General features: G+C 34.9%; 12 protein-coding genes across 30 annotated transcripts in view; 9 read left to right on the top strand and 3 right to left on the bottom strand.

Moving 5' to 3' along the window:
* Positions 1 to 2754: 2754 nt before the first annotated feature.
* On the bottom strand, positions 2755 to 6426 carry LOC127249263 (beta-amylase 1, chloroplastic-like). The gene is made up of 4 exons (XM_051271990.1): positions 5770 to 6426; positions 4613 to 4823; positions 3821 to 3931; positions 2755 to 3736 (listed from the first exon to the last, which is right to left on the bottom strand). Exons 1-4 carry the CDS (start codon positions 6369 to 6371, stop codon positions 2963 to 2965), a joined length of 1698 nt encoding a protein of 565 aa, XP_051127947.1. The 5' UTR covers positions 6372 to 6426; the 3' UTR covers positions 2755 to 2962.
* A 31649-nt stretch (positions 6427 to 38075) lies between these two features.
* Positions 38076 to 40637, top strand: LOC127249059 (uncharacterized). The gene has a single exon (XM_051271650.1). The coding sequence runs from the start codon at positions 38076 to 38078 to the stop codon at positions 40635 to 40637; it is 2562 nt and encodes an 853-aa protein (XP_051127607.1).
* Positions 40638 to 42122: 1485 nt separating this feature from the next.
* LOC127249058 (uncharacterized mitochondrial protein AtMg00810-like) lies at positions 42123 to 43085 on the top strand. The gene has a single exon (XM_051271649.1). It carries the CDS (start codon positions 42123 to 42125, stop codon positions 43083 to 43085), a length of 963 nt encoding a protein of 320 aa, XP_051127606.1.
* Positions 43086 to 43441: 356 nt separating this feature from the next.
* On the top strand, positions 43442 to 45262 carry LOC127249057 (uncharacterized). Its single transcript, XM_051271648.1, has one exon. It carries the CDS (start codon positions 43442 to 43444, stop codon positions 45260 to 45262), a length of 1821 nt encoding a protein of 606 aa, XP_051127605.1.
* A 1283-nt stretch (positions 45263 to 46545) lies between these two features.
* On the top strand, positions 46546 to 49748 carry LOC127249319 (uncharacterized). Of its 3 annotated transcripts, none has more exons than XR_007838291.1 (9): positions 46546 to 46747; positions 46940 to 47019; positions 47177 to 47317; positions 47402 to 47475; positions 47795 to 47861; positions 47951 to 48120; positions 48402 to 48561; positions 49340 to 49408; positions 49499 to 49748. XR_007838291.1 is itself a non-coding variant. In XM_051272063.1 (8 exons), exons 5-8 carry the CDS (start codon positions 48019 to 48021, stop codon positions 49558 to 49560), a joined length of 393 nt encoding a protein of 130 aa, XP_051128020.1. In that variant the 5' UTR covers positions 46546 to 46747; positions 46940 to 47019; positions 47177 to 47317; positions 47402 to 47475; positions 47784 to 48018; the 3' UTR covers positions 49561 to 49748. The 3 variants fall into 3 exon arrangements, 1 of the variants encoding a protein (XP_051128020.1); XR_007838290.1 differs by having other exon boundaries at positions 47784 to 47861; XM_051272063.1 differs by having other exon boundaries at positions 47784 to 48120.
* An 18581-nt stretch (positions 49749 to 68329) lies between these two features.
* Positions 68330 to 73848, top strand: LOC127249141 (uncharacterized). 8 transcript variants are annotated; one of them, XM_051271810.1, is made up of 16 exons: positions 68330 to 68538; positions 68966 to 69118; positions 69213 to 69329; positions 69424 to 69508; positions 69713 to 69821; positions 69911 to 69978; positions 70063 to 70182; positions 70268 to 70679; positions 70764 to 71244; positions 71486 to 71665; positions 71752 to 71812; positions 72133 to 72246; positions 72693 to 72806; positions 72918 to 73001; positions 73243 to 73312; positions 73494 to 73848. In XM_051271810.1, the coding sequence occupies exons 1-15, from the start codon at positions 68450 to 68452 to the stop codon at positions 73246 to 73248; spliced, it is 2193 nt and encodes a 730-aa protein (XP_051127767.1). In that variant the 5' UTR covers positions 68330 to 68449; the 3' UTR covers positions 73249 to 73312; positions 73494 to 73848. The 8 variants fall into 8 exon arrangements, with proteins under 8 accessions (XP_051127767.1, XP_051127766.1, XP_051127765.1 ...); XM_051271809.1 differs by having other exon boundaries at positions 70268 to 71244; positions 71519 to 71665; positions 73494 to 73847; XM_051271808.1 differs by having other exon boundaries at positions 70268 to 71244; positions 73494 to 73847.
* Positions 73849 to 94430: 20582 nt separating this feature from the next.
* On the top strand, positions 94431 to 96579 carry LOC127249056 (uncharacterized). Its single transcript, XM_051271647.1, has 2 exons — positions 94431 to 94499; positions 96316 to 96579. The coding sequence occupies exons 1-2, from the start codon at positions 94431 to 94433 to the stop codon at positions 96577 to 96579; spliced, it is 333 nt and encodes a 110-aa protein (XP_051127604.1).
* A 10018-nt stretch (positions 96580 to 106597) lies between these two features.
* LOC127249142 (uncharacterized) lies at positions 106598 to 112037 on the top strand. Of its 8 annotated transcripts, none has more exons than XM_051271818.1 (15): positions 106598 to 106870; positions 107273 to 107425; positions 107520 to 107636; positions 107731 to 107815; positions 107978 to 108086; positions 108177 to 108244; positions 108329 to 108445; positions 108531 to 109372; positions 109627 to 109803; positions 109890 to 109950; positions 110271 to 110384; positions 110832 to 110945; positions 111054 to 111137; positions 111382 to 111457; positions 111675 to 112037. In XM_051271818.1, the coding sequence occupies exons 1-14, from the start codon at positions 106782 to 106784 to the stop codon at positions 111385 to 111387; spliced, it is 2136 nt and encodes a 711-aa protein (XP_051127775.1). In that variant the 5' UTR covers positions 106598 to 106781; the 3' UTR covers positions 111388 to 111457; positions 111675 to 112037. The 8 variants fall into 8 exon arrangements, with proteins under 8 accessions (XP_051127775.1, XP_051127776.1, XP_051127778.1 ...); XM_051271819.1 differs by having other exon boundaries at positions 109911 to 109950; positions 111675 to 112036; XM_051271821.1 differs by lacking the exon at positions 110271 to 110384 and having other exon boundaries at positions 109911 to 109950.
* Positions 112038 to 115827: 3790 nt separating this feature from the next.
* On the bottom strand, positions 115828 to 116139 carry LOC127249055 (uncharacterized). Its single transcript, XM_051271646.1, has one exon. The coding sequence runs from the start codon at positions 116137 to 116139 to the stop codon at positions 115828 to 115830; it is 312 nt and encodes a 103-aa protein (XP_051127603.1).
* A 395-nt stretch (positions 116140 to 116534) lies between these two features.
* LOC127249054 (uncharacterized) lies at positions 116535 to 117582 on the bottom strand. The gene is made up of 3 exons (XM_051271644.1): positions 117488 to 117582; positions 117081 to 117394; positions 116535 to 116881 (listed from the first exon to the last, which is right to left on the bottom strand). Exons 1-3 carry the CDS (start codon positions 117580 to 117582, stop codon positions 116535 to 116537), a joined length of 756 nt encoding a protein of 251 aa, XP_051127601.1.
* Positions 117583 to 138113: 20531 nt separating this feature from the next.
* Positions 138114 to 143838, top strand: LOC127249143 (uncharacterized). 3 transcript variants are annotated; one of them, XM_051271829.1, is made up of 16 exons: positions 138114 to 138305; positions 138708 to 138860; positions 138954 to 139070; positions 139165 to 139249; positions 139451 to 139559; positions 139656 to 139723; positions 139808 to 139930; positions 140016 to 140427; positions 140572 to 140866; positions 141132 to 141293; positions 141379 to 141439; positions 141761 to 141874; positions 142332 to 142445; positions 142554 to 142637; positions 142883 to 142954; positions 143143 to 143838. In XM_051271829.1, exons 1-15 carry the CDS (start codon positions 138217 to 138219, stop codon positions 142886 to 142888), a joined length of 1992 nt encoding a protein of 663 aa, XP_051127786.1. In that variant the 5' UTR covers positions 138114 to 138216; the 3' UTR covers positions 142889 to 142954; positions 143143 to 143838. The 3 variants fall into 3 exon arrangements, with proteins under 3 accessions (XP_051127786.1, XP_051127783.1, XP_051127785.1); XM_051271826.1 differs by having other exon boundaries at positions 140016 to 140866; positions 143143 to 143837; XM_051271828.1 differs by lacking the exon at positions 141761 to 141874 and having other exon boundaries at positions 140016 to 140866.
* A 107-nt stretch (positions 143839 to 143945) lies between these two features.
* LOC127249144 (uncharacterized) overlaps positions 143946 to 144179 on the top strand; it is a 2454-nt gene continuing 2220 nt past the window's right edge. Inside the window, exon 1 of the mRNA XM_051271830.1 lies at positions 143946 to 144076. Within this exon, the coding sequence (XP_051127787.1) occupies positions 144017 to 144076 (60 nt within the window). The 5' untranslated portion in view covers positions 143946 to 144016. The remainder of the gene's footprint in view (positions 144077 to 144179) is intronic.

The raw sequence follows: 144179 nt of genomic DNA, 5'->3' as shown, positions 1-144179 counted from the left end.
TGTTGTAGGTGATGATGTTTCCGTTATACCTAAATGATGCATTCACGTCATATGATTCATCGTGGGAACTAGAACTACTTTATCTTCTAGAATGCTTTTGAAATTCATTATTAATGTTTAAGAATAATGCATTTTGAACTATTTCTAACTTGTGTTTTGACTCGAACTTTACTTATTTAAATGATAAGTCGTGCACTTTAATTTTAAATTCCTATTTAGTTGTTTGTATTCATTATTTTAGCTTTAGTGTCACAATGTAGGACTTGTTGGCTGAGGAATGAGTCTTCCGGTGCAGCGTGGCGGTGACACTCCGGTTGGAGCTGACTGGAGTGTTACAATATAAATTGATAACTGTGAAATAACTATTGAAACTTCAATTGTTTGCATGTCATGGATTCATATTGACTCACAATTATATGTTTATATGTTATTCATTCTGGTTCAATTGACTATTTAGTCTATCTGTCTCTTGTGTGGTGTTGTTTTTCTGATTGCAAAAAGAGTTGAAAGTTCATACTTGCACAATTTTTCTATATTTTTTTTTTTGGCAATATTATTGATGCATCAACTCACATATTTTGTCCATTTTTTCATTGTTTACCTCTTTGAAGATGAAATTGCCATAATTCAAATGATGCAATGCGTTTATTTGAAAAAAAAGGTTCTATATATATGAAGAAGTGAAAGCAATCCTAATGGATTGTATTATAAGTGTGACTCATCAAATGTTCATATATGTGCTCTAGCAGGAAATGTGTAAAGGACGAGAAGAATTACATTTTGCACTCTTTAATCATCTTGAATATTTTGTTAACCCAAAAACAAGAAAATTGAGATCAAGCGAAATCTAAATAACACAATATTCAGTCTTGTGTTCCACGCGAATTCCTTGAAGCAAATTCGGCCTGTCACCGATTACTTTCTAGGATAATTTTTTTAAGAGATTCTGACATATGTTTTTTCACGTTAAATTTTGTTGGTGACTTTAATATTTAATTTAAGAAAGAAGATTAAATAAAGTGCCACAAAAGTGGCAACCACCCTCCACTTTCTAACACATGTTGCAATATGTTGCAACAACTTTTTTCTATCTAATTAATTTGAATTTCAACGGTCAAAATAAATTAATCGAATAAAATATAAATATGAATTAATTAATTTTTTTATCACAATTGGGCTCGCCCATGAGCACCGTGGCCCAAGGCCCATCTTGACCTATATATATATATATATACATGTCTGTGTGTGTGTCCAATTGTCCATGCCAAGCTAGGCTCACTCACAATTGAGTCCAATCCAACTAATTAATTATTTAATTATAGATAGGAGCACATTGTATTTATGGAGGGTAAAATCTCTTTGTTGTTTTAAATGTGGGATAAATCTTTCATATTTTTCTTCTTCCAGTTTCACCTTCACACACCAACAATCTCCCACATGAAAGAGAAAGGACAATGACTTGATGAAAGAAATAAATTCTATATAGGATAAGTAGATATCTCTTTGAATTTTCCTTTGTACAACATGTAGTCTTTTACCAACTGTCCAATAGATTCCTTATTCTTGAACTGTTCAATTTCCTAGTATCTGAGCTACATATTGACACAAAATCCATATTATTGGTTCGGTTCTCATATTTTGATCCGTTTTAGCCATGGTACCCGTTCTGATTTTGCAATAGTTTCTAAAGAATTGAGCCTGACCATTTTGCCTTTGAAACGGCCCCACTTTTCTCACATGAATGATCTTTCTAAGTTTATGAGTGATATGATACTCACTTAGTGATAATTAAAATAATTATTTGTTATCCTCCTTACTTTGTAATCATTCGTTAACAGGAATGGGTTGAGGCTATTAGACCCCCACAGTGACCCAACACAATTCTTATAAGCAGGTTGTCCCATTGAATTTAGTTCTTTGAGATCTTCGATCTTTCTAGGTTGGGTTTTCCTTTATAAGATTTATATTTCAGCAGGTTAAGTCTCATTCCTCTAATCAGTTTGTAAACTCCATCACGGTTTAACGCTTTGGTTAGCAGATCCGTTAGATTATCCTTTGACGTAACATGGTCTATCACAATAATCTTAGTTGTAATCAGTTGTCTTATAAAATTGTGTCAACCACGAATGTGTCGACTATTTCCATTGTACACAGGGCCGTCCCTGGGGCTGGGCCATGAGGGCGATCACCTGGAGCCCAGCCCAGGAAGAGCCCAAAATTCAGCTGGGCCCAAAATTCTAGGGCTTTTGGCGTGTGTATATATATAATATACTATATTAAAGGAATGTGTATATAGAAATAAAAAAATAAATTGTGAGAGCTAGATATAAAAATAAAAATAAAAGTATAATACAATCTGACAAAGAACAATTTAAAATTAATTATTTTCTAGTTAGTGTATGCATATGTCTATTGCATCCTTACACGAGAGATTTCAAACAATTATATGCTAAAAGAAATTTCTCTAAGTTAACATTATTGAAAATTTATTTGAGGTTAACCATGTCTCAAAAAAGATTGAATGATTTACATATCTTATCTATTGAAAAAGCTATAAACTATTGTAGTTGACAATATTATTAATAATTTTGCATATAAAAATATTAAGAGGGGTAATTTTATTTAATATATTATGTATTTTTATTTATCTTTTGTATGTATTCCATGAAAATAGCTCTTGTAATAAACTTTAGTAATAAAAGTGGTGATTAAGCTAAATATAAAAGAAGTATATAAGTTCAATGAATTTGATGATATAATTTCAAATGTTTGAGTTGATGAATTTTTTAGAATTGGACTTTTTGTTTTTAAATTTTCTTTTCAATTAAATTTGTTCTCAAACTGGTAGAGAACTTTTAAACAAATAAATATTTGTTAGGGTCCTTGTTTTAAATTCCGCCCCATGCCCCCGATATGTCAGGAACGGGCCTGCATGCCACTGGCCGGCCAAGTTTAGATCAGATCAGCGCATGAGCGCTATCGCAGCTTGTTGGACGAGATGCTGAGTTAAAACCACAGACCGGTCGACTTGTTCCCTCCACCTATGGCTCTCCCTCTCCGCATCCTTCATCTTTTTCACCAGCCCCACAAACCGCCACCAGTTATCCACCCCGAACAGCTCCCGGCTCATCCGCAGGTACGTAAACGCGCACAGACCCAGGCTCCTCGACGCCCCGACGATCTGCGAGTGCGCCTGCTCATCGTACCGCGGCAGAGCGTTCTCCCCCGCAAGAGGGACCCCGGCGCGCCGCGCCGCCATGGCCACCTGCCTCACGAGCTTCTCCGGCGCGCACTGCGCCTCCCGCGGCTGCTCCTGGTCGCGCATCTCGATGCAAGTGAAGTTCAGGACCGAGTTGTGGCGGGCCAGCATTTGCGCGACGGGGAGGTACCCGTCGCGGTAGCGGGTGTTGTAGTACCCGGCAGTTAGCTCGGGGGGGTGGGCGCGGCTGCCGTAGTGCCAGTGGATGCCCGCAACCTTGGCAGAGATTCGGACTCCCTTCTCGTCGAAAATGGTCGCAGCGGATTCGAGGATTCTGTCGCCGTGGTCGAGGAGCATCTGGGAGTACCATGTGAGGAAAAAGTCGCCGTATGGGGTAGTCCATCCGCCGTTTTCTCTGCGGAAGAAGGTTGTGTCTTCCGGCCAGTTGTTGTAGCTGCCGGCGTCGGTTGGACCGTTGCGACCCCACTGCGGTTTCCCGATCGCCTCAGCTGCAGCTTTCAAGCTCTTGGCCATGTACTGCACAGCACAAGGGTAGTAAATTAGATTTGTATATATATGTGTATCAGAACAAACTCAATGAAAAGAGGGTAATTGGCATGCCTTGTCGAAGCATTGGAAAGCTCCGATTCCGGGGAATTTCCAGATCCCGTCTTGCTCGGGGTAAGATGGGTAACGTAGCTCGCCTGCGGGACCCATTCCAACTTGAACTTCCTAAATGAAAAAATGGTGAACAATTAGGGTGCATTTAGTACCAAGGATAGAATTGCAGAAAAAAAAGAATTTAGTAAAGAATGAGAATGGATTCTTTTGCTTATTAAACAGAGAATTCAGTTGAAAAATATATATCTATAAAAAAAAAGCAATACACGCATAAATAGAATATGTTATATTGCCGGCAGAAAAAAAAATATCGATCATTAAAAAATGATAAATTAGATAAAAAAAATATTACTGTATTTTTTAGTTATATTTTAGTTTGATAATTTATTTTAATAATAATTTAGATATGATATTTTATAAGATTTGAATAATATAAAAATTAAATAATAGTAAGAAAAATAAAAGAATAAAAAATAAGCAGAAATTAAATTGTAAAAGTTTAAGTATAAAAAAATACATAAATAAATAAATATATATATATAAACAGACTGCACTCACTTAATTTCATTTCTCTCAGCATAAAGAAGAGAAATGAAACTAAAGAATAGAAAATGGTTTGTTTTTCGATTCTGAATTCTCTGTGTCAACTAAATAAGATAAATGTAGGCATTTCCATTTCCCGTCTCCATTTCTCTGTATCAACCACCCCCTTACTTCCAAGTTATATGATACGGACAAACAACTATCAAATGAATTTTCTTGGACAAGAAAGAGATTTAGATTACTACGTACCACAATTGTGTCGCCTAAAAGATGCTCGAAAGTGTCATTGAAAGATTGCATGAAATCGGAATAGCACTTGACAGGGGTCCTTCCATTGAGCACCGGGAGGGTGTCGCAGCCGAGCGATACGTATTCGTAGTTTCTCCTTCCCCACTGATCTGTGTATGCAAGATCCGGATCCTCATTCATCTCCTCAACCACCCATTTTGGCAAAGTAATCCTGCACCATCATATATATATATATATTTATATATATCATTCTTTCATTTTACTCTTGTTCCTTAGAATGAAACTCATGTTGAATATATCCCACACTGGAAAAATGTGGAATCTCTCGTTGGCTTATAAGGGTGAAGGTAACTCCACCTATTACTAATTGATTTTAGATTGGAAGACCGGATCCTTTTTTAACAACTGAGCTTACTTTTGGAACAGAAATTGAACCAAAGTGTATCTTATCTACTATCTTCCAATGTTTATGCGATTGTTGGTTCTTTTGGGATTTTGAATTTTCAATCTAACATAAAGTTCTCATATCAATATCTATCTAATGTCTTCCCATAGATTATATTCCTTGTATTTTTTCAAGCCAACACCTATTTATATCATATCATACGACTATTCAAATTCAAAATTTTTACCATTTAAATTTCAATTCAAAATCCAAACCCCCAAACAAACTTTGTTTGACAATGTTTGTTTGCGGATTTTAGGTTTTGGGTTTGGATTTTTTAATAGTAAAAATTTGAATTTGAATGATTGTTTGATGTCATATAAATAAAGATTGACCTGATGTGTTAAATATAAAATAAATTTGTAGTAGAATATAAAAAAATTAAAAAAAAAAAAAGTAATTGTTTGATGTAATATTTTTTGAAAAAAAAAATCTCAATAGTAAAAATCTGTAGTAAAATCCACAAAACAACGCTACTTAAAGTTTGTTGTCTCATATAAATTCACCAGCAAAAGAAAATAGGAGCATATAATAGCAAGCATATGCACAATCCAACACAATCCATGGAAGCATCCCATCAATGTTAACACAGGATTTCCAACCAACAACAACAATCAAATGCTAATTACTTATCAAACAATCCACGAAATAACCAACTATGGCGGAATTGAAGAAGTTTGAACGATAAATTAATTAAGCGGAGCGAGCTTACGTGCAGGTATCTCCAACGTTTCCGCCGCACTGATGAAAGGACATGACGGCCTGCACTTTTAGGTCATGCTTCTTCGCCATATCCAGAAGCTCCAAATACCCTCCCCAATTATACTCCCCTGCTTTCTCCCCCTCCACCAATCCCCACCACACGTCCAACATTATCCCCTCCACGCCCGCGCTCTTCAGCGCTTGCAGGCTCGCCTCCATCGCCTTATTCCTATTCATCCTATGATTCGACATCACGCTATCCAGCGGCATCATAACGAAAATCGGTACCCCCTTTTTACCCTTGCCCTTACCCTCCGTACCTTCGCAAATCGCGCAATCCTTTTCCTCGGTTCTGATCGGATCGGACGACAGCGCCTGGGTCGCCATCGACAGGTCTGGCCGCAGTGCTTGAGCCGGAGGCAGACATACCCTATTTCTCTCCGCTCCATTTTTAGTCGCGGAAAACCTTAAATTTGCCGTCGATGGAGGAGTTCTCCAAACCGCGCTTACAGCTGCGGGCGAAGGCGCCTCGCTTGAAAATCCTCCTCCAGAATCCGCCGTCGATGGAGATCCGAATGTCGCTCCGATCTGGTGGGACAAATTCATCGCCATTTTTGAAAACGTAGAAATATGGTAGTTTCTTTCGGTTAGGCAGAAAATTTAGGTAACTAAGAGAGGAAGGAGAAGCCGAGAAGGAGAGCCCATTATATATATAGACACAATAAGAATAATAATAAATATTAATATTAATATTAATAAATAAATACCACTATAAATATTTTGATATGAATAAATAAATCAACAAAAATTCCACATACATTGCATGCACTTGCCTAAAACGTACTGTAATCTAATAATAAATTCTACACGCCTCACCTGTGTTACTGTACTCACTCTATTATTGATAAAAAAGAAAAAATAATATTTAATATAATTAATTATTTCTTTTTTATAAATTATTTAATATTTTATGTTTAATAAAAATACACAAAATATTAAATATTGTAGACAAAATAAGCATAAAATCCTCTTATAATTTGTTAAATTTGCTGAAAACTCGATATGATACAAAAATTTAAAAAAATTTACTCATAATTTTAAAAATATTGCAAAAAATAGCTCATCCGTTAATACTTAACGAATAAGTGTATCAGAAGCGTCGTGACTGCAATTATTACTGAAAATTCACTAAGTAAGGAGAATGAAAGTACAAAATTGTCCTTCCCTTTTCACCTAATCTTCCCCTACTTATTTCGTACACGGAGAAAGCCCAGAAATTCGCCAAGGAGAATGGTTTCCCCGATTCCGCTAAGGTCTACGGATCCTACGAAGCCGTCATCGACGATCCGAAAGTAGACACAGTTTACATGCCTCTCCCCATCAGCTTGCACCTCAAGTGGGCGGTTATGGCGGCCGTGAAGAAAAATAACTTGCTGCTGGAGAAGCCGGTCACCCTGAACATCGAGGAGCTGGTAGAGATTTTCAGAACTTCTGTCCAATTGTTCATATACACAGAGATATACTCGCTCTACATGGAAATCACAAACACACGACACCCCGAGCTAAGAGTCGAATGATTACATAAATTGCGGACGAAATGTCGGATTTTAAAGATCGAGGAAGACCACAGCTTTGGTGATTATTCGAAACGAGGCGGCGGAGAAAACCAGATCCATTATTGTGTCTCCAACCAAAAGCCGCCGGATATGTCGTCAGAATCGAACAATGTTAGGGCACAAATTCTGGAGCTTAAAAATAATTTAGAAATTGAGCGCAAGGCAAGCTGTGTTTTTTCATTTCAATACAATCAATTTCCTTTGCAAACAATTTTTAGTTGTTTCTTGTCGTGTATGCGTTAACGGAAAATTTATTGTTGTTGATACCTAAAAAATTTTGTGTTTCATTCTTTGTTTGTGGGAATGAATTTTCTGTAAATCAATTTTCTGTAAGTACTATTAAAAGAAACAAATGAGTCGAGGATTTGTGGAGCTTCTGAAGGTTGTAAAGGCGATTGGCTTTCGGCGGAGGATTTTTAGGGTGAAGGATTCCGACGACGGTGTCGAGGAGGGGTAGAAAGGGAAGAAATGGTGGAAATGAAGGAGTATTTGGGATGGGGGTTGTAGGGTGGGGCTTAGACATGGTGGTGGCGAGGGAAAGGACGACTCCGGCGGGAAGAGAGGTGGGTGGAGGAATGTCCGGTCGGCGGCAGCGGTGGCGAGGAAGACGAAGAAGAAGAATTTTTTTTTAAAATAAATAGAAAAGGAAGAAGAAAATGCTGAAAGGATGGGAAGAGAGAATGAGAAGAGAAAAGATAGGGGCATAACCGTCTCTTTCATAAATAGATTTTCAGCAAATTAAAAAAATTATAAAAAGAATTTTATGCTATTTTACTAATATTTTATTAATTATTAAAATTTTTTTATGTAAGTAAAATATGCACAAAATATATTTGTCTAAAACGAAAAGTTTCATGTTTGGTTGTATCGGCAATACAAATTATATACTACAAGTCTAAGAGATAAGTATTTTTTAATAAAATAAATAATTATAATTCATTTAATAATTTTTAAAAATTAAAAAAAAAATTATAAAAAAAAACGATTGAGTTATTATTTATTTATTTTATTAAAATAAGATAGTTTAAAATATTTTTATCTTTTATTTATATAACACTTATACTCTTTTGTTTCGGCAAAGGTGGAGTTTTTTGTGTGGCCACAAAAATTTAGCTAATATAGATTAATTATTTATATAATGGAGATTAATTATTTAATAATCAAAGAAAAATTAAAGTATGTATTTAAATTTTATTAATATTATATTTTAATAAAATATAATATAAATATTATTTTATAAAAGATAAAATTTTATATAATAATACAAATAAAATATATATATATATTTATTTATAATTATCAAAAATTGGTTTTATAAAAAAAAATGAGGAGTTTTAAAGATAAATAAAAATACTTCCTCAGTTTCAAAACAATGGTCTCATTTTATCATTTTCGTCAATCCCAAAACAATAATTTTATTTTACCATTTTCTTATGTTCTAAACCAATAGTCTGATTTCAATTTTTAGTAACTAGCTCCTTATTTTTTTACAAAATTATCCCTATTTTTCCACAATAATTAAATAAAGTTGGGGCATTTTATTTTTTTAAAAATACTTTTACACCAAACCTCAATATATGACTATTATTTCTTAATTTTCGTGCTCATTGCAAATATCCCTATTGTTTTGGGACTGAGAGAGTATTTATTAATTGAACAATTTTCGTGCTCATCACAAATGTCCTATTATTTTGGGACGGAGAGAGTATTTATTAATTGATCAGAGATACAAATATATAGATTTTGATGGTCCTACATGTAAGAGGTCAGAAATTTAATTAAACTGATTTATATATGTTAAATATATTTAAAATTGATAAATGTACTAAATATAGAAAAATGTTATATTTTGTGGAACAAATAAAAAAAATGGGTCAAAAGTACTTTAATTAAATACTCCCTTCGTCCGCCTCTTAGGGCTACATTTAACTTTTTGCGTTATTATACTTAACATTAAAAATATCCTTATATTTGTATAATTTGTTTACAAATATCCTTCTATCAGTATTATAAGACACTAATTGAAGTATTTTTGCAATTTTTTTTAATTTATACTATATTTTGATATAATAATTAATATTCAAATATCAACATGCAAAAAGTAAATGAAATTTAAGAGTCGTAAGGAGGTAGTACGATTTTTTTGTTTTTTCAAAGTTCCAAACTCCAAATCACCGGCCTACACATTTCCGACCTTTACATTGACACGTGACGGGTATATGAAGTGTTGTCGTTTCAACGGCCATCCGTTTTCCCTCTCTCTTCCCCACCACATCATATTATCTTTCTGCCACATCATCAGAGAAATTCATATCATTTTATACCCACATCAAAGAAATTCATTTATACAAATTTTAATTTCTTTTTTCTCTATATTTAATTGAAATTTTGTTAAATAAAAATATGTCAATATTTATTTTTCATAATAAGTAAATTATATTTAATTTAAATATATATATATTTAATATTAGTATTATTTTATAAAAATAAATTTTATATAATATAAAAATATTAACATATATATAATTTAAATAAAATATATAAAAAGAAATTTAAAATTTTTTCCATGTGTCCCAATGTACACCAATATTCAATACACCAACTCAATATTAGACCATCCACAACGGAGATACCGTTTTTGGGTGGGATGTCAAATAGGGCGGGTTAGCTCCGGATCCGCTCTTAATGGGGCGGGTTCGGGTCTAAATAATATATTTCGAGGCGGGTTGTGGATTTAAAATTTTAAACCCGGCCGGGTTCGGGGCGGGTTACGGGTTTTACTAAAAAATCCGCCCTAACCTGGACCCAGACTCGAACCCGGATATTTTTTAAAATTATTATGACTAATATATATGTACATTTATATAATAAAAACATATTATTTATTTACTTAAATAATTTTAAATATAAAATTCAATTAGTCGTCTGCTCAAAATAATTTTGTAAAACTATTATACCTAACATATGTATATTTATATAATAAAAATATATTATTTATTTATTTATTTTATTTTTATGGATCAATATTTGATTGTTTTTAGATTTTTTTTTGTGCTTTTAATGTTTTTTGTTTTAGTATTCGATTGTTAAAAACATATTTATTATTATATATTTTTAAAAAAAACAGGTTTGCCGAGTTAGCCCCGAACCCTCCGGGTTCGGGGCGGGGCGGGTCCTGGGGCCGGGTGGAAGCGGGGCGGGGCGGGTCTCGGGGCCTGCAGAACCCGTCCCAAACCTGCCCTGTTGATATCCCTAATTTTGGGTATCTCCATTACTTTTTGTTATCCACGTCACTTTCTCTTTCTACCACGTTAGCGGAAATACTCTCTTCTATTTTATATTCGCAACAAAGACACTCATCCTAATTTTTTAATAAATTTTTATTTTCATATTATATATATTTTTTTTAATTATAGTTTTAATTTTTAGTATTAATTATTTATTTAATTATTATATTATTATTTGTCAATATTTTGATTTATTAAAAAATTATGAGAAAAAGTTATATTATTTAATTAAATTTAGTTTTAATTTATTTTTAAATTTTAATTTTAATATCAAATTTGTATTTTTATTGTTATAATTATTATTGTTAATTAAAAAAATAAAATATAAAAATAATAATTAAATTTTTTGAAGAAAACATTACATTATATTACGTTACATTGCAATTACAATATAAATATTTAAAATTAAAATAAGAACAAATAACTTAATTATTTATCTAGCCAAATTTTTGTCATATGTTTTCAATCAAATCTGCTTTGAGTTGTTGATGTGTTCCTCTATCTCAAAGTCGCATTCTATTTCCTCAATCATTCCAGCATGTCTATCTGCAGAATATACATGACTTGAACCGCTTAAATTCTCGGTACCCACTTGTTCGAATTGGGATATATCATAATAATGTAGATATGTATCTCTTTCATCTTCAACTATCATATTATGCAAAATGATACATGTCTTCATTATCTTACCAATCAAATCCCAAATGAGTGACAGACGTTGAATAATAGCGAATCGAGCTTGCAAAACACCGAAAGCACATTCTACATCCTTTCGAGCAGATTCTTGACGTTGTGCAAATAATTGCATCTTAGGTCATTGAGGCAGACCAATAGATTGGATAAATGTCGCCCATGGAGGATATATTTCATCCGTAAGATAATACCACATATTATATTGGTGATTATTGACAATAAAATTTACTTCTGGACTTCTGCCATTCCATAAGTCATTAAAAATCGGAGATTGATCAAGTACATTAATATCATTGCATTTACTTGGTGCTCTGAAAAATGAATTTTAAATCCATAGATCATACAATGCCACGGCTTTTAATACGATAGTTGGTTTGCCATGATCTTTACATGAAAATTGGTCTGTCCAAGAAACTGGACAATTTTTCCATTCCCAGTAAATACAATCAATACTTCACATCATTCCTGGAAAATCACGTTCTTCTACAACATACAACAATCGTTGTAGCTCTGTTGTATTTGGCCTTCTTAAATATTCCTCACCAAATATTGAAGTGACTTCTTCAACAAACTTTTTTGCACACGTTCTTGTTGTACTCTCTCCAATACGAATATAGTCATCTACAACATCAGGAACTACACCAAAAGCCAACACACGGAAAACAACCGTGCATTTTTGTAATGGCGATAAACCAAGTCTTCCCGTTGCATCTCGACGTTTTTGGAAGAACTTATTTTCTGTTGTTAGACGATCTACAATGCACATAAAGACATGCCTCCTCATTCGAAATCTACGAAGAAATTGAAAACCTGTATGGACATGATTTTCAGAAAAATAATCGTTGAACAAACGATTGTGACCTTCTTCACGATTTCTCTCAATGTATGTTCTTCGGCGTAATTGATTTTCCTTTTTGTGGTTAGTGATAACATCTTGAATACTTTGAAATTTCATCCACAAATTGAAATAAATCACATCATCCTCATCGGAGTCTGAAATCGAAATTGCTTGAGATGAATTTGACATTTTTTTGTAACAAAGTTGTTTGTTACAAATATTTTTTGAAGTGAAGTGTAGTGTAGAGGTTTTGCCAACATAGGGTATTTATAGTTTACATTATATGAAATAAATAATACTAATCATAATAATAATAATATTTAAAAGTATGTAAATAAATAGTACAATAATAAAGTAATTCAAATTAAATTTGATGACATATAACAATAGTGATGTGATATAACAATACTAGTGTGTTTAAAGTTACATAGTACAAATAATGATGTGAAATGATAATAATAATAATAATAATTATAATAATAATAATAATATATTTAAAAATATGTAAATAAATAGTACAATAATAAAATAATTGAAAATAAATTTGATGACACATAATAATAGTGATGTGATATAACAATGCAAGTGTGTTTAAATCTATATAGTAGAATAATAACTATTGATGTGATATAACAATGTAAGAGTATTTAAAGCTATCTAGTACAATAATAAATTATGATGTGATCTAACAATACAATTAATAAAGCTCAAGCAGACAAAACTTGAAATGATTGATCACTGCTATAATGATAAAAATAAATATTGTGATGTGATATAACAATGCATTTTAAAAAATTAAACAAGCCAAAAATAAATTGATTTGATTTAACAAGACATAATATATATAAATAATATATAAATTATAGAGTGTCTAAGTTTTTCTATAAATATGCTTGCATTTTACAAAAGAAAAGATACAAACTTTTATCAAAGATCTTTATATTTTCTCTCACTACTCTACATCCAAGTTTTAACAATGGAGCAAAATTCTCAAAAATCTTTCAATTCTCAAAAGCCTTTTTCATTTCAAAGTTTTACGAACATGCTTGGAAATCAAGATTGTTCGCAAAACTCTTTCAATCCTAATGTTACTCCAAATTTTCAAACATTTGTCCCAAATTTCTACGCTTTATTATATTTTTCAATTCCTCCACACTAATATTATCCTCAAAATTTTCAACCTTTTATAGGTTCATCATATCCTCAAAATTTTCAATCATCTGGAAGTACTTTTAATCCTCAAAGTAAAGAAGTTGCATTACAATTTGTTCGCATGACATGTACAACTGAAGGAAGAAAAAATCAAAAACAATGAACGTATTGCCAAAATAAACTTTATTGAACACTAGTGGAGAAAGATAATTTGACGAAGCAGGATCTACTTGTTAAGGCTAAATTGTTCGAAGAGTTGTTTTAAATATTGTTTAAATTATATGTATTTTGTTCTATGTTATTCAAATTATCTTGTCTTTTATTTTATATTAATATCTTATTATTAATTATGTATGTATAATTAATCATAAACTAAATATATTTATTGTTTAATATAATTTTATATTATTTAATTGCTTTAAAATTTATAATTATATTTTATTTAATAAATTTATTAAATTTATTAATATTGATTTGTTCAATAGAATTATATAATATTTGTATTTATATATTTTAAATTTTAAATTGATAAAATATATTCAATATTGTTATCATTTTGTAGAATACAAAATATTTATGAATTATAAAAATATTACAAAATTTAAATATAACAATAAATTCAATATAAATTACAAAAACAAAACATATATAATATATATAAATTTATATACATAAGTATCATGTATCCCAATTGGCAATTGGATAATATTTTTCCAACATATCTGCAAAGATGCTGAGAAGCAAAATATCTATCAATTTTTATTTTTTATATTTAAAAAATAGTGATCTGCAAGAGGAGATACGCGGATGCGGATAGTCTTACAGTTGCTAGGCAGAGCTTCGACGCTCTCGTGCCTTTATTTCCATATCATTTGTTTCAAAAATTTTTTTATTAAAATGATAGACGTGGGGATTTCTCTATGCAGATGCCTAAGACTTTCTTAGAGTTGGTGTGGGGTTTGCTTTTGCGTGAAGGTGGTCACTATAATTTAATCTTTATTTTTTTCAATAAAATTTTTTTGATGTGATTTACAATAACAATTAATAATTTTTTTTACTTAATTTCAAATTAAATTATATTAATCAATGTGTAATATTAAAATATATGTTCAATATTTGTATGTATTTTTTATTTGTAAGTTGAATTTGAAATTGGTCATAAATTTAAATAATTATTTAATATTTTATAAATACTTAATACTCTTTTTAGCTCCATTCAATATATCATTTTTCATTGCAGATCGGTGCTGAAATAAAAATTTCAACAATCGTACCGAATGCTTAATTTATAATTATATTAATTAAATTAATAATATAATTTAATAATACAAATTATAAATAATAATATTGAAGGCATTCAGCATAGGTGCTCCAGAACAATTATTAATACTATTTTCGTCTCTAATATTCATAAATAATTTTTTTATAATTTTTTATTACTCCCTCGGTCTCATAACAAAGTATCCATTTTTTTATTTTAGTCAGTCTCATTACAAAGTATCCATTTCCTTTTTTTAGTAACTGTACTATCTACCTAATATTACAAATATCCTTACAACTTATAATATATTACACAAATGTCATTACCTTTATATCACACATGCTAATAAGGTTATTTTAGTCATTTTTACTTTATTCCTACTACATCCAAATATAATACTAATATTTCTAAAACTACGTGAAAAAAACAAATGAATATATTTAGTTATGAGACGGAGGGAGTATAAAAAATAATTTATATATGAATACCAAAATAATTCAAATTTTTACAAAATTTTTTTTTACTTACATGTCAAAAATATCAAAAATATAGTAGATACTCTCACTAATTAATAAAATAATATTATTTTTTAATTTACTATAATTTTCCCATGGATCACCTGTCCAAAAAATAAGCCCTATCTTCCTATCCCCACATACATAGTGTGTATATACACAATGTGTGTATGGGATAGTGAGACAAGATTCTGTCTGGGACAGACGATCCCGTCCGTATAACTTTTCACTTGAAGGAAGAAGTATCATATTTTAAATATAAAATTAATTTATATATATAATTTAATAAAATATCAAATTAAAATATATTTTAAAGTTTAAACAAACTCAAATTAATATTTTATTTCAAATAAATTTTTTTTTTAAAAAAAATAAAAAAATATATATATCTATATATATAAATTAATAAACAACTACACATACGATATATTCATATATTTTTTTTGGATGGTGTTTTCCCGTTTGTAACCTACCTTTAAAATTAGTTCTCAAGAAGAAAAGAGAATTATTTATGAACCATCCAAACACACGAATAAGTATAAATCTTAGTTTAGTGTTTCTTTTATTTAATTTTAATTCTGATAATTTCTTTTATGCATACTCATATACTCTCCCGTTCCAAACGGTTTCTTTTTCTTTTTTATTAGTCTCATACAAATAATTTATTTTTATTTTAATAAATTTATTCATTTTAAATACTCTTAACAAATATAAATCAATTTAATTACTCCCTCCATCCCACATAATTTGTTCATATACTTTATTTTCGTCCGTCCCACATAACTTGTAATTTCTATTTTTGGAAATATAATTATGCACTTTAATCACATTTTAAATTTTAAATTTTATAATTTTCTTAACTTTAATTAAACTATTTATTTATCTTAATCTTTATCTATAAATTATTTTTACTAATACACTTCTTAATTACTTACTAATTATACTTTACTTAAATTCCCGTGTCTACAGTAATACACCCATATTACATGGGACGGAGGGAGTAAATTTTTAACTTCTTACCCCTATGGTCTACTCAAAATTATTTTATTTCTATCATTTTTCAATAAACATATATTTTTATATATATTTAAAACTTCTCAATACAATAGTCTTATTTACCATTTTTGTCTGTCCCAAAACAATAGTCTCATTTCCATAAATAACCATATCACTATAAAACTACGATTACTTTTTCATTATTATTACACAATTATCACTACTTTTTACACTAATACACTCACAACGGAAAAAAAATCTTTTACTCGTACTTTTTATCCACTACCAATATAATGTCAATATTCCTTAAACCTCGTGTCAAACACAACACAGATTATAGTTTTGGGACGAAAAAAGTATTATTTATTGAGATATTGAGATATAACCTTAAAAAATATTTAATATACTAATAACATTACTCATTCAAAAATAATAGAATAATATAATAATTTATTATTAATAATTTACTAATATACACTATCAAAAATACCATGTCCTTAGTAAAAAGGATCATTCAGTTGGGACGGAGGGAAGATTATATATGGATTTGTTTTATATATTGATTATGGATGATATGCTAATTTTTTTTATTATATATATGTATATATTTAAAAAAGAACTAATATAACTGTCACTACAAAAAAATAATATATTTGTAACGGAATTTCGTCTTTAAAGTTCACGTAGCTAACGTAAGTCCATTCCTAATTCTGTCTCTAATGTCATTAGTAACGGAAAAAAATAGATTTAGAGACAAAAACGTTTTGTTACAAAAATGATTTTTTCTTGTAGTGTGTTGAACTATATTTTGTTGTTAAATGTAAGAATTTTTATCATGGAATGGACATGCTTTTTACATACAAAATATAAGAATTTAGTAAGAATTTTTATCATGGAATGGACATGCTTTTTACATACAAAATATAAGAATTTTTATCATGGAATGGACATGCTTTTTACATAAATTAACTTTAAATTGAATATATTAGAGATCCTAAAATTTGAACATATCCATCTTACTAAAATCATAACCGTATGTATATCCTATAATATATATGTCTTAATTTCTATGGCTACATGTAATTACTTCCATGCCATTGCTCTAATAATTTATTTGGTAAACTGTTTTATTAGTCCCGTAACTGGATCCCCTTATCATTTTAGTCCCGTAAGTGTCGCAAACTAGTCCCATAAGTGAAAAATTTTCGTTGTTTTAGTCCTCCGGCGTCAGAGACGCCCGCGTGGCTCGCCGGAGGTGACGTGTCCGCTGACCTGGCGGACACGTCGAGTTTTTAATTTTTTTTTTCATTTTTTAAAATTTTTTTTAAAACTTATTTTAATTTTATTTGTATTTTTTTATTTGGTCAAATTTAAAAAAAAATTAAAAAAAATAAAATAAATGAAAAAAAAAATTAAATCCACGTGTCCGCCTGGTGTCGCTGAACTGACGGGACACCTAGCAGACACGTTACCTCCGGCGAGCCACGCGGGTGTCTCCGGCGCCGAATGACTAAAACAACAAAAATTTTTTATTTATGGGACTAGTTTGCGACATGCTCCACTTACGGGACTAAAATGATAAAGGGGTTCGATTACGGGACTAAAAAACAATTTACCCTAATTTATTTTATTCTTCACTATTTTCCTATAAACTATAATATATATATATATTTTAAATTTCTATAGCTACATGAAATTACATCCGTACTCTTGCTCTAATAATTTATTTTATTCTTCACCATTTCCTTATAAACTATATGAATATAATTACTTATTTTGTTATAATTATTTCATTCACTAATATTAACTTTATTAATTGCATTATATAATAATATTAAATTTATTTTTTGTTATAATTATTTCATTCAATAATGCTAACTTTATTAATTGTATTATATAAAAATATCAAATTTATTTTTAGTGGACTTTAATTTATTATTACAGCAAAATTAATTATTATTATTATTATTATTATTATTATTATTATTATTTTCATCTTCAAAAAATAGTTTTTTATATTTTTTAGCAAAAGATTAATCTTTGTGTTATTCGTCAGGTTCTTTTTTGTCATTAATTTTTTTTTTCGCTTATTATTGAAGTAATACAAAATAAAGTAATTAATATATCGGATAGTTCACTCTTATTTATTTATTTATTTTACTTTTTATGAATGTAGGATTAACAAATAGACAATTAAATAGTAAAAAAATATTTAGATTCAATTGTTAGTGCAAAAAATACTAATATATTTCGAAATGGAATTGTACTAATAATTTATGATATAAGAATTTTTCTTAATTATTTTCATCTTTGAAGAATTTTTTTTCTTTTTCTGTGAAAGACCAATATTTTGTTTTATTTGTTAGGTTCCTTATCGTTAATTTTTTCGCCTATTATTGAAGTAATATACAATAAAAATAATTAATACATCCGACTTTTCACTCTTATTTATTTATTTATTTTACCTTTTATAATTGTATGATTAAAATAATAGACAATTAATATAGTAAAAAAATAAAATATTTAGATTCATTTATTAGTGCAAATAATACTAATATATCTCGAAATACAACTTTACTAATAATTTATAATATAACATCTATACTTTTTGGAATTAATCTATTAAATTTAATCATATTTATTGGTACATATAAGATAAAAAAAAATAACATTATATTTACTTTGGGCAAAATATATCTCAATTAATATTTGCATAAATCTATTTATTAGTATCTGATTGTACATGATGTAAAATAATTAATAATTAATTATATAAGATATTACTGTGCCATTAATTTTAAAATTTTTATATTTTAAGTCTTGATTCATTATTAGTGAACTTAGCATTTTTAAATGAATTGATTTTAGTTTGTGTTATGAAAAATTATGTGAAAAATATAAAATATATAATATTATTTTAAGTTGAATATTTTGATTTTTTGACTTTTTATAATGAATATTTGATTTTTTTTTTTTTTACTTTTTAACTCTTATAAAAAAAAGTATTTTGTATTGTTTATTATTATTTTTAGGAAATCATTGAGAAATAAGGTTTGGGTGAACAAAACCTTTACATTTAGCTTTACAACGTATTTATTTGAAGCCTATATATATATATATATATATATCATGTTTTCAATTTTATTTTTTTAAAAAATATATATAAATTATGATTTAAGTAAAAGAAGATAACAAAAAATATTGAGAATAAAATATAGCATATATAAATATATAATCACTCTATCAAAAAAAATGTTTTGTTTTATAATTTAAATGTAACATTTTATGTTAATATGATGTTAATTTGTTATTCATTTATAAAATTGAGATCATATATTCTTAAAAAGTTTAAATATATTTTTTTATATAAAAAAATATTCCTATTGTTATATACAAATTTTAATCGGTGCGGCGTAGCGCGACTAGTAAATAATAAATATGTTAGATAAGTTTAAACCATTGTTTTATTCTAATTTCTTTAAAAAAGCAAATTGAATAAATATTTATTTATACTTATTTAAATTTTTTTTTCTATTAATTATATTCAATTATGAATTCCTCATATTTTCTATCTATAATAATAAAATATATTTTCAAATGTTTAAAAATTATTTTATCATATTTATTTATCAGGATTTTTTTATTATTATTTCTTTTTCTAATGGCATATAGTGGTACAATTTTAACTTTTTTTTTTTTATAAAAAAATAACTTAACTACTAATAAATTAAATTATTTTTCTTCTCAAATTCTAGTTGTGTACAATATTTATTCTTTCCTCGTTTATTGTTACCTTATGCTTAAAAAATCGAGCATCCACTCAAATACCATTGCCAAATGGAATGTGGGTTGAAGATGAAGAATGCTATAGCCCAATAAGTCGAACTCAAAAAGCAAGTAATAAGAATGCTCATTTATTTCTTTTGCAATCCCATGTCATTTACATATTTTTAAATTTCATAATTTATTGCATTATATTCCTGTACTTTTCTTATTTAATCAAAATCTCTACATTATATTCGATTTTTTTTTAATACTTATTTTTCAGTTTCACCTTCGAAGTTGATTTTGTCTGTTGGCCGTTGTCGGAACTGTTCTTTTTTGGTATCGGTTTCTTTGTCTGACAAAGTGAACCGAAAAGTAAATTTGAGACACATTAGTGCATGAAGTTTTCATTGTGTTTCAATTGTGTTACATTTTTATTTTTGATTCTTTAATAAAAATTCTATTTGATTCATTTAAACAATTTTTCAGTTACGTTTTTCGATCATGTAAAATTTACGGTAGTATCATAGCTGTGTTGTCTTATGTTCAACACTGTTGAATCTCCTTAATTTAATATCTAATGATCAATGATAAATAATGTTAATTTCATAATTTTACTATACACTTATAATGAAGTAATTAATTTTGTATATGTAAAAAGTATTAACTGTAGAGCGGAGGAAGATCTTATACTGATCTGGCCAAGTCAGCATGGTGTTGATTTGATCAGATGTCATACACATAACCAACATATATTTACATATAGTGCAATATATGCTGAGTTAAAATATAACATATGTTGAATTATAATACTCTCCCGTCCCATAAGAAGGATACTGTTTTTCATTTTTATCCGTTCCAAAATAATGATATTTTTTTGTAATTTAATAATTGTACTACTTACCTAATATTCCCTCCGTCCCAGCTAATTAGTCCTCTTTAGTTTAAGCACAGAGTTTTAGATATGGTATAATTAATCAGTAATTAAAAAATATATTAGTAAAAATAATTATGATTTAATAAAAATAATTATTGATTAAGATGACTAAATAGTTTAATTTAAATAAAAAAAATTATAAATTATGAATTTTAAAATGTAATTAAAGTGTATAATTATATTTCTAAAAAAGAAAAGGACAAATGATATGTGACGGACGGAAATAGAAAGAGTAGACAAATTATATGGGACGAAAATAGTATAATTAATACTCTTACAACTTCCAATATGTTATACAAAGTCAAATGTCATTACTTTTATATCACACAATCTAATATGAATATTTTTGTCATTTTCATTATAAACCAATATAATACTAATATTAAAAAATCTAAGTGCAAAAAATAAACAATACTCTTTTTTTGGACAAAAGTAGTATAATATTTATTGTATTATAAATATATTAATATATATATATATATATTAATATAGGATGATTACCTTTATAGCCCCTAAAGAGCACACATCAATCTATAAACACAATAAATCAAAAGAATTGATTAATTTTTATTAACGACATTGATGCTCTCATGGTTCAATAACAGTGTTTTTAACTAAGTTATCTTTGACTTCTTACAATAAATCAAAAGAATTGATTATTTTTTTTAAAAACCACATTCGTAAATACAATATATATATATATATAAATTCGAACTTTTAATAAGTTATAATAAATTAATTAAACCACATTTTTAGACACAAAATATATATTAGTAATAAAAATCCTAAGAAGTATAATAATTATATCGTGAGAAACAATATTTATTCAAGAATAGTACAACAATAATATTATCTAAACATCACAACAATTGTATCGCTAATTTCACAGCTTTATCTAGAAATTAAGCCGTTGCTTCCACTGCAGTTTCCAATCCCTGCTTATTGCTGATCTTGCAAGAATTAATTGACCAACCACAAATATATGTTGTCCTGAAGTGAGAGACCAACGCCAGATTTGCATCGGTGCAAGAAAAGATGGGACATGTTCTCTAGCAAATGTTGGATGAGGAAGTCCAGGCATATTGCAGCTTATGCTAACATACGCTGGTTTGTTCGTCGAAATCGTTAATAATTTATGTTAGATATTTTGGCTCAAACCCATAAACCAAGCCTAATTTGCAACCCAAAACCCTTTAACTCCACCCGGTTCTATGGATCCGTCCTGCCCCACCCATTATATCTCTCATTCCCTTCTCTCTTTTCGGCTGAGGTGTTTGAAAAACCAGAAATCGATTTCTCTTCCGTTCATCTTCTTTACCGTTCTTCTCGGTAAGTTTTGGGGGTTTCCTTCTTTGTCAAAATAGCAATCGTTCTAGCTCGATTCCTTTCGGTAAGTTGTTCATTTGGGTGCTCTTGGTGAGTTTTTGGGGATATCGGTTAGGGTTCATAAATCAAGTCTATAAGTTTGGGGTCTTGTTTGGACGCGGTTGGGTTAGTCCCTAAATGAGTTTTTAGGTTGTAGATTGAGCCGCTAAAATAGTTTCTACGATCGTCTATTTTGAGTTGCTTGGGAATCGCCGGAGGAAGTCGCCGGAGTTCGCTGGAAGTCACCACCGGAGAAGGGAGACACTGTTGTCCGCTGCCTTGCTACTGCTGCGCCGCCGCTTGGGTTTGCCTGCCAGAGGAAGTACGAACATAGAGTGTTCAATTTAATTATAATCACCCTGTTTTCTTATGTTTGATGTTGTATTTAGATTTTGTTAAGTTTTCTTTGTTTTTGGGCACTTAATTGTTGATTTCTTTGTTTGACATACTAATAAAAACACAACAATTTCAAAAAAGAGTAAAATAATATTAAAAAATATTAAAATAAAATCATCTAATTTCAAAAAAGAGTAAAATAATATTAAAAAATATTAAAATAAAATCATCTGTAATCTTCATACGTTAATGATCAGTGAAGCAGTACTAAGTGATTATTATACTTATAAAAAAACAACACATAATTATAGTAATAGTCTGAAAATAGTAAAAAAATGATAATAATTTTAGGAGAGCAAAAAATAATTATAATTTTTTTAAAAAAAACATAAAAATAATTCCAGAATAGCACAATAATTATGTTTTAAGAGCACAAAAATAATTTTAAAAGAATACAATAATATTTTTGAAAGAGGACAATAATAATTTCAAAAGAGTCAAAATATTCTCAGTAATCTTTCCAAATTGACATGAACATCATGGTCCAACTTCCCGATTGATCTTTTTACTTTAATTTACAAACCCGACCCACCAATTCAATGCTAAAGTTGAAATAAAATGAATATGAAATCCAATAAGCATAAATAATACTTTCTTTTTATTTAAAAAAATGTATGAACTCCTGTGACAATTTCTAATTATAGAACCCCTCTTACAGGGTTGGAGCTCTAAATATCTGCAGAAAACTTGAAAGTATGTATGCGTGTGTATAATTGTGTATTACAAAAGAATTCTGACCCTATTTATAGATCTACGGAGACGGTGATTGTAGAGTAGTTGAGCGGCAGTTGAAATTGTCTGGGCAGTTAGGCAGTTGACGGCAGTTAATCTGTTGAAGTAGTTGCACCGGCCGGGGTGCCGCTTTGCTCGCTTCAGAATGTAAGGGGGCAGACCTTTCTCGCTTGTCTAGATGGATGGAGGGCATCAACGCAGCTCAACCGATGTTGTCGTTGCTGGCTGGTATCGGAATGACTAGACCGCTGACAGATGAACACTTAGTTAAGCGAAGAATATGCTATTATTTGGAGTTATCAAACCTCTTCACACTAAACCTTTGTTCGTCCTCGAACAATCTCAATTGCGCGAATAAGGAGTTAACCCATTCAAGGTAGTCAAGTATTGCATAAGATCAGTGTCATGGTTGTGAGTAGAATGAATCTCAAATATAAGCAATTGATCCTTAAGCATTCAAAACTTGTCAAGTTGATTTAATATGAGTGGAGTCGTCCAGGCATAGTTAAATTTGCTTGCTCAGCAGGGACTATTGTTTTGATTAGGGAACCTTCAGCCGAAGGGTGCGGAAAACCATATTTTTTTTATTTCTCATTATATTTCGCGATGGGTCACAAAGTTTCAAACAAACATTGTATTTGCTTGTGACCTTATCTGATTTTTCAATACACCTAGGCCTTTTCAACCCCTTTAATAATATGTCCTCCCTGCTTCGCTTACATCGCTTCTCACACTATATTTAAGAACTTCCCTGTTCAGTGTCATTTTATTTGAGTAAAGTCGATAGACAAACGTTTGCTTGCCTTACTGAGTATGGATGATTTGAAATGAAGGGGGCACTAACCTTTTCAAGTCATATCAACGGGTACTTGGTTTAACTCAACATTCGCATTATTGAATAAGGTAAAAGGAAAAATTACTAAGTTCGGCGCTCGCAAGTTGTCTAATCCTACTCTAAAAAATATCATAGGTCTAACGCAGTGATGTATTAAAAGAATATCAAGTAAAAAAACATGCTTGTAGTTAAAATAGGCATACAGTATTGAAGGATTCGACTTGTTACAAAAAATTCGTTGTGTCATTGATCATAAAAAATTTATGTACATGCCTTTGCATTCATTTCCAAAAATATGTACAAGATATGGAAAAGATCCTAAATCATTTCTCGTTTGGTTTTCGAGGATCCATTTCCTATCTGAGGAAGGTGCTTGACGAGTTGCCGCGCTAGTTCCTTTAGTCGTTGCTGGCTTTTGGCTGAATCAAGCTGTTGTTCCATCAAAATCGCGTTCTGCTGGGTGGCTTCTGCGAGAGCCTTTAAAATATCTCTTTGTCCTTTTTTGAGGCTCTCCAGCACCCTTCCCAGATTTTTAGCTTGTACTTCCAGCCTTCCAACATGCGACTTTAGTGCGGTGACTACGGAGCTCTCGGAAGCCAAGTGGTGGCCAGGTTCTCGGGATGGTTATTGATAAGTGATTGTGTTAGGACATACTGGCTCAGCAGCGCTGCGTCGAGGTCATACAGTCGTTTTTCAATTGATTCAAACGCCACGCGAGGAGCAGATGTGCTGGCCTCCGCGGGTGTTGGTGACTCTCTATCGGATGCGAAACTGATATCAACTGGCTCTGGCTCTTTCTTTGCTTTGATAGCTAAGGTACGACCATTAGCTATATCCCTAATCGAGTGAGAATTCTAGGTACGATTGTAGTAGTACTGACTCGACAACATTGAGAACTAGAAAAGGCCAATTCAATTTAAACAAATTCCTACAAGGATTTGTTCAAAATTGATTTTAATTTCGCCCTAGAGTATTCTTCCTCTAGGTTGCTATTCCAATTGAAAGATTACACAATTACGGGTGCCAATCCTCAATATAACTAGGAACCTGCTCCCATTTCGAGTCAAGAGATAGGTAAATAGACACATCCCATTGCACTTATAATCTCAAACTAACATGTGGCTACAAATATTAATTTTAAATTTCTAATCTCGCAAAACAGAGAAATTTAAAATACTCAATACCAATAAACATCAAATGAAAATCAAAATCAAGTCTCCCAAATTTATATCTCTAACTTCAATTCATACCTAAGCAAGAAAATATGTTACTGAAAATCCATGGAAATCGAAAACACAAATCGAATATAAGAAATTCATCAAGCCTTCAATTTAGAAATCGACAAAGAAGAACAATACAAGAATGAAAGAGGAATGCCCAGAAGTCTTCTGCACTGCTTCTCAAAGTTTTCCTCTCTGTCTTCTTGCTTGCCTCATTTTCTCTATTCCAGAAGTGATGTCGTGGTGAAGAACGTGATTGTGCGTTTCTCTCATCCTCTTCAATTGCACATCGTGTCTTCTTAATCTCATCCTTAGATCCCCTTTGCAATTTTATACACAAGAGTCTTTAAATTGCTAATTTAACCCGGAAAACTTATTTGTAAATTTCATTTTTTTCTTTCTCCAACACTGTGTTGTCCTTAAGCATGATCACACTTAAAACTTTTCTGCATTCTTTTCATTTCTTGCACAATATGCCCAAAACTTTATCAATTCCATGAAGTCTAGTAAAACATTCGAAAACACACTGTCATAAGCATACATACAAAATTTCTCATCTAATAACCACCCAAAACATAATAAAATATCATTATATATAGCACATATCACACTGTTGATGGGTGTGCCCTATTTAAGGATCACATATATATGTTAGAATTTATCAGAAATTTAACCCTAAGCCCAGGATCTACCGGGTTGTCATAATTGAGATAAAAAATAAAGCAAAATAAATCTAACCTTATTCCATTAGCATAGTCGAATTCGAATTTGCAAACAATGAAGGGTTTTGTGTTCTTCAAGCCTATGGCGCAACCTGTCATGGATCGAATTGATCAACTGCACAAGACACGGAATAAACTAACTAAAACGGAACTATTTAATAAACAACGAGATAGAACGAACAGCTTAACGGAACTAACTAAGCAAGAAAAGAACAAATTAACTATGCGGAAATGAATAAAGCAAGAAAAAGGATAATTGAAAGAGAAGCAAACCTAAGTAAATACTAACGTAAGAACGACCCGATACCCTTCTAGCATCGAACCATCCTCCACGAAGGCATCACCTCGGTCGCCACTTTGGAGAGCTCTTCCACCTTCTCCAAATGCCACGAACTTGAGGCTTCATACTCAAACCCGAATTTTTGAACTAAACCCCATGGAGCATGCAATGGAATTGCATTCCATGAAATATTAGACTAAAAGAGAAAGTATTGCTATCAAGCATAACTTTCCATAAAAGGAAGTGATCATAAATGATCAAATATTCACAAAAATATATTTTGCTTGGTGTGTCTTACAATGCACCTTAAGGGTCCTATTTATAGGAGTGGGGGAAGGGGCAAGTCGAGTGATTTTCCAATATGGGATGGGTTGTGTATAAGTAAGTAACCTCCCAATGAGTGACACCTAGCTAATGGTCCCCCTTGCATGTGAGAGGCATGTGAGAGTTTATTATATATATATATATATAAGTGGTCCCAATAGATGGTCCCCCCACTTGAGCATGTGTAACTTAGGTTTATGTAATTACATATTAAACCCTCTATTTTAGCAAACTCCTAGGTTTGCAAAACTTTTCCGTTAGTTGTCCGATTGAGGCGTTGCAAGCTCCAATGTAACCTTCACAACCACGGCACTCGCCCTAGGCTTTCCATCAAGTCCTCGCATGTTGTAACATAGTCCGTCGGTTGGGCTCCAATTCTCTAATTTCTTTATCATGCCTTGCAATTTTTCAATGCACGCTTTCGCTCGAGCTCTCGAGACTGGTCCGATTGGAATATATGGAATTGCAAGTCCCGATCTTTTCGTATCCATGTCATCACCCCTCTTGAGAAAACCGCTAGGGTTTCTGCCGTTACTCCCACGATGAGATATGGAACGTAATGGATATTGCGTCTAGACCTGGGATCACAACCCTATTTATATCCCTTTTTATTAATTGGCCTCATCACCCAATTAATAAGTTACCGGGTTTCTGTACATTGGAGGCCCGCACTTACTAAACACATTTAAGCCTAATAAATTAATAGATCACTTAATATAGGCTTAATCTGACTGATAGCCCAAATAGTTATATTTAACCCACAATTGGATTTTTAATCCAACAATCTCCCACTTGGGTAAATGTACACTGAATAACCTTATGAGCTCATGAATATTTTGCTATCAGATCCTTAATGTATATTACCAATCTTATCTATAAGTCACGTCAATGCGGATCAAAGCGACCGTCACTGCATTTATCGCAATGGGACCGATCAGTGGTCACAACACTAATATAACCTAAGATTCGATCAAGTGCGGATGTACAACATGGAAATTTCATATAATGTGATTTTAAGATGCCTATTTCCAACTGATCCACCTTAACTTTAATTCAGAACAACTGAATACTGAATTAAAACTGAATACTGCACACTGAAGATTGAACATTGAATATTGAACTGTGCAGTGTAAACCAAAGTAACTTTAATAGTATTTGAACACTACTAATTAGCTCCCACTAAACCGAAGTATCTTATATGGTTCCATTCTCATACGAGCAATATGCTCACTATAGAACTTATGTGGAAACCTTTTAGTAATTAAGCGGATCCGTAATCATGGAAGCTGTACGAATATGTTCAATAACTAATTCATAATATGAAGTCAGACTGTTAAGCAAATGATGATTATTATCATCAAATGATGTACTAGTTCCAACCAATTTTGAATTCTGGAAGAGACAAAACTCTATATCCGAATGAATAATAATAACTGAATTTGTTCAAAATAGAGATTGAAATTAAATTTTGACTAAAGATGGTACCATAAAAAATGTCTCATCCAAAAATAAATAGTAACGAGTATTCAATAATAATCTAAAATTGTCAATGACTTCAACTTTAACCTTCTTGCCATCACCCATATAGATGTATTTTTCAACATCAATTGATTTCGACAATAAACTAATCTTGTATAGACACATTGATGTGTGTTGTTACACCAAAATCCACCCCCATGTGTGTCTATGAACTGAAATTAAATTAATTTCAAGAGCAAGACTAATAGGACAAACATGTCCTCCAAAATGTCTAACTTAAGTGCCCTCAATTTAGTAGCAATAGTAGACATGTTCATGATCTACTCCCTTATGTTATGTTTGTCGTTATACTTTATGGTAATGAAACTCTTAAGAAGCAAACGCATTTTTTCCTTATTGCTTTTGGTAAAGCGTTTCTTAATTTCGACAAGGAGTCAATATCATCATATATTGTACTCCTAAAATTTATGGAGTGTTTTTCTTAATGATAATTAAACTTAGGCGTTGGACCTATCCCACTTCTCAAATTACTTTTTTTCATATGTAGTGTTTCTCGCCGTATGAGTGGGTTGGTCTATTATTAATGCCAAGTCATGATTCATGCAACCAAATGAATCATAATGAAGCTCAATAATAATGCATTCTCATCCCAAGACACTAAGTGCAACATCAATGATCAATCTTTGGATCAATAACATTGATTGCTAGCAGTCATCTTGTTGCAATAATCATATACGGACAATAAGTAATGTCAAACAGCAACCAATCTTTGGACTAATGTACTATTCACATAAGTTAAATCCATATAATCGTCCCATGCATACTATCGCAGATGTATATTTCATTCTGTCAATTACCGACTGCCTTTGGGCCGAAGAATAATCACATGAATTAAAATACACATAAACACTTACGTTATCAAGAAATAGTCTTATATAAGAGAGGTTACTTTGGCAACGTCAAATACTTGATCTTCACCGTCAAAACGCAGCATGCATTATTAATGAATTTATAATTTTCTTAAACTAAATTATAATTAGAATCATGTTCAATATATATAGGTTTGATTCCATAGAAAATAAAGAATGCTTATTAGCAACTGAATGCACATGTCTAGAAGCTACTGAATGTTTCGTATGCGAATTTATAAAATAAAGTAGCAATTATATCTCAAGTTATCAAGCAACATCAACAAGTATCGTTGGACAAATTACTGATTCGCCAGTGATAAACCTATTTTGACAATTAAATGTAGACAATAAAGTAGGTGTCAAACAACACTCCATCTTTGGACAAATCTATTATCCACACACGAACAATCAAAATTATCATCGCCACATTCAATGTCACCAAACATGTATGCAACTACTTAAGGACTGAGTTGTCTTTGGGTCAATCAGGAGCCTTATCAGTCACACACAACTTTCTAACATATAAAATAAATTGATTTACACAGCAGAGGCTGTTTTGGCAACATAATTGTTTCAACCAATTTATAAAATATTATATTATTTATTGCTAATTAAATTCACCTTAAAATAAATTATGTATATCCAATACATATGAAAGCTATAACAACAACAAATAATTTATGGACTTATTAAAATAATCAAATAGTCCAAGAAAGTGCCAAATGCAACGGAATTACACAGACAAAAATATGCCACCCAAAGAGACTATAAATTAATACACCAAATAATTATAGTTGAATTTGAACAAATGCATACTATAAAAAAAATTTCATGCCGCTGAACTCCAAATTTAATTAAACTATCAAACGAATCATAATGAATATTCGATCATTCACAAATCAACCATAAGAAAATAAATATGACTTGCACGAATGTAAATAATTTCTGAATTCCATAAAATTTGGTTTCAGTAAATAAATAAATAAATAAAATAAATAAATGGCACCATAAAAATTGTATACTTTCAATAACATGTCCAATAAAATAGATAAATTGGTGAATAAACCTAATGGCACTACAAAAAAATATCAATTTTGTAACGAGATCTTTTTGTTCTTAAATCCACTTTTTCCGTTACTAATGATATTAGAGACGGAATTAGAGATGGAATTACGTTAGCTACGTGAACTTTAGGAACGGAATTCCGTTACAAATATACTATTTTTTGTAGTGTGGCCAGACGATGGATATGTATGTTCATGTAATTTATTTAAACCAAATAAATGAATAAATAAATTTGGTTTGGCTCCATGAAGTATTTTGCACAAACAAACCAGTGTAGACATAAATGAGAACCTAACATTCTGATTATTATTCATCCAATCTAGATTTCGAAATAGATTTTAATTTCGAGTAATTTATAAATGCAATGGTCGGAAAATTTGACAATAAAATTCGTGCAAATTTTAAATCGATGAAATCAATTCATCCAGCGCGACACGACTGATATGAAATTCGCACATTTGTAAATGCAATTGGTATGCACACTAACCGAAGTTAACATAAATCAATAAATGGGCATATGAATACACACATCCGATTAGCTGCTTTCCATTATCAGTCTAATTTCACGTCACATATATATATACAAATAAATAAACAAACAAATATAATATTTATGTTTGAAGATCAAGTATTTGACGTTGCGAAAGTAACCTCTCTTATATAAGATTTTTTCTTGATAACGTAAGTGTTTATGTGTATTTTAATTCATGTGATTATTCTTCGGCCCAAAGGCAGTCGGTAATTGACAGAATGAAATATACATCTCCGATAGTATGTATGGGACGATTATATGGATTTAACTTATGTGAATAGTACATCAGTTCAAAGATTGGTTGCTGTTTGACATTACTTATTGTCCGTATATGATTATTGCAACAAGATGACTGCTAGCAATCAATGTTATTGATCCAAAGATTGATCATTGATGTTACACTTAGTGTCTTGGGATGAGAATGCATTATTATTGAGCTTCATTATGATTTATTTGGTTGCATGAATCATGACTTGGCATTAATAATAGACCAACCCACTCATACGGCGAGAAGCACTGCATATGAAAAACAGTAATTTGAGAAGTGGGATAGGTCCAACGCCTAAGTCTAATTATCATTAAGAAAAGCACTCCATAAATTTTAGGAGTACAATATATGATGATATGGATTCCTTGTCGAAATTAAGAAACGCTTTACCAAAAACGATAAGGCATAAATGCGTACGCTTCTTAAGAGTTTCATTACCACAAAGTATAACGACAAACATAACATAAGGGAGTACATCATGAACATTTCTACTATTGCTACTAAATTGAGGGCACTTATGTTAGACATTTCGGAGGACATGTTTGTCTTATTAGTCTTGCTCTTGAAATTAATTTGATTAAAAAAAATGATTGATCTGACCAAATATCTCAATAATTTAACACGAACCGCTCTGATACCAATTGTTAGAATTTAACAGGAATTTAACCCTAAGCCCAGGATCTATCGTGTTGTAATAATTGAGATAAGAATAAAGCAAATTAGATCTAACCTTATTCCTCAGCATAGTCGGATTCAGATCTGCAAATTGATAGAGGGTTTTGTGTTCTTCAAGCCTATGGCGCAACCCCTCATGAGAAAACCGCCAGGGTTTCTGCCGTTACTCCCACGATGAGATATGGAACGTAATGGTTGTTGCGTCTAGACCTGGGATCACAACCCTATTTATATCCCTTATTATTAATTGGCCTCATCACCCAATTAATAATTTACCGGGTTTCTGCACATTGGAGGCCCGCACTTACTAAACACATTTAAGCCCAATAAATTAAGAGATCACTTAATATAGACTTAATCTGACTAATAGCCCAAATAGTTACATTTAACCCACAATTGGATTTTTAATCCAACACATATCTCATAAGTTATCCACTAATTCATCGATATGTTTTTATCATGGTCCACAACATCATATGTTATGTTAAACATATCTTATGTGACATTCTCATACATCCTTAAATACATGAAAAAATGATCACAATGATTGTTTCAATAGTATTGGTTGATAGAAACCAATATTCGATGAAATTGCAATGATATATTCAACCTATAACTGTTTAAGCTAGCAACAATCATGGTTGGGTGTCGAGAGACCCCTAAGTGGAAGCGACATACCCCCAATGATGAGATTTATTCCTTTATTTCACTAAGTTACGTACTTTTGAATTGAATGATATACTCGCATTGAGAGAGATTCCTTATAAATAATTTTATACATATTCGACATATTTTGAGAAAATATGTATTCACCAAAAATTTTGAAAGCACTGATGGATACATTTTATGTACACATCAATGATTAATATATTTCTCATAGGATGGGAGGGTTCAATATGTTTTATGTGTAACACTATGGACCATGTTATACTGTAATGAGTACTTAAGGGACAAAAATGACCTAAATGTTACGTAGAATTTAATAAGGACATTTTTGTGTAAGTTATTGTTGTTAAAAACTATTACTCCTAATCATATTTTAATAATTACAATAACTTGTAATGTACTTTCGTTATGAATTCACGTACCCTTCTTTTCTACTTTGAAAGAATTAGTTTGGAAAGATATATACCTCGAAATAATAGTTGTGTACGCCCTGTCATATATGAGATATAATCGAATTTACAAATCACTCAATAATGGTCTCATACTTAAAGTTACGTTCAATTTACAATTTTCCATAAACAAAAGAAAATTCCAGCCATAGGAAACACACAAGAAATACATACGATAAAATCTCCTTGCAATTTCTTCGGTTGTGTCTTAGACGACCACGATGATCATATTTTTTAGTTTGTTTCACCTGTTGTGATTCAAACCGCATTTTATTTGGCCGGTCTGTTTGGACAGATGATGTGTGAGAAATTATCTTTGTTTACAGGTTGTTACGCGCCATATCCATATCGTGGGTCGGCACGAAGTTAATGGGTTCATCATAGACATCACATATTGATGGATGGAATCAAGCCTCCCGATAAAAGTTAATGACCTTGCTAAGTGCACCAAATTGTTCAAAGATGCAGCTATATTGTTATTTATTATTCCCCAACGAGTCTCTTGAAATAGATAATTTGTTCATCACTAGTGTTGCAATTGTGCAATGAAGTTTCGGGCAAGTGGCATGGCCTCCACAACATATGTTATATGCTGCCCAAAATTCTTCTGTAGAGGGGCATAATCAGTTTTGTTGAAAATGAATGTCCATCGTTTCTTGTTGTGCATTGGATATCTCTGCATTACATATATGAAATTTAATTATTGTGTTGTACATATAATAATAAATGACATATATACTTTACACATACCTAAGTGTGAAAGTTGTCCACTAGGTGCCGAAGATAGTATACGTTGTGGGCTTCGGAAAATATGATAGAAATTTACTTTAGAAGTTTCGAGTGTCTATCTAAAAAAATATATTTTTTTCAATTATCGACCATCAACATGAACAACACACCTTAAACTATAGCAAAAATCATTCATATTTTTTATCATTTTTGAAAAACACCGCTGCATAGCTACATGATTTTAACATTACTTAATACAAGCACATAAAATAAATAACAAGGTTCATAGATGATTAGTCATAGTATATATCAATAAAAGCAGAGTATTTTCAAACAAATTTATCATGCGATATAAGACAATATGAGTATAAAATTAATAAATATAGGTATATTATACTTGGAAAAGGTATCTATGAAATGTCCACGGATACTAGCAAGAAATCACAACAAGCTCCACAAAACCTTTTCCTATGTATACTGTCCGAACGAAAGACTATAATGAAACTCAATTAGCAACTACACCAACCATAATCTCAAACAAGGTAACAATCACTGAAGCAATAGTGAAATACTTACCGAAATAATTCGTGAGCCCTAACAACACCATCTTAATTATCACACCAAATGAACATTGTACGCTGAGGAATCAATCTTCTCCTTACACATTTCTCTTTTGCGTGAAAGAAACCTAAAATTTGGGATTTGGATTTGAAGCCCACCACACAAATTCACCATCGATCATAGACTCTTTCCCGTGAACGAAACTGAACGATGTAGACAATTTCTTCGTGCAAAGGAAACCAAAGGCTGGACAAAATTTCACACATTCACGTGAAAAAAAATACCTAACAAATAGAGATAGAAAAATAAAATTATAAAATAAAATTTTGGTTGAAATAAAGGAAAAATTGGAAATGAAAAAATGGTGGAGAGTTAATGATAAGGATTTTAATAAATGAGGGAGTGCATAGTTCATCAAAATTATTTGGGGACTGAATTTAAAGATGAAAATAGAGGTAGAGACTGAATTCCAATTGGCCGTTTAAGTATATGATCTTTTTCCAAAAAACAAAAATGACGGAAATAGAAAAAATAGACATGGTAAGTGGGACGAGGGAGTATGACATAAAACAACAAGTCAAGTGTTTGAAACATGAAACAAAATGCAAATAAAAGTAAAAAGATGTACAACCAGCACCGAAATCTCAAGTTAAACCTTCAATAACATTTCTCATTAATAATAGAGCAAAAATTAATTATAGTCCAATTCAAAACAAATTTTGTCATTTTTGGTCTCACTTAAATTTTTTTTATCAAAACTAATCCCACACAAAACAAAATTCATCATTTTTAGTTCAACCGTTCAAATTTTAACGAACTGTGTTGCCGTGGCAGTTGAAAGCTGATCTGACAGCTAAGTCGGATCGAACACAGCCGTGTTACATAGAACACGGACGTATTCAAACATACAGCTCAAGTGCTAAACCACCGCCCTGACCGACTTCAACACGACCGTCTTCAAACAAAACACGCCCGTGTTTCGTCTCAACCTCATAACACACCCGTTTCAGTAGGTGTGTTCAAACTCAGAACACCACTTGATCTTAACTTATGTACACACAGCCGTGTATAGAAATATACACGACCGTGTTTGACCTCGTTTACATCAAAAGCTCTAACCCCATATGTCCCCACTTCACAACACAACAAACACTGCCAACACAACCGAAAACCAACACATATTCTTCCAAATCCCCCACATTTCAACCCTACCTTCTCAACATTCTAACACCACATTCCATCTCCACGTTTTCAACTTTCAAGCCCTACATTCCACCTATTATATTTTATCTTCTTTGGAGTAAAGAGGTAAGTTTTAAATTAATTTTTTTCTTTACTTTTTTGTATTTTATGATATAAAAAATGATAATGTGTGTAGCATGCATTTTTTTTGTGATTAATGAATTATATTGTATGAAAAAAATGAATATTATAAAGATAAGTTTTATATAATGTATTTTTGTATTAATTAATGCATACATTTTTGTATTTTATACTTTTGTATTGAATATGTGTTATATTATAACTTGTATTGTAGGAAAAAATTCATTATCATAGAAATAAATTACGATAAGGGAAAAAGTGTTAAAAAATGTGTGATGAATATATAGATTTAGATTGCAATAAAATTAGGGAAGAATATGAGTGGAATGAAATGCTTAATGAATCTGATTGTGAGGATTCTGATTATATAATATAAGAACAAAATTCGGAAGATGATATGATTGATCGGTCATTGTTTGAGAGCAATGCTGATATGAATGAGTTTAATGAAAATCAAAGGGTCGTAGTACACCAAAATTCTGAAGATGAGGTGTCACTTGGTGATTCTCAAGAAAAAGATTTAACCAGCTTTGTCGAGTCCAATTTTGATGAGATAGAGTCGTATGTCATTTACGATCCAGCGTCAAAGTATGATCCCACTTTTCACTACCTTAAAAAGAGATAGATGGTGCGGATAAAGAGGCACAATGTGGCTTGGAGTGTCATAATAACCGAAATACGCATCAAAATAATAAACAAAAGAATTTGACGCAAAATGCCGTGCCTTATTATTTTTTTATATAAAAAATAATTACTATTTCATGCAAAGACGACTTTTTATTGGACTGTTTTTCAAATTTTTTTTAAAAAAAATTTAAGGCACCGAAGTTGGCGCCTGTCATTAACAATTATTTTTAGTAAAAAAGCAGGCTCGGTTGGTCGCGCCTCTACTATATATTTACTTATTTTTCTTAAAAAAAATATAAAGGCGCGGCCTATAAAATAAATTTTTAAAATAAAGGAGGAGATTTTTCGTCTTATTATATAATTATTTAACGTCTCAACTATAAAATTGATTTTTAAAATAGAAAAGGAGATGCGAAAAATCACATCTCAATTATATAAATTATTTTGCGTCCCAACTATATAATTATTTTTAAAAAAAATAAAATTAAAAATAAGGTGCAAAAAAGTGCGCCTCAATTATATAATTATTTTTAAAATAAAATAAAAGAAAAAGTTCGAAAAATTGCGCCTAAATTATATAATTATTTTTTAAAATAAAATATAGATACAAAATCACACCTCAACTATATAATTATTAATAAAATAAAATAAAAAAGGAGACGCAAAAAACAAAGTCTCAATTATATAATTAATTTTAAAATAAAATAAAAAAAGAAGGCGCCAAAATCGGCGCCTCTATTATATTACTTCCTTCGTCTCAAATGCCGTATCTGCTACACTGTAGACACAGTATTTTAGGAAGATGTAATTAGTAGATAATTAAGAATGTATTAGTGAAAATAATTATCCTATAATATAAATAATTATAAATTAAGATTAAGATAACTAATTAGTTTAATTAAAATTAAAAAAAATAAAATTAAAAAATTTAAAATGAGATTAAAGGGTGTAATCATTTTTCAAAAAAAGAAAAGTAACATGGTACGTGTGGGACGAACAGATACAGCAACGTGGACATAGTATCCGGGACGAAAGAAGTATTATTTTTAAAATAAGAGGAGAGGCGCAAATACTTGCGCCGGTATAATATTTTTTAAAATATAAAAAAAGGCGCAGATTTTTGCAACTATACTATAAATTATTATATAAATAATTGTTGGCATATTCAAAATTGCCAAACCCTTTTGTTTCTACTTTTGGTATATGAGCAAGTTGCATGATGTTGTTGCAGGTTCTGTTTGACACCATTTCGGGAAACCTGCCAACTGCAGAGTTGACCGAGTTACAGCTTTTGGATGCATCTTGTGTGTTCTACACTCAATGGAATAGGACAAATGAATATGCATTGGACAGAGGACGTGCAGGAGAAGCTGCATGTATTGTCCTCTCATACTGGATGGCATTAAATGACCTTGAACACACTGCCCAAAAAGTTGTCACAGTCAACTTTTGTCTTTTGTGTAATGTGTATATATTTGATATGGATGTTTGTTTGTATTCGTGGGTGAGCAACCAGAACTTAGAGAAGTATTCTCTCCACCTGTTAGAGTGTTGAGAGAGCTCATCCATGGAGGATTGAAGACGAGAAGAAGGATTCTTGGAGTCGAAGCCGAAGAAGATATTCATCCGGTAAACAACCTTATTCTTAGCTTGGTCGCTGGCCTGCTGGAGTTGTTGCGGTAGAGTAACAGCCAGTCCATGAGAGTTTGTAAAACTAAATGGAGCTTGGGTAGAAGATAGGTTGGGTAGTTCGGTTTGGTGTCTTATATGGTGTAAACCAAGTGTTTGGTTTAGTTAAGACTCCTGGATTGGAATCCCCCAGACGTAGGTTGGAAAACCGAACTGGGTAAACAAACTTGGTGTGTTGTTTTTCTTTTTGCACATATTCAGCCATCGATTCGTGCATGAACACACACCTCTGTTATAACCGCGAGACAACTACGTTGTAAAGCTGTGTTTACGTCGAACGTTTCACAGTTCCGCTGTGCAAGGTACTCGGAGGCGTTGGACCTCTTTCGCGCCCCTCTTCGTGACTTCCAACATCTGGTATCAGAGCAGCGTGCTCAATACCCCGAGTAGATCTGTCCGTGGTTCAAGATGAGTCGTGAAGTAATCTCGTCTATTCGTCCACCTGTGTTCGATGGGAACAACTACACCTACTGGAAAAATAGGATGGAGGCATATCTGTTAACTCTTGGTGATGAAACTTGGGAAGCTGTAGAGCTTGGATGGACTCCTCCAACCAAAGTTGTGCCTGGAGAAACTCAGAACGACCCCCCAACTATCATTCTAAAGTCAAAAAATGAGTGGACACCTGAAGAAAAAATTGCTGCTGGTGGAAATGCCAAAGCCGTAAATGCCATATTTGCTTCTGTCGATGAAGTTCAGTTTCGTGTCATCTCAAACTGCAAGAAAGCAAAAGATGCATGGAGAGCCTTGGAAAATGCATTCGAAGGGACTGCTGAAGTTAAAGAAACAAAACTCCAAAGGGTAGAAAGTATGTTCGAAGCCCTGAAAATGACTGATGATGAAACGATGTCTGAGTTCTACACTCGATTCAAAGATGTGGTAAATCAAGCATATGCTCTTGGCTTAGTATATGATGAACAAAGGCTGGTTCGAAAGATGCTGAGAAGTGTGAACAAAAAGTTCAAAATCGAAGTCTCTACTCTTGAGGATAAGAAGAAAACCAAGAACATGAATCTTGAAACATTGAATGGTATTTTCATGAATTGGGAGATGAATCATATTGAAGAAGAAAGTTCAAAAGGGATTGCTCTTACTGCCGAACATCTGGAGCTTGTCGGATCTGATGAAGAAATGGCTCTTCTGTCCAAGAAGTTGTCTCGAATGATAAGTGAAAAACGTGCTCGAAAATACCACAATTCTGGAAACAGAGGTCACTATGGTGGTAAAACAACTGGAGAACAACGAAAGTATCCAGAACACAAAAGTGTTGGTTACAACAAAGAAAAGGGAGCTTATGATAAAAGCTACAAGAAGAAGTTCAACACTGCTTCTAGGCCAGAAAACTCAAGTGATCCGAAATGCTTTGCATGTGACGGAGTTGGTCATGTGAAAGTGGAATGTGCTACATTCAAGAAGAAAGGTAAGCATGCATTTCAAGCTACCTGGAGTGATGAAGAAGGCAGTCAAGAATCTGAAGATGAAAGTGATAATGAAAGCGTTGTTGCTTTTGTTGCCAAAGAAGGAGAATCTAGCAAAGGAAAAGAAAGTGTTCCTGAAGAAGAATGTAACAGCAACGACACAATCGAGATGGATATCTATGAGCTAATGGAAGCTTATGAGGAAGTTGTAGCTGAACAGAAAATTTGTGTTAAGAGAAACAAGGATTTGATCAACACAGTTTACCGTTTGGAAGCTCGAGTTGAAAAAGCTGAGGAAGTGAATCAAGAAATGTTCGAAATCAATGAAGGACTTCAGAAGGACGTCAAGCAGTTGAAAATGAAGTGTGATGATCTGAGAGAAGAAAATGATAGACTCAGAAAAGGAAAAGACAAACTCGATGAAGTTTTATTGATTGGAAAGCCATTTGGAGATCATCGTGTGATTGGTTATCAAGAATCCATGAAGGTGAATCCAACTACCTTTGTGAAAGGAGGTTTACTTACTGATGTGAAGATTCCAGAGAAACCTGCAAAAGGGAAGAACACTGAAGGTCCCAAAGAAAACAAAAAGGAGAGACAAAATCAAAATCGCAGAAGGAACAGACGTGTCAACGCGTCGTTACAACAGAAGAGTAACTGCAAGTACTGTTTCCGATTTGGTCATGCTGAATCTCACTGTTTCAAGCTGGCTAGGGATTTGATGTCTGGAAAAAAGGTTAATTGGCCCTCAGATGAGCTGAAACAAAGGGTGAATTTCAGAATGGAATGGAGACCTAAGAAGAATCAATCTAAGATGATGTGCAATGTCATCCTATCTAGTCAAGAAGCAACAAATTCATCCCGATGGTATTTCGACAGTGGATGTTCACGCCATATGACGAATCAGAAGCATCTATTGAAGAACTATGTAGCTGACACTTGTGGAGAAGTGATATTTGGAGATGGAGCCAAAGGAAAAATTGTGGGCTATGGTTCTCTCGAAGCCAAAGGTATACCAAAGTTGACGAAGGTATATTTTGTTGAAGGCTTGAGTACTAATCTCATTAGTATCAGTCAGTTATGTGATGATGAGCTGTTAGTAAAGTTCACTAAGGATGCTTGTGAGGTTTTCAACAACAAGAAAGAGTGCGTGATGACTGGAAAAAGGTCAAGGAACAACTGCTACTTACTTGACAAACCAGTGGATGTTGCATTGATCTCAAAAGATGATGAAGCCCTTCTATGGCATACAAGACTTGGCCATGTCAACCAACAGAGCTTGATGAAGTTGAGCAAGCAAGGAATTATCAGAGGACTTCCAAAGTTTTCGAAGTTACCTAACTTCGTTTGTGGTGATTGTGCTCGAGGAAAGCAGAAACGTGTCTCTCATCCGCAGTCGGAACATCAAAGCAGCAAAACTTGTCTTGATTTGCTGCACATGGATTTGATGGGTCCAGTGGATACACCCAGTCTTGGAGGTAAAAAATACATACTTGTTTGCATTGATGATTTCTCGAGATATACATGGGTTGATTTTATGAAAGAGAAATGAGATACTTTTGATATCTTTGAAAAATTGTGCAAAAGACTGATGAATGAAAAGAGATCAAAGGTTAATCGAATTCGTACCCATCATGGTAAGGAGTTTGAGAATCAAAAGTTTGATGGTTTTTGTTCTGATCTTGGAGTACTGCATGAGTATTCAGCCCCGAAGACCCCACAACAAAATGGAGTAGTCGAAAGGAAGAATCGAACACTTCAAGAAATGGCTCAATCAATGATGCAAGCCAAAGGTGTTGCAAAGTACTTATGGGCTGAGGCGATCAACACTGCATGTTATGTGATCAACAGAGTATATTTGAGACCCCACACTGAGATCACACCGTACGAGCTATGGAAAGGAAGAAAGCCGAATGTGTCATACTTTCACACATTTGGATGTCGATGCTATATTTTGAAGGATAGGAGTCATCTTCAAAAATTTGATGCAAGATCAGATGAAGGAATATTCATTGGTTATTCTCATAACAGCAAAGCTTATCGCGTTTATAACAAGAGGATGAAGAAAGTTATGGAATCGATGAATGTAACTTTCGATGATTCTCGTGTGGAAAGGAGATCAATCAATCAACATGATGATGAAGACTTGATACCTCTTCCTACTATTCAGAATCAGAATGTCTTACCTGAGGTTCAGAATCCTCTACCCCAGATTCCAGAAACAACTCGTGATGAGAGTTCAATGTTGTTCGATTGGAGTGAAGCAGATGAATCTACTGAAGTTACCACTGCTGCAGAACAACCTGGAGAATGTCAATCTGAAGCTGAAGTAAGGAGATATGGTTCAAGAATTTCTAAGAACCACCCTATTGATGCTGTCATTGGAGATCCACAAGAAGGTCGTCGAACCAGAGGAAAACAAATTGATTTTAGAGAATTTGCTGGCATGAATTGCTTTGTGTCTAACATTGAGCCAAAGAACATTGAAGAAGCGCTGAAAGATGAATACTGGATCAGTGCCATGCAAGATGAGTTGAATCAGTTTGAAAGGAACAAAGTTTGGACGTTGGTAGAACGACCAGATGACATCAATGTGATTGGAACAAAGTGGATATTCAAGAACAAATCTGATGAGAAAGGGAATATCACAAGGAACAAAGCTCGGCTAGTTGCACAGGGATACACTCAGATTGAAGGAGTTGATTATGATGAAACGTTTGCCCCCGTTGCAAGAATTGAAGCCGTAAGATTATTACTCTCAATCTCATGCTCACTTGAATTTTCTCTATTTCAAATGGATGTCAAAACTGCATTTTTGAATGGCTGGATCAAAGAAGAAATATATGTGGAGCAGCCTAAAGGATTTGAAGATCCATTCTATCCGAATCATGTCTACTGATTGAGGAAAGCTTTGTATGGATTGAAGCAAGCACCCCGTGCTTGGTATGATCGATTGTCTACCTTTTTGATTGGAAAGGAATATACCAGAGGATCCACAGATAAAACGTTATTCATCAAACATAAAGGTACTGATGTTATGATTGCTCAAGTTTATGTCGATGATATTGTCTTTGGATCAACGGCAAAGAAGTTGAAGGATGAATTTGTAGAGTTCATGCATTCAGAATTCGAGATGAGTATGATTGGAGAGCTGACATATTTCCTTGGATTACAAATTAAGCAATGTCCTGATGGGATATTTCTGAACCAAACAAAGTATGCAAAGAATATGGTTGAGAAGTTTGGTATGAAGAGTTCTAAGACTGTTAGAACACCGTTGGGACAACAGGACAAGCTGTCTAAAGATGCTGAAGGAAAGGATGTCGATCAGAAGTTGTATAGGAGCATTATCGGAAGTCTGTTGTATCTTACAGCTAGTAGACCCGATATCACATTTTGTGTTGGTGTTTGTGCTCGATTCCAATCAGCCCCGAAAGAATCTCACTTGAAAGCCGCAAAGAGAATTTTGAGGTATATTAATGGAACATCCGAACTTGGATTATGGTATTCAAAGAGATCATCACTTGATCTAATTGGATTTACTGATTCCGATTGGGCCGGATGCTGTGATGACCGGAAGAGTACGACGGGAGGATGTTTTTACATTGGTGAAAATTTGATCAGTTGGAGTTCCAAGAAGCAAAGTTCGATTGCTTTGTCTACTGCTGAGGCGGAGTATGTAGCCGCTGGAAGTTGCTGTGCGCAATTGTTATGGATCAAGCAAATGTTGAAGGATTATGGAATTGAGAAGGAGTCGTTTGTACTGTGGTGTGACAATACTAGTGCAATCAGCATATCAAAGAATCCAGTTCAACATGGTCGAACGAAGCACATAGAAATCCGATATCATTTTATCCGAACGCTTATGGAAGCTGAAGTGTGCAAATTGCAACACATTGGAACTAATTTTCAAAAGGCAGACATCTTCACCAAAGCATTGGATTCAGAGAGGTTTGAGAAATTAAGAAGAGAATTAGGTATGTGTTCATACCTTAACTAGTACGGATTATTGAAGGAATTAAGTCCAATATTCATGGGATTTTATCTGGATATATTTTGGAATATTGGGTAAATATAAGGAAAGGAGAAATACGTGGCGGAATATTATTGGAAGGGAAATTCATAGCCTTTTTAGGGTTGCAGAGTCTGCAGCCTTGGACAGTGTTCCGACGTCAAAACGTCGCTCTGACATCCCACGCGCCTGGATTGATGGGAATTAATGGAGGTTGCGTGTGAAGGTTTTTTGATTCCCCTGTATCTATATCTTCGGATCAGAGTGCACATACATCACTAATTCTTTCTCTCCAAACCCCAATTTCAACTTGTGAAGGAGTTTTTCTCTCAAAATCTCCAACCATGGTGAAAACACGTTCCGGTGGAGTTGCCAAGGATGTTAAGCATAAATCTATTTCAAAGAGGAAAGTTGGAACTACAAAGAAAGGGAAAAAGTTGCCTGAATGTTTTTCCCCTGTTCTTGAAACCGTTCATGAACATGTGATGGAAAAACCTGATCGTGAAGTTGAGATTCCAGCAACTGATGTAGCCCATAATGAGGGAACCGCTGTCTCAACTGCTGAAGATCATTCTCTTTCTGAAGGACATGAAGGTCATGTAGCGAAACATGCTGTTGTGCATGAAATTGATCTAAATGAAGTCGCACCCATGGAAACTGCAAATGAAGATGAAGTCGTTGTTGAAATGGCTGGCACACAAGAAGAAAATACTGAGGAGAACCCTGTTGATGTTCAAGAAGTTGAAACTGTTACTGGTGGTGATGCAGAGGATGCTACAATCACAAAAGAGGTTCCTGCTGTCGATGAACCTGGAAGTGAGGCTGTGCTTGAAGAGGTACCTGATGAAGACATTGAAGGAGTTGGAACAGAAGTACCCCAACCCGTGGATATGAATTTTGAAGCTACAGAGGTAGAACAAGTCATTCCTGAAAATGTGATTGAGGAAGGAGAAGCTCTTCCTATGGAACACCCCGATATCGATGAAGAAGAAGAAGATGAGTTGGACTCTCTTCGTCTGTCCTCTGCTTTGGACAGACTCCGGAAAAGAAAACATGGCAGTTCATCTTGCAATGCCCCTGCCCCTGCTAAAAAGACTTTCAAAAGGACTAAGGCAAAGAGTCGAAAGTCTAAAGGAGTTTCTGATCCTCCTACTGTTCGTGAAGATAAAGCGTTGAATGAGGCATATTATTATGCTTCTGGGCGTCGCTATGCTCAGGATATTCTTGTTGGAAGGACTGTGATTTCAGAAGCTCAGTTTATTCGGAGAGCGTATACCGACGTAGGATTCCGTGCGTTCCTTGAGGAAAAACATTTGTTGTTTTGGGCGACCGGATTGGAGTGTTACTGTCCTCGCCTTGTCAAGGAGTTTTATGCCAACTTGAGTGGGAAGGTACTCGATCCGAACTCTCTATGGTATCATAAGATATATACTCGTGGCAAAATTTTGGAACTTAGCCCTGCAGTGATCAATGAGTTGTTACAACTGCCGGCGAATGATGAAAATAAGCTGCCATCTAAGCTGATTGATGAATCAACAAAGGAGGTTGCCAGAGCCATATCTGCTGGAAATGCTTCGTCATTTGGACGTTCTGGAGTGACTGGAACAATGCTGACAATGAAATATCAGTGTCTCTTTAGACTTTGTGGATGCAATATCTTACCAACCGCCAACAATACAAGTATCAGCACTGATATGGGTACTCTCATCTTCTCTATTGATAAACATTTTGAGCTAATTAATTTTGGCTATTTGGTAATCAAGAAGATGATTGACTTTTGTTCGGATTCAAAAGTGGAATGGACACGATTGCCCTATCCCGGTTTAATTTGTTTGTTCTTGAGTTCCAAGGGAATTCATCCAGAACCGGATGAGGAGGTGTTTCCCATTCGATCATTTATTGCCCAGTCCAACCTCAAAAAGCTTCACAATGACTTTCTTCTCGGTGCCCCATTGGATGCCGATGCTCGCATAGAGAAGTGTAGGGCGCTACTGACTGAAGTCATGAGGGAACAATCTGCTCTGTCTGCTGCTCTCATTGCTCAGAATAGAAAAGTGGCACAGGCCATGAGGCTGATGCCTCGCAAACCTGGAAGCGTCGATGATGAGGACGTTGATGCAGATAATGATGGAGATGGTAATGGTACGGAGGAAGCCGACCCTTGACCACCTCTTTTTGGCCTCTGCTGCAATGCAAGGGGGAGAATGCAGCAAGCCAGGGGGAGTGTGTGCTGTTGAGGAGGAATTTGGTATTACTATCTATTGTTTTCTGCCTGTTTTTTGTTGTTAACACATTTGGATGTTAAAGCCGCTTGTGGCTTGTTGGAATTGATGGTCTGTAATAACTCTTAACCGGATTGTGATTGTGACTGTGGATGTGTGAATGGTGTGTGTGTTTGCTGCTTGTTATGCCTTGCTGCATATGCCAAAAAGGGGGAGATTGTTGGCATATTCAAAATTGCCAAACCCTTTTGTTTCTACTTTTGGCATATGAGCAAGTTGCAGGATGTTGTTGCAGGTTCTGTTTGACACCATTTCGGGAAACCTGCCAACTGCAGAGTTGACCGAGTTACAGCTTTTGGATGCATCTTGTGTGTTCTACACTCAATGGAATAGGACAAATGAATATGCATTGGACAGAGGACGTGCAGGAGAAGCTGCATGTATTGTCCTCTCATACTGGATGACATTAAATGACCTTGAACACACTGCCCAAAAAGTTGTCACAGTCAACTTTTGTCTTTTGTGTAATGTGTATATATTTCATATGGATGTTTGTTTGTATTCGTGGGTGAGCAACCAGAACTTAGAGAAGTATTCTCTCCACCTGTTAGAGTGTTAGAGAGCTCATCCATGGAGGATTGAAGACGAGAAGAAGGATTCTTGGAGTCGAAGCCGAAGAAGATATTCATCCGGTAAACAACCTTATTCTTAGCTTGGTCGCTGGCCTGCTGGAGTTGTTGCGGTAGAGTAACAGCCAGTCCATGAGAGTTTGTAAAACTAAATGGAGCTTGGGTAGAAGATAGGTTGGGTAGTTCGGTTTGGTGTCTTATATGGTGTAAACCAAGTGTTTGGTTTAGTTAAGACTCCTGGATTGGAATCCCCCAGACGTAGGTTGGAAAACCGAACTGGGTAAACAAACTTGGTGTGTTGTTTTTCTTTTTGCACATATTCAGCCATCGATTCGTGCATGAACACACACCTCTGTTATAACCGCGAGACAACTACGTTGTAAAGCTGTGTTTACGTCGAACGTTTCACAGTTCCGCTGTGCAAGGTACTCGGAGGCGTTGGACCTCTTTCGCGCCCCTCTCCGCGACTTCCAACAATAATAAAAAGAAAAAAAAGGCGCTGTTGACCGTGCCTTGTTATACATTATTTCTTAAGAGAAAAATTTATTCAGATGCGATGGTAGTGTTTTAATTCATTAAAAAATATTACTAATTGTAGACCCTTGTTTGCATCATCATCTCGAATCCCATGCTCTATTCACTCTCTGATGCTCAACTGCAGCGTCGTCACCGGATTTTGATCTGGCAAAGAGTGCGTTATGTGGGAAATCCGTTGGGCTGGTGGTCTGAAATCTAAAAGGGATTGTTGATGTGCGAAGTTCAGAGATTTCCGTCCAGGCAGTTGACGATAGGCAATAGGGTTGAGTTCGTCTTCTATTAATTAATGATTCATTTCTGTTTGGTGTGACTTTCAATTTTAGATTTTCAATTCTCAATTTTCCTGTGATCTGTTTGTGATCCTCTGTGTTATGATAGCATGAAGCAACAATTCTGAGGGTCTAGTATGTATATTGTGTATTGAAAACCTAATTCAGCTATCTTTGTATTCCAGAGACAAATTTATTAGCTACATTGCAATTTGGCCAAGATGACGAATGGTGTTCTTCATTCTATTCGTGTTTAATAACGAAGGTGAATGCAGATTTAAGCAGCGATGTAATTTTATGTCCGCTGCACTAATTACTTAATCTTAGTTTGTTTATCGATATATATATTTTGGAATATTGTAATAATTTTTCATACGATTGCATGCCAGTATGATAAAGAGAATGTTGAACTCAAATTTCAGGAACTAGAGCAAGAAATTTCTGATACAGACATCAGACAAATCATTATGTTCAGTTATGAACAACATTGATCTCTTAGCTTGCAAAGCAGAGTACTACCATCAGTTTGGTGAATACCAAAAATGTTTCGAATTGACTTCAATGTAAGTTTGTAGCTATCTTGAAGGAAATTTAGTGTTTTAGTTTCACCATTACTAATGAACTTTTTTATTTCATTTTTAATCCAGATTGCTTGAGAAGGATCCATTTCATCTAAAGGCTACCTTGGTGCATCTAATTTAGTTAAAGACTATCCTCAAAGGTGAGAATGCATGTACATTTTTATACAATCAATTTACCTTAGTTATTGACATGAATACGAACATCGAAAATCCAATCATACACATCAGAATTATCTAGATTGTTGAAAAGAACATGGCAGATGAAAAAATATATGTAAATTTGTTCATCTAATAGCATAAATGTGACAATTTATCACAACAATATATATGCATTCCTTTTAGATTTCCTGACTCGTCTTAATATATTTTGAATTTTGAGTAGTAGACAGCTATGTTAAGTGATCTTTGAAAACTTTGATGAATTTCACTTTCCAATTGCAAAATCAAGTAAATTTTCAGGTAAAAAGATCAAAGAGGAATGCTACATAGAATTTAACTCTGCTCCACCATGTATGTTTTGGAACAGGTAAAAGTAATGCTTTTGTTGATATATATCCATAACATTAATGTTTAATCAACTGATCAATTCTTTATGGGTACTACTACCCGAAAAAGGGACATTTTTCGTGGATAAAAGAGGCACGGCATGGTGCAGGAACACACAGTAACGAAAATACGCACCAATGAATTGCCATGAATCAGTAATATACATCTTGGCACCATTGAAATATGCCACTATCTATGGATGTTCTAATGCTACTATTGTGCTTGGGGCTGTTAGCAAGGTAGACAGGAAATTAGAGTTACCAATGTGATTCCATATGTGATTTATGATTCTTTCAGTTTGTCTTGATAGCATTGCTACTGTTGAGGTGTTATGAGCGGTCTTGGCTCACTCGGTTTTATGCTTTATGGGAATATTATTATGGGATTGCTTTGTACTTGGAGTATATTATTAAAAGCATTCTGTTAATTCATTTATTGATCTCTTCAATATCTTATTAATTTTTATTAGTGTTTTTTTGTTGCAAAGGGACCCTTGTGCATTAATAAATGTGTTATGCAGGCTGTTACAGTTGAACATTGTCAACGTGTTCACCTGATCATTGCAACGGTTCATCAGGTTGAGCCTTGTTCCATGTTCTGGATACCAAGGATCAACCTCCAACATACTTTCATACCAACAAATTCACTTCTGCTTTTCAAGAAATTGTTGATGCATATGGGTGAGCAGAAGTAACAATTTATCTTTAATAGAGACTGCAAATAATTTGATCTATAAAATATTGTGTTTCTGTTTAAGAAGCTTATACTAGATCTATTTGGTCATCCATAACTCATGTTGGTCAAATTTTATAGAAAAAAATTAAATCCCAAGTGGGGATGAAATAATGCAATGAATATGGATGAGGATGCCTCGAATGTTTTAAAGGACAAATATAGTTTATCCTTGGAAACCTTACAAGAAGGATACAAATAGGACTGCTACATGTCTCAAAGTGATTGCTTGGGTAATAGTGAACTTTTGTAGAGGAACTATGTATTGAACACAGAAATCATGTTTGGTAGGTATTATGCTATGATTCAGTAAACAGGCATGTGTGAATATTGTAAAGTATTTGTTACATTCCCGATATCCGCGTACACTGAGTTGTCTAGGCTATAATTAGTTTCACTTGTGGTTTCCTCAAAATTTTTTAATACATGCTTATTTGATTTGTATATTTACATGAGGTTGAATAAACATCTTGAAAATTCACACCAGAGTACTGAAATTATATTAATCCAATCAAAGTATTGCTTCCTTTGCCTTCTGAATTCACCATGACTTCACTTCACCTATATTTTGATTGATTTTCGAGATGATAATATAGATTCCCGGTTTTATAAGTGTTTTTGAATGAATTTAGTAATGCAGGAACAAAATTGGTTATACTTTTCAATATTTTCTTCTGAAAAATATGATTCCTTAAGAACTTGTTCATGATGGGCTTCATGATGTAGATGGCTGGAAGCACTTCATAGTTTTGGCTCTGTTTCAACCGATTAATGCACTTCGAGGAGTCGGAAAAGGTAAGTTTTAAATTTTTAATCTACAATTTATACTTGACTACAGCTGTTTCATCTAAAATATTAGCGCCTATCATTACATTGTTTTTGCAGTTTTCGAGCCATGCAAGGACAATAAAGTGGATCTTCTTGCACCGAAGCTGGTGTTTCATTGAATATGTTTGGCATTGAAAATATGGAAGGTTTGCTCTCTATTCGCTACAGAAGCCTCGAGTATTGAAAATAAATTGATGAATTTTGTAAATCTTTGTAGCAAAGGCTTGTGCTTTTGTTAAATTAATATAAAATTTTAACCGTTGTTTGCAATTTGTTTGTTGGCGTATACTAAAATTGGTGTATGTTGTTGTGGTTAATATGCAACTTTGAGCTGTATAATAAGATCTAAATTTTGTCAAAACAAAATATTATACTATATATATTATGGTGTGGCACTAATTTTTATTTTTTATTTATTTATTTTGGTGCCGATGTTGGCGCCAATGTTAATATTTATTTATTTTCTTGGTGCTGATTTCGGTGCCAATTTTTATATTATATTTATTTTTTTGGCGTTGATTTCGGTGCCAATATTCTCTTTATTACATTTTTTCTTGGCACTAATGTCTGTGCCTTCAATTAAAAAATAAAAAATAAAATTGTGTTTTACGATGCCAATTTCAGCGCCTAAATTTTCTTTCGCCGAAAGTAGTGCCAACATGTTTTTATTTTGGACCGGACAACCGCTTCTAAGAAAATAGGCACCATGATTATGCAACGGAAGGAACCCGTAACTCATTCCGCGCCATTTAACTATAATTGGTACGGTTTTGGCACGGTTTCTTCGGCGCCAATCCAATCATTTCCTAGTAGTGTTTAGTCTTGGAATGATTTTTTTGTTCAAAAAAAAGAATTTAAAAATGCAGTTCAGAATCACGCTATCAAGACAATGAGAAGTTTGAATTTTTTCAAAAATGATAAAAGAAGAGTTTTTGTCTGATACGCTGGTAGCCTCGGTGCTTCCAATAAAAATACTCAACACCACAATTGTTGCGTAGGAAGTGGTGTCGAGGTCGATCCACAAGGACTGTGAAGTTTAATTCCTATTTCGTCACCATTTCAAATATTGGAGGATAGATTAGCAATTCACTAAAATAATTAAAATAAGCGATACAATTTAGGTTTCAAAAAGATTAAACTTCTAGCTCAAGGAATGAACAAGAAACCAGATTAAAGATTCAATCATCCATTTTAAATAATCTTGTTATTCAATTGATAAATTGGTTATAGGCATTAGATATGATCATAACGCCCAATTTTTCCTTACTTTATTGGCGACAATGGTACGACCGATTAACCGCATTCCTAATCAAAGAAATAATCTAAGTACGACCATAAATTAATTTCCTCAATTGAAAATAGCCCGAGAAAAACTCAATTCAAATATTCAATCAATTACGAAAAGATTAAATTATTTGATCATGCAATTCCTAGGCTAAGCTTGTCAACCTATTTACCACTTTATCAAACAAGTGCACAATTACGGATGCTAATGTTCAATTGGCACACAATTGCTAAACCAATCTAAAGTCCGACTGCAATAAAAGATTAAATAAAACAATTGTAGTTATGAATAACATAAATTGCACAAATACCAATTTCATAAACAAGATGCAATTTAAATCAAAACCTAATCTCACAAATCCAAATCCGAAATCTAAATTCAAGCTTGAACTAGAATAAGAATTTAGCTACTCATACTTATAAAAATGAGTATGAATCTATCCAAAAAACATTGATTAAATCTTATAATTTATCTCTAGAAAATATATAACAATATATATTTATCAATTTCCCCACACCCAAACCATGCTTGCCCTCAAGCATAAACCAAATAAGCACACGAAAGAACTTGATGCAATCATAATCTCCACAAACAAATTCATATTATCATTACCTCAATGAAAGTCAAAACATACAAGTGCAACATAACCTCACTAGGAATAAAGTGTATACACTCAACACTCAAATATATATGGATTAACAAGTCACTCGTGTCGTGTCATGTCGTGGAGTGGAGTATAATTTAGAAGTTGAAGTTGATTTTTGTAAGATTATCTATTTGGAGTACAATAACAGCAGAAATGTTATGGAGTGGGTATTATTATTAGCGTATTTCAAAACATTAATTAGGATGGAAAATTTCTCTTATTTATTAAGTTGTTGTCTCGGTTACATCCGTTGGCTGATCTACTGATTAGGAGTTTCCCCTAAACTAAACTAGAAAGATGTTTAATTGGATGAGGTGGAGATGTGAGACTACTTAATATTAAATAGAGACTGCTTCTCATAACGAAGAAGTATTGGTAGGAGGGAGAGCAAGAGAACTTCCAAAAGTCCTACTAATCTTTGAACGAGTTACATATATATATATATATATACTAGAATTTGTTTGGTTTCCATTTGAAGTTATTTATTTATTTATTTTAACTTAAATAATATTTTAATATGATTATTTGGGACACAAAAATATTATATTAAAATACATTATAATCAAAATTCAAATTTAATCTTATTTTCAAATCAATTTCAAGTAAAAGTCAAAACAAAATAATATAAAAAAAATAAAACGAAACAAAAAAGTTAAAAAGGCAGCTGCATAACTGTTCATGTGTTATATAATAATAATATAATATATAAATATATATATATCTGGATGAGTGTATGATATTATATATATATATATATCTATATATATATGTACAGATGCAATGATGATAAATGAAATGAGATTGATGCATAGACTCAATAAAATTGAGAATCTTATGAGGAAAGTAATTATCTTACAAAATGATTCTACAAGCCTCTATTTATAGGAAAGTAAAAAATTAAAATAAGGCTACAAAGCATCCGCGTATGTTTTTGGTGTACACTATGTGTATGTAACATTTCCCCTTATACTTTTATACAAAAAATATGTCTCGTTAAAATCTTATTAGGAAAAAACTATGTGGAAAAAATCTTAATGAAGAAAAAAGAGCACAATATTTTTGTATTTATACGCTCCCTGTTTTGGACTTTATTTGATGTTTTTCATCCGACGCATTACAATTCATTGTACAAATTTGTTGAATGTTGCATTCGGTAGCGGCTTCGTAAATAGATCTGCAAAATTTTCAGACGATCGAATTTGTTGCACATCAATTTCACTATTATTCTGAAGATCGTGAGTGAAAAAGAACTTTTGGGATATGTGCTTTGGCTGATCGCCTTTAATATATCCTCCATTTAATTGAGTTATAGAAGCTGCATTATCTTCAAATAATATTGTAGGAGGTAATACATCATCAAAAATCAAGCCACAATGTCTCTGTCATAGAACTCAACCAAACGCATTCACGACTGGCTTTGGAGAAATTGGATACAAATGAGAAGTCTGCCGTGAATACAATTTTCGATCATATGACAATATCCTAATTATGCTGAAAAAATTCAAAATCTTGGCATGCTTTTATTTTTTTTCTTTTTTTGCATAATTATTCAATATATAGTATATGCTTTTGTATTATGAATACATTGCTAGAATGCGATGGCATCCGGTGTCCGTTGTAGCTATTTGTAATTTCTTATCTTGTTTACTTCATCAATTTAAATGTTTCGGGAGGACTTTACGTGCTTCATCAATTTTTATTATCTCTTATCTTCTTGTACATGTTACTGTGGATTGGAGTTTACATTGTTATAATTTCTCATGATTGAAACACTAGAGAAATAGTTAATGCTTCTTTTTCGCCTAAACATTTTCAATTTGGCTATCGATCTCTTTTGTTTCCTTAGAAGAATTTTAACTTCTCAGTTTCTCTTGTCCCTAGATGTACAATTCAAATTATAAATTTATATGATATCAATTCAGAACATCATCTTCTCCTAAGTAAGATTCATTGGTTGTGTTAAACCCTTTGAACTTTTTTTTTCAGTTAGTTTTGGATCTGCTCAGCTACTCAACTGTCATGCCTTATAGTAATCTTTTTTAGTTGGTGACCTACGTATGTGGGTCACAATTAGTTTTGTTTGATATAAATGTGCTATTGCTTCTAAGGGGAAAAGAATGTATTGTAATTTCTATATCAGTAGCATTGTCCTCTTAGGTTTGTAATTTGTATAATCTTTGTTTAAACAGACTTTAGCACCCTTTGTTTCTTAAGAAGGTATGCCAAACACCGTCTGTTGTTTCTTTGATCACATTTTCGATGGATCAAGTGTTATATTCTCTTTACTCATTGATTTTTAAACTTCATCACAAAATTAAGTAGACTTGTGCTTGTTCATAGTACTAGGACCTCTTTGTTTTACATTATTGGTGTTCTTCTGTTCACTATATTTCTGTTTTTATTTCCCCAGTTGATATTTCCTGTAGGAATGAAACCTCAAATTCACCAAGAAGATTTTTTTAGAAAAATAAAAATAAAAATGCAAGAAGAAGTTGTTTCTAATGAGTGCTAGCACGCATGTCTATAAGAAGACCTTTCTTTCTTGTGCATTTTTTTCATTGTTCACCTTTATGAAAAGGTGTAGTGTTCATCTTAATGTATATATCTCATAAACATGTCAGGTAATTGATGCCCATTGTGTCAAACAATTTTGTTTATTATGCAAACCTAAAACAACTTTCGTTAAATGAAATTGTAGTACTTCCTACCGTTAATAGTTTTTATTTGTTTGAAATTCTGCATCCTCATTTCCATGATGAACTTAAAAAAATTTCTGCGGGTATGCTTTGTACCACCATGCACTAGGGGGAAAAGGAATAGAAAGACGGTTGTTGATAGTGCTACCAACTCTACCTACCCCCGAGTCATTTGACTAGAGTACTGATTGTCCGGATTGAAGGGACGGATGCTCGTTAAAGTACGAATAATCCCCTTGTGTGAATCTAGTAGGAAACAATAACAATAGAATAATCACACCGAAAACGTAATGCAACCAATCAACAAGGACACGAGCAATTTTACGTGGAAAACCTTCTCGATGTGAGGAGTAAAAGCCACGGGACCGAAGTCCACAAAATCTCTACTATAATCAAAAGGGGGTACAAATCGTTCAACACAAAAATAAACCCAAGTTCCAACTCACAAGATATAACACCAATCTTGTCAACGAATATATGAGTGAAATAGAAAACTCATAAACAGTACCTTTCTGTTCAGACTCAAATACTCGATGATCCAAACGTCTGATCATGATCTCCACCGTTCATAATTTACTCCATGATGTCCCCAATAACATACTCAAATTCCAGTCTGATCCAATGGTTAGATCTTCCGATTCAATATCAACACCGAAACTGGTCCGAAAGAATCCGGGAGGGAACAGAGCTCTCTGTTCGTGTCTATATCAGAAATTGTCATGTTCAGATTCCGATCTCCACCGTTCCGAATGTAGAAATATGAGTGAAAAACCTTCTGCACAAATTTGGGGATGATCCGACGGTTGGATATTCGTAGATCGTCGTTTTACCAAGACTGCGCACACAGTGAGCAAAGTGGCGGCTGGACCTTTCTTAATCACTCTCTAATCCTAATCCACTCAATATCAAATTTAAACCTAGGTTGATTATCCATATGTGAAGTTACCGAAATGCCCTTCCACAAGGAAAAATAAGTGAACACGGATGTACGACAGCTTGCTGCGGACTATCAAAATGGTCTTGTTGATGGAATTCATGTTTAAAATTAGAACCATCCACGTTGAGATGTCTGCTTTGTTGAACTCTTCTACGAGAGCATCGCTATGATGCATTGTAAGTATGCATACCTCACTCATTATTTAGTTTTGCATTGTACTCCTCAATGCTAGTCATGTTGTATCAATATTGGTTTGGGTGTTATCAAGATAGGGTTCATCTACTAGCATGTCTACTGGAATTTGTACTTTTGTTGTTATGCTTTGTTTTTGGATTGTATATGTTTGGCCGTTTTGAGAAATAGTTATGTTCCTAGACAATGCGTATTTGATGCAACTGATGGTTGTTGTAATATTTCTATATTTTGTAATATCATGTAGCAATATTTTATCGCGTTGTACAAGTTTTTCGGTTCCGGTATTGATTTTTTTTTATTACTAAAAAAATAAAAATACATTTTTTATTGCAAAATTGTGGCCGTTACAAATGTCGGTAAAAAATAAAAATATGGTATAAAATAGTTTTATGACTATCAACTTATTGTAACAAATTTTTTACCATAACAAAAGTCGTTACAAATGCAAGAACAATTATTGTAATGATTTTTTTCTTATGGAAAATGTCCGCTACAAATAAATCGAAAATATATTGCTAGCGTTACAGAAACTGTTACAACAAGATATCTCACGTGCTTTATAAGCGCGTTGACCGCCCACTTTTTGTTACAAAAAATTTCAGTTCAGAGACTTTTTGTAGCTCGAGTATATGCACCGGTCAAAATCCAGTACAAAATTATTACAAATAGCTTTTTATAACGAAAAATGTCCATTTAAACCGCTACAAATGAGCATTTGTTTGGTAGTGATTTTATTAACTGTTGGTGTTGTAAATCAGTTCGTGGAGGAGCTGGTTTATTCACATTGGAAGTCATTGAAGCAAATCCTACGGTACATTTAAGGAACAAGATCACTTGGGATGCTCTATACGAAAGCGGATAATTATTACAAGTTGATTCGGTACTCCAAAAGTGATTGGTGTGGTGACATAGACGATCGGAAAAGCACGGTGGAATATGTGTTCTTCATGGAAAATACCAGATTTAATTTGGCTTTCAAAGAAACAACCGATTGCGACACTTTTGACGTATGAAGCTGAATATGTGGCAGCATCTTGGTGTGTATATCATGCGATATGGCTAAGAAATTTGTTGAGCAAGATGGAATTGAAGAAACCATGTGCAACTATGATTCAAGTTGACAACAAATCAACGGTTTAGTTAGCAAACAATCCGGTGAACCATGAAGAAGTAAGCATATCGATGTTCGCTTTCATTTCATCCGATATCAAGTGAAGGAAGAAAGTTTCGAATTGGTGCATGTGTCAAGTCAAGATCAAGCTGCGGATATATTTACAAAACCACTACCGAAGGAACTTCTCAACAATTGCAAGAAAACGATTGGCATGATGGATGGTCGAAAGCATTTAAGTTTACGGGGGAGTTTTGTTTAATAAACTTAAATGTAATTTTAATTGGGTGTTAAATTGGGTGATTAGTGGATATATAATACATGAGAGTGTAGTTAGTGTATATTAAAAATATATAATGAGCGTTGTAAAGGTTACACTAGAATAATGTCACTTATATTAGGATTGATTGTGGTTTTAATTTATGAAGTATCTAATAATGCCTTTGTGTGCTTTAAAATGTAGTCCGTTGGTGTATTTTTTAGTGTGTCATGTAAGGATTAATTTGAGAGGAAAATACAAGTGTTTTTGTCTTCATGCTTTAGTATGTTTATGTGTTTGTCTTCATAATTTTTTGTTTGCATTGTGTGTGTGCTTGTCGACATATTCGATATTTTTACATTATGTATGTGTTCATTAAAATGATAATACTGCATACATTGTACAAGTTGTCAACTTTTGCACACATTTTCATAAATTATTGTTTAGAGGCACATGCTCGATGCCTTATGTTGCAAAATTCGTGTTTGATGGTGTTAGAACATCAATAATGCAAGTACCTCAAACTTTGGAGATACTTGCCACCTCATAAATTATATTTAAAACAAAAAAACAAATAGGAGATTTTGTCTCCAAAGCATCTGTGGAGATATTTGTTTTATGTCATGTGTCCCATTTTGATCGGGACACATAACATATTTTTATTGTATACATATAGTTTATATTATATATATGTATTTAATTTGTTTATGTAATTTTTATTAAATATATTATTTTATTTTTATTTTTATAATATTTTTATAATTTATAAAATTTTATATTCTAAAAAATATATTAATATTGAATATATTACTTAAATTTTAAAAAAGTAATATCAATATGAATTTCTTTTGTATTTATGATGTATTATTGATTTTGAAAATTTTAATTATTATCTTTATATTTTATTTTATCAATTAGAAAGAAATAGATATAATTATATAATAATAATATTAAAAAATATTTTTATAATACAAATTTTAAAAATAAGAATAATTAATTGAAATTAAAAAAAATATTAATTAGGATTTTAATAAATTGAAGATTTAAAAATTATAATAATTTATTATTGATTAATTATAATTCAAAAAATATATAGGAAAAATAAAAATAAACAAAAAAATTTAAATGAGTTTTTTTTGTTGCGGATATAAAATAAAATAGAGTATCTCCAATGATGTGGCGGAAAGAGAAAATGATGTGAAAAAATAAAAGTAAGTAGATATACTCAAAATTTGAGTATCTTCATTGCACATGCCCTTACAAAAGAGTGACAATTTGGAATATTAATAATGATTTGATTCTATAAAATACTATTTGAAATATAATATTTTGTATGGAATTTATTAAATGAAAAATAAATGTATGGAGAGAGCTCCACCTTGGTATGACTCTCTAATAGCAAATAGCACAGAGAGAGAGAGAGTGATCAATGCTCGATTTTGGGGACTTTGGCAAAGAGGGTACTTTCTTGAGTAGGGAGTCAAATTGTTATTTCAATTGCTAAATTTGAATTTAACTAACTATTGATTATCCATGGTTTCATATTGTTGTGATTTAATTTGTCTTTGTTTCTTTCAATTTCCTCTTTTTGTATAATAATGTTATGTATCATAATATCATGGACCTCGTATCTTCATTTCACATTTTAACTACATCTAGGCATAGGCAAAAAAATTGAACCAAACCGTTGAACCGCTGAATCGAACCGAATCTTTGATTAACCGAGCAAATTTTGTTCGAATACAAATAATGCATATTTGAGTATTTGTTCGGTTCGGTTCGGTTTGATTTAGATTTTTTACTCGGTTAACCGAATTGAATATATTTATATGATTATATATTAATATTTATATTAATAATTATATTTGGTTTGATTTTGATTCGGATATTTGAAATATTTGTAAATATTTTTATTTAATTAGAATTTTAATAAATTAATATCGATCCGCTTCGAGTTATTTGCAAATATTTTCGGTTAACCAAAATTTTCGGTTCGGATATATTTTACGGTTTCGGATATTTGTTCGGTTCGGATATCAAATATCTGTATATTTGTAAATAACCGAACCGTGTCCACCCCTAACTACATCATCAACTTCATGTATAGGACAAGACGTATATCTGTATCTCGACTCTCCACGTGAATCTTTTGGAAATACTAGTTCATATAAACACAAATTTTTTTGATAATACTGTTATCCTAAAATAAATTCAGGAAGAGTCCAAAAATTATCCAACCCGTAGGCTCGCCAAAAGGATCCATCCACTCAAGCCGGACCGATCTAGAGGAGAAGCAGCCCACTTGGATTGGCAGGCAATTGATCCAGCATCTCGAGGGGAATGAGTTATGTGGATAAGGAATAATGGAGGAGTGATTAAGGTAGTTCCTAAATTTGTGGGGGAAAGGTGATTTAAAATGAGGAAATTGAAGAGCAAATAGGACAACATCCATCTGATCAACACAACAAGAAATTCAATTCCCTTCTTTTCACTCTTTATTCCTGTATTATTATTTTCCTATTTTCTTGTTAGTCTTAATTGTCCAATTTAATTTAATTTAATTTAAGTTCTTCCTTAATTATTTTTTTTACATTTCTTTTTATTCGTTTCCTTCGTAATTCTGCAAAGCAACAACGTGATTACCAAAAAATTCTCCATTAGTTCATTTTTATCGCGAGACTTAGCTAAGATACTTTCTTGAGTAGGTCGGGGAATCCGATTATTGTCGATTTCGACTGGCCTAGATTTATTAGAACGTCATCAACAAATTTCAGCGACAACAGATTGGCACGCCTCGTGGGACTCCGACGAGTCTCGCACATTTTATGCAACTAAGAAGTCGAAAATTACCATCGCTGGAGAAATTTGCAATTTCGAAAGATAAGGAAACAACCGGTGAAATTTCAGCATCGCGCGCACCCGGAGAACTCACGTAGGATAAGTCCTCTACTGCTCCGGGGAGTGGAGAAAGGATGTTAACTATTCCTGCAAGCGTTCTTCAAAATCAGATCCGTGGGGAGATCCAAACGGCCTTCCACGAGTCGACGTTAACACTCTCCTAATATCTCACAGACGTCCTGAAGACAACTATCCGAAACGAGATCGCATGAGCAAAAGAGGAGGTGCTGTGCAAAGGTAAAGCACCGGGGGCCGGTCCTAGAGTTGATGAAAATGCACCTCCGACGAAGGTAACATAAGGAGCCACGTCTGGACACCCCCCAACGATGCTCCAGCATGGTAACGTCACCATACTAAGCAAGGAAGACAAAAACAATAATCCCCCGGATGAGACAATGGCTGAAGGACTTTGGCGGTCCTTGGGGCAGGCCATCTTAAGGCCGCCACCACATTAAGGACATCCGGGAAACAACGGGTACACGCCAACAGCCACCAAATGGCAAAACAATCATTTGTTCAGTGGCGTGAGCGTGCCTACATTACCCGCGAGGGCGAACGGTCAAGAAAATGTCCTTGTCGGAGAAGGAACTAGTGACCCTTAGGGGGCACGGCCGACCACGGGCTCAAAACCTCCGGCCACTCCTCCGGCCCTAGGATGACTCTGGGGGCATCCACCCCAGATCCGAACCTACCTTGGGGGGCAGCCTCTACTCCTCCGAGTCCATAGGGTTCAACTCCGTCGACTGTAGCAGTGGCTTGGGGCTCGGGTGCACCAGCTCCGGGTATGCCGCTTCCACCTGGGGAGCAAGCAGCCTCGCAGCAGGGAGCAAGTTCCTCCGATCCATTTCAGAAATTTTGTCCCTCCACCGGCAGCACCTCCGCGAGTACCAGCCGAGGAGAATCGAGGATGTCCACCTCCAGCTCATCCTCCATAGGGCCATCAACAATACTTTCCTCGCATCCAACTAGGCCCGGGACAGCCTGGAGGATACGCCGAAATTGCTCATCCGCCATGACCGATTATTAATCCACAGGTCATCGAGGAAGCAATCTGGAGCTTGTATGGCAATCCTATCTAGCTTCCCGCTCGGCCACATTAACAACGGACGTTCCCAGATCAAATTGCCATTGACCACCCGCTCCCCCGGAATGCACAAGTACCAGAATTCACATTGTTCTCAAATGAGGATTCACGGTCCACCATTGAACATATTGGCCGATTCACAACACAGTGTGGAGGAGAGTTCGGGACCAACAATTGGTTCAAACTCCAACTATTCTCATTGTCCCTAACAGGGCCAGCATTTACGTGGTATGCGTCTCTGCCACCAAATTCGTGTAATATATGGGCAGATCTCGAAAGGGCGTTCTACGAACGCTTTTATAGCCCGCTGTTGGAGGTGACGATCTCAGACCTAACCAACCTACAACAAAAGCACGATAAACCGGTGGAACAATTTTTGAAGAGGTTCCGCAAGGCCAAGGGGCGGTGCTAGGTCTGGATACCTAAAAATCAAGTGGTTAATATAACTATCGATAATATGACACACGAGCTTTAGGGGAATACAATGACCTCCGACAACTTGCTAGAAAAGCAGTTAAGGTAGAAGAGCTCATCCGGGATTCCCAAGTAGCTAGACAACAGAAATTTAGGAGCGGATCACATCTTGTTCAAGTCTATGAGGACGAAACAAATGCCCGGAGGAGCCGGATGAGATATTTTTGGCAGAAATATCGCAAGGAAAACATGTACTTGCCCCGCGCTCAAAGTCCTCCGATGAAGGAGACCAATCCCAAGATACAATATGCTTTTGATATATCTAACACTGAGCAAATATTCAACTTTTTGTTGAAGGACATTGAGCTCCGGTTTAAAGAAGGCCATAAAAAGCCATCCGATGAGGAATTAGTTGGAAAAGGCTATTGCAAATGGCATGGCTTGTACGGACACCAGGTTGGGAGTTGTATCATTTTCAGAAATACGGTACAAATGGCTATTAAAGAGGGCCGCCTACGGATGACCGATAAGCAGGAGATGAAAATTGATACGGAGTCATTCCCGGCTAAATTAACACCGTCAGTGTCCGCCCTGGTAAGAAGAACCGATTAGCCTCGGGTAACAGGCTAAATTTTGGGCATGCCGCACCAAGGAGGAATGTATTTGAACGATTGAAGAGGCCCATAAAACCCCCACGCAGGAGTTCAGTGTGGGATCACCTCTCACCATATAATATAGTGGCCAAAGTTATCTTAAAAAAGAATGGCAAGGTGTGGCATGTGACTTCAATCAAACAAATGGTGATAACTCCTCATAGTATGCGTCGACCGTAAAGGCCGCCAAATGATGAGAGATTAATGGATAATCGAAAAAAGGTCCCACCATTAACTAGGACCCAATGGCGTAGACGGCAACGTAATATTTTTGGCTGCATGCCTTGCAAAACAGGAACAACAGTGCGGGCAGCCCTCCGGAGGACAGGGAAAAATTGCAGTAAGTGAAGAAACATCTCAGGTGGAGAAATTACCCCATGGAGGAGAAGGCTATGAGAACAGAGACCGAAACAAACTGTCCCCGAGGACAACGCCCCATCAGGACAACAACCTCATCCGGAGGAGCCGACGACATCGGTCCCGGAGGATGAACCGATTATCAGGGCCTTGGAGGATGACAATACATCGATTGTGAGTTTGGACATCATTGTGAACGACCAAGATCTGGAACGGGCGTTACATTATGAAAAGGACTTTCGGGTGAACACTATCGGTTTCTTGCCCAGAGAGTTCATGGCACCGTAGGTCCAACCCTCTTAAATCCAGGGGGATGTGCTAGTTGAAGAAACTGGCCTTCTATCATGGGCTGATCCAGAACATGAGGTGCCGAAAAAGGAATCGGAGCTGGTATTCTTTTAGAAGTTAGCCGATGAACAAACACGACATCTTAAACCGTTGTTCCTAACCATCTATCTCGATGGTTGCACGATCAACAAGGTTTTGGTCAACAGAGGGGCATCCATCAGCGTGATGGCCTTGTCCACACTCCAAAAAATTGGGAAGAACCGGCGAAATCTAATCGCTACCACCATGCGGACCATGGATTTTATGGAAAATGCGCATTTGGCCGTCGGCGTATTAGTTGCCGGTGTGACAGTCAAGAGTTGTTCCGACCGGATGACCTTTTTTGTGATCGAAGGTAAACTGACTTGCTCGCCCATCTTAGGAAGAGACTGGATTCACACTACCCAGTGTGTACCGTCAAACCTACACCAAAAAGTGATATTTTGGAATGGTAATCGCGTAGAAACAGTTGAAGCCGAGACCGATCAAGCCATGGAGGTTCACGCAGCTGAGGTGGTCTATTACTCATCTAGCGTGTATTCGCTTTCAATGATGTTGAGGAATATGGATACGTGGACAGAATACAACCTCACAATGAAGGGGTTCAAAATTCACACAGAAGCCGACACACGGCCCGTTCGTCAAGTTGTTTGTAATGAATAACGACTAGAAAGTATTATAGGACCTGGAAGGACGGATTCTCGAGACATATGATGTTACATTGAGTACTGAATTCGTCCCGGTTCAAATTCTTGAAAGGCAGGCAGATCCTCCAGATCCATCGCCTCCTCTGGAGGACCAAAACAAAGATGACCTTCCCTCGCCTATCCAGAGGGCTACCCCATCGTTCGAAGCGCAGGAACTTATCGAGGAAATCAATCTCGGCAATGATACAATGCCTCACATGACCATGATCAGCTCTCTGCTCCCCTTGGATAAAAAACAACTTGCGGAGGTGATCCGAGAGTACGGAGATTGCTTTGTGGGATTAGCACGAAATGACGTGTCTATCCAGAAATTTGGTTGAACATCGGCTGCCCACAGAGCTGTCATTCAAACTTCAAAAATAACCCAAACTTGATGCCAAAGGTCAAAGAAGGGGTGGAAAAGTTGCTTAAGGCGAATTTCATTTGTATTTGTCGATACCCAGATTGGATTCCAATATCATACCCATAATAAAGAAAAATGGGAAGATTCAAGTGTGTATCAACTTTCGTAACCTTAATTTGGCGACGTCCAAAGATAAGTACGTCATGTCGATCGCCGATACGCTTGTCGACTCAATGGCAGGGTACAAGATCTTGTCTTTTATGGATGGGTACTCGGGGTATAATCAGATATACTTAGCCGAGGAGGATGCCTAAAAAATAGCATTTCGATGTCCAAGGGCAATCGGCATATTCGAGTGGATCGTAATGCCCTTCAGATTAAAGAACGCCGGAGCAACCTATCAAAGAGCCGTGAATACGATTTTCCACGACCTAATCATCGAGTGCATGGAATCGTCGATGTTGTCAAATTCAAAGCATTCGACCACCATCTCACTGACCACTGGAGGGCCTTCACTTAGATGAGGCAACACGACCTTAAAATGAACCCAGCGAAGTGCGTGTTTGGCGTCCAAGCGGGAAAGTCCTAGGCTTTCTCGTCCATTAGAGGGGGATTGAAGTCGATCAGAATAAGGCGAAGGTGATATAGGAATTAGGACCACCACGCAACCTCAAGGAATTGCAAAGATTGATGGGCAAGATCAATTTCTTACGGCGATTCATTGCCAACGCCGCTGAAAATATGAAGACATTCTCCATGTTACTACGCGGAAGTCGGAAGGTTTTCAAATAGGGCACAGCGTAACAGGCCGCTTTGGAACAGAACAAGCAGAGCCCTTACATCACCACCGGTGTTGATGCCGCCGATCCCGGAGAATGAGCTGAAACTTTACATTTCAGTGATGAAGGACACTATCGGCTGCCTTCTCGTACAGAATGATAAATTTGGTCGAGAAAAGACGATTTATTATCTCAATAAGACTTTGAATAATGCTAAAATTCGTTATGCATGTATTGAGAAACTATGTGTATCTTTATATTATGCATGCATGAAGTTGTAGTACTATTTGATGCCTGTCATAACTATTGTATTATACAAAGTCGACTTGCTGAGATATTTATTGAGTAGGCCGGTCCTCTGAGGCCGCCTAGTCAAGTGGGCTATGAAACTAGCATTGTTCTTATTAAAGAATCAGCCCCTAAAAATGGTGAAAGGGCAGGCCGTCGCCGATTTTTTGGCTGAATACTCCGGAATGATCGAAGCCGCTCTCATGGGATACAACGGATTGGAACCATAGCAAGTTACATTCGATGGTTCAAGCACCAAAGGAGCAACAGGGGCTGGAGTTGTAATAACTTGTCCCCAAGGAGAAGTTTGGCGTTTCGCACATTAACTCCCGCATGGAATAACCAACAACCAGACGGAGTATGAAACTCTTTTGCTGGCTGCGTTTTCTCGCTACAAGACAAGCTAAAAATATTCTGATCCGAGGCGACTCTTAGCTGGTCATCCGACAAGATTTAAGGAAATTAAATGCAAAGACCCGAGACTCCAGGAACTCCTCCGGGAGATGCACAGCCTGCTCCAGCAACTTACATAGGTGATACTAGACAACATCCATCCGATCAACACAACAAAAAATTCAATTCCCTTCTTTTTACTCTTTATTCCTGCATTATTATTTTTCTATTTTCTTGTTAGCCTTAACTGTCCAATTTAATTCAATTTTAAGTTCTTCCTTAATTATTATTTTTTTTTTTACAGTTCTTCTTCTTCGTCTTCTTCGTAATTCAGCAAAGCAACAACGTAATCACCAAAGTTTTTTCCATTAATTTATTTTTTATCGCGAGACTTATCCCGGATATTTTCTTGAGTAGGCTAGAGAACCCGATTATTGTCGATTTCGACTGGCCTAGATTTATTAGGCCGCCGTCGATAAATTTCAGCAACGACAAATACATAGGTAAATAGTGTGTATGTTTTGTTATCGAGATTGAGCACTAGCCGTAGTACAAAATCATTTTGATATATATATGTATATAAATATAGACGAAATTACTGCATTGTTTGGTTTATTTAATTTGAGGATGAACCGAGGGATGTAGTGACAAACAAGATCGCCGTCATGCAATGTATATTAAAAGTCTTTTATTGGAACCCAACATGTATAAATGAGTAGAATACTATTTGTTGAAATATCTTTGTTGCCTTTGTACGTGGAAAGCCATGATAAAAATAAATAAAATTAGGTGTTATCCAATTGATGAACTAACTAATTGAGGGGATTGATTGGTTGATACTTAATTGATTCATTGTGCCTAAAACTGTAAATAATTTGAAAAGTTAAATCTAATGATTTTTAAAAAATATTACAAAAAATTATATTTTTAGGAGATTTTATTATACTCCCTCTATCCCTGAACAATTTATCAATTTTTCTATTTTGGTCTGTCACATAACAAAATATCTATTTCATTTTTTAGTAATTGTAATATCTACCCAACATTACAAATACTCTTCCAATTTATAATATATATTACACAAATGTCATTATCTTTATATCATATAATAGGCTAGTTTAATCCTTTTACCTTTATTTCTACTGCATTCCAATATAATACTAAAATTTATAAAACTCCGTGCAAAAAGAAAATTGATAGATAGATATGGGACAGAGAGAGTAATATTTTCGACTAACAATAAGAGTTAACGGAGGATAATGTTAAATCTTTTCTTTATAATTTAAGAACTTCATGAAAGTTTTTTGTTTGTGTTTTAAGATTTCTTACAAAATTTTTAATTGGATAAATTATATAATACCCCATTGTGTTTTTAGTAAAAATGCACAAAACACCAAGTGTTAATGTAAAATTTGCACGAAACGCTCTCATTGTCCAAAACTGATATTTGATTCTAAATAAAGACCTAAATTACGCAAGTTTAATACAAATTTTTGAATAATATAAATAATTTATTAATCCTTCATTTTATAGTTTTTGGAAACAAATTGTTATCTGATTTTTATAAAATCTATAAAAATAAATGATTAATCAATTATTTATTTATTTATTTTATTAAAAAAAATTATTTAAAATATTTTATATTTTATATTTGTATAAAACTTACGTAATTTAAGTCTTTATTTTTAAATAAAACACAGGTTATTTTGCGCTTTTTTACTCAAACACAATGAGATATTATATAATTTATACTTTTTAATATTTAAAATCTTTTTTCTAAAATATTAAATCAAGCAATTATTTTTTATTTTTTATATTATATTTAAAAATCAATATTTATTTATATCACATTCAATAATTATTAAAAAAACTTAAACCCAAAAACCAAATACACAAACAAACTATATATATGTTTTTTAAAAAGAGTAGTAGGGATTTTGTAAATATTTATATAAAATTTAGAAATTGTATAAAAGTTTCTTACATTTTTTAAGAACACAGCACAAAATTTCATTTTCAAGAGATTCGATGCAATCTTTTCCTGAGCTACTCTATGTTTTAGAAAAAATTTTCCAAAATTAAGTTGTAATATCACTAAGATGAGATGATCCATTAGAGTACCATATTATAAAAGAACAATCAGACTTGAGCATGCCAATTAGTAAATTTTTTTCCTACTGTGCTACTTCATGATAAGACATCTTATACCATATTACTAATGGTACACCCATTGCACAGTTTGTATAAATTATTAAATAATATTAGATAAATAGTTTATTATATTGATAAATATATTGTAGAAAGATTACTAATCAACAATTAATAAAATTTATTATGTGACAATATTTTAGCCATGCCCATAAAAGTGAAGCTAGTACTATTTATATATATATATATACTAGGAACCCGGTGTAAGAAAGTTTTATAAGTATAACTCATTGAAAATGTATAGATATTTTAATTGGACATGTCCAACATAACATTCTTTTAATCAAATATAGTACCACTATTACTTAATCTCATATTTGTCTCACTCAAAAAGAATAAAGAGGAAATGATTTGTTTTGTACTGTTTATTTTCCCAATTTGTATTTGTATTTAGGGCAATTCCTTTTATAAGATTAAAAAATAATAAAAAAAATATTTATGTAAATAAATCCAAACTCAAGAGAATGATTAGGCTGCAGATTTGAAAAAATCAGTACGGTACTGATTTTTCAACTCAAGTACAAACAACACACAATATTATATAATATACAGTACATGTTGTGTATAATAAAAATGTGCTATTTTTTTTATAGTAACAAATACGTTGTATAAGAGTATGTCATATATTAAAATTAATTATTATATGTTGTATGAGACTACAGTATGTATTGTTAGTATTTGTATTATATTAACATAACTGTTAGTATTCTTTGTTCATGTGATAATATTTGTATTATATTAATATATACAATATATACTAATACTATGAACTATCAAATAGCATACATTTACTTTTCAATGTTCAACGCATAGCTAAATTTTGAATTCGGGACCGTAGCCGCCGCTCAAACCCAAACATTAGGAAGTATGGTTGTGCATAAGAGCATCTCCAACCATGCTCTATTTATGGTGTTTTAACACCATTTTTGCCGCGACGGTGCTCCAATCCAATTCCATTTCATGCACCAAATTTAGAGTTTAGTACAGTGCAACATTATTTTTGGTGTTGCACCGTAGCAAAACATTATTTATTTATTATTTTTTTTTATTTTTTTAATTTTTTAAAATTATAAATTTAATTTTTATTTTTTAAAAATTTTTTAAATTTTATTTTAAATTATAAAAATAAAAAATTATTTAAAATAATAGAAAAAATTGAATACTAAGTGAGGATGGGTTGGAGAGGGGTAAGTGTCTAAAATCCACACCCCGCCTCGCCCCGCCCCGCCCCGCCCCGCCCCGCCTTTAGCTTTTGACGTTGAGATCAGTTGAGATGTTCTTATATTCATAATGATAATAATAAGTTGCTCCTTAACCCCCAACTGACTACCAATTCTCATCATCCCCAAACCGCTATTTCCTCTTCATTTCCCACATTTGCATTTCTAAATTGAATCAATCCTCTTGAGCTGCGTCGTCCTAACTATCATGACCTCCGCGCCCTCATCGTCGTCAGATTACCGCCGGCGGGTGCCTCACGGGGACATCGATCATGATGACTACAATTGGAGCCTCAGGTTTAACTTTGTGGTCTCTGTTTCGCTTTGCGGATCCAAATTTTTATTTTGATGGCGTTCAAGTGATTTTATTTATGCGTTTGTTATTATTGTTCCTGTTCTTTTTTAAATTTGAAGCTTGGAGTTCTCTCGCATGCTTGAATTAGGGATTGAAATGTTCAATTTATGTTTCGGTTTTACTATTAACCTCTTTTACTATCTTGGACGTGTTAAGTTGGATTTTCTTGGAGATATATAGTAGAAATTAGATCTTTACTGATAAACGTACAAGTTTTGGGAGGTTGTGAGCAAGAACTTGTTTGCCCACGATTAATACAGCATGCTAACTTGTTTTCATGGATTAGCTTTTGTATAGATGTAAATGTCATCTAGAGAGTAGTAAAAAAAGGGCTTTGACATGATCTGATATGATATGTTCTGTTTGCAGTAATGTTTCAAAATTGTTATCTCTGAGAGAGATGACGCCTCAAACAACGAGAGCACCCAAAAGTCTTTGGGGAAAGGAATTCTATTTCTGTCCATATTCCTATGGACTGAAACGTGATCAGCCAAAAGATGCAAGACAAGAGATTCGCATGTGGTATATGCAACTTGAATACATTTTTAATCTTTTATTGATTGTTATAGATGTCGGCGGTGTAAAGTTTGTATGTGTATATCTATATGATTCACAGGGTAGAAGCAGAGTCATTACTACATTTATCAGGCATGTATTGCCAGATCGAACCTCAACCAAAAGCAACATTGGCAATAGACTTCAGTCCTGATGGAAAGATGCTTGCTTCTACTCAGTTAGCTTATGCTCCATCTGTCTGTATAATTCAATGTATGCTTGACAAACTGTTATGTGTTTTTAAAAATCTACAATTCTATTAATGCTTACAGTTCAGACTTTAGTGTGAGGATATTTGATTGTCAAACTGGAAGATGCTTAAAGGTACTCACAGGGCATAAAAGTGTATCTTGGACGGTAAGCTCTCTGTTGACTAGGTTCATTCAACTGTTATAAGCTACGCTGTTTTAGGATTCATTATCTAAATTGTTAATCTAACTATTGGCACAAAGGGCAAAGATAGCTAGCTTCTTACAAGTTCTTACAAATGTAATTGTTTTGCTAAGCAAGAGTTTATTTGTGTTGTTAGAACCTCATGCTTGCACACTGGGGCTTTTGTAGGTTAAATTCCATCCAATTGATCCTAAAGTTCTTGCAAGTGGAAGTTTAGACAGTGTAGTACACCTGTGGCATGCAAATACTACAACCCCTGTCAGATCGTATATTTTTGGTAATCTCAATATTGTTCACGATACTTAAAAAAAAACAACATGCTTTGTTAAAGCATTTCTCTTTATAATATTTCTTGCCACTTTGCAGATGATCCTATCGATTCAATCACCTTCCATCCCCAAGGGGAAATATTGGCAGTAGCCTCCGGAAATAAGGTTGGCATTTCGGAGAAAAACAAATATTATTACCTTTGTTTGATGTTATGATAGCTTCGATGAGTTAACCTTTGTATGCAACAGATTAATATATGGAAATACAATGATATAGAGCAGAATCCTAGATCTATCCTCCGTACTAGTCATGTTCTCCTTGCAGTGCAGTTTCATCCGTGTGGTGCACAGCTTCTTCTGACGGCTGAAGTTCTGTTTTTTCACTGATATTTTTTATTTTTATTTTTATTACATTAATCTCAAATGTATCATTTTAATAGTGGCTGTCTTTCAGAAGAGCATCCGGAGTAATAAGAAATCTGCAACATTACCGGGATTCTCTCGTTACCCCCCTCCAACTCTACATTTTTCGGATGAAAACTCTGCTTATCGGTCTAATTCATACAATGGATCGCCAATCATGTCTCTACCATTTCTAGTGTGGCCGTCGATTACCAGAAGTGATGCCAGCTCAGTTTCCGAAAGGGTGGATCCCAGCACCAGCTCTTCTGTTTCAGCGCAGATTGGGGAGTCATCGGCATCCAGGAGACTTCTTACATATACAACACCGCCTGGTGAATTTGAACTCAGATTATCTTCGTTTCAATCTCCTGGTAGAGAAGAGCCACAAATGAACACTTCCACCAGTGAGATGGGAAATGATGCTTCTCAACCAGTTGCTGAACCTATGGAGATTGAAACTGAAGGTGATGGCAGACATCAATCTCTTCCATTTGGTGACCCATCATATTGGGAACTTCCAATTTTACAAGGATGGTTGATTGGTCAAGGTCAAACAATGCCTGTCACATCATCAGCTCCTTCACCATTTGAATATGTTGAAAGTTCAGGAGATGCTCGAAGATATCGATCACCATACCGATCTTCACACCGTTCGAGTGAAAGCCCTCAATCCAATACTGGTGCTTCTCCTTCTCCATCTCCACCTCAGCAGGGTAATTCACCACCTTTACTAAATGCACCTCAATCTGCGGCAGCTGCTACTAGCCAGGTTGGAAGTCCAGATTCGCACCGTTCGAGTATAGAACCTCAACCCAATATTCGTGCTTCTCCATCTCCACCTCAGCGGGGTAATTTACCACCTTTACTTAATGCACCTCAATCTGCGGCAGCTGCTACTAGCCAGGTTGGAAGTCCAGATTTTCCTGACACGACGGTGCTTAAAATATGGAACTATGAAATAGAATCTCCATTCACACTTCTTGGTCCATGGAGTTGCCGCTTAAAAATTCCCCATGCTGTGCTTTGTAGGTATGTAAAGCTGCTTGCTATTTGGTCTTCTGGGAATTGAATTCATTAATGGATAGTAAAATTTCCAATGTGATTTCCAGAAAATTTTAAATAGTCTTAGATCCTAATTATTAGATTGCAAAAAATTGCATTTTACATGATTAATTCTCAATTTGTCTTTTTTTTTTTGGTTTTGTTTTTTGTTTTTCCCTTCTCATAGTCGGATAGTATCAAATGCTTAGATATGACATTATTTTGCTAGTGAAAGAGGTGCTCATTTTTCTCCATGCGGAAGATTTTTAGCAGTTTGTGTAAAATGTGTCGAGCCATCGGTGAGTCCTCTTGATGTTACTGGCGCTGCAACTCGACCAACTAAATGTTCTAGATTTACAGTCGAGGACATTACTTATGAATTAAAGATATATTCTCTTGATGAGGCTACGTGAGTCTTATATTTTCTTGCATGCTACAAATTTACTCAATTCTAATATCATTTTTTGAATCTGATGCTTGTATTCTTTTTTATAGCTTCGGTTTAGTTTTAAACACTCGTCCGATCAAGGCCGCTGCATACTTAATTTCAATACAGGTTAGTTGTGTTATTTAATTTGGTTCCTTTTTTCTATGACCATCTCCAAGGCATTTGACAGTGATAACAGTTGAATGCATGACCATTACTTCTTCATCGGTTGTACTTTGGAAAAATAACTAATTTTGGGAATAAATGACATTGTTTATTGAAATATGTATATTTCAAAAGTTCTTACTTAGCTTGGTGATAGCTTCATTGTAATAAATATGTAAGGATGTAAGAGAATGATGGTATTTTAGTGTGTCTGATACATTGATCCGAATGTTATGATACTTATCATTTATAATTTATTTTATTTTCATTTGGCAACACTTTAGTTCTCGCCTACCTCAGAACATTTGTTGCTAGTTTATGGTCAGCAACATAGGACACTTCTCAAAAGCGCTCTGAGTAACGGAGGCAAGTCAGTATTGATTTATACAAATCTAGAGGTGAGAATTATGTGAAGAATCACATTTTTTATTGTACATACTTTGGCGAGTTGTTGTTTTTTACTTATAATTTACTCAAACTATTATATTTTGGCAACTTCAATCCATCATGACATTTCGTTATTCTTTTTTTTTTTTGTGCGTGTAGTGTAAGAAAGCTAAAATTGTAATATTTTGTTGAATTCCGCCTTTCAGACCTATTGGAATAAAGGATTTTAAGATACACAAAGTCTTGTATGTCTGTATCGTGTGTATTTCAATAAAATTTACTAGTGGATCATGAGTAAATTGTAAGTAAGAATAATTACTATATATATATATATATTTTAACATATAGTTGGTCTTGATATCAAGAATTACAAAAATATACCAAGCATTAAATGCATTTTTGTATTTGTTGATATTGCTCGATTCCAAGTACTTAAATTCATTGTATGGTCTCTCAGATATATAGAGTTTGTGATATGGAACTTATTAAGATTCTTGCCAATGCGGAAGAAGTGGTAAACTCAGCATGTTTCCATCCTTCAGTTGGTGGAGGCTTTGCTTATGGAACCAATGTAAGGAAAAAAAAAAGAAAGTTTCATTTTTTATCTTTGTTGATGTTGTTTTCATTGTGCTTTACACACACACATCTAATTTGACAAATATTTTCATCTAAATAATGTTAGAATGGAAAGTTGCGGATTCTGAAAAGTGACATATCGCATGGCTTTCGAAATGATGAACCAGAGGTTCCTGAAGGCATATTCGAGGTTAGTAAGAATTAGTCTTGCGATTATTAATCTCCTATACCCTTGTTGATGAATTGCTGATTCAATCCCAAATTAAAATATGTCAATGCATGAAATCCATTGGTAATTATTTCAAGTGTATATTGCATTCAATAGATAATTATACAATGATCACATTTTAGTATAAGCCATATGTTGAAGTGTTTGCCCTGCCCTACTTGTCTTTTACTTTTGATTGCATAACTTTATTTATTGGTTAAAGGCTTAGAGAGTGATTGGCCTCAGAAGGGTGGTCATTGTCAATTGAAGATGTCAGCAGCAACATGACTGAGGTTTGTTTTTCCAGATTTTCTTAAATCGATCTTCTGTTGTGCTGTTTGTGCATATTCAGATTTTTAATCCTTTTGATTGCCCTTTGAAGCTAATCTCTCTTCTTAGTTTACTTGAATTTTCTAGTTCCATATGTCTAGCAAACCTATTTCTTATTATAGTATACTGATTGTCTCATGTCAGCTTTGACACTGTTGTTGCTCATAAATCGACAAATGCGTTGGATGATGCTGTAAACAGATATTGGGACTGATGGATCTGCAATTTCTAGTTGGTTTAGTGTGTGGATGTGAGTGAAGATTACATAGGGCGTAAGGATAGGTAGGTATCCATCCGTCCGATCCGATAATTGCTTGGCATGGCATGCATTTTCTTCTTCTGTTTGATGGATTGAAGATTGAAAATTGATTGATTGACCTTGTACATACAACACTGCATTCAAATGATAAAAGCAAGCAGTTAGTTAGTTCCTTAGCTTCTTCATTTATAGTTATAGATATAGGTGTTGGTGTTTCCATTCCAGCCCAACACTCAGGAACATTATTATGGGATTATATACTACAGTATTAGATATATGTAGTGGAGTGGAGTGTTGAACTTGAAACACTAGTCAATTCAATACATAGGAATGGAATGGTACCACCATAATTTGAAGGATAAACAATAGGAGATGTGTGATTGATTTTTAAGGATGGATCGAAAAGCACAGCAAAATAAACACATTGGACGAGGGAGTATGACATAAAACAACAAACAGCAACGAAAACTCAAGTTAAACCTTCAATAACATTTCCCATTAATAATAGAGCAAAAATCAATTATAGTCTCAGTAAAAACAAATTTTGTCATTTTTCATCTCATCCAAAAAAATTTATCAAAATTAGTCCCATACAAAACAAAATTCATCATTTTTAGTCTACTCGTTCAAATTTTAACGGGCTGTGCTGTTTTGTCAGTTGGAAGCTGATCTGACAGTTGAGTCGGATCGAACACAACGTGTTATGTAGAGCACGGTCGTATTCAAACATACAACTCATCCATCTCCCTGACCGATTTTGACACGACCAAGTTCAAACAAAACACGTCCGTGTTTCGCCTCAACCTCAGAACACACTCGTTTCAGTGAGCGTGTTCAAACTCAGAACACCACTTGATCGTAACTTATGTACACATGACCATATATAGAAATGTACACGACCGGGTTTGACATCGTTTACATCAAAAACCCTAGCCCCACATGTCCTCACTTCACAACACAACAAACACTGCCAACACAACCGACAACCAACATATATTCTTCCAAATCCCCTATATTCCAACTCCACCTTCTCAACATTCCAACCTCACAGTCCATCTCCATGTTTTCAATATTCTAACCCTATATTCCACTTATTATATTTTATCTATTTGGAGTAAAGAGGTAAATTTTAAATTACTTTTTTCTTTATTGTTTTGTATTTTATAATATAAAAAATTATAAAATGTGTAGCAAGTATTTTTTGTGATTATAGAATTATATTGTATGAAAAAAATAAATATTATAAAGATAAGTTTTATATAATGTATTTTTTTCATTAATTAATGCATAAATTTTTGTATTTTATAACTAGTGTATTGAATATATGTTATATTATAACTTGTATTGTAGGAAAAAAATCATTATAATAGAAATAAATTACGATAAGGGAAAAAATGTTGAAGAAATGTGTGATGAAGATATAGACTTAGATTTCAATAAAATTAGAGAAGAAGATGAGTGGAATGAAATGCTTAATGAATATGATTTTGAGGATTCAAATTATATAATGGAAGAACAAAATTCAGAAGATGATATGATTGATCGGTCATTGTTTGAGAGCAATGTAGATATGAATGAGTTTAATGAAAATCAAAGGGTCGTAGTACACCAAAATTCTAAAGATGAGATGTCACTTGGCGATTCTAAAAAAAAGATTAACCAGCTTTGTCGAGTCCAATGTTGATGAGATAGAGTCGTATGTCATTTACGATACAATGTCAAAGTATGATCCCACTTCTAGTCTTAGAATGATTTTTAGCTCGAAAAAGGAATTTAAAAGTGCAGTTCAGAATCATGCTATCAAGACAATAAGAAGTTTGAAATTTGTCAAAAATGATAAAAAAAAAAAAAAAAAATTATGTCCGATATGCCGTTGAGAATTGCAATTGGAAAATAAACGCATTGAAGGTGAATGATCAAGCATATTTTCAAGCCGAAGTGTCAGTGCCACGCGACACCGGAACACTCATTCATCAACCAACGAGCCCTACGTTGTGGCGCTAAAGCTAAAATAACCACTACAAATAACTAATTAGAGATTTAAAATTAAAGCTCACCGGCTTAAACCAAAGATTAGGTCAAAAGACCTTAGTTCTTAAACATTAATAATGAATTTCAAAAGCATTCTAGAAGATAAAGTAGTTCTAATTCCCCCAATGGATCATATGACGTGCATACATTATTTAGGTATAATAGAAGCACCATTACCAACAAAAATTTGTAAAAAAGGGGTCAACACGACTGTCGAGTAACACAATTAATCAAAGATAAATTAATACGGTATAAATTATGATTTACGTGTAAATGCCACAAAATCATTTGAAGAAGATAATTAGAATTAAAATGTCACATATCACATAAATATAACTCACACACACAAGTCTTTTAGCGCCTCCCTTATATCTATTTTTTGTGCTCATATAATAGTGATGAACACATCATGAAGAACACTCCACTAGGCCTTAATCAGGGCCGGCTTGACCCGGTTTGTCAACCTTATTACTTCGTATGACATGCCACATAATTACACATAGCAAATATAGAGTCACAACCCTCAAGAAAAGCTCCACAATAAGTACATAAGGGTTCGAAGCCCAAAGTACACGTAAGTTAATTTATTTATTAGTTTGCGAGGGGCGCCAAATGGCCCACAACTCTCTAGTCTCCTGTATAACATACCAAGAGGGGATTGTACGCAATCCATCCCTCTATCACGGATGACGGTCCAAAGACCTTTTCATCGTGAATGACGGGAACCTCGGAATCACCCAAAAAGGGCACCCGCCATCTCAATCCTTCGGCCTAGCCCATTCGGGTTCTAGTTCGAGGTTAGCTAGTTATCCTAAAATACCGGTATACCCTCACACGTTTGTAAGGCACAGAGGTGAAAGGCTATGCCTTATCATCCAAACAATCGACGAGTAGTTTCAATTACCAATTTGATGCAATACTCAACATGCTATTAAGCAAATTTTAAAGAGAGCTTTAAACTCAAACCGTTCCAATTGCCAATATTTAACCAAGCAAAAAGTAGAATATTAAAACCCAACAAGTTCGTTGAAATATCACTTTCTTTCGCCTAATAAATATTTGAATAATATGTCAATCCCAATAGACATAATCTAACTAAAACAATCATAATATTTAAACATAATCACAGATCTTTTCCCAGAAAACATAACTAGGTTAGGGAAAAACTAGGGTTTCTAACCCGTTTCACAAATCATTCACTTTCCTAGTTAAATTACCGTAAAAATTTTCCTATAGACCCTAAAAATCATTCTAATAAACTTCCTAAAGGGAAGAATGGGAAAATCCAACGTTCTAGAACAAACTCATTTAAAAGCAATTCCAAAGAAACCACCAAGAATTAACAAATAGGTTTGGAAACAATAACATATCAATTATCTAAAATTAATTCCATTTAACTTACAAGAAGAGACGAAAAGAAAGAGTTTTGGAGAAGAAAACCTCCAAGGAAGAAAATGAAGATGTTGGGCGGCTGGCTGGAGGAAGGGTTGCTGCCTCTCTATTTTTTTCTTCTAAATAAATATAATAGAGTCGGGCATTTTTAAATCCTTGGGCCCAAAATGGGCCAAATCAAAATCTTTTCACTACAAAAATCAAATTAAGTCATTCAACTCCTAAAATAAAAATATTACATATGCTTAAAAGAAATTAGGCTCAAAATAAAATTTGTCCGACCCTGGCTCGGACCTGGGAAAGTTCCGAAGATTATTTTTACTGGGGGTAAAGTGTTTTTTAGTCCCGTAGCTGGACTCCCTTATCATTTTAGTCCCGTAAGTGGAGCTTGTTGCAAACTAGTCCCATAAGTAAAACAATTTCGTTCTTTTAGTCCTTCGGCGCCGGAGACGCCTGCGTGGCTTGCCGGAGACGCCCGTGTGGCTTCCCCCTTAGGACATTTCGTCCTCGAAATAAATCTGCACGCTCGGAGCTACCTCAAACAACTCCGGATACTTTCCTCGTTTTTCTTGCTTAGTTTCCCATGTCGCTTCTTCAATCCCATGTCGCTACCACACTACCTTCACCATCCTTATATCACGGTTCCGCGTCGATCTAACTTGCAATGCCTCAATCTGAATAGGTTGTTCCGTGTATACCAAATCCTCTTGAAGATCCAAAACTTCCGACTGAAGTATATGAGATGGATCAACCACGTATCTCCTCAATTGAGAGATAGAAAATATCATGAACCCTTTTCAATGTCTCCGGAAGAGCCAACCCGTAGGTCACTTCTCCAATTCTTTCGATAATCTTGTATGGCCCCACATACCTCGGGCTCAACTTTCCTTTAATACCGAATCTCCTCACACCCTTTGTCGGTTAGACCTTAGGTAGAACATGATCACCCACCTCAAAATGCCCATCTCTCCGAGCAAGGTCGGCATAGCTCTTCTGACGATCTTGTGCGGCTTTCATCTTAGTCTTGATGCTACGATTCTGTTTCATCATCTCCTCAATCATTTCGGGTCCCAATACAACCCTTTCGCTTAGGTCATTTCAACACAATGGCATTCTACACTTCCTCCCATACAAGGCCTTAAAGGGTGCCATCTCAATGGTTGTTTGATGGCTATTATTATAGGAGAACTCCACCAAAGCCAACCGATCCGCCCACCGACCTTGAGAATCCAATGCACAAGCTCGCAACATATCTTCCAAAATCTGAATAGTGCGCTCAGTCTTCCCATCTGTCATCGGGTGAAAGGCCGTGCTCATCCTTAACAGAGTACCGAACTTCTTTTGAAGCTTCTGCCAAAAATGCAACTGAAATTGAGGGTCACAATCCAAAACAATCACCTCCAGAACTCCATACCTCTTCACCACGTGACATACAACCTCGCCAACTTTTGCATGCTCCAAGTCATTCTTATCGGGATAAAAAATGCTGCCTTAGCCAATCGAGCAACAACCACCCAAATGACATCTGTGCTCGATCTCAACTTTGGTAATCCGGTCACAAAATCCATAGCAATCGAGTCCCACTTCCATTCCGGAACCTCTAAAGGTTTCAACAAACCCATAGGTCTCTTAGGCTCCGCTTTGTCCTTTTGACAATTGAAACACTTGGCGACATACTCCGCAATGCCTCTTTTCAACCGCGCCACAAAAAATGTCCTTTCAAATATTTATACATCTTATCACAACCTGGATGCACTGAATATGGAGAGCTATGAGCTTCTTTAAGTATCTTCTCCTTAATATCCCCAACCGATCCTTTAGCACACACCATTTATCTTGAAATCTTGGACTTCTATCCCGACCAATATGGAATTCCCTTATTTCACCTTATTGCACCATCATCGCTAAGTCGAGTAAATCATCATCATTAAATTGAGCTTCCCGAATCTCCCTCAAAATCTCGGGCTCAACCAACAAGGCACCCATATATCCTTCAATCACCTTAGGACCCACTACCTCAATTTGTAACTTCTCGAACTCATAACACAACTCTACGGGTAATGTCATTGAACATACGTCATGACTTGACTTCCGGCTCAAAGTATCAGTAACCAAATTTGCCTTACCTTCCTGATATAAAATCTCCAAGTCTAAGTCCTTCACCAACTTCAACCATCTACGTTGCCTCAGATTCAACTCCCTTTGAGTGAATATGCATTTCAAACTCTTATGATCGGTGTAAATTTTGCAATGAACTCCGTAAAGATAATGTCGTCATATCTTGATAGCAAACACGACAGACGCCATTTCCAAGTCGTGAGTCGGATAGTTCTCTTCATGCAGTTTGAGCTGCCTCGAAGCATATGCTATCACCCTTCCATCTTGCATCAACACACACCCCAATCCTCGTCTTGATGCATCACAATACACATCGAACTCTCGTTAATCTATCAGCAATATCAACACTGGTGCAACCATCAACCTCCATTTCAACTCTTGAAAAGTTTTCTTGCGTAAATAGTTCCAAACCACTTTGACATTTTTCTTCAAAAATAATGTTAATGGTCTTGCCAATCGTGCAAAGTCTTGCACAAACCTTAGATAATACCCAGCCAACCCCAAAAAGCTCATAATCTCTATCTGCATCTTTGGTCGTGGCAAATTTTCAATAGCACTCACCTTTGATGGTCGACCGAAACACCATCCCTCGAAATAATATGCCCCAAGAATGCTACTTCACCCAACCAGAACCCACTTCGACAATTTAGCATACAATTGATGCTCCCTCAATACCCGTAGCACTAATCTGAGGTGATTCGTATGGTCCCCCTCGCTCGAAGAATACATCAATATATCATCAACGAAGACTATAACAAACTTATCCAAATATAACCTGAAGACTCTATTCATCAAGTCCATGAGGGCAGCCGAAGCATTCGTCAACCCAAACGACATCACCGTAAACTTATAGTGCCCAAAACGAGTCTGAAATGCTGTCTTTGGAATATCACCGTTTGAAATCCGAAGTTGATGATATCCCGACCTTAAATCTATCTTTGAAAATACGCTTGCTCCTTTCAGTTGAACAAAGAGATCGTCAATCCTTGGGAGAGGCTACTTATTCCTAACAGTAACTTGATTAAGTCCTCGGTAGTCAATGCACAATCGAAGACTACCGTCCTTCTTAACAAATAGAACGGGCGCTCCCCAAGGAGAATTACTTCGCCGGTATACCCTTTATCCAACAACTCTCGAAGTTGCTTATTCAATTCAGCCAACTCCTTAGGTACCACACTGTAGGGAGCCTTAGATACCGGTTCCACTTCTGAAACTATATCAATCGTGAAATCTATCTCACGGTGAGGCGACATCCCCGGTATGTTATTAGGAAATACATTTGCAAACTCCTTCACCACTGAAATATTCAAAAGCCGACTCTCATCTCCCAAGACATCATGCACTTCACACAAGAAAAACGGGTGACCCTTAGGTGTTAACTCATGCAAAGAGAAAACATACACTATCTTAATCGATGGGAAATAAGGAACCTCCTCATACACAACTTCTCCACCGCAAGGACTCTGAAGAAATATCTTCCTCCCACCACAGTCTATTCGGGCCTGATAGGTAGCCAACCAATCCATACCTAAAATGATATCAAACTCTAAGATTAGTAGAAAATTTTATGTCTCCAATAATGATAGACACTCCTACGAAAAGACAATTACAAGGCACTAGCTCTCCTGAAGGTAGCCTAATCTCTACCGGAACTTCTACTCGATATAAAAGAAAATGATGCGCCGGAATCAAAGAGAATAACTATAGGCGAAGAATTCACCAAGAACATACTAGTCAGGACGTTTCCCTGGTTCTCTACAGCTTGCCCTCTCCTCATGACATGATGTGACTTCTCTAGCAACTTATTTCTCCTCATTTCGCACGTTGAGGTGCCACGGACGGCAAACGACGTTGCTGTTGTGGAGCCGGAGCCCTCTCAATTGCATTCGGTGCTCCAACTAACTTGGGACAAAATCTCTTTATATGTCTTGGCTCATGGCAGTAATAGCAGGTGAAGGGCTGACCATCACAATGAACTCCTGGATGAGAGTTTCCACATCGGTTACAAACAATCAGACCGCCATGATTGCCACTCGAATTTCCGGGAGTGAATTTAAGGCGAGATGCATAAGGCGCACCCGGAAACCTCTCTGATTGATCCTTTTGTTTATGGTTCTTCAACCCCTTATTCACCTTCCCTTTTCCTCTATCTGCCCTGCGGATTCCATTCCTCAGCACATTATACGATATCCTATTTGCCCGATAGATGTTAGCCGCCTTCTCATATACCTCATGAAGGGTCGCCACACTGGAACCGGATAAGAACTACTGAAGGTCTCGATTCAATCCACCAACAAACCTCGCCAACTTGCATCAATCATTCGCCTCTAAATCTGAAGCATAGACAGCCAACTTATTTAAACGCGTGAAGTATTCTTCCACCGTCATATCACCTTGTAACAGGGCACTAAACTCATCCTCCTTTGCTTTCTGAAGGTGCGGGGGATAAAAGTGCACCCTTGTCATCACCTTAAAGGCCTCCCACGGTAATCCAACAAAATTACTCCCGGAAGCCTTCTCATTATTCCACCACTTCTTCTCCAATCCTTCCAAGTAATACGCGGCTATCATAGTCTTCTCTCATTCTGGGCATCTCACCACCTCAAATATCATCTTCAAATGATCAAACCATTGTCCTAAAATAGTCGGATCCGATTGACCAGTGAAAGTTGGAGGACTATGACGTGACACTGCATCCATAGCACTCCGGGGCTGTTGAGCGAATTGTCCCATAAATTGACAAAAGATTTCCAATATTGGATTTGAAGGTCAAACGGGATTCTGAACTGGAGGCTCAGGATTTTGGGATTGCCTACTCTCAACCTCTTCATAGGACTCAGGTGCCATAATAGGTTGATGAGCACGCCTAAGGGGCATCTACTAATTGAGACTAGACCTCATAAACTCTAACTAATCAAATAGCATAACATAAACATACATAATAAACATAAAATGCAATTCATTCTATGAATGCACCCAAAACATGACTAAACCCATGATCTGATTGATTTTAGAAAATTCTGAAATTTTCAAGTTTTATTAATCAAGAAGCATCAGCCTTTAACCTAGGCTCTATACCAACTGTAACACCCCAATCGTCTCAAGCCGGAGTGTCACCGTCACACCACACCGGAAGACTCATTCATCAACCAACGAGCCCTACCTTGTGGCGCTAAGGCTAAAATAACCACTACAAGCATCTAATTAGATGATTTTACTTTATTTACTCAGTACTTTTGTTAATTATATTGTATATTATAATTAGTTTATAATTATATATTAGAAATTATTTATAAGTTATTATTTAGAAAAAAAAAAGAAAAATATGATATTTTTTCGAGTGGATGGTAGTGAGTGATATTGTTAAAAAAATAGTTTGAACGAATATTTATAACGATATAGTTTTCACGCACATAAAATAAAAAATTAAAAGCACAAAAAATATAAAAAATGACAATTTATAGAAGAAATAGAATAATAAAATATAAATATATTAGATTATTATTTAAAAAAATTTTTTTTTAAAGATATCTATATTAGAAATTATTTATAAGTTATTATTTAGAAAAAAAAAAGGAAAAATATGATATTTTTTTCGAGTGAATGGTAGTGAGTGATATTGTTAAAAAAATAGTTTGAATGAGAATATTTATAACGACACACATAATATTAAAAAATAAGCACAAAAAATATAAAAAATGACAATTTATAAAATAAATAGAATAATAAAATAAAAATATATTAGATTATTATTTTATATATTTTTTAGTAAAGATGTCTATATATAAATATTTTTTTTATTATAAATATTTATAATATTAAATAAAAATAGTATAATAATTAAGTTTAAATATAATAACGTCGTACATAGTAGCACGGGTTTACACACTAATATTATATTAAAATACTTTATAAATCAAAATTCAAATTTAATTTACTTTCAAAATAATTTTAAATAACAATCAAAATAATATATATGTATATATATAAAAGTAAGGGAAGCTACATAACCGTTCATGCACCATTTCATTTTTAAAATTTTTTTTTTTTAATTATATATCTTTTTGTGTTTATAAAAAATTTATTACCTTAATTAGAAAAAAACACTATTTGTATGCACATATTAATTATGGTTCGTTTGTTTATAGTTTGAAATTTATTTGAGATAGAATGTTGAATTGAGTTTTTGTTTAATTAATATTTTGATTTGATATTTTGTAAAAAAAAAATAGTACTATAATTTTATTGAAAATTATTTCAATATTATTTTTGGTTTGAAATGGTAAAAGAACAAACCTAAGAATCAAAAACTTTCAAGTAAAATGATAAAGAACAATAATTACTTACTAATTAATTATTATCTAAAATTTGAAATTTAAAAGATATCAATATTTTATTTATATAAATACAATTTAAATTTATTTTAAAATATCACATCTTTCAATTATATTTCACTATTATAATGAACTCAGACTTTGTTGTTTATGATTTTTTTTGCAAAATTTTTTTTATATATAAATATAATCAAATAAAAAATATATTTTTTTATATTATATTAAAAATTAATTTTAATATTCAAAATTCAAGTTTTATAAATTAGAGGAAGATTATTGTGCTCATTGGAGAAATTAACATTATGTTGATTTTTTCAATCAGCAAATATAAAATAGTCATAAAGTACAAATAAAACAAACAGATCACACATGTGTGCAAAATAAAATCATGTAGTTTTTGTTTATATTTTTAGGTGTGATGTGCATTTCAAAATTAATTATTGATTTGAACCACATCTAACTCCAAACACAAGTAATGGTAGAAACTCGCAACAAGTTATACGAAGGAAAACGGGCTGGATCCGTATCGTGGTGGAAAGATGGAATCTACATGTGAAGGTTGCAAAGAGGTTTTATAGAAAAATAGAATTGCCAACAAATGCTCTCGTCGATGAAAACGAAATAGAATATGATATAGACTGTTGAGGACTCCCGTTTGCGGGATATGTAACTAATGGCTTAGTTTCCCTAACAAGTTCGAGCTTTTAGGTGAGACGGTCATTAGCTTCCGACATGGTATCAGAGCCATGCTTTTTCCCGACTAAATCGAAACAACCCACGAATTCCAGATAGCATATTTCCGATCACTTCCGACCGTCACCGCCACCACCATCGTCTTCGCCGTCACGAGACCGGCCGGACGCCGGAACAGTTCGGCGAACGGCGGCGCGTGAGAGTCACACGCGCCCGACGTGTTTTTCCGGCCGGACGCCTCGCCGGCGCGTGGAGGCGCGTGCGGCGGCCGTTGGCGGCGATCTTTGCACCGTCGTGTTCGGAATTTGATTTCCTCCGCGATGGTATCTTCACTTCCTCGGTTTGAGCAGTTTTTTGTATCCGGTTGACTTTTTGTGTTTCGGGTTTTGATTCGGTTTCTTTCGTTTCGGCTTTCGGCTTGAGGTTTGAGATTCTGTTTTCTCTTGAGTTTCTATGGAAAAGATGGATGTACATATTCCGATCAATGTTGTTTTGTCTGGAGATAATTACAGTTTGTGGGCACAATCGATGAAAAGTTTTTTGATAGGTCGGAAATTGTGGCGAATTGTTACGGGAGATATAGTTGCCCCCATTGCTCCAGTCTCTATAGGAGAAGTTACGCCTACCGCCACAGTTGTTGAATCTTATATTGAAAAATTGGAAGATTGGGATAGTAAAAACCATCAAATTCTCACTTGGTTGCGCAATATTTCCACTCCGGCGATCCATGTTCAGCTTGCCCAATTTGACACTGCCAAGGCAGCGTGGGATTTCTTGGCAGTCCGCTTCCGTGCTACTGGTTTGGCACATTATTATTAGTTATGGAGCACTCTCCACGATCTAAAACAGGAACCAGGACAATCTGTCAACGACTTCCTTGCCCAAGTGCAACCCCTTTGGCATCGGTTGGATCAAGCAGAGATCAGTCCTGATCATCTTCGCCTCATTCAGGTCTTAATGGCTTTGCGTCCAGAGTATGAGGCAGTTCGTGCCTCTTTGTTACATCGGCATCCACTTCCTACCTTGGATGCAGCTATTCAGGAGATTCTGTTTGAGGAAACTCGTCTCCACCTAGCTAAGGCTCCTCAGCTTGACTCTGCTCTTGCGGTCACTGCCCGAACTCCTACTCAGAGTCGTTCTCATCGTTGCAAAAGATGTCAGTCCTCTGATCATGACTTCGGTCATTGCCCAAAGGTGGAGTGTCACTACTGTCATGTTTTAGGCCATACTATACAGTATTGCCCCACTAGACCACCTCGCTCTGGAAGTAGTAACTACAAGCCTCGGAATTCTCGTGGACCTCAGTCTGGTACCTCCTCTGTCACAGCCTCTGCTGCGCCTGCGCCTGTGCCTCCTACGATTCAGGACTTGGAAGCTCTTCTTAAACAGGTTCTATCTTCCAATACCGCCATGTCTACCACATCAGGTAACTCTCCTTGGTATTTTGATTCTGCTTGCAGTAATCATATGACCTCTGATATACGCCTTATGACCTCCACATCCACCGCACCACCCTTACCCCCTATCCTTACTGCCGATGGTACCCATATGCGCATCACCCATACCGGACATACATCCACCTCATCCTTATCCCTCCCTGACACATATTGTATCCCTCAATTAACCTTAAATCTGATTTCCGTTGGTCAATTAGTTGATCAAGGTCTCACCGTGTTATTTTCTTCTACTGGTGTGCAGGTTCAGGACGCGCAAACCGGGCGGACTCTTGGGAAGGGCCGGAAGACGGGCCGCTTATTTGAACTTACGTCACTCCAGGTCCCTCGTCCCTCTATCTCAGCTGCCACCACCTCTACACCATCCTGCCTTCAGTGGCATCGTCGTCTCAGTCATGCGTCTTCCAATAAAGTCAGGTCCTTGATTAGTCAGGGTAGTTTGGGTTCTGTTAAGTTTGAGTCTTTTAATTGTGTAGATTGTTCGTTGGGAAAACAACCTGCTCTGTCGTTTCCTCATAGTACTTCCATTGCGGATACTCCATTCTCTTTAGTTCACTCGGATATTTGGGGACCTTCGCCCACTGTGTCTATGAATGGTTCTCGTTATTTTGTGATTTTTATTGATGACTATTCTCGTTTTACATGGATTTACTTTCTGCGGCATCGCTCTGAACTTCCATCTATTTATATGACCTTTGCTAAAATGATACATACCCAATTTTCCTCTACTATAAAAACTCTCCGCACAGATAATGCTCTTGAGTATACTGATACATCATTTCTTAGTTTCTTATCTGATCAAGGTACTGTTGTCCAACGCTCCTGCCCATACACCTCTCCACAAAATGGTCGCGCCGAACGCAAACACCGACATATCCTCGATACAGTCCGCACCCTTCTCTTATCAGCCTCTTGTCCAGATCGCTTTTGGGGAGAAGCCGCACTCACCGCTGTCCACACTATAAATCGTGTCCCTTCCTCTGTCCTAGGTAATGTAAGTCCTTTTGAAAGACTATTTAATCGTACCCCTGATTATAGTCTTCTCCGCCCTTTCGGTTGTGTCAGTTTTGTCCTCCTCCCTCCTCATGAGCGCACTAAGTTAGAACCTCGCGCTCGTCTGTGTTGCTTCCTGGGCTATGGGTTAGAACATAAGGGTTATCGCTGTTGGGATCCTATTTCCAATAGGCTACGTATTTCTCGTCATGTCACATTTTGGGAGGATACCAAATTCTCTTCCTTGTCTCACTTCCGAGTCCCCTTTGATCGTTCATCTCCGTTCTTTACCTTGTCCTCTCCACCCCTATTCCCTTCCAGTGACACGGCTCCGTCTCCATCTCCCGCTCCTGACGCTGTCTCGGTTGCGCCTCCTGAACCGCAGCTGATCCCCGAGCCTACTCTTGCTCTCGACTCCGATACATCACCACCACCAGAGCCTGACACGACTTCGATCTCAGCCCCTGATCCTGGCCCTCGTCGCTCCACTCGGGTTAGTCACCTTCCTACTCACTTACTTGATTATCACTGCTTCTCTGCCACCTTGTCCCATCATGAGCCCAGGACCTTTCGTGAGGCGTATGCGGATCCGTTGTGGCGGCAGGCTATGTCTGAGGAGTTGCAGGCTTTGGAGAAAACACATACGTGGGATATGGTTGATCTTCCCCCTGGCAAGAAACCTATTGGCTGCAAGTGGGTATTCAGAATCAAAACTAACTCTGATGGATCTATCGAGCGCTACAAGGCACGTTTGGTAGCCAAAGGCTACACCCAGCAGTATGGTATCGACTATGAGGAGACATTTGCCCCGGTTGCTCGTCTCACCTCTGTCCGCTGTCTTATCGCCATCGCTGCCGCTCGTCGGTGGCCCCTACATCAGCTTGATGTCAAGAATGCGTTCTTGCATGGTGATTTATCCGAGGATATCTACATGTCTCCTCCTCCTGGTTTTCCTACCTCTTCCAAGGTATGTAAACTTCGCCGTGCCCTATATGGTTTGAAACAGGCACCTCGAGCTTGGTTTTCGAAATTTAGCTCTGCTCTACTCCAGCTTGGCTTTACTTCTAGTGATCATGATTCGGCTCTCTTCCTTCGACGTGGGTCAGCTGGAATTACTATTTTATTGCTTTATGTGGATGACATGATTATTACGGGAGATGATGCATCAGGTATCTCCGAGTTGCAAGCTCATCTAAACCGCCACTTCGAGATGAAGAGTTTAGGGCCTCTTCGGTACTTCCTAGGACTTGAGATCTCCGACACCTCCGACGGATATTATCTCTCTCAAGCCAAGTATGCCTCCGACCTCCTATCTATTGCCGGTCTCACTGACTCCAAGACTGCTCCTACACCTCTTGATTCTGACTGTCGTCTTACTCCGATGGACGGCGTTCCCCTTGATGATCCGACTTTGTATCGTCAGCTAGTGGGAAGTCTCATCTACCTGACTGTCACTCGACCGGATATTGCTTATGCCGTCCATATCGTCAGTCAGTTTATGTCTGCTCCTCGGACGACTCATCATTCTGCTGTCCTACGGATTCTCCGGTACGTCAAAGGTACCCTGCTTCATGGACTTCATTATTCCGCTCGATCCTCCTTAGTTTTGACCGGGTATTCTGACGCTGATTGGGCGGGAGATCCCTCTGATCGCCGCTCAGACTTTGTCATTCTGTTTTTGGCTGCTTGGCTTCTCTTCCCTATTGGCATCATTCAAATGTCGGTACTATGTTTGATGAAGGCAAATTACGAGAATTGGAGTATTCAAATGAAAGCGCTTCTTGGATCTCAAGATGCATAGGAGATAGTTCATGAAGATTTCAAAGAACCGGCGAGTACTGCGGGATATATGACGACACAACAAAAGGCGTTGAAAGAGACGCGATCAAAGGATAAGGCTGCATTGTACTTGGTGTTCCAAACTATTGATGAGTCGGACTTTGAGAAGATTTCTAGTGCAACAATTTCAAAAGAAGCATGAAACATTTTAGAAAGAACATTCAAAGAAGCCAACCATGTCAAGCAAGTGCGCCTCCAAACTCTTCACGGCGAGTTGAAAAGCATGAAGATGAAGGAGTCTGAAAGTGTTTCCGACTATATTACTCTTGAGCATTCCCTGGTCAATCAGCTCATTCGTAATGGAGACAATTTAACCGATGTGGGAGATTTTGAAAAAGTTTTAAGATCATTAACATATAATTTTGAAAATATTTTGTGTGCAATAGAAGAGTCAAAAGACCTTGCGATGCTCACGGTAGATGAACTTTCTGGTTCTCTCGAGGCACACGAACAATGCAAAAAGAAAAAGAAGAAGAAGACACTTGAGCAAAAGGCGCCACTTAAAGAAAATAAGGTACTCTATTCTCAAAATTTCCGAGGAAGAGGGCGTGGACATGGAGTTTGTGGAAGTGGTTATGGTGGTCGAGAAAACAGTCATAAATAGGGACAATCAAGCCAACCAAATTGGCGGGGTAGAGGACGTGGTTGAGGAAGAGGCGGCCGATCGAACAATTATAACATTGAGTGCTACAAGTGTCATAGGTATGGTCACTATGCAAAGGATTGAATTTTGATAAATGTTATAATTGTGGTAGATTGGGGATTTTGCAAAAGATTGTTGATGTGGAAAAAAAATAGAAGAAACGACCAACCTAGCCATGGAAGATGAAAAAAAAAAGACTTTCTCTTGAAAGAAAGCAAGAACATCATTTCAAAAGAAGACGGAATATCGAGCTAAATTTCTTCTCGAGTTGATTCATATAGATATATGTGGATCAATCAACCTATAATCTTTTAGCGGAAAAGGTACTTTATTTCCTTAATTGATGATTTCTCACAAAAAACTTGGGTTTATTTTTTGAAAGGGAAATCCGAGGCATTCGAGGTGTTCAAAAAATTCAAAGTGATGCTGGAAAAGACAATTGGTAGACATATCAAAGTCATACGATCCGATCAAAGTGGCGAGTATACTTCAAGGGCTTTCTTGGAGTATTGTGAGGATCAAGGCATAAGGAGATTTATTACTACACCATACTCTCCTCAACAAAATGGAGTGGCCGAAAGAAAAAATTGAACTATCCTTGACATGGTTCGATCAATGCTCAAGAGCAAAAGGATACCGAAGGATTTTTGGGCGAAAACTATACAATGTGCGATATATATACAAAATTGATGTCTACATGCAAAGCTACATGATCAAACACCTCAAGAGGCATAGAGTGGATAAAAGCCAACGGTGTCTCATCTCAAAGTATTCGGTAGTGTGGCTTATGCACATGGACTGGATCAACAAACAATGAAGCTCGAAGATAAAATAAAAAAGTATGTTTTCATTAGATATGATGAGAAGACAATAGAATACAAGCTGCTCAACCTAATAAGCAAGAAAGTGCTGGTGAGCCGTCATGTGCGAGTAGACAAAACAAACAAGTGGAATTAGAATGATTCGGTAGAGGCTATTCATGGAGTGGGAGAATCATCAATTGCTACACCAACAAGCATGCCAATACATGCTGAAATCGTTGATGATGAAGATGAACCACGGAATCCCGAATGCGAAATGTGCAAGACTTGTATGATTCAACTAATGAGGTACACCTTGTATGTAGGGGTGGGCACGGTTCGGATGTGAGTGAACATTAATTACATAGGGCTTAAGGATAGGTAGGTATCCATCTGTCCGATCCGATAATTGCTTGGCATGGCATGCATTTTATTCTTCTATTTGATGGATTGACGATTGATTGATTGATTGACCTTGTACATACAACATACACAACACAACACTGCTTTTAAATCATAAAACCAAGAAGTTAGTTAGTTCCTTAGCTTCTTCATTTATAGTTATAGATATAGGTATTATGGTATGTATGCATGGATGTCATGTCAAGCAAGGCAAGACAAGGCAAGGGAAGGGGGATTATTACTACAGTATTATTAGATTTGTGGAGTGGAGTGGAGGTGATAAAAAATATGAGATGTGTGATTGATTTTTAAAGATTGATCGAAAAGCACAAAAAATTCAAAACAATTTGAAAATCGATAATTCAAACTAGGACTGGACTGGACTGGACTAACTCATTGATAAAATACTATGACATAAAACAGCAAGTCAAGTATTTGAAACATGAAACGAAATGCAAATAAAAGTAAAAAGATAAAGACAATGGTGGTAGTGCGGTGGCCCAAAAATAACTGGATCAACGGGTAGCTTAATGGCAGTTTTTATTAGAAAATCGCAAAGTAGTGGAACAGTAGTGGCGAGGTCGGGGTTAGGGTTTCCGGTGGTTGGGAAGTCAGTGGATGGTTTAGGGTTTAGGATTTAGGGATTTTTTGGTAAAAACTATATAGCAATGGTTGCGCCCAAAGTGAGCGCCTACGTACCCAAACGGGATAAAGTCATACATAGTTCTGCTGCTGATACAGGCTATACAGTTAATGTCAAACAAAATAGACCAGACAAGCCTAGGTAGTTTAAGTTTCAAAGGCCAAAGGCAACATGCCTAAGACATCAACACCAACCAAGCAATACTAAGCTATCAAGTCTAAGTAATATCAACACTAAGTGTCCCAAAAACAAGTAAGAGGGTGAAGCCTGCTACCTGAAACGGAAAGTCGGGAGACCATCTGCATCCGCTTGAAGGAGACTTATGATCGACGAAGGGATATCTGTCGGGAAAAATGTCCACTCAATCGAAAGAGAACCCGCTAAAGTCACTAAAGCATCCGCGACATAGCTCCCTTCACTACATATATGAGACATATGCCAAATCGCATCTCTAAACACTAAACCATAAATCCTAAGCCCTAAGCCCGGCCAGACGGGCAATGCAGTTTTGGATGGATTTTGATCGAGGTTATTTTCGGCGCCTCCGGCGGCGATACGGCGGTGCGAGTAAGTAGGTTGGGGTTTTTGGCGCTTATGAAGATAATGGCGGTAGTGCGGTGGGCGGAAAATGGTTGGATCAACGGGTAGCTTAATGGCAGTTTTGATCGGAAAATGGCGAAGTTGTGGAACAACAAGGGCGAGGTCGGGGTTAGGGTTTCCGGTGGCTGGGAAGTCGGTGGATGGTTTAGGGTTTAGGGTTCTTTTTAGTAAAAACTATATAGAAATGATTGCACCTAAAATGGGCTGCCTACGTACCAAAAAAGGATCAAGCCATACGTAGTTCTACTGATACAGGCTATACAGTCCAATTCAAACAAAACATACCAGACAAGCCTAGGTAGTCTAAGTACCAAAGGCCAACTGAAACATGCCTAAGGCATCAACACCAACCAAACAATACTAAGCCTATCAAATCTAAGTAATATCACCCTAAGTGTCCCAAATAACAAGTAAGAGAGTGAAGCCTGCTATCTGAAATGGAAAGTTGGGAGACCATTTGCATCCGCTCGAAAGAGACTTTTGATCGACGAAGAGATATCTGTCGGGAGAAGTATCCGCTCAATTAAAAAAAAAACCACCTGAGTCGCTAAGGCATCCACGACACGGTTCCCTTCCATATATATATATATGAGATACCTATCAAATCGCATCTCTAAACCTTAAATCCTAAACCCTAAACCCGGCCGGAGGGGGAATTTTTTGGTGATGCAATTTAGGACGAATTTTGATCGGGGGTATTTCCGGCGCTTTCAGCGGCAATATAACGGTGCGAGTAACTAGGTTGGGGGTTTTTTGGGCTGATGAAGACAATGGCGGTAGTGCGGTAGCCGAAAAATGGCTGGATCAACGCATAGCTTAATGACTGTTTTGATTGGAAAATAGTGAAGTGGTAGAACAGTAGTGGTGAGGTCGGGGTTAGGGTTTCCGGTGGCTAGAAAGTCGGTGGATGGTTTAGGGTTTAAGGTTTAAGGTTTTTTTTGGTAAAAACTATATTGTAATGGCTGCACCCAAACCAGACAAGCCTAGGTATTCTAAATACCAAAGGCCAAAGACAACATGCCTAAGGCATCAACACCAACCAAGAAATACTAAGTCTATCAAGTTTAAGTAATCTCAACACTAAGTGTCCCAAAAAACAAATATGAGGGTGAAGCTTGCTACCTGAAACGGAAAGTGGAGAGACCATCTGCATCCGCTCGAAGGAGACTTTTCATGACGAAGGGATATATGTCGGGATAAGTGTCTGCTCAATCGAAAAAGAAACCGCCAGAGTCGCTAAGGCATCCGCAACACGGTTCCCTTCCCTATATATATAAGATATCTGCCAAGTTGCATCTCTAAACCCTAAACCCGGCCGGAGGGGCAGTTTTCCGGTTATCGGAAAATAGCTAGATTAACGGGTAGTTTAATGGCAGTTTTGATCGGAAAATGACGAAGTGGTGGAACAGTAGTGGCGAGGTCGGGGTTAGGGTTTCCGGTGGTTGAGAAGTCGGTGGATAGTTTAGGGTTTAAAGGTCTTTTGGTAAAAACAATATAGCAATGGTTGCACCCAAAGTGGGTTGCCTGCGTACCAAAATGGGATCAAACCATACGCAGTTCTGTTGATACAAGCTATACAATCAAATAAAAAAAAACCAAACCAGACAAGCCTAAGTAATCTAAGTATCACAAGCCAAAGGCATCAACGTCAACCAAGCAATAATAAGTCTATCAAGTCTAAGTAATTTCAACACTAAGTGTTCCAAAAAAACAAATAAGAGGGTGAAGCTTGCTACCTGAAACGGAAAATCGAGAGACCATCTGCATCTGCTCGAATGAGACTTTTAATCGACGAAGAGATATCTATCGAGAGAAGTGTCCGCTCAATCGAAAGAAAAACTGCTAGAGTCTCTAAGGCATCCGCGACACGGTTCTCTTCCCTATATATATGAGATATCTGCCAAGTTGCATCTCTAAACCCTAAACCCTAAATCCTTAACCCTAAACCCGGCCGGAGGGGCACTATTCCGGTGATGCAGTTTTGGACGAAGTTTGATCAGGGGTATTTCTGGCGCCTCTGGCGGCGATATGGCAAAGCAAGTCACCAGGTTGGGGGTTTTTTGGGCTGATGAAAACAATGGCGGTAGTGCGGTAGCCAGAAAATGGCTGGATCAACGGGTAACTTAATGGCGGTTTTGATCAGAAAATACGAAGTGGTGGAACAGTAGTGGCAAGCTCGAGGTTTGGGTTTCCGGTGGCTGGGAAGTCGGTGGATAGTTTAGGGTTTAGAATTTAGGGTGTTTTTGGTAAATACTATATAGCAATGGCTGCACCCAGAGTGGGCTGCCTACGTACCCAAATGGGATCAAGCCATACGTAGTTCTACTGATACAAGCTATACAGTCAAAGTCAAACAAAACAGACCAGACAAGCCTAGGTAATCTAAGTATCAAAGGCCAAAGGCAACATGCCTAAGACATCAACACCAACCAAGCAATACTAAGCCTATCAAGTATAAGTAATATCAACACTAAGTGTCCCAAAAAAAAAATAAAGGGATGAAGCCTGCTATCTGAAACGGAAAGGCGAGAGACCATCTGCATCCGCTCGAAGGAGACTTTTGATCGATGAAGGAATATCTGTCGGGAGAAGTGTCCGCTCAATCGAAAGAGAAACCGCCAGCATCGCTAAGGCATCCGCGATACGGTACTCTTCCCTATATATATGAGATATCTATCAAGTCGCATCTTTAAAGCCTAAACCCGGCCATGGGGCAGTTTTTCGGCAATGTAGTTTTGGACGGATTTTAATAGGGGGTATATTCGACGCCTTCGGCGGCGATACGAAAAAGCGAGTAACCAGGTTGGAGGTTTTTGGGGCTGATGAAGACAATGGCGGTAGTGTGGTGGCCGCAAAATGGTTGGATCAACGTGTAGCGTAATGGCGATTTTGATCAGAAAATGGCATAGTGGTGACGATGTTGGGGTTAGGGTTTCCGGCAGTTGGAAAGTCGGTGAATGGTTTAGGGTTTAAGATCTTTTGGCTGCACCCAAAGTAAGCTGCCTACGTACCCAAACGGGATCAAGCCATACGTAGTTCTTCTGGTACAAGCTATACAGTCAAAGTCAAACAAAACAGACCAGACAAGCCTAGGTAGTCTAAGTATCAAAGGCCAAAGGCAACATGCCTAAACATCAATACCAACCAAGCAATACTAACCCTATCAAGTTTAATTAATATCAATACTTAGTGTCCCAAAAAACAAGAAGGTGAAGCCTGCTACCAGAAACGGAAAGTTGGGAAACCATCTGCATCCGCTCGAACGAGACTTTTGATCGACAAAGAGATAGTTGTTGGGAGAAACAGACACAATGATTGTAACTCTCTGAATCAGTATAATAAAATTTCTGCGGTTCCTGCCCGTGGACGTAGGTTGACACATCGTCACCGAACAACATAAAACCTCTGTATTTTCTATTTGCTTTTTTTTTTTAGTTTTCTCGTAACAGAGACATGCCTTTCTTGTTCACTGTGAATGATATATACTTCTTTGGGCCATGTTAGGCTACTTGTGTCACAAATTAGGAAGCTTCAAATACATCTGAATGTTAGACTCTTAGATTTGAAAATAGTAGTGCTTTGAAATGTATGATGTATGATGCTGTATCCCTTTGGTGAGTCGAAATGTGGCATGCAAGTGTGATCGGCAGATATCTAATTGTCGAAAGATCCACAGAATGGCTGAATACTAATTAGGTGAAACATTCTGTCATCTGGCTTCTTCTATGCTTCAGTGCTTTAGTTCACATTCCTTAAAAACATTCTAGCAGGTTAAATGAGATCGTGATGGATCACTACCCTATTGATTGGGCTTTCAAATTCTTTACAAGTTTAGTACCATCTAACTGGCATTCTTCAGTTTACCTGGAACACCTGGTTGTCTACCCTTGATGGTTATTTTCTTTTATTCAGAGATCAAATCTTCATGCTCGGTTCTTTAAAGTCTTGCTCTGTGCCATTTTGTCTTTATTTTATATGATTGTGCATTTTATCTCGACCCTTTCTTTCTCAAGTTAAAGAGTTGCTGAGAGTGGAAACTAAATGGTCTGAGCTCAAGTTTGATGAGCTTTCAATATACAAGCTCAATCTTCAATTCCGTAGTAGTCGAGATTGCACCGGAGGCTTTGCAAATTCAGATGGGTATTTTTATGCTTATATAAATAGTAAATTGTCTATGTATATTTTTTAAATACCCAGTCCAAAATTTTCATATATTATTAATCATTGTGTTTGCCAAAAGCATTCATAGAGTCCTATATTTTTGCATAAAATGGGGTTTTTGTGTATATTCTTTTCTATCATAAAGGTGAATTATATAGTAAAATTTACAAATAGTATCTTTTGCTGTTATGCTTAAACAATGTACTACATGTGATATATAATGTGCCCCTAACCAAATAAATTAGTTTCCCTCATATATAATTGAAATATTAATAATGTATTTCATAACCCCTCTATCTCTCTATATATATGTGTAATTATATATAGATCACGTATGAGTCAACGAGCTTAGTATCTCCTGACTCAAGTGGCTCACGGCTTGCTTGATTCATTTGGTACTAACCCTGCCTGAACACTGTGAATGTATTAAGGAAAGCGTGTGCCTAACTTTTTCTAATATTATTCAGTTTTTGTGAAGATGCCTTTCCTTTTCTGTACAATGTGAGATGTTTGGCTTTGTTTTCTTTTCTTGAGAATGTATATGTGTGTGTATATATACATATATAACATTTTTGAGTTTTTAATATGATGTTGATGGTGACAGTATCGGCAAATGAGGCGGAAAGAACAAGATCGACTTGCAAGGATGGATGCTGACTTCCGGGAAAGAAAGGAGCTGGGTGAGTTTGCTCAGCGAAGGGAAGAAAGATTGAAGGCTGCCGAGGAGCGTACAGCCAAGAAGTGTCTGAAACGACAAAAGAAGAAACAGAGGAAAAAGAAGAAAATGAGTAAACCCGAAAATGGCGGACTTGAGTACAACAAAGAACAACAACAATCTTCAGACGATGATGGTGAATCTGACAAATAGAAATGTGTTGAGACAAAGCTTGTGCGCAAATCTCTTTCTTGCATATCGGATTGTAGGGAAGCAAGCCATACCGTTTTGAACTTGCTGGATTGTATAGTAACCTTGGAATGTTGTACATAGTTTGATGCTATTAATGCTATTTCTTGAACACGGGTCCTAAGATATTTTTGTTTTATATGACAAGGCTTGTTCAAAGTTGTTAGTTGGAACTGATTATATGACTATGCTTGTTCAATGTGTTTTCATTTTCTCTACAGTGGCTGACCTGTTGCTGTGGAAGAAAGGCTACTTCTCTGTGGTTCATATTCGAAACAGCTGGATACAATTTACAGTCATTCATTTCAATTGCTTTCTTCTTCCTCTGGCAAAATCTGCAGCGCTTCTCGTAGGTAGATGGAATTCCTTAATGGTTGTCTGTTAAAAAATATTGATGGATAATTTCAGTGCTTCGATCTAGCGGCTGCCCTGCTTTTTAGTTTCTGTATTGCATAAAATCTGACCGACTGAATTATCTCATGGTTTTAGGACTCTGGCACCACTCCCTAATCTTGAGGTTTCTGTGGAGGTAATGGTGAGGGCTGCTGAGGAATCCTGACTGTGGGTAGACGATGCACTGTCACTTGCACATGACATTGCCATTGGTGGAAACTTGAGACTTGCCGCTCAGGTGTTTCTTTTCTTTAGCTGAATGGATGTTTAATTGATGTTATCTGCATGATTAATTGAAGAGTTAATTAATGATGTTGTTTTTGTTAGCTTGCTATAGGCTTGTGGTTCATTTCCTACATAATTCTTGTCTTTCTACTTACTTGATAGAATCAGGAGTTGTGCTTAGTCTCTCTCTCTCTCCCTCTATGACAATTACCAGGATTTCATCGACAAAAACTGCATATTGATGCAAATACATATGGCATAATAGTCCAGATGAGAAGATCCAGTGGATTCACAGTCATTCCACCGCTTTCATTCACTCAAGTAATGTTTTATCACTTTTCCAGTCCGTTGCATATTTGTGATGTGCTCGATGAACACCTTTATGATTGTGATTAATATTTTGCCTTAGTCTTCTCTTTGAGATGTGCTGTTTGGTCCCATCACTTTATGGCTGGTGTAAAACACTGGGAATATAAAAAATACTTGTATGATGACATGGAAGAACAACAAGGGAGGATAAAGTATTCTTAATAAGTAAGTTCACTAGCAGCAATGTTGTGGAGTGGGTATTATTATTAGCGGATTTCTCTTAGCTTAGCATTTGTTGGCTGATGTACTGATTAGGTTTGGTTTCCCCTAAACTATACCAAACTAAATTAGAAAGATGTTTAATTGGATGAGATTAGGGGTGGGCAAACACACACCTTAGGACGCACAGCCAGACGGAGGACCAGTGGTTCAGAGAGAGAGAGTGAGGAGTAAAGAGGACGCAAACCCTGGTGGTGAGCGGTGCAAAGAGAGTGATGAGTAAAAGAGGACTCACTGACGAGCGGTGCATAGAAAAAGAGGAGTACCCTTCCCCTTTCCGAGCATTTATAAATAGACATGATTTTGCAATATTCAATTGCGAATATCATCATACAATATATACATTTTAAGATTAATCGTGATTTTTTTCGGGCTTTGAAGACGTATGTCGTGATTTACTTAGTATAGATGTCTGGTGCCGTATTGAAACTATTTCCGGAAGAGACCGAGCTAGAGTTGACATTATTGTGTGATTTTTTGAACCCCATCCAACTCCAAACACAAGTAATGGTAGAAACCTGCAACAAGTTACACGAATAGAAAATGGGTTGGATCCATATCGTGGCGGAAAGACAGAATCTACATGTGATGGTTTTATAGAAACATAGAATTGCCACTCTCGTCTCGATGAAAACGAAATAGAATATGATACATACAATGGAATTATGAGAATCATGGTTCCTAAAAACAAAAATACCATGGTAAAACCAATTCGTATCGTCGATGAGGAGGAAGAGGAGAAGAAGCTGAAGGAGGCAAAGAAGAAAAATGATAAAGGACAAGCAGCAGGAAGATGAGGAGAGGAAGAAGAAAGACAAGCAGAAGGATGATGAGAATAAGAAAAAGGTCTCCTCTTTCCTAGCAGTATAATGACTTTTTAGAATCATCTATCTATCTATCTGATTATATTCCTATCCTTATTGATTAATTATTTTTTAGGATCACCCATCTATCTAATTATGTTCCTATCCTCATCCTTATTGATTAATGACTTTTTAGGATCATCCATCTATCTGATTATATGTTGTTTGTTGGATCGCATTAAAATTTAATATGTACTCGCGCTGCTTTGTTTTTTGGTGAAATATTCTATATGTTACATTATTATTATTGTCTAATTATAGTAAGTAAATTAAACTACATTGCTATCGTATTATTGCTTTCTTCTATATAGTTTTTACATAGTAACAGAGGCATACAAAAATAATGTTCATTTAAATACTATTTTGATTTAAAATTTTATTAAAAAATGATACATATATATATTTAACTGAAACTTTCGAAAGGGATTGAACAGAAATAGAGAGGCAGCATGCCTGTGTGCGTGTGGCAATTTTAGTTTTTTGTTGCTTAGCTAAGTTGTTTGCTGAATTTCAACATTTTGCTCGACTATAAGAATCCCTATTTTCTGTATCAATACAATATTCATTGTTGTTATATTAAAATGCAACTTTTTCTTACGAATGTTGTCTTCTGCAGGGTCGATGATGCCCGATGTATTCTTTTGGCTTTGAGTTGTATGTATCAAATTGATTTTTTTTTATTGTGGTGGTGGTGTTTGTGAGCAATAGTTTTCCCTGACAAATAAAGAATTTTGATGGACTATGATCACCAAACAACTACTACGTTTTAATGAGTTAGTATTATCCTTTGACTTATTCTATACTGTCATTCTGTTTTTGGCTTCTTGGCTTCTCTTTCCCATTGGCATTATTAACTTTCTGTTTGTTTTAACCAAATTATGTGTTGAATAAACTTAGATGTAATTTTAATTGGGTGTTAAATTGGGTGATTAGTGAATATATAATGCATGAGAGTGTGGTTAGTGGATATTAAAAATAAATAATGGGTATGGTAGAGGTTATACTAGAATAATTCCATTTATGTTAGGATTAATTGTGGTTTTAATTTGTGAAGTATCCAATGTCTTTTGTGTGCTTTAAAATGTAGTCTGTTGGTGTATTTTTTAGTGCGTAATGTAAGGATTAATTTGAGAGGAAAATACAAGTGTTTTTGTCTTCATGCATGTGTTAGTGCGTTGATGTATTTTGTCTCCATAATTTTGTATTTCCATTGGTGTGTGATCTTAAGAGCCGATGGCAAATGTGATGGGTCATATTTCCTTACCACGTTTGGCGAAGGCAAATTACGAGAATTTGACTATTCAAATGAAAGCACTTCTTGGATCTCAAGATGCATAGGAGATAGTTCAGGAAGGTTTCGAAGAACCGACGAGTAATGCGGGATATACGGCGGCTCAACAAAAAGCGTTGAAAAAGATGGGATCAAAGGATAAGGCTGCATTGTACTTTTTCCAAGTTGTTGATGAGTCGGGCTTTGAGAACATTTCCGGTGCAATAAATTCAAAAAAACGTGGAACATTTTAGAAAGAACATTCAAAGGAACCGACCGTGTCAAGCAAGTGCACCTCCAAACTCTTCATGGCGAGTTGGAAAACATGAAGATGAAGGAGTCTGAAAGTGTGTCCGACTTGTGTGCAATCTGTGGTCAACCAGCTCATTTGTAACGGAGAAAATTTAACCGATGTGCGAGTTGTTGAAAATATTTTAAGATCATTAACAGATAACTTCAAAAATATTGTGTGTGCAATAAAAGAGTCAAAAGACCTTGCGACGCTCTCGGAAGATGAACTTTCTGGTTCTCTCGAGGCACACAAACAACGAAAAAGAGGAGACACTTGAGCAAGTGCTTCAAACCAAGGCAACACTTAAAGAAGATAAGGTACTCTATCTCAAAATTTCCGAAGAAAAGGGTGCGGACGTGGAGTTTGTGGAAGTGGTCATGATGGTCGAGACAACAGTCATGGAGACGGACAATCAAGCCAACCAAATTGGTGGGGTAGAGGACATGGTCGAAGAAGAGGCGGTCGATCGAACAATTATAGCATTGAGTGCTACAAGTGTCATAGGTATGGTCACTATGCAAAGGATTGAATTTTGATAAATGTTATAATTGTGGTAGAGTGGGGCATTTTGCAAAATATTGTCGATCCGGAAAAAAGATAGAAGAACCGACCAACCTAGCCATGGAAGATGAAGACAAAGAAGACTTCTCTTGATGGCTTAAAATGAAGCAACATCATAAATGACACTTTGTGGTACCTCGACTCGGGGGCGAACAGCCACATGTGTGGACACAAGCACCTATTCAAGGAGATGCAAAAAATTGAAGATAGTTACGTGTCGTTTTGAGATGCATCTAAAGTGGAGGTCAAAAGATAAGGTACAGTTCGTTACTTACAAAATGATGGTTTAATTGGGTCAATCCAAGATGTTTATTATGTCCCAAATCTTAAAACCAACATTCTAAGTATGGGGCAACTCACGGAAAAAGGCTACTCGAACTATCGGGTGCTATACTTGAAGGACAAAAAAAAGGCGTTTGAAGCTGAATATGTGGCAACATCTTGGTGCGTATGTCATGTCATACGATATGGCTAAGGAATTTGTTGAGCAAGATGGAATTGAAGCAACCACGTGCAACTATGATTCAAGTTAACAACAAATCAGTGATTGAGTTAACAAAGACTCCGGTGAACCATGAAAGAATTAAGCATATCGATATTCGCTTTCATTTTATCCAATATCAAGTGAAGGAAGAAAGTGTGGAATTGATGCGTGTGTCAAGTCAAGATCAAGTTTCAGATATATTTACAAAACCACTACCGAAGAAACTTCTCAACAATTGCAAGAAAATGATTGGCATGATGGATGGTCGAAGCATTTAAGTTTATGGGGGAGTTTTGTTGAATAAACTTAAATGTAATTTTAATCTGGTGTTAAATTGGGTGATTAGTGGATATATAATGCATGAGAGTGTAGTTAGTGGATATTAAAAATATATAATGGGCGTAGTAGATGTTACACTAGAATAATTTCATTTATGTTAAGATTAAATGTGGTTTTAATTTATGAAGTAATCCAATGCCTTTGTGTGCTTTAAAATGTAGTCCATTGGTGTATTTTTTAGTGTGTCATGTAAGGATTAATTTGAGAGAAAAATACAAGTGTTCTTGTCTTCATGCTTTAGTGTGTTTGTATTTTGTTTTCATAATTTTGTGTTTGCATTGTGTGCTTGTCGATATATTCGATGTTTTTACATTATGTATGTGTTCATTAAAATGATAATACTGCATACTTTGTACAAGTTGTTTACTTCTATACACATTTTCCTATATTCTTGTATAGAAACACATGTTTGATGCCTTATGTTGTAAAATTTGTGTTTGATGGTGTTAGAGCATCAGCAATGCAAGTATCTCCACTTTGGAGATATTTGCCACCTCAGAAATTAAAAAAAAAAAAAAAAAAAAAAAACAAATAAGAGATTTTGTCTACGTAGAGATATTTGCTTTTATGTCATGTGTCCATTTTGAATGAGACACATCACATATTTTTATTGTATGTATATAGTTTGTATTATATATATATAATTTGTTTATGTAATTTTTATTAAATATATCATTGTATTTTTATTTTTATAATATTTTTATAATTTATAAAATTTTATATTCTAAAAACATATCAATATTGAATATATTTTTTGACTTAAATTTTTAAAAGTAATATCAATATGAAATATTTCTATTGTATTTATGATGTATTATTGATTTTGAAAATTTTAATTATTAACTTTATATTTTATTTTTTCAATTTTAAATAAATAGATATAATAATATAAATATAATATTAAAAATATTTTTATAAATATTAATTAGAATTTTAATAAATTAAAGATTAAAAATTATAATAATTTAGTATTGATTAATTATAATTTTAAAAAATATATAGAAAAAATAAAATAGAATATCTCCGATTACTTGACAGAAAGAGAAAATGTTGTGGAAAAATTTGAGTATCTTCATTGCACATGCTCTTATGGAAGAGTGAAAATTTGGAATTGTCATGATTATTTGATTCTATAAAAAAATATTTCAAATAGAATTATGTGTATGAAATTTATTAAATGGAAAAGAGAGAGAGTGATGAATGCCCGATCTTGGGGACTTTGGCAAGTCAAATTTTTATTTCAATCGCTAAATTTGAATTTAACTACCTATTGATTATCCATGGTTTCATCTTGCTGTGATTTAATTTGTATTTGTTTATTTCTATTTCCTCTTTTGTACAGTAATGTTATGTATCATAATATCATGGACCTCATATCTTCATTTCATATTTTAACTACTGTAGACACTAAAAATATATGTCTAAAATCAATTAGTTATCATATATTTTGGAAGAAAATAAAATTCTAATAAAATAAATATATGGTATTTAATTATGCACATATGTTAATTTTTGTACAATAAATATCAACCATTAATGCAAAAATATGCTTAAAATGGAAGATATCGTACAATTATTACGTGCATAAATAAAGCAATAATAATTTCGCAGCAAAATAAATTAATCTTGTCAATAAATGAAGTATATAAATTAATATCTTCCGAAAAAGGGCAATGATATAAAGATCTTGGCGAGAAATGAAGGTGCACAATCAAATCCGTCAAAAATGGAAAAGAGCAGCTGATGGAAAATGAAAGATTATAAAATCTTCCTATTGGCCAATCAAAACGCACCACGTGACACCATTAAAAAAGAAAGCTGAAGCCACCCATCCCCTATAAATAGGAGCTATGGCCAATTCATTAGAGACACCGAAGCTGCATCGAGGATTCAAGCAATGGGGTAAGTCTCTAGACTCTCTCTGTATTGTTCTCCGTGTCCTTCGAAGCGTTCTTCGTCGAAAGTCACTGATTTGGACAAATGATCCAATATTGGTTGACGAATCGATGTAGTTAACGTTCTTCGTCGTATGCCCGAGCCGGAGGAAGGATCAAAGCTCTCAAAGCCGTTGAGGAATTCGTCAAAGCCAAGGAAAGGTCTCTAAAGTTCCTCTCAAAGCTTCAAGATGTTCATTGCGTTCTTCAACAAAGCATCAACTAAGCCCTCTTCGATCCAAAACTCAAAGGGACACGTCGCCAAAAGTGTTATGGAGCACCAAATCCACCTCTTCAAGGATCAAAGTACTAAAAGCCGTTGAAGAATCCATCAAAGCAAAGGAAGAGCATCCAAAGTTCATCCCAAAGCTTCGAAGTGTTCATCGCGTTCTTCGCCAAAGCAACAACTCGGCCCTCTTCGATCCAAAAGTCAAAGGGACACGCTGCCAAAAGTGTTATGGAGCACCAAATCTACCTCTTCAAGGATCAAAGCTCTCAAAGCCGTTGAGGAATTCGTCAAAGTCAATGGAAGGTCTCCAAAGTTCCTCTTAAAGCTTCGAAGTGTTCCTTGCGTTCTTCGCCAAAGCAACAACTCGGCCCTCTTCGATCCAAAAGTCAAAGGGACACACCACCAAAAGCGTTATGGAGCACCAAATCTACTTCCTCAAAGATCAAAGCTGCGGATCGTCCAAAAAGGATATCAAATCCAAAGTCGATGATCAAATTGCCCACACGGAGACCAAAGCTCTCCAAAAGGCGGAAAAGCCAAATCAAAGATCAAAGCTTTAGATCATCCAAAGAAGACATCAAATTCAAAGCCGATGATCAAATCGCCCACACGGAGACCAAAGTCCTCCAAAAGGCGGTAAAACCAAATCAAAGATCAAAGCCTCGGATCGTTTAAAAAAGGACATCAAATCCAAAGTCGATGATCAAATCGCCCACACGGAGACCAAAGCTCTCCAAAAGGCAGAAAAGCCAAATCAAAGATCAAAGCCTTGGATCGTCCAAAGAAGACATCAAATCCAAAGCCGATGATCAAATCGCCCATACGGAGACCAAAGTCCTCCAAAAGACGGCAAAGCCAAATCAAAGATCAAAGCCTCGGATCGTCTAAAGAAGACATAAATCCAAAGACAATGATCAAATCGCCTACATGGAGACCAAAGTCCTCCAAAATGCGGCAAAGCCAAATCAAAGATCAAAGCCTCGGATCGTCTAAAGAAGACATAAATCCAAAGCCGATGATCGAATTGGCCACACGGAGACCAAAGTCCTCCAAAAGGCGGCAAAGCCAAATCAAATATCAAAGCCTCGGATCATCTAAAGAAGACATAAATCCAAAGCTAATGATCAAATCGCCTACATGGAGACCAAAGTCCTCCAAAAGACGGCAAAGCCAAATCAAAGATCAAAGCCTCGAATCGTCCAAAGTGGACATCAAATCCAAAGTCGATGATCAAATCGCCTGCACGGAGACCAAAACTCTCCAAAGTACGACAAAATCAAACCGAAGACCAAATCTCTTCAAATCAAAGAAGCTATAGAAAATCAAGTTGAAAAATAAATCGACCCGGAAGGAGAATCAAAGGACCCATTTAGATAATAGGACCCGTTTTGAATTCAAATCAAATATAATTTGTACAAATTTTGTGTTTATTAAAAATAACACAATTTTTTGTCCGCAACTACATCTAGGCATGGCCAAAAAATTGAACCGAACCGTTGAACCGAATTGAATCGAACTAAATATTCGATTAACCAAGCAAATTCGGTTCGAATACAAATAATGCATATTTGAGTATTTGTTCAGTTCGGTTTGGTTATGGTTTTTGATATTTTTTTTTGATTCGGTTAACCGAACCGAATAGGTTTATATTATTATATATTAAAATTTAAATTAATAATTATATTTGGTTCGATTTCGGTTCGGATATTTGAAATATCTACAAAATTTTTATTTAATTAGAATTTTAATTATTTTTAATGTATTCTTTTAATAATTTTGATTCGGTTTGAATTATTTGCCAATATTTTCGGTTAGCCGAATTTTCGGTTTGTATACATTTCATGGTTTTGGATATTTTAATCGGTTCGGTTCGGATATCAAATACTTGTATATTTATAAATAATCAAACCGTGTCCACTCCTAACTACATCATCAGCTTCATGTATAGGACAAGACGTGCATCTGTATCTCGACTCTCTACGTGAATCTTTTGGAAATACTAGTTCGTATAAACACATAATTTTTTGATAATACAGAGGTAAGTAGTGTGTATGTTTTGTTGTGGAGATTGAGCACCGGCCGTAGTACAAAATCATTTTGATATATATGTATAAAAAGATAGACGAAATTACTGCATTGTTTGGTTTCTTTAATTTGAGGATGAACGGTAAGGGATGTAATGACAAACGATGTAGTGACAAACAAGATCTTCCTAATAATTTTTTAAAATATTACAAAAAATTATATTTATAAGAGATTTTATTAAAATATTTTCGACTAACACTAAGAGTTAATGGAGGATGAAGTTAAATCTTTTCTTTATAATTTAAGAACTTCATGAAAGTTTTTTGCTTGTGTTTTTAAGATTTCTTACAAAATTTTTAATATTTAATTTTTTTCTCTAAAAATATTAAATCAAATAATTATTTTTAATTTTTTATATTATATTTAAAAATTAATTTTATATTCAAAATATTAACATTTATTTATATTATATCCAATAATTATTTAAGAACCCATGGGCGCCCGGAGTAGCGCGGATAATTTGTAACGTAAGAAAGTTTTATAAGTATAAAATATTTGTTTTTATTGAAATATAGTACAAATATTACATAATCTCATATTTGTCTCCACTCAAGACGATTGGGGGAACCAATTTGTATTTGTATTTAGGATAATTACTTTTATTAATATATTTTTTAAGATTAAAAAATAAAAAAAAAAATATTTATGTAAATAAACCCAAACTCAAACATTACGAAGTGTGGTTGTGCATAGTTATCTGAAATCCACTCCCCGCCCCGCCCGCTCTTTTGCTTTTGCTGTTGAGATCAGTTGAGATGTTCTTGTATTCATAATAATAACTTGCTCCGAACCCCCAACTGACTACCAATTCTCATCATCCCCAAACCGCTAATTCTTCTTCATTTTCCACACTTGCATTTCTAAATTGAATCAATCCTCTTGAGCTGCGTCGTCGTAACGATCATGACCTCCGCGCCCTCATCGTCGTCAGATTACCGCCGGCGGGTGCCTCACGGGGACATCGATCATGATGAGTACAATTGGAGCCTCAGGTTTAACTTTGTGGTCTCTATTTCGCTTTGCGGATCCAGATTTTTATTTTGATGGAGTCCAAGTGATTTCCTGTTCTTTTTAAATTTGAAGCTTGGAGTTCTCTCGCAGTGCTTGAATTAGCGATTAAAATGTTCATTTTATGTTTCGGTTGTACTATTAACCTCTTTTACTATCTTGGACGTGTTAAGTTGGATTTCCTTGGAGATATATAGTAGAAATTAGATCTTTACTGATAAACGTACAAGTTTTGGGAGGTTGTGAGCAAGAACTTTTTTGCCCACGATTAATACAGCATGCTAATTTGTTTTCATGGATTAGCTTTTGTATAGATGTAAATGTCATCTAGAGAGTAGTAGGAAAAGGGCTTTGACATGATCTGATATGATATGTTCTGTTTGCAGTAATGTTTCAAAATTGTTATCTCTGAGAGAGATGACGCCTCAAACAACGAGAGCACCCAAAAGTCTTTGGGGAAAGGAATTCTATTTCTGTTCATATTCCTATGGACTGACACGTGATTGGGCAAAAGATGCAAGACAAGAGATTCGCATGTGGTATATGCAACTTGAATACATTTTTAATCTTTTATTGATTGTTATAGATGTCGGCGGTGTAAAGTTTGTACGTGTATATCTATATGATTCACAGGGTAGAAGCAGAGTCGTTACTGCATTTATCAAGCATGTATTGCCAGATCGAACCTCAACCAAAAGCAATATTGGCAATAGACTTCAGTCCTGATGGAAAGATGCTTGCTTCTACTCAGTTAGCTTATGTTCCATCTGTCTGTATAATTCAATGTATGCTTGACAAACTGTTATGTGTTTTTAAAAATCTACGATTCTATTAATGCTTACAGTTCAGACTTTAGTGTGAGGATATTTGATTGTCAAACTGGAAGATGCTTAAAGGTACTCACAGGGCATAACAGTGTATCTTGGACGGTAAGCTCTCTGTTGACTAGGTTCATTAAACTGTTATAAGCTACGCTGTTTTAGGATTTATCTAAAATGTTAATCTAACTATTGGCACAAAGGGCAAATATAGCTAGCAAGAGTTTATTTGTGTTGTTAGAACCTCATACTTGCACACTAGGGGTTTTGTAGGTTAAATTCCATCCAATTGATCCTAAAGTTCTTGCAACTGGAAGTACAGACAGGGTAGTACACCTGTGGCATGCAAATACTACAACCCCTATCAGATCGTATATTTTTGGTAATCTCAATATTGTTCACGATACTTAAAAAAAAAGAAAAATGCTTTGTTAAAGCATTTTTCTCTATAATATTTCTTGCCACTTTGCAGATCATCCTATCTATTCAATCGCCTTCCATCCCCAAGGGGAAATATTGGCAGTAGCCTCAAGAGATAAGGTTGGCATTTCGGAGAAAAACAAATATTATTACCTTTGTTTGATGTTATGATAGCTTCGATGAGTTAACCTTTGTATGCAACAGGTTTATATATGGAAATACAACGCTATAGAGCGGAATGAACCTAGATCTATCCTGCATACTAGTCATCTCCTTGCAGTGCAGTTTCATCCGTGTGGTGCACAGCTTCTGACGGCTGAGGTTCTGTTTTTTCACTGATATTTTTTATTTTTATTTTTATTACATTAATCTCAAATGTATCATTTTAATAGTGGCTGTCTTTCAGAATAGCATCTTGAGTAATAAGAAATCTGCAACATTACCGGGATTCTCACGTTACCCCCCTCCAACTCTACATTTTTCGGATGAAAACTCTGCTTATCGGTCTAATTCACACAATGGATCGCCAATCACGTCTCTACCATTTCTAGTGTGGCCGTCGATTACCAGAAGTGATGCCAGCTCAGTTTCCCAAAGGGTGGATCCCAGCACCAGCTCTTCTGTTTCAGCGCAGATTGGGGAGTCATTGGCATCCAGGAGACTTCTTACATATACAACACCGCCTGGTGAATTTGAACTCAGATTATCTTCGATTCAATCTCCTGGTAGAGAAGAGCCACAAATGAACACTTCCACCAGTGAGATGGGAAATGATGCTTCTCAACCAGTTGCTGAACCTATGGAGATTGAAACTGAAGGTGATGGCAGACATCAATCTCTTCCATTTGGTGACCCATCGTATTGGGAACTTCCATTTTTACAAGGATGGTTGATTGGTCAAGGTCAAACAATGCCTGTCGCATCGTCAGCTCCTTCGCCATTTGAATATGTTGAAAGTTCAGGAGATGCTCAAAGATCTCGATCACCATACCGATCTTCACACCGTTCGAGTGAAAACCCTCAATCCAATACTGGTGCTTCTCCTTCTCCATCTGCACATCAGCAGGGTAATTCACCACGTTTACTTAATGCACCTCAATCTGCGGCAGCTGCTACTAGCCAGGTTGGAAGTCCAGATTTGCCTGACACGGCGGTGCTTAAAATATGGCACCATGAAATAGAATCTCCATTCACACTTCTTGATGCAAGGAGATGCCGCTTAAAAATTTCCCAGGCTGTTCTTTGTTGGTATGTAAAGCTGCTTGCTATTTGGTCTTATGGGAATTGAATTAATTGGATAGTACCATTTCCAATGTGAATTGGCTTCTGATTTCCAGAAAATTTTAATTAGTCTTAGATCCTAATTATTATTAGATTGCAAAAAATTGCATTGTACATTATTAATTCTCAAATTGTTTTTTTTTTTTTTTTTTTTTTTTTTTGTTTTTCCCTTTTCATAGTCCAATAGTATCAAATGCTTACATATGACATTATTTTGGTAGTGAAAGAGGTGCTCATTTTTCTCCATGCGGAAGATTTTTAGCAGTTTGTGTAAAATGTGAGGCATTCGTGAGTCCTCTTGATGTTACTGGGGCTGCAACTCGACCAAGTAAACGTTCTAGATTTGCAGTCGAGGACAGTACTTATGAATTAAGGATATATTCTCTTGAGGAGGCTACGTGAGTCTTATATTTTCTTGCATGCTACAAATTTACTCAATTCTAATATCATTTTTTGAAGCTGATGCTTGTTTTCCTTCTTATAGCTTCGGTTTTGTTTTAAACAGTTGTCCAATCAGGGCCGCTGCACACTTAACTTCAATACAGGTTAGTTGTGTTATTTAATTTGGTTCCTTTTTTCTATGACCATCTCCAAGGCATTTGACAATGATAACAGTTGAACGCATGACCATTACTTCTTCATCGGTAGTATTTTGAAAAAATAACTAATTTTGGGAATAAATGACATTGTTTATTGGAATATGTATATTTCAGAAGTTCTTACTTAGCTTGGTGATAGGTTCATTGTAATAAATATGTAAGGATGTAGGAGAATGATGGTATTTTAGTCGTCTGATACGTTGATCCGAATGTTATGATAATTATCATTTATAATTTATTTTTATTTTAATTTGGCAACACTTTAGTTCTCGCCTACCTCAGAACATTTGTTGCTAGTTTATGGTCAGCAACATAGGGCACTTCTCAAAAGCGAGCTGATTGACGGAGGCAAGTCAATATTGATTTATACAATTCTAGAGGTGAGAGATATGTGAAGAATCACATTTTTTATTGTACATACTTTGGCGAATTGTTGTTTTTCACTTATAATTTACTCAAACTATTATATTTTGGCAACTTCAATTCATCATGACATTTCGTTTTTTTTTTTTTTTTTTTTTTTTTTTTTATGTAGTGTAAGAAAGCTAAAATTGTAATATTTTGTTGAATTCCGCCTTTAAGACCTATTGGAATAAAGGATTTTAAGATATACAAAGTCTTGTATGTTTGTATCTTGTATATTTTAATAAAATTTACTAGTGGATCATGAGTAAGCAGTAAGTATGAATAAGTACTATATATATATATTATCATATAGTTTGTCTTGATATCAAGAATTACAAAAATATACCAAGCATTAAATGCATTTTTGTATTTGTTGATATTGCTCGATTCCAAGTACTTAAATTCATTGTATGGTCTCTCAGATATATAGAGTTTGTGATATGGAACTTATTAAGATTCTTGCCAATGCGGAAGAAATTGTAAACTCAGCATGTTTCCATCCTTCGGTTGGTGGAGGCTTTGCTTATGGAACCAATGTAAGGAAAAAAAAAAGTTTCAGTTTTTTATCTTTGTTGATGTTGTTTTCATTGTGCTTTACACACACACATCTAATTTGACAAATATTTTCATCTAAATAATGTTAGAATGGAAAGTTGCGGATTCTGAAATGTGACATATCACATGGCTTTCAAAATGATGAACCAGAGGTTCCTGAAGGCATATTCGAGGTTAGTAAGAATTACTCTTGCTATTATTAATCTCCTTCTATACCCTTGTTGATGAATTGCTGATTTAATCCCAAATTAAAATATGTCAATGCATGAAATCCATTGGTAATTATTTCAAGTGTATATTGCATTCAATAGATAATTATACAATGATCACATTTTAGTATAAGCCATATGTTGAATGTGTTTGCCCTGCCCTACTTGTCTTTACTTTTGATTGCATAACTTTAATTATTGGTTAAAGGCTTAGAGAGTGATTGGCCTCAGAAGGATGGTCATTGTCAATAGAAGATATCAGCAGCAGCAGCAGCATCATTGAGGTTTGTTTTTCCAGATTTTGATAAATCGATCTTCTTCTGTGCTGTTTATGCATATTCAGTTTTCAATCCTTTTGATTGCCCTTGGAAGCTAATCTCTGTTATTAGTTTTCTTGAATTTTTTAGTTCCATATGCCTATCTAGCAAATCTATTTCTTATTATAATATATACTGATTGCCTCATGTCAGCTTGACACTGTTGCTGCTCATAAATCGACAGATGCGTTGGATGGATGCTCACATTAAGACATACATATACATATGCTCGATGATGCTATGCTGTACAGATATTCGGAGTGATGGATCTGAAATTTCTAGTTGGTTTAGTGTGTGGATGTGAGTGAAGATTACATAGGGCGTAAGGATAGGTAGGTATCCATCCGTCCGATCCGATAATTGCTTGGCATGGCATGCATTTTCTTCTTCTGTTTGATGGATTGAAGATTGAAAATTGATTGATTGACCTTGTACATACAACACTGCATTCAAATGATAAAAGCAAGCAGTTAGTTAGTTCCTTAGCTTCTTCATTTATAGTTATAGATATAGGTGTTGGTGTTTCCATTCCAGCCCAACACTCAGGAACATTATTATGGGATTATATACTACAGTATTAGATATATGTAGTGGAGTGGAGTGTTGAACTTGAAACACTAGTCAATTAATTCAATACATAGGAATGGAATGGTACCACCATAATTTGAAGGATAAACAATAGGAGATGTGTGATTGATTTTTAAGGATGGATCGAAAAGCATCGAAAAGCACAGCAAAATAAACAAGTTGGATGAGGGAGTATGACATAAAACAACAAACAGCAACGAAAACTCAAGTTAAACCTTCAATAACATTTCCCATTAATAATAGAGCAAAAATCAATTATAGTCTCAGTCAAAACAAATTTTGTCATTTTTCATCTCATCCAAAAAAATTTATCAAAATTAGTCCCATACAAAACAAAATTCATCATTTTTAGTCTACTCGTTCAAATTTTAACGGGCTGTGCTGTTTTGTCAGTTGGAAGCTGATCTGACAGCTGAGTCGGATCGAACACAACGTGTTATGTAGAGCACGGTCGTATTCAAACATACAACTCATCCATCTCCCAGACCGATTTTGACACGACCAAGTTCAAACAAAACACGTCCGTGTTTCGCCTCAACCTTAGAACACACTCGTTTCAGTGAGCGTGTTCAAACTCAGAACACCACTTGATCGTAACTTATGTACACATGACCATATATAGAAATGTACACGACCGGGTTTGACATCGTTTACATCAAAAACCCTAGCCCCACATGTCCTCACTTCACAACACAACAAACACTGCCAACACAACCGACAACCAACATATATTCTTCCAAATCCCCTATATTCCAACTCCACCTTCTCAACATTCCAACCTCACAGTCCATCTCCATGTTTTAAATATTCTAACCCTATATTCCACTTATTATATTTTATCTATTTGGAGTAAAGAGGTAAATTTTAAATTACTTTTTTCTTTATTGTTTTGTATTTTATAATATAAAAAATTATAAAATGTGTAGCAAGTATTTTTTGTGATTATAGAATTATATTGTATGAAAAAAATAAATATTATAAAGATAAGTTCTATATAATGTATTTTTTTTCATTAATTAATGCATAAATTTTTGTATTTTATAACTAGTGTATTGAATATATGTTATATTATAACTTGTATTGTAGGAAAAAAATCATTATAATAGAAATAAATTACGATAAGGGAAAAAATGTTGAAGAAATGTGTGATGAAGATATAGACTTAGATTTCAATAAAATTAGAGAAGAAGATGAGTGGAATGAAATGCTTAATGAATATGATTTTGAGGATTCAAATTATATAATGGAAGAACAAAATTCAGAAGATGATATGATTGATCGGTCATTGTTTGAGAGCAATGTAGATATGAATGAGTTTAATGAAAATCAAAGGGTCGTAGTACACCAAAATTCTGAAGATGAGATGTCACTCGGCGATTCTAAAAAAAAGATTAACCAGCTTTGTCGAGTCCAATGTTGATGAGATAGAGTCGTATGTCATTTACGATACAATGTCAAAGTATGATCCCACTTCTAGTCTTAGAATGATTTTTAGCTCGAAAAAGGAATTTAAAAGTGCAGTTCAGAATCATGCTATCAAGACAATAAGAAGTTTGAAATTTGTCAAAAATGATAAAAAAAAAAAAAAAAAAAAAATTATGTCCGATATGCCGTTGAGAATTGCAATTGGAAAATAAACGCATTGAAGGTGAATGATCAAGCATATTTTCAAGCCGAAGTGTCAGTGCCACGCGACACCGGAACACTCATTCATCAACCAACGAGCCCTACGTTGTGGCGCTAAAGCTAAAATAACCACTACAAATAACTAATTAGAGATTTAAAATTAAAGCTCACCGGCTTAAACCAAAGATTAGTTCAAAAGACCTTAGTTCTTAAACATTAATAATGGATTTCAAAAGCATTCTAGAAGATAAAGTAGTTCTAATTCCCCCAATGGATCATATGACGTGCATACATTATTTAGGTATAATAGAAGCACCATTACCAACAAAAATTTGTAAAAAAGGGGTCAACACGACTGTCGAGTAACACAATTAATCAAAGATAAATTAATACGGTATAAATTATGATTTACGTGTAAATGCCACAAAATCATTTGAAGAAGATAATTAGAATTAAAATGTCACATATCACATAAATATAACTCACACACACAAGTCTTTTAAGCCTCTCTTATATCTATTTTTTGTGCTCATATAAGAGTGATGAACACATCATGAAGAACACTCCACTAGGCCTTAATCAGGGCCGGCTTGACCCGGTTTGTCAACCTTATTACTTCGTATGACATGCCACATAATTACACATAGCAAATATAGAGTCACAACCCTCAAGAAAAGCTCCACAATAAGTACATAAGGGTTCGAAGCCCAAAGTACACGTAAGTTAATTTATTTATTAGTTTGCGAGGGGCGCCAAATGGCCCACAACTCTCTAGTCTCCTGTATAACATACCAAGAGGGGATTGTACGCAATCCATCCCTCTATCACGGATGACGGTCCAAAGACCTTTTCATCGTGAATGACGGGAACCTCGGAATCACCCAAAAAGGGAACCCGCCATCTCAATCCTTCGGCCTAGCCCATTCGGGTTCTAGTTCGAGGTTAGCTAGTTATCCTAAAATACCGGTATACCCTCACACGTTTGTAAGGCACAGAGGTGAAAGGCTATGCCTTATCATCCAAACAATCGACGAGTAGTTTCAATTACCAATTTGACGCAATACTCAACATGCTATTAAGCAAATTTTAAAGAGAGCTTTAAACTCAAACCGTTCCAATTGCCAATATTTAACCAAGCAAAAAGTAGAATATTAAAACCCAACAAGTTCGTTGAAATATCACTTTCTTTCGCCTAATAAATATTTGAATAATATGTCAATCCCAATAGACATAATCTAAGTTAAAATATCATAATATTTAAACATAATCATAGATCTTTTCCCAAAAAACATAACTAGGTTAGGGCAAAACTAGGGTTTCTAACCCATTTCACAAATCATTCACTTTCCTAGTTAAATTACCGTAAAAATTTTCCTATAAACCCTAAAAATAATTCTAATAAACTTCCTAAAGGGAAGATAGGAAAATCCAAGGTTTTAGAAAAAACTCATTTAAAAGTAATTCCAAAGAAACCACCAAGAATTAACAAATCGGTTTAGAAACAATAACGTATCAATTATCCAAAATTAATTCCATTTAACTTACAAGAAGAGGTGAAAAGAAAGAGTTTTGAAGAAGAAAACTTCCAAGGAAGAAAATGAAGATGTTGGGCGGCTGGCTGGAGGAAGGGTTGCTACCTCTCTATTTTTTTCTTTTAAATAAATATAATTGAGTTGCGCATTTTTAAATCCTTGGGCCCAAAATGGGCCAAATTAAAACCTTTTCACTACAAAAATTAAATCAAGTCAATCAACTCATAAAATAAAAATATTACATATGCCTAAAAAAAATGAGGCTCAAAATAAAATTTCTCCGACCCTGGCTCGGACCCCGGCAAGTTCCGGCGATTATTTTTACGTGGGGTAAACTGTTTGTTTAGTCCCGTAACTGGACCCCTTTATCATTTTAGTCCCGTAAGTGGAGCCTATCGCAAACTAGTCCCAAAAATAAAAAAAAATTTGTTTTTTTAGTCCTCCGGCACCGGAGACACCCGCTTGGCTCCCCCTTTAGGACATTTCATCCTCGAAATAAATCTGCACGCTCGAAGCTACCTCAAACAACTCTGGATATTTTCCTCGATTTTCTTTCTCAGTTTTCCATCTCGCTTTTTCAATCCCATGTAGCTACCACACTACCTTTACCATCTTTATCTCACGGTTCCACATCGATCTAACTTTCAATGCCTCAATCTGAATAGGTTGTTCCACGTACACCGAATTCTCACGAAGATCCAAAACTTCCGACTGAAGTATATGAGATGGATCAACCACGTATCTCCTCAATTGAGAGACATAAAATATATCATGAACCCTTTTCAATGTCTCCGGAAAAGCCAACCTGTAGGCCACTTCTCCAATTCTTTTGATAATCTCGTATGGCCCCACATACCTTGGGCTCAAATTTTCCTTAATACCGAATCTCTTCACACCCTTCATCGGTGAGGCCTTAAGTAGAACATGATCACCCACCTAAAAATGCCCATCTCTCCGAGCAAGGTCGGCATAGCTCTTCTAACGATCTTGAGCGGCTTTCATCTTAGTCTTGATGCTACGATTCTGATTCATCATCTCCTCAATCATTTCAGGTTCCAATACAACCCTTTCGTTTAGGTTATTTCAACACAATGGCATTCTACACTTCCTCCCATATAAGGCCTCAAAGGGTGTCATCGTAATGGTTGTTTGATGGCTATTATTATAGGAGAACTCCACCAAAGCCAACCGATCATCCCACCGACCTTGAGAATCCAATGCACAAGCTTGCAACATATCTTCCAAAATCTGAATAGTGCGCTCATTCTTCACATCGGCCATCGGCTGAAAGGCCGTGCTCATTCTTCCCAAAAATGCGACTGAAAATGAGGGTCACAATCCGAAACAATCACCTCCGGGACTCCATACCTCTTCACCACGTGTTGGACATACAACCTCACCAACTTTTGCATGCTCAAAGTCATTCTTATTGGGATAAAAACTGCTGCCTTAGTCAATCGATCAACAACCACCCAAATGGCATCTGTGCTCGATCTCGACTTTGGTAATCCGGTCAAAAAATCCATAGCAATCGAGTCCCACTTCCATTCCAGAACCTCTAAAGGTTTCAACAAACCCATAGGTGTCTTAGGCTCCGCCTTGTCCTTTTGACAATTCAAACACTTGACGACATACTCCGCAATGTCTTTTTTCAACCGTACCACAAAAAATGTCCTTTCAAATCTTTATACATCTTATCACAACCCGGATGCACTGAATATGGAGAGCTATGAGCTTCTTTAAGTATCTTCTCTTTAATATCCCCGACCAATCCTTTGGCACACACCATTTGTCTCAAAATCTTAGACTTCCATCCCGACCAATATGGAATTCGCTTATTTCACCTTGTTGCACCATCATCGCTAAGTCGAGTAAATCATCATCATTAACTTGAGCATCCTGAATCTCCCTCAAAATCTCGGGGTCAACCGACAAGGCACCCATATATCCTTCAATCACCTTAGGACCCACTACCTGAATTTGTAACTTCTCGAACTCATGACACAAGTCTATGGGTAATGTCATCGAACATACGTCATGACTTGACTTCCGGCTCAAAGCATCAGCAACCACATTTGCCTTACCTTCCTGATATAAAATCTCCAAGTCACAGTCCGTCACCAACTTCAACCATCTACGTTGCCTCAGATTCAACTCCCTTTAAGTGAATATGCATTTCAAACTCTTATGATCGGTGTAAATTTTGCAATGAACTCCGTAAAGATAATTTCGCCATATCTTGAGTGCAAACACGACAGCCGCCATTTCCAAGTCGTGAGTCGGATAGTTCTCTTCATGTGGTTTGAGCTGCCTCGAAGCATATGCTATCACCCTTCCATCTTGCATTAACACACACCCCAATCCTCGTCTTGATGCATCGCAATACACATCGAACTCTCGTCAATTATCGGCAATACTAACACCGGTGCAACCATCAACCTCTGTTTCAACTCTTGAAAAAGCTTGCTCGCATAAATCATTCCAAACCACTTTGACATTTTTCTTCAAAAACGATGTTAATGGTCTTGTCAATCGTGCAAAGTCTTGCACAAACATCAGATAATACCCGGCCAACCCCAAAAAGCTCCTAATCTTTGTCTGCATCTTTGGTCGTGGAAAATTTTCAATAGCACTCACCTTTGATGGGTCGACCGAAACACCATCCCTCAAAATAACATGCTCTAACAATGCTACTTCACCGAACCAGAACCCACTTCGATAATTTAGCATACAATTGATTCTCCCTCAATACCTGTAGCACTAATCTGAGGTGATTCGTATGGTCCTCCTCGCTTGAAGAATACATCAATATATCATCAACGAAGACTATAACAAACTTATCCAAATATGGCATGAAGACTCTATTTATCAAGTCCGTGAGGGCAGCTGGAACATTCGTCAACCCAAACGATGTCACTGTAAACACATAGTGCCCATAACGAGTCCGAAATGCTGTCTTTGGAATATCACCGTCTGAAATCCAAAGTTGATGATATCCCGACCTTAAATCTATCTTCAAAAATACGCTTGCTCCTTTCAGTTGAACAAAGAGATTGTCAATCCTTGGGAGAGGGTACTTATTCGTAACGGTAACTTGATTAAGTCCTCGGTAGTCAATGCACAACCAAACACTACCGTCCTTCTTAACAAACAGAACGGGCGCTCCCCAAGGAGAATTACTTGGCCGGATATACCCTTTATCCAACAAATCTCGAAGTTGCTTATTCAATTCAGCCAACTCCTTAGGTGCCATACGGTAGGGAGCCTTAGACACCGGTTCCACTTCTGGAACTATATCAATCCTGAAATCTATCTCACGGTGAGGCGGCATCCATGGTATCTCATTACGAAATACATTTGCAAACTCCGTCACCACTGAAATATTCAAAACCCGACTCTCATCTCCCAAGACATCATGCACTTCACACAGGAACAACGGGTGACCCTTAGGAGTTAGCTCATGCAAAGAGAAAACATAAACTATCTTAATCGATGGGAAATAAAGAACCTCCTCATACACAACTTCTCCACCGCAAGGACTCTGAAGAAATCTTCCTCCCACCACAGTCTACTTGGGCCTGATAGGTAGCCAACCAATCCATACCCAAAATGATATCGAACTCCGCCAATTTAAGCTTCTCTAGATTAGTAGAAAATTCTATGTCTCCGATCATGACAGACACTCCTACGAAAAGACAATTACAAGGCACTAGCTCTCCTAAAGGTAGTCTAATCTCTACCGAAACCTCTACTTGAAAATCTAATTCTAGCTTCTTAGCATACTTACTCGATATAAAAGAAAGGGATGCGTCAGACTCAAAGAGAATAACTAAAGGCGAAGAATTCACCAAGAACATACCAGTCAGGATGTTTCCCTGGTTCTCCACAGCTTGCCCTCTCGTCATGACATTGATGTGACTTCTCTGGCAACTCTTTTCTCCTGATCTCGCACGTTGAGGTGCCACTGACGGCATACGACCTTGTTGCTATGGAACCGGAGCCCTCTCAATTGCATTCGGAGCTCCAACTAACTTGGGACGAAATCTCTTGACATGTCTTGGCTCATGGTAGTAATAGCAAGTGAAAGGCTGGCCATCACAACGAACTCCCGAATGAGACTTTCCACATCGGTTACAAACAGTCAGACCACCATAATTGCCACTCAAATTCCCGGGAGTGAATTTAGGGAGAGATGCATAAGGCGCACCCGGAAACCTCTCTGATTGATCCTTTTGCTTATGGTTCTTAAACCCCTTATTCACCTTTCTTTTTCCTCTATCTGCCCTACGGATTTCATTCCTCCGCTCATCATACGATATCCGATTTACCCAATAGATGTTAGCAGCCTTCTTGTATACCTCATGAAGGGTTGCCACACTGGAACCGGCTAAAAACTGCTGAAGGTCTCGATTCAATCCACCAATAAACCTCGTCAACTTGCATCGATCATTCGCCGCCAAATCTGGAGCACAGACAGCCAGCTCATTAAAATACGTGAAGTACTCCTCCACTGTCATATCACCTTACACCAGGGCACTAAACTCATCCTCATTTGCTTTCTGAAGGTGCGGAGGATAAAAGTGCACCCTTATCATCACCTTAAAGGCCTCCCACGGTAATCCAACTAAATTACTCCCGGAAGTCTTCTTATTATTCCACCACTTCTTCTCCAATCCTTCCAAGTAATATGCGGCTATCATAGTCTTCTCTCATTTTGGGCATCTCACCACCTCAAATATCATCTCCAAATGATCCAACCATTGTCCTAAAATAGTCGGATCTGATTGACCAGTGAAACTCGGAGGACTATGACATGACACTGCATCCATAGCACTCCAGGGTTGCTGAGTGAACTGTCCCATAAATTGACGAAAGATTTCCAATGTTGGATTTGAAGGTCGAATGAGATTCTGGACTGAAGGCTCAGGGTTTTGGAATTGCCTACTCTCAACCTCTTCATGGGACTCAGGTGCTATAAGAGGCTGATGAGCACGCCTAAGGGGCATTGAGACTAGACCTAATAAGCTCTAACTAATCAAATAGCATAACCAATGCACATAAACATACATAATAAACATAAAATGCAATTCATTCTATGAATGGTCCCAAAACATGACTAAACCCATGATCTGATTGATTTTAGAAATTCCGAAATTTTCAAGTTTTATTAATCAAGAAGCATGAGCCTTTAACCTAAGCTCTAATACCGACTGTAACACCCCAGTTGGCTCAAGCCGGAATATCACCGTCATACCACACCAGAAAACTCCTTCATCAACCAACGAACCCTATGTTGTAGCGCTAAGGCTAAAATAACCACTACAAGCACCTAATTAGATATTTAAAATTAAAGCGCACCTAATTATCATTTAAATAAAGAAATTTTGAGTCAAAAGCATAAAGTGAAGATTAGTTCAAAATGACTTAGTTCTTAAACACTAATAATAGATTTCAAAACCATTCTAGAATAAAAAGTAGTTCTAATAACCCCCCAATGGATCATATGACATACATGCATCATTTAGGTATAATAGAAGCACCATCATCTACAAAAGTTTGTAAAAATAGGGTCAACACGACTGTTGAGTAAACGCAATTAATCAAAGATAAATTAATACGGTATAAGTCATGATTCACGTGTAAATGCCACAAAATCATTTGAAGAAGATAATTTGAATTAAATTGTCACATATCACATAAAGATAACTCACACACACAAGTCTTTTAGTGCCTCCTTTATATCTTTTTTTATATTCTCAAATAATAGTAATGAGCACATCACGAAGAAGACTCCACTAGGCCTTAATCAGGGCCGGCTTGACCTTGTATTCCAACCTTATTATTTCGTATGATACGCCATATAATTGAACATAGCAAACATAGGGTCACAACCCCCAAGAAAAACTCCAGAATAAGTACATAAGGGTTCGAATCCCAAAGTACACATAAGAAAATTTATTTATTAGTTTCTGAGGGGCGTCAAACGGCTCACAACCTTCTAGTCTTCAGTATAACATACCAATAGGGGATTGTACGCAATCCATCACGGATGACGGTCCAATGAACTTTTCATCATGAGTGACGGGCACCTCGAAATCACCCAAAAAGGGAACCTGCCGTCTCGATCCCTCGGCCTAACCCATTCAGGTTCTAATTCGAAATTAGCTAGTTATCCTAAAATTCCGGTATACCCTCACGTGTTTGCAAGGCACAGAGGTGGAAGCTATGCCTTATCATCCAAACAATCGATAAGTTGATCGGACTCGACAGGTAGTTTCAATTACAAATTTGACTCAATACTCAACATGTTATTAGGCAAATTTTAAAGAGAGCTTTAAACTCAAACCGTTCCAATTGCCAACATTTAACCAAGCAAAAAGTAGAATATTAAAACCCAACAAGTTTGTTGAAATCTCACTTTGTTTCTCCTAATAAACATTTGAATAATATGTCCATCCTAATATGTATAATCTAACTTAAAAAATCATAATATTTAAACATAATCATTGATCTTTTTGCAAAAGCCATAACTAGGTTAGGGAAAAACTAGGGTTTCTAACCCGTTTCATAAATCATTCACTTTCCTACTTAAATTACCGTAAAAATTCCCTATAAACCCTAAAAATCATCCAAATAAACTTCCTAAAGGGAAGATGTAAAAATCCAAGGTTTTAGAACAAACCCATTTAAAGTAATTCCAAATAAACCACCAAGTATCAACAAACAGGTTTAGAAATGATAACATATCAATTATTTAAGATTAATCTTACTTACCTTACGATTAAAAGACCAAAAGAAAGATTTTTGGAGAATAAAACCTCCAAGGAAGAAGAGGAAGATGTTGGGCGGCGGCTAGCTGGAGAGAGGGATGTTGCCTATTTTTTTTTTTTAAATAAATATAATAGAATTGCGCATTTTAAAATCCTTGGGCGCAAAATGGGCCAAATCAAAACCTTTTCACTATAACACTTAAATTAAATCCTTCAACTCCTAAAATAAAAATATCATATAAGCCCAAAATAATTAGGCCCAAAATAAAATTTGTCCGACCCTGGGTCGGACCCCAGTAAGTTCCGGCGACATTCTGACGATTATTTTTACGGGGTATTACACTTTTTCTCTTCTGTTTAAAATGTGAGATGTTTGACTTTGTTTACTTTGCTTGAGAATATATATGTGTGTATATATATAACATATTTTGGTTTTTATTATGATATTGATGGTGACAATATCAGCAAATGAGGCGGAAAGATCAAGATCGACTTGCAAGGATGGATGCTGACTTCCAGAAAATAAAGGAGCTGCGTGAGTTTTCTTAGCAAAAGGAAGATTGATTGAAGGCTGCCAAGGAGCATACAACCAAGAACCGTCAGAAACGACAAAAGAAGAAACTGAGGAAAAAGCTGTTGGAAAATTATTATATCGCGAGAATATCAAATAATAATTGAAAAATACATTTCAATATTAAAATAATTTAAGGAAATAAATTTGATAATCAATAATAATTTATTGAAATAAATTCGATAATCATGACAATTTTATCGAAATAAATTCGATAATCTCAATAATTTTATCAAAATAAATTCGATAATCAATTTATCAAAATAGATTCGATAATCACATCGAATCGAGGTAGAACCTCTCTCCGTAAAAATGAATATGCTCTAGTAGTGCCTCCGGTTCATGGCGTAACGTTCCCAAAGATAAAACGACGTTTGTCTCCAAATTAGGAGGCACCCTAATATTTCGGAGCTCCGACAAACTAAAATGAGGGGACTAGAGCTATGTCGGGAGGCTTAATATAAGTGCAAATTACCGGAATATTTACCGAAAACTTAGAGAGGAAGAGAGGGATAGAAAATAGTTCTCTTTTGGTTTGGTGTGTAAAATGAAGTGGTGAAGAGGGCCTTTTATAGGCACTCCACTCCTTGGGAAATAAATTTCCCGAGTTGAAACCATCAGCTCTTAATTCCAGTAACTTCCAGTCATAAATATTAAATTTAATTCCAGTCATAAACACCAATTTAATTCCCATCATAAATATCAAATTTAATTCCAGTCATAAATATATTATTTGAATTTTTAAATTTCAAATAATAATTTATTATACATGCATATAATTATATTTTTTGGATCTGGACAGGTGGTACGCGTGTCTGTGGCTTATCGGTATTTATATGCCTAACCACACTATTAATAACTACCGTACTACCTGCATGCATTTCAACTCACCGAATAATCGGTTTCGGATTAATTAATTAACCAATTTTCCAACAAAAAGAAAAAATGAGTAAACCCGAAAATGGTGGACTTGAGTATAACAAAGAGCAAGAAAAATCTTCAGATGATGATGGTGATGGTGAATCTGAAAATTAGAAATGTATTGAGAGAAAGCTTGTGTGCTTTTCTCTTTCTTGCATATCGGATACATACCGTTTGGAACTTGCTGGATTGTGCAGTAACCTTTGAATGTTGTACATAGTTTGATGCTATTAATGCTATATCTTGAACACTGGTTCAAAGATACTTCCGTTTTATATGACAAGGCTTGTTCAAAGTTGTTGGTTGGAATTGATTATATGACTATGCTTGTTCAATGTGTTATGATGGACAGAAAGCATAATAGCAGCTGCTGCTGCACAAGTTGAAGTTTCCCAAAATGAAAATATGTAATGTAATTAATGGGAGTGGAGTGGAGTATAATAATTTAGAAGTTAAAGTTGATTTTCGTAAGATTATTTATTTGGAGTACAATAACAGCAGCAATGTTGTGGAATGGTATTATTCTTAGTGTATTTCAAAGCATTAATTAGGATGAGAAATTTCTCTTATTTATTAATTAATTTATCAATCAATTAGGTTTGGTTTCCCATAAGTGAAACTAAACTAAACTAGAAGATGTTTAATGGATGAGATGAGATGTGAGACTCCTCAAAATTAAATAGAGACTGCTCAAGAACCGCGAATACCTCAACCTCATATCGAAGAAGTACTAGTGGAAGGGAGAGCAAGAGAGCTTTCAAAAGTCCTATTAATCTTGGAAGGAGTTATATATATATATATACTAGACTTTGTTTGGTTTCCATTTGAAGTTATTTATTTATTTATTTTAACTTAAATAATATTTTAATATAATTATTTGAAACACAAAAATATTATATTAAAATACTTTATAAATCAAAATTTAAATTTAAATTTATTTTTAAATCAATTTCAAGTAACAATCAAAACAAAATAATAAAGAAAAAAAACAAACAAAAAAAAATTAATGGGTCGCTGCATAACCGTTCATGTGTTATATAATAATAATAGTATAGTATATAAATATATACGTGTGGATGTCGTATATGGTATTTTATATGTATATAAGATAATGTATGTATAGATGCAATGATGACAAATGAAATGAGATTCATCAATAGACTAAATTGCATAGATAAAATTGAGAATCTTGCGAGGAAAATAATTATCTTACAAAATGATTCTACAAGCCTCTATTTATAGGCAACTAAGATATTAACATAAGGTTACAAAGCATCCACGTATGTTTTTGGTGTACACTACGTGTGTAATGCCTCGATTTTGGAGTGTATAAAATAATATTATTATAACAAATAAATATTTTTATAATATTTTGGGATCAAGAAATTAATATTTTGGAATAAATTTTATTCTTATTTTGTATATTGATTATAATTATAGAGACGATTAAACAAATAAATATCGATAAAAATAAATATAATATATAATAATATAATAATAATAATAATGATAATGATAGATATGATGAAAATAATATTAATAATAACGTTTAAAAATAATAATATAAATTATATATATATATGTAATAGACAAATAAACCAAACCCAAATTAGGAAATAGAAGCAGAGATCCGCAGGGAGAAAGAAAGAAGGGAGAAAGGAGAAGAAAAAAAAAAGATTCAAGTCGTCTGATTTTGATTTTGATTTCGGTATTGTATTTCTTGTTATACGTAGAATTTAATTATGAATTTTGATATGAATTTCGATATTGGGGATATTAAATTAGAAATTTTTCAAAAATTCATAACTGGCTATTTGGCTATTTAATCAACTAATTTCTTTAGTTGATAGCCTATTCGTAGTTCTAGCGTTATATTTTGAGAATTTCGTATCGATTCGAGCCGAATTGAAAACGGTATTGTATTATGTTTATTCGTATCTTTAAATATTTTTATTTAATAATTGATATAAATATTATGAGGTATAAGAGTTTTATAGCTAGAATATCGTATTCTACTAAATATAAAAGTTTGAAACCCAACGAGCTAATTATAGAATTTTGAATAAGCAGGTAGCTCCTATGAATAAGCATATAGCTCAGCTGATTTAAGTAAATAATGGGGCAGGTGTACGTTGGAGGAGATTTGGGTGAGATTGCAAAAGCTAGGGAGTATCGATAAGAGGTAAGTATTAAGGAATTAAATCTAATTTTAAGAAATTAGGTATGCATGTTACATGCGATTCTGATTAATATGCTAATGTGATATTATGTGAATCATTTTGTCAATGCATGTATATATTTATACATATATGTGTGCGTATGCATGTGGGAGACTTTACGGTTTAGGATATTTGATATACGTATTTGATCGCGTTGGTGAATTTATAAAAATGAGGATAGGTGAGTTGTCTCACCAACCCTTTTTGGTAAATTCACTTATTTGGCATGTTGCATACATATTGCACGGTTCAGATATGTTTTATGGATCTATCGTTTAATCGTCGTGTGCGGTAGTGCTAGGCGAGGGCATCATCTGGGGTTAGGATATTCGACTCCGATGTACCGTAACACTTTGGCGATAGTGGACGATAGTAGTCGGACAACTGGGTGACTTAGTCGCACGGTCATTCAGGGATTAGACCCATGGTAGTTGAGACGTATTTGGTCTATCATTCGTGTTAGGTGTTGTTCCACTCATTGGAGTAGCTACTAGTGAGGTCTACTGGTAGTTTAGGATCATATGCCAAACTCCAAACGTGATCCCGTTAGGGCGCGTGAGGAGGAGTAGAGTTTCCGGGTTTCCCTTGGGTGGATCCAGGTTGCATGGATTCTACTACATTACACGGGATAGGGCTAGTCAGTGGGGGTCCTATCTTCGCTATCACAGACTATGGGGCGTCTTGTGGTTAATGGCGACAACGTTCGGCTATCCATGTATTGATCGTGGGATTCGTATGGTGGATATATGGGAATGACCGGATGACCGTTATATTATTATGGGTTTATTAGGTCCTTCCTTGAGCTGAGAATTTTTCGGCTATTTATTGATGATGGTCTAGTGAGCTTGTTATTACGGGGCCGAGGGTATTCCGGTTGCTCACTTAGACAGATGTAATGAGCCTATGATTATGGAGCTGAGGTTATTCCGGCTGCTCACTTCGGCGGATGTATATATATATATGGATGTGCATTGTTGTCGAGTTTGATATCTTTGTTGCATCATTTCACTATTGGCATGACATGACACGGATTTTATGATTTACAGGAATTAGACTTTATTTTAAAAAGGTATGAAATGACATATTTCACGTTAGTTCTTAAAATGGATTTAATTCTAGACTGCTTTTAAGAAAAATATTTGTTTCAAGTATGCATGGCACATCCAAGACAGGGGACGTCTCGGGATATAAAAAGACGGGCTGAGTGATTGAACTTACATCTATTGTATTATATGTAATTTTTTAACCGGAAAAAACCTCTTGTTTAGGAGCGTATTTGTAAATATTCATAAATCATATTTTGTTATATAATAATGCACTTTTATGGTTAATTTTAGCCTTAACACTGTATTGTGGGGTCCGAAGTAGAAGATGACGACCTCATGATGCAGTGTGGCGGTAGCATTTCCAATATGAGCCAACTGGGGGTGTTACAACGTGTATGTAACACTCCCCCTTGAATGCTTTTATATTAAAAATGTGGCTCGTTAAAAATTTATTCCAAAAAAAACCTTGAGGAAAAAATCCTAATAAAGAAAAAGAGTACAACATTGTTGTATTACTATGCTCCCCTATTTTGGATTTTATTTGATGTCTTTCATCCGATGAATTCCAATTCCTTGTACCAATTTGTTGAATGTTGCAATCGGAAGCGGCTTCGTGAATAAATCTGCAAAATTTTCAGACGATCAAATTTGTTGCACATCAATTTCACCATTCTTCTGAAGATGATCGTGAATGAAAAAAAACTTTGGGGATATGTGCTTTGTCTGATCGCGTTTAATATATCTTTCATTTAATTGAGCCATACAAACTGCATTATCTTCAAATAATATTGTAGAAGGTAATACATCATCAGAAATCAAGCCATAATTTTTTTGAATATGGTGAGTCATAGACCTCAACCAAACGCATTCATGACTGGCTTTGTGAATTTCTAAAACCTCAGTATGATTGAAGAAGTAGCTGTTACCGTTTGTTTAGCAGATCTCCAAGAGATTGCGGTTCCACCACAAGTAAATAAATAGCTAGTTTGAAATTTTGCTTTATGTGGATCAGAAAATTAATCAACATCAGCATAAATAATTAATTCATTTCGAGATTCACTCGAATAAAATAGACCAAGGTCATGAGTCCCCTGAAGGTAACGAAAAATGTTTTGATATTGTTCCAATGGCTCTTTGTGGGGGATGCGTTAATCCTGGTTAGTAAATTTACTGAAAAAATATATATCTGGTCCGGTACAATTTGCAATGTACATTAATGTGCCAATAGCGCTGAGATATGGTATCTCGGGGCCAAATATTTCTTCATTTTTTTTTCTTTTGACCTAAATGAATTTTTACTGGGATAAAAGGATCTGACCGCTATTGGTGTACTCAAAGAGTGAGCTTATCCATATAAAATTGTTTCAATACCTTTTGGGTATATAAAGATTGATGAATAAATATTCAATTATTAACATAATACACTTGTAATCCCAGACAATATTTTTTCTTTCCAAAATCTTTGATCTTAAATTTTTTTTTTAGATATTAAACTGCAAGTTAGATCTGTTAAGAATTTTTAATTAAATTGAGATCATCAATATATATTGCAATAATGAAAAAATTTGATCCATTTTTCTTTATAAAGACGCATGGCCATATTGGATCATTAGTATACTTTCTTTTATTAAAAATTCACTGAGACGGTTATACCACATTCGCCCTTATTGTTTAAGTCAATATAATGATTTTTTCAATTTGATGGAATATGATTCCGTTGGATTTAATTTGTATGCTTTAGGCATATTGAATCCCTCATGAACTTTCATATAAATATTAGTATCCAATGAACCATGAAGATATGCAATAACTATGTCTAAAAGATGCATATCGAGCTTTTCTCGCACTGCTAGGCTCACAAGGTATCTAAATGTTATACCATCGATAACCGGAGAGTATGTTTCATCAAAATCTACTCCAGGTCTTTGTAAGAATCCTTGAGCTACAAGACGAGTTTTATATCTCACAATGTCATTATGCTCATTTATTTTTCGTACAAACACCCATTTGTATCCAACTGGTTTTATACCATCTGGTGTTTAAACTATTGGTCCGAAGATCTCCTCTTTGTTTAATGAGTCAAGCTCTGATTGAATTGAATTTTCCCATTTATGCCAGTCATTTCTTTGTTGACATTCATGAGCCGGTTTTGGCTCTAGATTCTCATTTTCTTACATTATATCAAGTGTTAAACTGTATGCGACAGCATTAACAATAATTGCCTCTTTACGGTTCCAACATTTTCTTGAAGTGACATAGTTAATTGAGTTTTCTATCATCTCATCATGTTCTTCAACATCGTGCTCTTTTGGAGCAAGTATTTCAATGTCGACTTCCTCATTAGATTGAGGTTTATCAATGTCATTCCTGATATTTTCATGATTATCATCATTCATTCCTCTTTTCTTTCGAGGATGTTTGTCTTTGGAACTGAGTGGTCTACCACATTTTAATCATGTCGCTAATTCATTGGCACTTGCAATTTGTCCATCAGGAACAATTATTTTAGTTGGATCATTAACCGTTTGGATATATGATCGAGTGACTTTGCTCGAGTCATTGGAAGTATTCGGTAAATGATTTCAATATTTTTCAAGTGTATAATGCGTTGAATTTCTAGTTCACACTGCTTTGTACGAGGATCACTAAAATTCAATGAAATTTTCCAATTAATATCCCTTTCCGGTTCATTTCTATCTCTCCCTAATGTTGGAAAATATGATTCGTCAAAATGACAATATGAAAATCTTGCAATGAATAAATCACCCGTCATAGATTTAAGATATTTTATAACTGACGGTGATTCATATCCGACATAAATGCCCAATCTATGTTCAGGACCCATTTTGTACGTTTGGGGGATGGAATAGGAACATAAACAACATAGCTAAATATACGTAGATGAGATATATTTTGTTTGTGACCAAATACTAATTGTATCGGGAAATAGCTATGATAACTTGTCGGCCTTATTCTTATAAGTGTTCCTGCACGTAAGATTGCATGCCCCCAAGTTGAAACAAGCAACATAGACCTCATCAGTAGTGATCTAAAAATCAATTGCAATATTTTAATAAGTGATTCTGCCAAGCCATTTTGTGTATGGACATGAGCAAGTGAGTGCTCTACATTAATTTCAATCGACATGCAATAATAATCAAATGCATTTGATGAATATTCACTAGAATTATCCAAACGTATAGTCTTAATTGGATTATTGGGGAATTGTGCCTGTTATTTAATAATTTGGGCAAGCAATCTTGCAAACGTCATATTACGAGTAGATAATAAAGAGACATATGACCATCTAGTAGATGCATCAATAAACACCATAAAATATTTAAATGACCTACAGGGTGGGTCTATTGGTCCACATATATCCCCGTGTATTTTTTTCCAAAAATATAGGTGACTCAATACCTACTTAGCTGGCGATGGTCTGGTTATCAATTTTCCCTGAGTATAGGCAACACGGGTTAACACATTTCAGTCTAATACCTTTTGCGAATTCTCAATTATTTTCCTTATGCATGACCATTCTAGTTCACACTGCTTTGTACGAGGATCAAAAAAAGTAAATGAAATTTTCCAATTAATATCCCTTTTCGGTTCATTTCTATCCCCCCTAATGTCGGAAAATATGATTCGTCAAAATGACAATCTTAAAATCTTGCAATGAATAAATCACCCGTCATAGGTTTAAGATATTTTATAATTGAAGGTGATTCATATCCGACATAAATGCTCGATCTACGTTGAGAACCCATTTTGTACGTTTTGGGGGTGGAATAGGAACATAAACAACATACCTAAATATAAGTAGATGGGATATATTTTGTTTGTGACCAAATACTAATTACATCAGGAAATAGCTATGATAACTTGTCGGCCTGATTCTTATAAGTGTCCCTGCATGTAAGATTGCATGCCCCCAATCTGAAACGGGCAACATAGACCTCATCAGTAATGATCTAAAAATCAATTGCAATCTTTTAATAAGTGATTCTACAAAGCCATTTTGTGTATGAACATGAGCAACTGAGTGCTCTACATTAATTTCAATTGACATGCAATAATCATCAAATGCATTTGATGAATATTCATCAGAATTATCCAGATGTACAATCTTAATTGGATTATCAGGGAATTGTGCCTGTAATTTAATAATTTGGGCAAGCAATCTCGCAAATACCAAATTACGAGTAGATAATAAAGAGACATGTGACCATCCGGTAGATGCATCAATAAACACCATAAAATATTTAAATGGCCTACAGTGTAGGTCTATTGATCGACATATATCCCCGTGTATTTTTACCAAAAATATAGGTGACTCAATACCTACTCTGTTGGCGATGGTCTGGTTATCAATTTTCCCTGAGTACAGGCAACACGGGTTAACTCATTTGAGTTTAATACTTTTTTGACCTTTTAATGAATGACCATGCGAATTCTCAATTATTCGCCTCATTATTGTACTGTCAGGATGTCCAAGGCGATCATGTCATATTTGAAAATCGGTAGTCTTTCGATCACCGTGAGGTGTGTTTCATCAACACCTAATCTGACATAATATAAACCAGTAGAGAGTGAGGGTATTCTCTCAATGATGCATTTTTTTTTTATCAATGATATTGGTGATCAACAGAAATTCACCATCGGTATCACTCATAGTCTCAAAATGATAACCATTTTTTTGAATGTCATGAAAGCTTAGTAAATTTCTTCGAGCTTTAGTGGCCAACAGTGCATATTGTATCACAATTTTCGTCCCTACAAGAAGACATACAATGGCTTCTCCAGAGCCTTCAATTAATTTTGCACTGCCGCTTATTGTATTGACATTCATCTTTTTCCCTTTTCAAATTGAAAAAATATTTTTTGTGTTTCAATATCATATGTTTCGTAGCACTGTCAATGAAACACATTGCATCATTTTGATTGGCATCCATTTAACCTTCAAATATATATATAAATAAACACAGTACTAATAAAAACAAGTATAAATATTACAAAATGCATTACAAAAAGAATATGCGATAATTTAAATATTATAAAATATAAAATAGCATAATATAAAATGACATAATATGTCTGTCATTGGGGATTTGTTGGTTCCACGACAAAATCCGCTATATCAAGATGCGTTGTGTCGTAAACTAGAAGATCATAATCGGAGTTGTCATCATTATCAACGTGATTAATCTCGACCTCCTTCCCTTTTTTCTGCAGTGAGGCTTGATAAAGATCAACTAGGTGTTTGGTTGTTCTGCAGGTATTGGCCCAATGGCCTTCAATGTCACACCGATTAAAAATGCCAATTTGTCTCTTTCTCTGTTTAGCCATTTAAGTTATATCCCCATATTGGGGTTTACTCTGCTTCTTATTATGTCAAAACTACAGTGATTGTATGAGGTATATCGACCGCGTTGACTCTTACGACCGCTACCACATCCACAGCCTCATTCCGAAAATGTCACGTTCGCTTCAGGGAATATACTGGAACCAGTGGGCGAGGACTGATGATTTTTCATCAGTTCCTCATTATTTTGCTCAGCTAATAAAAGACATGCAATGAGTTATGAGTACTTTTGAAAACTTTTCTCACGATACTATTGTTGCAGCACAACATTTGAAGCATAAAAGGTAGAGAGAGTCTTTTCCAATTTATCATTCTCAGTAACATTTTCTCCACAGATTATTAACTAAACTGTAATATGATGGAAAGCATAGTTATACTCTGTAACAGTCCACAAATTATTAACTAAGATGTAATATGATGGATAGCACAGTTATACTCTGTAACAATTTAAAAATCCTACAACTGTAGGTTAAGCCAATCATGTCGGGCTTTCGGGAGAGTGATATATTTCAAGTGCCCAAATCTTTCCTTAATTCATTCCGCAGTTCAAGTGATTTTTTCACCGTCAAATATTCGTACTATAAAGGAATGTCCAAATGGTGACGAATGAAATAATAACATTAGCCCGATCTTGGCTTGTAGCCGCATTTTCACTAGCAATTGTATGAACAAGACCCATAAAAATCAGATTCATTTCTACATCCAGGGACCAAGTCAGAAAATTATTTCCTGTGAGACTCAAAGGTTTAAAAGAAAATTTTACAAGATTTTCCATAGTTAGCTTCCATCATTATATATAATGGTAAGTATGATGGTACTAATGATGATTCTACATGTTTATATATAATTGATCAAATTAACCAACCAAAGTTAGCTTCCATCATTATATATTAAACAGAGGCAAAAGCTTCAGTAACAGTAGGAGAAAGATAGTAAAAAGTCATAACAAACCCAGTAGCTACTTTTACTAAAAAAACACGCAGGCGTAATTCCCCTACACAATAAAATATATTGGCATTTTTTCAACTGATAATGAAAGAAGAAATCAGAGTATATACCAATACCTAATATGGGTAAAAAAAAAAATAGAGATCAGAAGAAATAACTCTCGTGCCCAGAATAACAAATAAAAAAAGTTTGCAATATTAAATATCTTGTATCCATAGAACATCTGGCATAATAAATAAATAGGAGTTAATAGCATCCATAATATCAAATAAATTATTTTCAATATTTATTTTCAATATTGGTAAATTTACCAAGGATTAGAGTCACAGTGATCAATTACTTTCAATAAAAATGATAAAAAAAATAATAAAAAATAAAAAATTACTTATTAATGAATTATTATCCAAATTTTAAAATTATTTATCAATATTTTATTTATATAAATACAATTAAGATATTATATCTTTCAATTATATTTTTCTATTATAATGAACTTAGACTTTGTTGTTTATGATTTTTTTTTCAAGATTTTTATTATATATATAAATATAATCAAATAAATTTTTTTATTATATTAAAAATTTATTTTAATATTCAAAATTCAAATTTTATAAGTTAGAGGACGAATATTGTGCTCGTTAGAGAAATCAATATTATGTTGATTTTTCCAATAAGCAAATATAAAATAGTCATAAAGCACAAATAAATAGATAGACCATAGGTGCGTGCAAACACAAGTAATGGTAGAAACCCGCAACAAGTTACACGAATAGAAAATGGGCTGGATCCGTATCGTGGCGGAAAGACAGAATCTACATGTGACGGTTTTATAGAAACGTAGAATTGCCAACAAATGCTCTCGTCTCGATGAAAACGAAATAGAATATGTTACATACAATGGAGTTCTGAGAATCATGGTTCCTAAAAACAAAAATACCATAGTAAAACCAATTCGTATCGTCGATGAGGAGGAAGAGAAGAAGAAGCTGAAGGAGGCAAAGAAGAAAAATGATAAAGGACAAGCAGCAGGAAGATGAGGAGAGGAAGAAGAAAGACAAGCAGAAGGATGATGAGAATACAAGTATTTTTGTCTTCATGCTTTAGTGTGTTTGTGTGATTTATCTCTATAATTTTGTGTGCTTATCGACGACATATTCGATATTTTTACATTACGTATGTGTTCGTTAAAATGATAATACTGGATACATTATACAAGTTGTCAACTTTTGTACACATTTTCATATATTCTTGTTTAGAGACACATCCTCGCTGTCTTATGTTGCGAAATTCATGTTTGATGGTGTTAGAGCATCAATAATGCAAGTATTACTTGTCATCTTTGAAATTATATATATATATAAAGAATAGAAGATTTTGTCTTCAAGACATCTTTGTAGATATTTGTTTTATGTCATGTGTTCTATTCTGATTAGGACACATGACATGTTTTTATTTTATGTATATAATATGTATTATATATATATATATGTATATAATTTGTTATGTAAATTTTATTAAATATATTGTTGTATTTTTATAATATTTTATAATTATAAACTTTTATATTCTAAAAAATATAGCCATATTGAAATATTTTTTGCTTAAAATATTAAAAGTAATATCAATATGAAATATTTCTATTGTATTTACGTTGTATTATTGATTTTTAAAATTTTAATTATTATCTTTATATTTTATTTTATCAATTAGAAAAAAAACAGATATGATAATAGAAATATAATATTAAAATTATTTTTATAATCAAATTTTTTAAAATAGGAATAATTAATTGAAATTAAAAATAAAATATTAATTAGAATTTTAATAAATTAAAGATTAAAACATTATAATAATTTAGTATTGATTAATTATAATTTATAAAAATATATAGAAAAAGAGAGAGAGAGAGAGAGCCCGATTTTGGGGACTTTGGCAAGAAGGGTACTACTTTCTTGAATCAAGGGGGTCAAATTTTTTATTTCAATTGCTAATTTGAATTTAACTAGATATTGATTATCCATGGTTTCATCTTGCTGTGATTTAATTTGTTTTGTTTCTTTCCATTTCCTCTTTTGTACACTGATGTTATGTATCATAATATCATGGACCTCGTATTTTCATTTCATATTTTAACTACATCCAGACGTCAGCAAAAAAATTGAACCGGTTCAACTGCTAAACCGAACTGAATTAAACTGAATCTTCGGTTAACCGAGCAAATTCGGTTCGATTACAAATAATGCATTTGAGTATTTGTTCGGTTCGGTTCGATTTCGGTTTTTGATATTTTTTTCGATTCGGTTAACCGAACCGAATATATTTATATTATTGTATATTAAAATTTATATTAAGAACTATATCGGTTCGATTTTGGTTCGGATATTTGAAATATTTCTAAATATTTTTAATAATTAGAAGTTTAATTATTTTTAATGTATTTTTTTTATTAATTTCGATTCGATTCGAGTTATTTGTAAATATTTTCGGTTAACCAAAATTTTCGGTTCGGATACATGTCACGGTTTCGGATATTTGCTCACTTCGGTTCGAATATCAAATACTTGTATATTTTCAAATAACCCAACCGTGTCCACCCCTAGTTACATCATCAGCTTCATGTATAGGACAAGACGTGCATCTATATCTCGACTCTCTACCTAAATCTTTTGGAAATACTAGTTCGTTTGTACATACAATTTTTTGATAATACAAGGGTAAATAGTGTGTATGTTTTGTTGTCGAGATTGAGCACCGGCCGTAGTACAAAATCATTTTGATATATATGTATATAAAGATAGACGAAAGTACTGCATTGTTTGGTTTCTTTAATTTGAGGATGAACTGTGAGGAATGCAGTGACAAACAAGATCTTCCTAATGCAATGTATATCAATGTATATTAGAAGTCTTTACCGGAATCCAACATATATAGACGAGAAGAATAATATTTGATTAAAATAAATTTGTTGTCTTTATACGTGGAAAGTCATGATAAAAATAAATAAAATTAGTTAATATCCAATTGATAAACTAACTAATTAAGGGGATTGATTGGTTGATAATTAATTGATTCATTGTGCCTAAAACATTAAATAATTTGAAAAGTTAACACTAATAATTTTTTAAAAAATTATATTTTTAGAAGATTTCATGAAAATATTTTCGACTAACATTAATAGTTAATGGAGAACAATTGTAAATATTTTCTTTATAATTTAAGAACTTCGTAAAAGTTTTTTGCGGTGTGTTTTTAGATTTCTTACAAAAATTTTAATATTAAATATTTTTTCTTTAAAAATATTAAATCAAATAATTATTTTTTATTTTTATATTATATTTAAAAATTAATTTCATATTTAAAATATCAACATTTACTTATATCACATCCAATAATTATTCAAAAAATTTAAACCCAAAAACCAAATCCACAAACAAACTATGTTTCTTAAAAACGAGTCGTAGGGATTCTGTGAACTTTTATATTAAATTTAGTAGTTGTATACAAATTTCTTATATTCTTTAAGAACACGGCACAAAATTCCATTTTCAAGAGATTCAATGCAATCTTTTCAAGAGCTACTCAATGTTTTAGAAAAGATTTTCCAAAATTAAGTTGCAATATCACGAAATGAGACGATACATTATAGCTATCATTGTATGACTAATAAAAGAACAATCAGACTTCGAGCATGCCAATTAGCGAAAAAAATTTCCCTGTGGTGTGCTATTCTATGAAAAGACATCTTATACTGTATTACTAGTGGTGCACCCATTGCACAGTTTGTATAAATTATTAAAATAATATTATATTATATTGGTAAATATTTTAATAGAAAGATAGTCAATCAACAATTAATAAAATTTACTATGTGATAATATTTCGGTTATGCCTATGAAAGTAAAGCTGGTGCTATATATATATATACTAGAACCCGGCGCCGCGCAACGCGACGCCAATAATTTGTAATTTAAAAAAGTTTTATAACTCATTGAAATGTATAGATATTTTTATTAGACATGTTCAACATAACATTCTTTTAGTCAAATATAGTATCAATATTACTTCATCTCAAATTTGTCTCCACTCAAGACCAATGAGGAGGAAATGATTTGTTTTGTACTGTTCTATTTTACCAATTTGTATTTGTATTTAGGGTAATAACTTTTATGAGATTAAAAAATAATGAAAAAATATTTATGTAAATAAATCCAAATATAGTACTCTCTCCGTCCCACAAAAAGATTGTCATTTAGTTTTTGCGTACTTAATATTAAAAATACCTTTATATTTGAATAATTTAGTCGATAAATATCATTGTATTTGTATTATAAGAGACTAATAAACGTATTTTTGTTTTTTTCTCTTGATTTCTCTACTGTGTATTGATATAATAATTAATATTCAAATATCAATACGCAAAAAGGTCATGACAACCTTCTTGCGAGACGAGACGGAGGGAGTATATGTTTTTTTTTATAATAACAAGTGTGTTTTATGTAATTATAATATGTATTGTTAATTCATATACTATATTTGTATTATATTAACATATATATATATAGCGTGTTGTTTGTAATAATATTGTGTGCTTTCAAACAATACATACAATACACCATGTATTGTTGAGACTATAAAATGTACTCTTTAGTCCGTCCTATAACAAAGTATCTATTTTATTTTTTTTAGTAACTGTACTATCTACTTAATATTACAAATACCCTTACAGCTTACAATATATTGCACAAATGTTATTACCTTTATATAACGTATACTAATAAGTTATTTTAGTAATTTCTATTTTATTTCTACTAAATTTTAATATAATACTAATATTTTTATAAATACGTCCAAAAAATAAATGAATATTTAGTTTCGAAAAGGAGGAAGTATTATCATTACAAAGTGTGGTTGTGCATAGGTGTTTGAAATCCACATCCCGCCCCGCCCCGCCGCCCTTTTGCTTTTGGCGTTGAGATCAGTTGAGATGTTCTTATATTTCATAATAATAATAATAATAAGTTACTCCTTAACCCCCAACTGACTACCGATTCTCATCATCCCCAAACCGCTATTTCTTCTTCATTTCCCACAATTGCATCTCTAAATTGAATCAATCCTCTTGAGCTGCGTCGTCCTAACTATCATGACCTCCGCGCCCTCATCGTCGTCAGATTACCGCCGGCGGGTGCCTCACGGGGACATCGATCATGACGAGTACAATTGGAGCCTCAGGTTTAACTTTGTGGTCTCTATTTCGCTTTGCGGATCCAGATTTTTATTTTCATGGCGTCCAAGTGATTCCTGTTCTTTTTCAAATTTGAAGCTTGGAGTTCTCTCGCAGTGCTTGAATTAGGGATTAAAATGTTCATTTTATGTTTTGGTTGTACTAGTAACCTCTTTTACTATCTTGGACGTGTTAAGTTGGATTTTCTTGGAGATATATAGTAGAAATTAGATCTTTACTGATAGACGTACAAGTTTTGGGAGGTTGTGAGCAAGAACTTGTTTGCCCACGATTAATACAGCATGCTAACTTATTTTCATGGATTAGCTTTTGTATAGATGTAAATGTCATCTAGAGAGTAGTAATAAAAGGGCTTTGACATGATCTGATATGATATGTTCTGTTTGCAGTAATGTTTCAAAATTGTTATCTCTGAGAGAGATGACGCCTCAAACAACGAGAGCACCCAAAAGTCTTTGGGGAAAGGAATTCTATTTCTGTCCATATTCCTATGGACTGAAACGTGATCAGCCAAAAGATGCAAGACAAGAGATTCGCATGTGGTATATGCAACTTGAATACATTTTTAATCTTTTATTGATTGTTATAGATGTCAGCGCTGTAAAGTTTGTACTGTATATCTATATGATTCACAGGGTAGAAGCAGAGTCATTACTACATTTATCAGGCATGTATTGCCAGATCGAACCTCAACCAAGAGCAACATTGGCAATAGACTTCAGTCCTGATGGAAAGATGCTTGCTTCTACTCAGTTAGTTTATGTTCTATCTGTCTGTATAATTCAATGTATGCTTGACAAACTGTTACGTGCTTTTAAAAATCTACGATTCTATTAATGCTTACAGTTCAGACTTTAGTGTGAGGATATTTGATTGTCAAACTGGAAGATGCTTAAAGGTACTCACAGGGCATAAAAAGGTACCTTGGACGGTAAGCTCTCTGTTGATTAGGTTCATTAAACTGTTATAAGCTACGCTGTTTTAGGATTTATCTAAAATGTTAATCTAACTATTGGCACAAAGGGCAAAGATAGCTAGCTTGTTACAAGTTCTTAGAAATGTAATTGTTTTGCTAAGCAAGAGTTTATTTGTGTTGTTAGAACCTCATGCTTGCACACTGGGGCTTTTGTAGGTTAAATTCCATCCAATTGATCCTAAAGTTCTTGCAAGTGGAAGTTTAGACAGGGTAGTACACCTGTGGCATGCAAATACTACAACCCCTATCAGATCGTATAATTTTGGTAATCTCAATATTGTTCATGATACTTCCAAAAAAACAAAAGAAAACATGCTTTGTTAAAGCATTTCTCTTTATAATATTTCTTGCCACTTTGCAGATTATCATGTACGTTCAATAGCCTTCCATTCCCAAGGGGAAATATTGGCAGTAGCCTCCGGAAATATGGTTGGTATTTCGGAGAAAAACAAATATTATTACCTTTCTTTGATGTTATGATAGCGTCGATGAGTTAACCTTTGTATGCAACAGGTTTATATATGGAAATACAACGCTATAGAGCAGAATGAACCTACATCTATCCTGAGTACTTCTAATGTTTTCCGAGCAGTGCAGTTTCATCCGTGGACTGCACAGCTTCTTCTGACGGCTGAGGTTCTGTCTTTCCACTGCTATTTTTTATTTTTATTTTTTTTACATTAATCTCAAATGTATTATTTTAATAGTGATTGTCTTTCAGGATAATAGATGGAGTAATAAGGAACCTGCAACATTTCCGGGATTCACACGTCACCCCTCTCCAACTCTACATTTTTCAGATGCAAACTCTGTTTATCGGTCTAATTCACGCAATGGATCTCCAATTACGTCTTTACCATTTCTAGTGTGGCCGTCGATTACCAGAAGTGATGCCAGCTCAGTTTCCGAAAGGGCAGATCCCAGCACCAGCTCTTCTGTTTCAGCGCAGATTGGGGAGTCATCGGCATCCAGGAGACTTCTTACATATACAACACCCCCTGGTGAATTTGAACTCAGATTATCTTCGATCCAATCTCCTGGTAGAGAAGAGCCACAAATGAACACTTCCACCAGTGAGATGGGAAATGATGTTTCTGAACCAGTTGCTGAACCTACGGAGATTGAAACTGAAGGTGATAGCAGACATCAATCTCTTCCATTTGGTGACCCATCATATTGGGAACTTCCATTTTTACAAGGATGGTTGATTGGTCAAGGTCAAACAATGCCTGTCGCATCATCAGCTCCTTCACCATTTCAATATGTTGAAAGTGCAGGAGATGCTGCTAGAAGATCTCGATCACGATACCGATCTTCACACCGTTCGAGTAAAGATCCTCAATCCAATATTGGTGCTTCTCCTTCTCCATCTCCATCTCCACCTCAGCAGGGTAAATCACCACCTTTACTAAATGCACCTCGATCTGCGGCAGCTGCTGCTAGTTTGGTTCGAAGGCCAGCTTTTGCTAACACAGTGGTGCTTAAAATATGGCACCATGAAATAAAAACTCCATTCATACCTCTTGATGCAAGGAGATGCCGCTTAACAATTTCCAATGCTGTTCTTTGTAGGTATGTAAAGCTGCTTGCTATTTGGTCTTCTGGGAGTTGATTTCACTAATGGATATTAACATTTCCAATGTGAATTGGCTTATGCTTTCCAGAAAATTTTAAATAGTCTTAGATCCTAATTATTAGATTGCAAAAAATTGCATTGTACATGATTAATTCTCAATAGTCTTTTTTTTTTTTTTCTGGTGTTTTTTTATTTTTTTTTGTTTTTCCCTTGTCATAGTCCGATAGTATCAAATGCTTACATATGACATTATTTTGCTAGTGAAAGAGGTGCTCATTTTTCTCCATGCGGAAGATTTTTAGCAGTTTGTGTAGAATGTTTCGAGCCATTCATGAGTCCTCTTGATCTCCCAACTAAACATTCCAGATTCACAGTCGAGGACATTACTTATGAATTAAGGATATATTCTCTTGAGGAGGCTACGTGAGTCTTATATTTTCTTGCATGCTACAAATTTACCAATTCTAATATCTTTTTTTGAAGCTAATGCTTGTTTTCCTTTTTATAGCTTCGGTTCTGTTTTAAACACTCATCCGATCAAGGCCGCTGGATGCTTAACTTCAATACAGGTTAGTTGTGTTATTTAATTTGGTTCAGTTTTTCTATGACCACCTCCAAGGCATTTGACAGTGATAACAATTGAATGCATGACCATTACTTCTTCATCGGTTGTATTTTGGAAAAATAACTAATTTTGGGGATAAATGACATTGTTTATTGGAATATGTATTTTTCGAAAGTTCTTACTTAGCTTGGTGATAGGTTCATTGTAATAAATATGTAAGGATGTAGGAGAATGATGGTATTTTAGTGTGTCTGATACATTGATCCGAATGTTATGATGCTTATCATTTATAATTAATTTTTATTTTCATTTGGCAACACTCTAGTTCTCGCCTACCTCAGAACATTTGTTGTTAGTTTATTGTCGGCAACACAATGCACTTGTCAAAAGCTCTCTGATTGACGGAGGCAAGATAGTATTGAATCACACAATTCTAGAGGTAAGAGTTATGTGAAGAATCACACTTTTTATTGTGCATACTTTGGCGAGTTGTTGTTTTTCACTTATGATTTACTCAAACTAGTATATTTTGGCAACTCCAATTCATCATGTCATTTTGTTTGTTTTTTTTTGGTTTTTTTTTTTTTTTGTGTGTAGTGTAAGAAGCTAAAATTGTAATATTTTGTTGAATTCCGCCTTTAAGACCTATTGGAATAAAAGATTTTAGAATATACAAAGTCTTGCATGTTTGTATCTTGTGTATTCCAATAAAATTTACTAATGGATCATGAGTAAACTGTAAGTATGAATAATTACTATATATATATATATATATTTTATCATATAGTTTGTCTTGATATCAAGAATTACAAAAATATACCAAGCATTAAATGCAATTTTGTATTTGTTGATATTGCTCGATTCCAAGTACTTAAATTCATTGTATGGTCTCTCAGATGTATAGAGTTTGTGATATGGAACTTATTAAGATTCTTGCCACTGCGGAAGAAATGGTAAACTCAGCATGTTTCCATCCTTCAGTTGGTGGAGGCTTTGCTTATGGAACCAATGTAAGTAAAAAAAAAAAGTTTCATTTTTTATCTTTGTTGATGTTGTTTTCATTGTGCTTTACACTCACACATCTAATCTAAAGATTATGTTCATCTAAACAATGTTAGAATGGAAAGGTGCGGATTCTGAAATGTGACATATCGCATGGCTTTCGAAATGATGAACCAGAGGTTCCTGAAGGCATATTTGAGGTTAGTAAGAATTACTCTTGCTATTATTAATCTCCTTCTATACGCTTGTTGATGAATTGCTGACTTAATCCCAAATTAAAATATGTCAATGCATGAAATCCATTGGTAATTATTTCAAGTGTATATTGCATTCAATAGATAATTATACAACGATCACATTTTAGTATAAGCCATATGTTGAATGTGTTTGCCCTACCCTACTTGTCTTTTACTTTTGATTGCTTAACTTTAATTATTGGTTAAAGGTTTAGAGAGTGTTTGGCCTCAGAAGGGTGGTCATGTCAATAGAAATCAGCAGCAGCAGCAGCATCATTGAGGTTTGTTTTTTCAGATTTTCTTAAATTGATCTTCTGTTGTGCTGTTTGTGCATATTCAGATTTTTAATCCTTTTTATTGCCCCCCTTTGAAGCTAATCTCTTATTAGTTTACTTGAATTTTCTAGTTCCATATGCCTATCTAGCAAATCTATTTCTTGTTATAATATATACCAATTGTCTCATGTCAGCTTGACACTGTTGCTGCTCATTCATCGACAAATGCGTTGGATGGATTAAGACATACATATACATAGACATACAGTCGATGATGCTGTACAGATATTGGAACTGATGGATCTGCAATTTTCTAGTTGGTTTAGTGTGTGGATCTGAGTGAACATTACATAGGGCATAAGAATAGGTAGAGGTATCCATCATTCATTTTCTTGTTCTGTTTCATGGATAGAAGATTGATTGATTGACCTTCCTTGTACATACAACACTGCACTGCATTCAAATCATAAAAGCAAGCATTCAGTAGTTCTTCATATATAGGTGGTTGGTGTTTCCTTTCCATCCCAACACTTGGAACATTATTAGTACTACTTGTGTGTGGAGTGTTGAACTTAAAACACTAGTCAATTCTCATAAGGATAAACAATAGGAGATGTGTGATTGACTTTTAAGGATGGATCCAAAAGCCCAAAAAATTCAAAAACAATTTGAAGATCCTTAGTTCAAACTAGGACTGGACTCACTGATAAAATACTATGACATAAAACAAGTCAAAAGTGTTTGAAACATGAAACGAAATGCAAATAAAAGTAAAAATATGAACAAACAGCATAAGTTGCTTGATTCTTGTTCCCCTTCCCCCAAATCAATTCCCAATAAGGTGTCACATTTGATTTCGAGAATTCAAACCCCGGCCTACCTCAGAATGAATACAAGATTTTTGAATAATGTCGTCGAGGTTCGTCGCCCAAGGGGAATTGCCGGTGGTTCCAGCGCCGGTAAGGACTCCTGCTGCAGCTCTCCCGCCTCCATCCACTGCTTTGGTAGAATACACGCCCACGCCCTCCGGCGAGGATGAAGACCTCAAAGTCAAGCTCAGTCTGATTAATGAGTGCGTCCCTGTTCATGTCAGCAACACCTCCGGCAGCTCCCGGCGATTTCCATCAGGTATTGAGACATGCATTTCTTGTTCGCTATGAGTGATATATATTTCTTTGGGCCATGTTAGGCTATTTGTGTCGCAAAATAGGAAGCTTCAAATACATCTGAA

The sequence above is a fragment of the Andrographis paniculata genome, unplaced genomic scaffold (assembly GCF_009805555.1).
Source record: "Andrographis paniculata isolate CXL003 unplaced genomic scaffold, ASM980555v1 Contig35END, whole genome shotgun sequence".
In the NCBI taxonomy this organism is placed as follows: domain Eukaryota; kingdom Viridiplantae; phylum Streptophyta; class Magnoliopsida; order Lamiales; family Acanthaceae; genus Andrographis; species Andrographis paniculata.
Note: the sequence above shows the minus strand (reverse complement) of the source record. Positions and strands in the feature narration are given on the sequence as shown.

What these genes read in the sequence shown, in the direction of transcription:
- LOC127249055 (XM_051271646.1), bottom strand. Translation starts at nt 116,139, where the DNA reads ATGAAGGGTGTGAAGAGATTCGGTATTAAGGAAAATTTGAGCCCAAGG.
- LOC127249057 (XM_051271648.1), top strand. Translation starts at nt 43,442, where the DNA reads ATGGTGAAAACACGTTCCGGTGGAGTTGCCAAGGATGTTAAGCATAAA.
- LOC127249058 (XM_051271649.1), top strand. Translation starts at nt 42,123, where the DNA reads ATGATTGCTCAAGTTTATGTCGATGATATTGTCTTTGGATCAACGGCA.
- LOC127249263 (XM_051271990.1), bottom strand. Translation starts at nt 6,371, where the DNA reads ATGGCGATGAATTTGTCCCACCAGATCGGAGCGACATTCGGATCTCCA. An exon ending in TTTTAGGCGACACAATTGTG is followed by an intron (nt 3,932 to 4,612) that starts GTACGTAGTAAT and finishes TTTTTCATTTAG; the next exon opens with GAAGTTCAAGTTGGAATGGG. An exon ending in CTTTCCAATGCTTCGACAAG is followed by an intron (nt 3,737 to 3,820) that starts GCATGCCAATTA and finishes TGTGCTGTGCAG; the next exon opens with TACATGGCCAAGAGCTTGAA.
- LOC127249142 (XM_051271818.1), top strand. Translation starts at nt 106,782, where the DNA reads ATGACCTCCGCGCCCTCATCGTCGTCAGATTACCGCCGGCGGGTGCCT. An exon ending in TATCAGATCGTATATTTTTG is followed by an intron (nt 108,087 to 108,176) that starts GTAATCTCAATA and finishes GCCACTTTGCAG; the next exon opens with ATCATCCTATCTATTCAATC. An exon ending in GCTTTGCTTATGGAACCAAT is followed by an intron (nt 110,946 to 111,053) that starts GTAAGGAAAAAA and finishes AAATAATGTTAG; the next exon opens with AATGGAAAGTTGCGGATTCT.
- LOC127249143 (XM_051271826.1), top strand. Translation starts at nt 138,217, where the DNA reads ATGACCTCCGCGCCCTCATCGTCGTCAGATTACCGCCGGCGGGTGCCT. An exon ending in CAGTAGCCTCCGGAAATATG is followed by an intron (nt 139,724 to 139,807) that starts GTTGGTATTTCG and finishes TGTATGCAACAG; the next exon opens with GTTTATATATGGAAATACAA. An exon ending in GCTTTGCTTATGGAACCAAT is followed by an intron (nt 142,446 to 142,553) that starts GTAAGTAAAAAA and finishes AAACAATGTTAG; the next exon opens with AATGGAAAGGTGCGGATTCT.
- LOC127249054 (XM_051271644.1), bottom strand. Translation starts at nt 117,582, where the DNA reads ATGCAAGATGGAAGGGTGATAGCATATGCTTCGAGGCAGCTCAAACCA. An exon ending in TTGGAAATGGCGGCTGTCGT is followed by an intron (nt 117,395 to 117,487) that starts GTTTGCACTCAA and finishes ATTCACTTAAAG; the next exon opens with GGAGTTGAATCTGAGGCAAC. An exon ending in AGCGATGATGGTGCAACAAG is followed by an intron (nt 116,882 to 117,080) that starts GTGAAATAAGCG and finishes GGTTGAAAAAAG; the next exon opens with ACATTGCGGAGTATGTCGTC.
- LOC127249319 (XM_051272063.1), top strand. Translation starts at nt 48,019, where the DNA reads ATGAATTGCCATGAATCAGTAATATACATCTTGGCACCATTGAAATAT. An exon ending in GAAATTGTTGATGCATATGG is followed by an intron (nt 48,562 to 49,339) that starts GTGAGCAGAAGT and finishes TTCATGATGTAG; the next exon opens with ATGGCTGGAAGCACTTCATA. An exon ending in ACTTCGAGGAGTCGGAAAAG is followed by an intron (nt 49,409 to 49,498) that starts GTAAGTTTTAAA and finishes TTGTTTTTGCAG; the next exon opens with TTTTCGAGCCATGCAAGGAC.
- LOC127249059 (XM_051271650.1), top strand. Translation starts at nt 38,076, where the DNA reads ATGAGTCGTGAAGTAATCTCGTCTATTCGTCCACCTGTGTTCGATGGG.
- LOC127249141 (XM_051271808.1), top strand. Translation starts at nt 68,450, where the DNA reads ATGACCTCCGCGCCCTCATCGTCGTCAGATTACCGCCGGCGGGTGCCT. An exon ending in TGTCAGATCGTATATTTTTG is followed by an intron (nt 69,822 to 69,910) that starts GTAATCTCAATA and finishes GCCACTTTGCAG; the next exon opens with ATGATCCTATCGATTCAATC. An exon ending in CAGTAGCCTCCGGAAATAAG is followed by an intron (nt 69,979 to 70,062) that starts GTTGGCATTTCG and finishes TGTATGCAACAG; the next exon opens with ATTAATATATGGAAATACAA.
- LOC127249056 (XM_051271647.1), top strand. Translation starts at nt 94,431, where the DNA reads ATGGCGATTTTGATCAGAAAATGGCATAGTGGTGACGATGTTGGGGTT. An exon ending in GGGTTTCCGGCAGTTGGAAA is followed by an intron (nt 94,500 to 96,315) that starts GTCGGTGAATGG and finishes TGATGGTGACAG; the next exon opens with TATCGGCAAATGAGGCGGAA.